The sequence below is a fragment of the Mytilus galloprovincialis genome, chromosome 13, assembly GCF_965363235.1.
Source record: "Mytilus galloprovincialis chromosome 13, xbMytGall1.hap1.1, whole genome shotgun sequence".
Lineage (NCBI taxonomy): Eukaryota > Metazoa > Mollusca > Bivalvia > Mytilida > Mytilidae > Mytilus > Mytilus galloprovincialis.
The window spans coordinates 70456559-70600737 of record NC_134850.1 but is presented as its reverse complement, the minus strand read 5'-3'; the positions used below and the strand labels follow the sequence as shown (position 1 = coordinate 70600737).

The following is a 144179-nucleotide window of genomic DNA, read 5'->3' as shown; positions in this document are numbered from 1 at the left end:
ATGGGTACATCAGTCATCATCGTGTAACAATTCTAAAAGGAACAATTTAACAGAACACAAACACATCTATCTACAAACACATTCATTGTTGTGTGTGTCTGACGTCAGAAAATTTTATACGTCACATGGATTTGTCGTTCAATGTGCATACAAACAATTTTAAAATTTACATAGGCAATGTTAGCATATAGGGTTAAAAAATCAAAGTATGTAAGAATAAATTTCAGAAATAGACCGAGATTGAAAATAGTCCAAAATTAATATACAGAATTTATAAGAATCCACCAATAGTTTATTCCACTACGCGTTGAATGATTTTGACGTTTATGGTTCAACATATTTTGTAATTCATAATAAGAATATATTATCATGACATAAAATAGAACAATATCATACTGACGGGATCTTTTAAAGTACAGAGTTACGTTATAAGAACCAAAGAAATACAAAAAGTCGCATATACAAAACACACCACCAAAAACTGAAAGACAATACAAACACATTGGCGAGATGTATAAGTACCGAGCGGACGGATATACCATTCAACAGTAAAAGTAATATTAATAATATAACAAAGACAATTGAAACAATTATAAAACACGTTGTTAAGATAATAAACAACATCAGTACGCAGAATCTATACATCCAGACCATCGTGTATTATTTGTGAAGTTGATACGGAATATTTATCAACAAGGTCTTGGTACCTTCCGATAAACTTTTTCAGAAAAAGGACGAGACGTTCTACTCAGACACTGATGACGTTTTACAAAGTCTGAGTAGGAGCTGCAAACTCTTGAATATCGAATAAGTTCGATAAATTGGAGATATAAGTCTAAAAATGAGGCGGAGAAAACCGTGTCTGTTGTTTCTTTAATCTCTAGTTCTGGGGGATATATTAATGGAACCCAATCAGAAAAGTTCGGATTGTTTATGGAAAGAACATCATCAATATATCTGAAAGTGAAATTAAATAATCTGGCTTCTTTGGTCCTCTTGTTTTTGACAAGTGTCTGGAGGAACTCCGATTCATAAAAAAAATAAGAAGAGGTCAGCAAGAAGAGGCGCACAGTTTGTTCCCATAGCGTACTATATTGTTCATAAATTATCCGCTTTAAACTTTTGTATCAGATTCAATAACTTTTATATTCGATTCCATCTGTGTTACTGTTGATGATTATGAACTTACAAGCTATATGTAACCAATATATGGTCTTTTGTTCTAAATAGTTCATGAAGAGACAAAAATGTTGTTGGTATTTATTTTAGGGGGAGGGGTGCAGACGTAGACATGTGGATCACATAAACGATATTTACCAGACGGAAGTTGAAAACTACCAGCCCTAGGTAGCATGCATTCTATTCTTTTGTAATCTGGATCTTTGCAATGGATCATATATTCCGGATTTGGCATTCCAGAAAATATACACAATGTTATTTTCATATATTTCATTGCTGAAGAAAAAAGATATGAACTAAATTATTTTTACCTATGAAAAAGTATATTTTAATGTCAGTTGCAGAAAGATATATAAAGCTGAAATGTCAGTTAACTGCTAGTAGTCTGTTGTTATTTATGTTTTATTGTCATTTTGTTTATTTTCTATGGTTACATCTTCTGACATCAGACTCGGACTTCTCTTGAACTGAATTTTAATGTGCGTATTGTTATTTGTTTACTTTTCTACATTGGCTAGAGGTATAGGGGGAGGGTTGAGATCTCATAAACATGTTTATCCCCGGCGCAAATTTGCGCGTGTCCAAAGTCAGGAGCCTCTGACCTTTGTTAGTCTTGTATTATTTTTTATTTTAGTTTCTTGTGTACAATTTTGAGTTTAGTATGAAGTCCATAATCACTGAAGTAGTAAAGATATTTGTTTGGGGGCAAGCTGAAGGACGTATTTTTGTATTTCTCTATAATTTTGGTAACAAAAACGAAGATGAATTTGGAAAGAACCGGTAATTAATTTTACGCATTTGTGATTTCAGCACACAAACCAATAATACTTTTAAAAAAAATTCAAAAGTAGTATATAAACTAATAGATGCGATAGATGTGAATAAACCTAAACTAATTACATATTCATCTTTGAAATGTTCCTTTCATCAGTAATTTACACCACTACTAATTTATCATCATATAAATTATTTCTTTTGACAAAACAAAACATAACTGCTTAAATGTTTGCAGAGTATACAAAACATGACTATTTCAGTATTGTGTAATTATATATATTTATATTACTAAAATAAAAAGTAACATTGCTATCGATAACATCTAATTAAACATTTGTACTACATACCTTGGTTTTAGCTGAAGGCAGGTACCAATGTTCGTCTCAAAATGTACAATATCTTTTTTTCTAGATTTCTTTGACAGTTGTCTTTCGTAGAATACTAACTTCAATGCTATCATATTAAAGATAGTCGTACGGTCAATGGCATAATAACATGCATGTTTTTTAATAATTATTTTATGACGAAAGGGAGGCAAAAAATAACAAAGGGACAATCAAACTCATAAATAAGAGTACCAAGTCCCTTAAGTAGGAGAAACCTATAAATAAATCTGATAAAAAAAAGAAAAAAGTGCCCATGTGCGTATTATCGTATTATCGTGAAGAATCCGTGATGGTTAAATTTAAATAATATTTTTTGGTTTAGGAAAGTCGTAGATATTGGGGTGTTCCACTATATATAATATGAAAGTATTAAATTCAATTTTTATTTATTTCATAAAAAAAAAATTCAAAATATTAAAACTAGGAAAATTACTGAGCATCCCACTATACTTGTATCTGAAGAATATGTCTTCATTTTATCTTAGTAATCTTTTACAAAAATCTTCTCCTCTGAAACTACTGGGCCAAATTAATCCAAACTTAGCCACAATTATCTTTGGGATATCTAGTTTAAAAAATGTGTGGCGTGACCCGGCCAACCAACCAAGATGGCCGCCATGGCTAAAAATAGAACATAGGGGTAAAATGCAGTTTTTGGCTTATAACTCAAAAACCAAAGAATGAAGAGCAAATCTGACAGCGGTACAAGTGTTTATCAGGTCAAGATCTATCTGTCCTGAAATTTCCAGATGAATCGGACAACCTGTTGTTGGGTTGCTGCCCCTGAATTGGTAATTTTAAGGAAATTTTGCTGTTTTTGGTTATTATCTTGAATATTATTATAGATAGAGGTAAACTGTAAACAGCAATAATGTTCAGCAAAGTAAGATTTACAATTAAGTTAGCATGACCAAAATGGTCAGTTGACCCCTGAAGGAGTTATTGCCCTTTATAGTCAATTTTTAACCATTTTTTCGTAAATCTTAGTAATCTTTTACAAAAATCTTCTCTGAAACTACTGGGCCAAATTAAACTAAACTTGGCCACAATCATCATTGGGGTAACTTGTTTAAAAAATGTGTGGCGTGACCTGACCAATCAACCAAAATGGCTGCCACGGCTAATAATAGAACATAGGGGTAAAATGCAGTTTTTGGCTTATAACTCAAAAACCGAAGCATTAAGAGAAAATCTGACAGGGTTTAATTGTTTATCAGGTCAAGATCTATCTGCCCCGATGTTTTCACATGGATCGGTCAACCCGTTGTTAGGTTATTGTCCTGAATTGGTAATTTGACGGAAATTTTTCAGTTTTTTGTTATTATCTTGAATATTATTATAGATAGAGATAAACTGTATACAGCAATAACGTTCAGCAAAATAAGATCTAAAAATAAGTTTTACATGACCAAAATAGTCAATTGACCCCTTAAGGAGTTATTGCCCTTTATAGTTAATTTTTAACATTTTTCATAAATTTTTGTAAATTTTTAGAAAAAAATTTTCCATTGTAATTACTGGGCCAAGTTCATTATAGATAGAGATAATTGTAGCAACAAGAATGTTCAGTAAAGTAAGATCTACAAACACATCACTATCACCAAAACACAATTATGTCATGAATTTATCCGTGTCCATTGTTTAATATGCACAAGACCAAGGTGAGCGACACAGGCTCTTTAGAGCCTCTAGTTTTTTTAAGTTTCATATAATAAACCAGGTGCTCCGCAGGGCGCAGCTTTATACGACCACAGAGGTCGAACCCTGAACAGTTGGGGCAAGTATGGACAAAACATTCAAGCGTGATACAGCTCTGAATTTGGATTGTGATCAAATTTTTGACATTACATGGTTTTTTTTTACACAAAACAAATGTCAAGATTTTACAAATCAATTAAAGATTTCTTCTTCAAACTTATTTAAATCTAAAATTAAATAGTTGACACAGCATAGGTTTCTGACACAGAATGAATGTGGTCTAATGAACTTAAAAATTTTTTTTTTGCCTTTGAGCAATTCACTATGCTGTTGAATATCAATCCTCTAAAAAAAAATGTTTGAAGAAATTTTCTTTTTATTTATGAAATCTGAAATGAGAAAAATTTAACCCCCCCCCCCCCCCCCATTTTTTTTTTCACATCCCCGTTTCCCTTTTTCCAAAACTGATATCAATTAAAATTTCTAATGGAGTTTGCAACAATAACTACTCTTTTAGATACATCATAAAATATTAAAATGTAAAATAAAGTGCTTGTTATCACTGAATGGTAAAGATTGGTTGGTAGTAAAAGTGAATATACATTGTTTATTGTATAAAACAATAAAAAAAACTTCATCAGCAACATTTAATATTGGCAAATTTCCAATGAAATTATTTCCATAAAGTTATTGGCAAATAAAAATAGAAAATGACATCATAGTCATGTCTGGCAAATGTCCAACATTCATTATCTAAAAACATTTTAGATAAGGTAAGGAAAAAAAGCTTCATCAGCAACATTTTATGTTGGCAAATTTCCAATGAAGTTATTTACATAAAGTTATTGGCAAATAAAAATAGAAAATGACATCATAGTCATCTAAGTACATTTTTAAATTCAGCATATCAAAGAACCCCAAAGATTCAATTTTTTGTTAAAATCAAACTAAGTTTAATTTTGGACCCTTTGGACCTTAATGTAGACCAATTTGAAAACGGGACCAAAAATTAAGAATATACATACATAGTTAGATTCGGCATATCAAAGAACCCCAATTATTCAATTTTTGATGAAATCACACAAAGTTCAATTTTGGACCCTTTGGGCCCCTTATTCCTAAACTGTTGGGACCAAAACTCCCAAAATCAATCCCAATCGTCCTTTTGTGGTCATAAACCTTGTGTCAAAATTTCATAGATTTCTATTCACTTAAACTAAAGTTATAGTGCGAAAACCAAGAAAATGCTTATTTGGGCCCTTTTTGGCCCCTAATTCCTAAAATATTGGGACAAAAACTCCCAAAATCAATCCCAACCTTCCTTTTGTGGTCATAAACCTTGTGTTTACATTTCATTGATTTTTATTCACTTTTACTAAAGTTAGAGTGCGAAAACTAAAAGTATTCGGACGACGACGACGACGACGACGACAACGTGATAGCAATATATGACCAAAAAATTTAACTTTTTGCGGTCGTATAAAAACTATGTAGCCCAACAGTATGTCAATTTCATTTTTCAGATGAGCTCACATGTTATATTTTGTGTTCTTCGTCCTGTTGTTTGTCTCTTTGTCGGGTTTTCTGTTGTTACCTTTTTCAGTTTATTTTCGACTGATAGATTTGACTATCTCTTCGGTATTCCCTCCCCCCCCCCCTGGGATGTTTCTTTATTGTTGGCACTCTTTCTGTGTACTACATATTTCTGGTTACAACGTTACATTTTCAGCATTTTGATAGTATGTCTATTTCAAATCTCTTAACATTATGATTTTCAAACATGGAATATTGTGATCGCTTTTGGTATTATTTCTGTACCAAAATTTTAAGTACAACTGAAGTACTTTAAAATACAGGTAAGTAAAGAAATAGTACTTAATATCAAAAGTAAATTTTCAGTACTACAGATTTTAAGTACAAAAATAGTACCTATGCAAAATTGATTGTGTACACTGTTTAAATCTATCAAACATCTTTAGCCTGTAAATCTTTTTAAAAGAAAGTTTAAAGCAAAATGCTAACTACATGTACGGTCATGAAAATAAACTCATCATTTCGTCTAAAAATGACTCATTAGTGACGCTCGAATCAGAAATTGTTAATAGGCCAAATAAAGTACGAAGTTGAAGAGCAATGAGGATCAAAAATTCCTAAAAGTTTTGCCAAATACAGCTAAGGTAATCTATTAATGAGATAGAAAAGACTTATTATTTCAAAAATGACCGTTGAGATAATGATGGAATCGTTTGACCGAAGTCACACCAACTATACGTCTAATGGTTGTTAAAGGGAATCATTAATACTTAATATACTACATTTGTGTAACCAAAAACCTTACCCCTTCCTAAAGTTTCATTATACCTGAATATGAATGTTTGAATGCTCGTTATTTTGCATGGCGGTATATGAATGCATTAAAGGAAACACTTGTCATGTCAACGCATCCGGTCTAACCATGGAGGGAGGTCATGCGATTCCTTCTTTTTGTTTAGTTCTTACCTTAATGTGTATCGTTTTCATTTATTGATGAGTCGAACATTGCCTCTTATATCAGACAAATTTTACATTTAATCCAATTTCGTTTTTGAAACTATGATTATTAACGTGATAATATGTTCAACTTCAAAATCAAAACAAGTATCAAATTAGAAAACCAGTCATACAATTATCAAGGAATTGATACCTTGACCCATCCTATGCTAAAAAAAATGCAAACACATTTGAACTATAATGGTCCATTTAATAAAGTAAGTAAAGACATTTTCCCTCAGCTGGGTATTTCATTTTCATTTTATTAGAAAAATGATCAATAAATGCTGACTAAAATATAAAAATAACATAATGGAAGTTACAGTGAATAACAGCAGGTCAACAAATTATTTCACTTTTGAAAAATAGAAACCTATAAACTTCTATAGAAAAAGTCTAACTTGGTACGTTATAACATATTAAGATAAGAAGATGTCAACTGTTTATATACTTTGAATAAATGGACATTAAATGTGTCCTATAAACTCTGAGATCATTTCAGATCACGAATCAAGTGCACCAAATACTCGTGTCCTCAAGGTTTCACCAAAGAGGCCTTTGTTAAACAGCATTTTTTCCAGTTCTGGATTAAATCGACATGGAATTGCTATCGAGGAATAACACGGAGAAATGTTCGATTTGCCAGTACCCATGATGTTAATTATATATCCTTGATATCCAAGCACTGGAAAGAGAGAATATGCAGTTAATATAACGCTCTTAAAGTAGAAATTAAAAAATCTAGAAGTTAAAATTGATTCTATAAGTCAGAAGAGCATTAGTTAAGGATCAACATAAGCTAGGAGTATTTATAGATTATGGAAATCTGTTTCGAGATCAATTATACATTTTTTTTTATTTTGGAAACGAATGAGTCGGGCTTTTACCTTATTTTTGCGTTGATATTATTTGGGTCTCAAATCGGAAGAAAAGAAATCTGGAATCTGCATACATTTGGTTAAATGACCTTTTATGGGCTATAGGAGTCAAAATATTATGATATTTTATCCAGTATCGTAGACAAAGCAAAGGGCAGCCAGAACATTTGACAAGAATTCTAAAACAAAAACTCACCTAGGTACATCAATTAAATACCAGGCTAAAAATCATGTACTCCTAACGATTTGTCTTCATAAGATTCACCAATAACACTCAAATCCAAAACAATTGCGACACAAAATAAAATACAAATATCATGAGTTTGATTAATACTTTGTGTAAATATCAACGTTAATAAAGGTTATACTAAATTCAGTAATCGTTACCTAGGATAGACACATCTTACACAGCGTTTGGAATATTTTAACATATTAATAGTAAATCAACAGAAAATAAACATCCCACTGATATTTTGTGCTTTCTTCATGGATGATAACACACTCTATAGCCAAACGTTCACATACAGTGGTTGTAATCACCCAGAGTATATTGGGAAAAAAACAGGTTTAATCCATCATTTTCTACATAGGTAAAATACATGTACCAAATCAGGAATATGAAAGTTGTTATCCATTCGTATGATTTGTTTGAGCTTTTGATTTTCCCATTTGATTAGGAACTTTCCGTTTTGAATTTTCCTCGGAGTTTAGTATTTTTGTGATTTTACTTTTGAAGACACTACATGTACAATGGCAGTTCATGTATTTTCATACATAGATTTCTCCGTAAAAAAACGGCAAAAGATTCAAAAGGGACATTCAAACTCATAAGTCGAAAATAAACTGACAACGCTATGGTTAAAATGAACACTTACCAGAAGGAAGCTGTAAGCTCCCCGGCTTTGGTAATGCTGCTTTGATTGTTTCGAAATCTGGATCATTGCTTTCAATCTTATATTCAGGATTTCGTCTTCCAGAAAAGACGCATAATGTTACATTCATAATTCTAAAAAAAAAGCATCACATGGTCTGAATCAATCGTTCGAGGTTCTGGTTTGCTAGACAGTTTAATATTTGCGTTCTCGATGATTTTTACGAAAAATAAGTCTTGAAGCAAAAATGCACATGTTTTCGTTTGAATTCGATTTTTTTATTTCTCGAACCTTACACATTATTTTTAATCGTGTTTATCTTCATGAAAAATTTAAAATATATAAGTGGCATCTAGATTTAAGTAATAAATTTTATACCGTACAGTTGATGTGGGTCCCTTCAGATGATTTCGATTCTTAGCGATTTGAATTTAGAATGAAAACTACGATATTGTATTGGTTCATTTATCGACATGTTTATGAAAGTCACATTAAATAAAGACAACAGTAGTATACCACTGTTCAAAAGTCATAAATAGATTTAGAGAAAACAAATCCGGACTACATAAAAAATACTTTACTAATTATAAAATGTTGCATGTCTAAATATTGGTTTTTTTTTAAATAGAACATTTGTATAATCATGTTTAATAGGTAAAGTTCAATAAGTGTAGATGTATACTTATATTAAAAACGCTATCCGGTGTCCCACTTTTCTTGGATCTCGAGCTCTTTTTAACAATTAAAAAAATCAAAGAGTAGAATGATCTGATAGATACGATTGCCATTGTTTTCATTGACACATGTATACATGTAACTGGATAATATTATTTTCAAAACTAATTCAACTGCACATGTAAAATGTACGTAATCTGAAGTTACAAAATAGTCAATACCGGATACAAATGTATGAATAATGTACTCATTGTGTTTTATTTTTGTACTATCAATTCCAAGTTTACTTTCCACAGCAGTCACAGCAGAGACTCATAGTGAGAGAAGGTATTTCACTTCGTATCTTATCACCCTTTTTCCTACGATAATTCTAGGAGGAACCCCATTCCTGACTCTTTTAAAAATATTTAATTTCCTTTGGGACAGTGGTCATGACTGTCATACAAGTGAGAGGTTTAGCTAGCTATAAAACCAGGTTCAATCCACCATTTTGTACATTAGAAAATGCCTGTACCAAGTCAGGAATATGACAGTTGTTATCCATTCGTTTGATGTGTTTGGACTTTTGATTTTGCCTTTTGATTTTGGACTTTCCATTTTGAATTTTCCTCGGAGTTCTGTATTTTTGTGTTTTTACTTTTTCCGTACACATTACTCGGTTAAAATTGCGATCGTATTTAATATAACACGACGTTTACCGACAGAACGAGTTAATTTTTCTCGACATGTTTTGTTTTCAGAATTTACGGAGGTCACTTCCGGAAGGGAGACAACTCCAAATGATAATATGGAAGTCTCCATTTCGCCGTAAGGGATGTTGCGATGTGGACTACATTTATTTTAATTCAAATGATGCATATGATTTAAAATTATGAAACTACAATAACCCTCAGTAGCAGACAAACTTAGAAACGATCCCATGAGTTTTAAATCAATCAATTGAGTAGGGAATCCAGAGCAACCATCCAATCTAATACCCCTTGAAGTCAAGAAAACTATACGCATGTGCATAGTTACCTAAACAAACAATAGAGCAAGTAGTTATCAAAGGTTCCAGGATTATAATTTAGTAGGCCAGACGCGCGTTTCGTCTACATAAGACTCATCAGTGACGCTCGAAGACAAACATGTTAAAAGGGCCAAACGAAGTACGAAGTTGAAGAGCATTGGAGACCGAAAATTCATAAAAGTTTTGTCAAATACAGCTGAGGTAATCTATTCTTGAGGTAGAAAAGCCTTACTATTTCAAAAATTCAAAGATTTGCTAACAGTTAATTTATAATTATGAACATATCAATGATAACTCAAGTCAACACAGAAGTGCTGACAACTGGGCTGGTACGAACTCCAAAATGAGTTAATTCCAGTCTGGGACTTCCTGATGTACTGTTAATGTGGTTCAAACTTATAAATAAACTACTATTGTATTAGAACGACATGATATAGAAGACACATGAAAACTATGATGCTGTGGTATTTTAGAGATTAATACACTTAATTAAGTAATCAATCTTGCGTGAAATAAAAATGGCTGATGTACAAATTTAATATCAGAGGAGTGTTATGATAAAATTCAATAAATGGGAAAGTATATATTATCAAGACGCACGACTTATTATATCTATTTGAACTTATTTATAAAGTTTAAATATTATATAATGCCTGTACAATCCGTTTTGTAAAATATTATTTACTAAATACTTATGAAAATATATTAACAGCTTTACCAAAAAGCACAAATTTACGAATCGGGCAGTAGTGTTATATTAAGTCAGATGTTTTGCTGATCATGACGAGGGTTGCGTGTAGATTGATGTTTTAACCTTTGAAATGCTCCCTTCGTTAACTGATTGCACCACTATTTGTCATATATTATTTACTATTTTAGCATTCCAAAAACTTAGTATTGTACATCTAGTTAGAGATACACAACTCTTGTATAGTATGAAATAATAAACGAAACTCCACAAAATTCACATTAATAAAAGTCACACTTTATCAATCTAAGAATTTAAAGTGAAATCAATATTGACAAAAATCTAATAATACATTACCTCGATTTCACCTCATGGAAAGTAAACAATGATCGTCTCAAAGTGTATAACTTTATTTATAGATTTTCTTTATTATGCATGGCTGCAGAAACTTTCATATGTACTATTCTAGCTCACTTTGAAACTACTATATGCCGACTTAAACTCTCTGAGCTTAAACTAATCTATTTGTTGATAATCTGTTGTAGATGAATGATGATCAATTAAACGACAGCAACATAAATTACTGCCTAAAAGGAGCAGGTGCATATAATATTGTATTAAAAGGCAACGTAAAGCTATAATACATGTGTAGAAAGGCTCATGGATGAATTATGTCATGTTTAAGTGGACAATAGATTACTACTGTTCAATAAGAAAACTTACAAACAAAAAGGAGCAGTAAAAATGTAATTTATTGATGACAATTGAAAACAGCTATTAAACCACAAAGTATAGTACAACAAATAAAGATAAAGGCAACAGTGTTTTAACAAAGATTTGTTTTTATGTAATATATATACTATATGTCTCTATGTAAGTGTCTTTTTGACTCCTGATCGAATCCCGATCTTGGATCTTGGCCCGATCTTGGATTTTGATCACCATATACCATATTCCTTATTTCTTCATCCAATTCACCCTTGTTAAACAGCAAGTTTTCAAGATCTGGATTATAACCACGCGGAACTTCAATCATAGACAAGCGTTCCTTTATTTTCTTTTTACCAGGTGGCATGATAAAAATCATATAACCTCGATATCCAAGAGCTGAAACAAGATATAGACTAGTAGATTATATACATAGTTATCTCCCCTTACACAATATATCGATGCGACTAGTAGATTATATACATAGTTATCTCCCCTTACACAAGATATCGATACGACTTGTAGATTATAAACATAGTTAACTCCCCTTACACAAGATATCGATGTCACTAGTAGATTATATACATAGTTATCTCCCCTTACACACGATATCGATGCGACTAGTAGATTATATACATAATTATCTCCCCTTACACAAGATATCGATGCGACTAGTAGATTATATACATACAATATAATATGTAAACTGAAAGTTACCATAAAAAAAATTAACGTTTACTAAATTAATTCATCGATTGATTTAGATACCAAGTAAGCTGTACATGCCGGTTGTAAAACGCGTGCATTGAGATAAAATCATTGTAAACTTATTTGTTTATGATAAATTAAAATATATTAATTTATGTATTGCTTTAGATTTACGAAAAGTATTGTCTTCCGTCATGTCGATATCATACAACGTCATGTGTTTCGCTGTCGGGCATGACGTCTTTTCGCTAAATCTTTTGGATGTGTACTGATTGATACTTAAGACTGGTTTACCTCACCGCAAGTACTCATATGGATCGGAACTTCTTTTGGTTTTTTTTTCCATTTTTGTTTTTGTTTGGTTCACTCGAATTTGAAACAAGCCATTTTAATTGTTTTAAAGACTGTTCTTATGTAACTCTGTTGCATCACTATCCTAGGTTAAAAGATTGGTTTAGCTCTCATTGTCATGTTGAGCTCCATGTATACTTGTGTATGTATCAGTCATATGTATGTTATTCAGCAGTTACCGTTGGTTACAGTTAGTCTTATTTGTTTTTCGATTATTGTTTTGTTACAAATCAGGTCATTTTCTTTTTCGTTTTATTGAATTCGATGACCTTTATGAGCCATTCAAGTCTCTTATTAAAAGTGGGTAATATTGGGCAAAATAGTTTACCCTATATATTTAGAAAACCACTCAAGAAATCTGAACATCCGAAAAAAAAATCCTAAACATAAAATTTACATATTAAAGTTGAAAGTTTTTTATGCAATGTTTTGTGGATTAATTTGTCTTTTCGGAGTCTATAAATTTGAGCCATTGTGTAGTTAGTTTATTTCGAATTTTGCAAATGTCCAATTGGTCACATGTCATCATGTTTTACTTACATAAATGTCATGTTAACAAAAAATTACCAGAATGTAGATGGACACTACCTTCCTCTGGTAACATGGATTTGATTCTATTGTAATCAGGATCTTTACTTTCAATATTATATTCGGGATCTGGCATTCCGGAAAACACACACAACCATACTTTCATATATTCCATTTCTAAGAAAAGATAGAAATGATCTGAATTATTCGTTTGTGTATTCGAGAGTTATTATTTGTAATTTGCTATAATTGTGCAAAATAAAATGTATGCGATGAAAAAAGTTTCATTCGTAATTCTACTGACGAAGCCAATTGTATAATGATCGAGTTTTCTCTGAAATACTTGAAGCTAAATAATTAACAAAAAAGGAAGATATATCCAAAACTGTGTATGATAATATTATCAATTCTCTCATCTAATACTCTATATAATGCAAAACAGACATTTTCAGATATACGATTTCCAATTGTCAACTTCCCATTTCTCCTATTATATTGCGTTTACAAATATGCATTAATACGTTACGCTTGTACATATAAAAAAGAAGATGAGGTATGATTGCCAATGAGACAACTGTCCACAAGAGACCAAAATGAGACAGAAATTAACAACTATAGGTCACCGTACGGCTTTCAACAATGAGCATAGCCCATACCGCATAGTCAGCTATAAAAGGTCCCGATAATACAATGTAAAACAATTCAAACGAGAAAACTAACGGCCCTATTGATATAAAATAAAATGAACGAAAAACAAATATGTAACACATAAACAAACGACAACCACTGAATTACTGGCTCCTGACTTGGGTCAGGCACAAACTTAAATAATGTGGCGCGGTTAAACATGTTAGCGGTATCCTTACCCTCCCCCTAACCTGGGACAGTGGTATAACAGTTCAACATAAGAATGAACTATAAAAATCAGTTGAAAAAGGCTTAACTCATCAGATGGACAAAAAAACAAGTGGACGTGGCCGGGTACTTGTACATCCCGACAAAAAAGACACTAGGAACAGATCTGAGAGTACTCGCAGTTATCTGACTGGTAGTTCAAAGCCACTAACAACTAATAATACAAATCATGCATCTAAGACTAAACTATCAATCCGTACACATCCAACATCCAATGGATTTAGTGTAAAGACGTCAATGTTCAAATGTTCCCATTACATTAACTTCATTCAAGAGCTCGTATTACACCAAAAAAAAACTTAATTATTAGGAAAAACCATGTTCTGCTCATACGAACAAAAAGATTGTCTTATAAATGCGTAAAATAAAACAAAAACTAATGTGGGATGATGAATTGCGCGGATCATTATTAGGAGAAATTACTAAATTTTTACGGTCACCATTACAAATATGATGATTGATATGGTGTGTCTGTCTACAGTAACTAGCGCAATGTTTTTGATCTTTATATACCAGAATAGTCTTCTTATTTAGAAGTTCACCAATTGTGATGTTTCATAGAGTTAAGATTCGCATTGCTTATGATCCATTAAATTGTAGCAGAAAACGATTACTCTAGCCTGTCGAGGCTTCTAAATGTGTTTTTCTTGCAGTTTTTTTTTTTTTTTCAATTACTCTAGCGCTTTACTTGTTAAAACAAATATATACAAGTTCGTACAAAAAGGAACATAACTTCAAACTTCATTTACTTGGATAAAAATGACTTTAAATAATTATAGAAGAATAAGTAAAAATCTCAATACTTGTTATCTTAACATGTTAACTAAATATTTCTAAAATGCCTGAATACTACTACTGTATTGTATTTAAAACAAATTTAAAAATAAGTTGCTAAAATACATCTGCTTATATAAAAAATAAAGTGATATGAGTTTTTCGTTATAAAGCTTAAAATTGATTCATATAACCTATATGTGAATACTGTCAAGGCCTGCATAGGTTTTCCATCTGTATATATTCAAAACACTCCATGAATTTATAAAATATCAAATGGAGTATAATGTTAACATATTCTAATAAAAGGGTTTTTTTCTCCGTTTCCGTCTTCTTCTTTGAGTTATGATTGGTTGATTGATTGATGGATTTTTGTTGGTTTTTTGTTTTTCAATATAGTTCGTAAAATTATTCTTTCATCTTTGAAATGTTCCTTCTATGTTTTATGTTTATGTGTATAAAACGATATAAAATAACACATGCTATATTTATAATTTTAAACGATGTAATTTGAGGTCAGTCAGACGCCTGCTTTAGAATACATATCATCTTGATAATTATAATCTGTACCCTGATAAAAATAATTTCATTAATATCTACATTAATGATGAAAGTGAACTAAATACTTACTTCTATTTCTGCCTCTGGTAAGTAAACAAAGGTCATCTCAAAGTGTAAATGTGCGTAATTTCGGTTTGTATTACAGTTGTCTTTCGTAGAATGTCAATAAAAACATAATCGTACTGCCTTGAATATATTCAGACAGCATGGTCAATGATGGTTAACTAATGAGTTTTACATATATGTCAGAAGAGGATTATTTTGCTAAACCTTGTACACCTCTATGGAACGCACACATGTTTCATGTTTTATTTTTCTACATTGAATCGATACAATTGCTGGGAATTGTCAGTATTGCTTTTGCATACATATCTGTTCAATGTTTTAAAGGATATTAGAAGATTTAGTTAATTTACTTGAAATGTTAACGATTTTGAGTTTCATTACTATACACACAATCATTACCAGATGCCAACAAGTTATGAAATCAATGCTATTACGAATAAATCTATGATCTTGATAAGAGCACTGTCTGGGGGGTCTCAGAAGAGGTAATTAGGAAATTAGGAAATCGCATGCTTATTCTCCCATATATTAGGTTGCAATTTTTCTAGTTATAAATTGCTAATAAGCTACAAGTTCAACCTGTTTACAGTTTAAAGATTTGGATTCCGTACTGGATGTGAAAAAGTTTTACCTTCTCCTAATTTTATAATTATACACTGTAGAGATAATGATTTGACAGTTTTAGAATTGACAAGGAAGGGTTTTATTGAAAATGTCAAATGTTGTATCCTACGTTAACGTCAAAAATTTGTAATAGAAAAAGGGGGAAAAGCTGTTTGTCATGAGAATATTAGGGTAAGTGAAATGTCTTTATACAGTAGAGATGGAACTCATTTATCACAAACTGGAAATAAGGTTTTCTTAAATATATACAAGGGGGTTTGAGTCTTTTCTACGCTCAACAAAATCAACTTTTCCAATGCTTTGATAATGAAATTTTGTGGAGGTGAGAACACAATACTGGGCAATTGGATAAAGAAAATATGCAGTACTTTATGAGAAAACACAAAAGGCGCAATACATGTCTATGATGATTCATTAAAAAAAAACACGCTTTTTTTTACCTTTAATGGTCACATTCCAATATATACCACGATAAAAAAATATATTTAAAACTTAATCTTTGGTGTGTCCAATAGAATAATAAAATAAAAATACCCTCTTCCCTTGAAACTGTTCATTTGTTTATGAAAACATTGCATTGTGTTGATTTTTCATCAAACTTGATCGTTAAAGACAATGCGTGACCAGACTTAATAATAAGAAAACAATATTTTGTTTAAGAAATAATTCCTTCATGTCATGCTCTATGCTCATTTTAACATGGGTAGGCATTTTATTTGTCGATATTTTACACTGAACGTTAGCGAGGTGTTAAATGTGGTCAAATATAATGCCTATCCATGTTAAAATGAGCATAGAGCATGACATGCAGGAATTATTTCGATTCTAATAGGACAAATTCAGTAATTTTATAGGTCGAATCGTACGAAAATACCGTAAAAATGATTGACTGTTCCCGTTTCCTCCCCGAGGAGTCTGTATGTATTACATTTCATATTTGATAAGTTTAAAAACTACGAGCAGGGTAAATACAAGTTGTTTTATAAAAATATATAATAAAAATTCATGTCAGCTGCTTAAATGTATATATTTTTAAGGATAACGATGGAAATTAAGTTAATATGAATAGTAAGTTCGTGCGCATGTGTCAAACATATTTTGTGCTCATTAGAACACGGCTTTGTTTACAAAGCGTAATAAGGACGTCATATTAGAATTACCAATTGATATACTTGCAACGCAGCGTGAAACTATTTTAGTAAGAATGAACATTCAAGCGTTAAATCCCCCCCTAAATTCAAAGCTTTACCTCGAAAATTAAAACAATAGAAGGACCTGTACGAGTGTAAATTGTTGAAAAAAAGGTATACACGTAAATGCATCCGCCTTGGAAATATATGCACTATGACACTATTGCTATTTCGTGGCTTCGCCGATACAAATTAAAAAGGTACAAAAATAACGTTATTTTTAATCAATTGTTTGTTTAGTGTTTTCACAATAGCTTTATGTTTTTGTACCAAACTTGATGGTGAAATTTTCATTCAACGTATACTTCAACTGAATATGCCCAGCTCGAACTGTTATTTAACCGATTAAGGGAGTTCGCTACTCAGTTTCAAAATAACAAGCTTTTCATAACACTAGTATATACTGATAGGGGATTAAAATTAAAACTATTCAATGTGCTTGTTTTTTTTAGATATAACTCATTAAGTCATTAACATTTTGGCGGGAAAATGTTCTCTATTGATTATTACCTTATACACATTATAAATAATAACAAATATTTTATTAAAGTCTCACTTCTAAAAACAACAATTTAGTATAAAACACAATATAATAAAAAGAGTCATGCGAATACATGTATATTTCATATATAACATATATCAACATACCTAGCATAACACATCATATATTCAGTCATTACGAGTATAAAATACACGTTTTCTTTACAAGTACTTCATGGACGATTCTGGCTGTGAAATAGTAAATTGTATCGTCATGAAACATAAATTAAAGTTGTTCCTCATTACACAAATTATTAAAAAAAACTTTCTACATTAACTATACTGTTCGCAAATCTGCATAGTCTGCACATTCTAACAATACATGCTCGCATCCACAATTACATCTTAAAATGATTATGATTGTCCTCTAGTTCTTAGAGTTTATTTAGGTACTTGATCCTCTTTACTAAACACTATTGTTCGCAAGCCTTCATCGAATTTGCCTTTATCAAACAGTAATTGTTCCAGTTGTATATTAAATCCACGCGGAATTTCTATCCTAGAATATCATGAACAGCACGCTAAAAGGGAAGGCCGTTTCATCTCAACAACATATCCAATATAGCCTAGCACTGAAAAGATAGAAAACATAAACTAAAGAGTAAATAAACCCGTATAGTTATATGTTTTCCAAACTTAGGTGATCTTTAATCATCATTGAACATAACAAAATGAAGTTAAAACACGTTAACCCATTTTTAATATACAAATAAATGTAAAATAAGCACCAAGGAGATGCCCACGATATGAAAAGCGTATTATGATGTTCATAAATTACTCGTTTAAAGCTTTTGTATCAGATTCAATATTTTTGTTTTCGATTCATTCTGTATTACTGTTGATGATTTAACTTGTGTGATATATGAAACCAATATAACCAATATATGGTCTTTTGTAAAAAGGATTTTATAGAAAGTTCATAAAAAGGCAAAATGTGTGTGTGTGTGGGGGGGGGGGTAGACGTAGACATGTGGATCATATAAACAATATTTACCAGACGGAAGTTGAAAACTACCTGCCGTAAGTAGCAGGCCTTCAATTCTTTTGTAATCTGGATCTTTGCTATGGATCATATATTCCGGATCTGGCATTCCAGAAAATACACACAATGTTATTTTCATATATTTCATTGCTGAAGAAAAACGATATGATCTGAATTATTTTTGCATATAAAAAAGTATATTTTAATGTGAGTTGCAAAATTGCAAAATTATTAAATATTTATGATTGTAACATATATGTAGAACAATTTAAAATCAACAGCAATATGATTCCACATAAAGTCGGAAAATGTTATTTTCGTTATTTAATTTTATATTCTACGAATAATATATCAGCTTAAGTATTCGATTTTTGAATTGTAGTTCATAAATTCAAGAGCAATGACTCTTTCTTTGAAACATAATGTTGGCAGTTGTTTTCTGACAATGGTCTTGAAGTAAAATTGCATTTTTTATCATTTTTTTTCAAATTCTAATGTTAACACATTTAAATAATCTGTCTTGCACTATATACTATTTTACAATATGCTAACCCTACAACATTAGCCTAAATGTCCATGTGTTTTAGTTATCCTTTGTCCACGGAGAATATTTAATAAAATATCTATAAATGAAACATTACATATTTTAATGATATAACTATAAGTAATCATCAAGTAATTCCCTAGATTGGATTTTTGTATTTTTTAATGATTCTTTTAGCGAAAAAATATCTGAATTTAGAAAGAATCGGTAATTAATTTTACGCATTCCAGCACAAAAACCAATAATACATATAAAGAAATAACGAATTTAAAAGTAGACTATAAATTCGTAGATACGATAGATGTGAATGAACCTAAACTAATTACATATTCATCTTTGAAATGTTCCTTTTATCAATGTTATACACCACTACTAATTTATCATCATATTTACTATTTCTTTTGACAAAAAAAACACAACTGCTAAAATGTTTTTATATATTCTTATACTAAGTAATTTCATATATATAAATGTAATAAAAATAACCTTAATATCGATAACATCTAAAAATACATGTGTACATGTACTACATACCTCAGTACAGTTCAATATGCTGAAGGCATGTTACCAATATAAGTCTCAAAATGTAAAAATATCTATTTTTCTAGATTTCTTCGACAGTTATCTTTCGTAGAATATAAACTTCAACTTGACTCGGACTTCTCTTATACTGAGTTTTACTGTGCGTATTGTTGTGCGTTTGTTTTTTTTCTACATTAGCTACAAGTAGAGGAGGTGGGTTGAGATCTCAAAAACATGTTAAACCCCGCCGCTTTTTGCGCCTGTCCCAAGTCAGGAGCATCTGGCCTTTGTTAGTTTTGTATGATTTTTAATTTTAGTTTCTTGTGTATAATTCGGAATAGGTATGACGTCCATTATGACTCAACTAGTATACATATTTGTTTAGGGGGCACCTGAAGGACGCCTCCAGGTGTAGGAGTTTCTCGCTGCATTGGGGACCCATTGATGGCCTTCGGCTATTGTCTGCTCTATGGTCGTGTTGTTGTCTCTTTGACACATTCCCCATTTTCATTCTCAATTTTATTCAATGCAATCATATTGAAGATAGTCTCACGAACAATGGCATAACGACATGCAGAATTCGTGACATGTTGATTTGGGATAATGCATTCATTTGACGTTTAGTAGGAGATATTTTTATGTATATTTTATTAATAATGTTAATTTGACAAAAAAGAGAAGCAGAATATTACAAAGCACAAATGAAAAACGAAGTGCGCAAATGCGCAAATGCGTAGTATCTTGAATAATATTATAATAAAATATCAATTGGGTAAATGAAAGATCATCTTGGTATCTGTGGAATATTTCTTCAATTTGTCAGATACGACTATACAGATTGACCGACATCAGGAACACTCCAACCTACGAATTTGAATACAACGAAGTATGCGACAAAACTCGTGAAAAGGTATCTTTCCAATTAAAGGGACCTTACACATACATTTTTTTCTAGGTTCACTTCCACCATTTTTTATTTTCTTTTAGAAAAAGAATGAAGGCCAACAGTTTTTCAATTCCATTTTTCAGATAAGCTTTGAGAGATATTTTCGGCTTCCCAAAGATGATAATGGTTGACTATCCCTTCTGTATTGTTTACCCCATGGTGTGTGTCTTTATTGTTGGCACTCTTTCTGTGCTTACATTTTACATTTTAGCGCTCTTAAAGTGTCTAATGTTGGTAATGATCTACATACCCTTTAACGCCTTAGCTAGACCCCGATGTTTTTTGGTGGATTTCGTGTCGCTCAGTGTTTGATTTTCTATGTTATCGTTTTATATACATACTGTTGTTAGTCATTTGATCGTTTAATGTGCTTTTTGCCATTTCATTGTCGATGTTTTCAGTATTTTTGATTATCCAACAAATGAACTTACATGTTCTTTTTAGTAAATGTCGTCTCTCTTTTATACGTTGTTGTTTTTTTCCACAAGCATGTTATAAGAGCGAATGAGCAGTCTGATGATGCATTTGAAAATAATATTCGTACAATATATAAATCCATCAATCATCTTTGGCCTCTGAATTTCTTAAAAATCAGACTAAAGCAAAATGATAAATACATGAAAATGACGACCGTAAAGATAATGTTGGAAACGTTTAACCGGAGTCACATCAACTATACCAACGGTTGTTAAAAGAAATCATCAATACGTATGTACTTCATTTGTATAAGCAAAAACCTAACCCCCTCCCGTTAACTTCATCGAAATGGAAAAGAAGTAGCTCGATTAAAAGGTATCGTAAAGTTTCATTATACCTGCATATGAATGTTAGGATGCGTGTTAATTTGCATGTTGGAATATGAGGTAGCACTCCACAGATAGGTGTGTAGTTTCGCATTTTGGCCATTGTGGATTTTTCAAATATGAGAGTTAGTGTGAAACAAAATTAATTTTTAGATAGCTGTCGCACGACCTTTGTGATTTAATCTTACAGAAAAAGATAAGGCGAAAGACACCCACTTTTTATTTGATCAATATAAAGATTAATGGTAACAGTTTCTAAAAAGGTAACACTCAAAGGCAAATTCTAGTTTGATCACACTTTTTGGGGATATGTGACTTTTTTTACACCCCCCCCTCCCCTATCCCATTTTTGCAATATTGTATGGTACATAAATGCAGAATGTTGCAATGGATAAACATAGAAGGAATAATATTTCACCCTTTTAACTTTTGAAAATCAAATCTATGGAAGATACTGATTAGATACATATGCACATGTACAACACAAACAGTGAGATAAATGTAATAGAAATCCAAGAATAAGAGTTGATATAACATTTTGTGGTTCATTTTCAATTTTATTTTCTAACTGTTGAGTGCTGCGTAAATGCATTACAAGAAACGCATTCCATGTGAACGCACCCAGTCTTACCATGCGATTCCATTCTTTTTGTTAAGTTCTTACCTTAATGTGTATCGTCTTCATTTATTAATGAGACGACCATTGCCTCTTATATCAGACAAATTTTTAATTTAATCCAATTTCGTTTTTGAAACAATGATTAAATTTATAAAATACTCAATTTCAAAGTCAAAATAGGTTTCAAATTAGAAACCTTTCATACAAGTATTTGAAAAATTCATTCCCTGGCCCCTCCTATGCTTAAAAAAATGCACAATCATTAGAGTTATACTTGTCTATTCAAAAAAGTTAGTGAAGACAGTTTCCTGTACGGAAGAAAAATAATAAAAAAATAGTTATTTCACTTTTATTTCCTGTATTACGAAGAACTAGAGGCTCTCAAGAGCCTGTGTCGCTCACCTTAGTCTATATGCATATTAAACAATGGACACAGATAAATTCATAACAAAATTGTGTTTTGATGATGGTGGTGTGTTTATAGATCTTACTTTACCGAACATTCTTTTTGCTATAATTATTTCTATCTATAATGAACTTGGCCCAGTAGTTACAGTGGAAAATATTTTCTAAAAATCTACAAAAATTTATGAAAAATGTAAAAAAATTACTATAAAGGGCAATAACTCCTAAAGGGGTCAACTGACCATATCGGTCGTGTTGACTTATTTGTAAATCTTACTTTGTTGAACATTATTGCTGTTCACTGTTTATCTTTATCTATAATATTATTCAAGATTATAACCAAAAACAGCAAAATTTTCTTAAATTACCAATTCAGAGGCAGCAACCCAACAACTGGTTGTTCGATTCATCTCAAATTTTCAGGGCAGATAGATCTTGACCTGATAAACAATTGAACCCCATTTCAGATTTTCTCTAAATGCTTTAAATTTTTAGTTATAAGCCAAAAACTGCAATTTACCCCTATTAACTATTTTTAACCATGGCGGCCGTCTTGGTTGGTTGACCGGGTCATCGGACACAATTTTTAAACTAAATACCCCAATGATGATTGTGACCACGTTTGGATTAATTTGGCCCAGTAGTTTAAGAAAAGATTTTTGTAAAAGATTACTAAGCTTTACGAAAAATGGTTAAAAATTGACTATAAAGGGCAACAACTCCTACAGGGGTCAACTGACAATTGCAGTCGTGTTGACTTATTTGAAAATCTTACTTTGCTGAACATAATGGCTGTTCACTGTTTATCTCTATCTATAATATTATTCAAGAAAATAACCAAAAACAGCAAAATTTCCTTAAAATTACCAATTCAGGGGCAGCAACTCTACAACGGGTTGTTCGATTCATCTGAAATTTTCAAGGCAGATAGATCTTGACCTGATAAACAATTTAACTCCATGTCAGATTTGCTCTTAATGCTTTGGTTTTTGAGTTATAAGCCAAAAACTGCATTTTACCCCTATTATCTATTTTTAGCCATGGCGGCCATCTTGGTTGGTTGACCGGGTCACTGGACACAATTTTCAAAGTAGATACCCCAATGATGATTGTGGCCAAGTTTGGTTTAATTTGGCCCAGTAGTTTCAGAGGAGAAGATTTTTGTAAAAGTTAACGGCGGACGACGACGACGGACGCCAAGTGATGAGAAAAGCTCACTTGGCCCTTTGGGCCAGGTGAGCTAAAAATAAACAATACATTCTGACTAAAAATATAAAAATAATATAACAGAAGTAACAGTGATTAATAGCAGGTCAACAAATCATTTCAATTTAAAAAAAAATTAGAAAACTATATACTTCTATTGAAAAAAACTCACTTGTTACGTTATAACATTTTAAGATAAGACAATAGCATACACTATTGCTCTCACGTCCACTACATATGAACTTCGATGGATAAGTGTCTATTTTCTTTCTTTCTTTTTTTCTTCTTTTTTTTGTTTCTTTTTTGTTTCTTTATCTCTTCTCTTTTTCTTTTTTTTTTCTTTGTTGGCAGAATCATGATATCCTCTTTTAAATCGATTTACAACTTCCTTTTAGTCTGGGCGAGAAGGCATATTTCAATATTTTCGAAACCTACATTGATATATCATGTATATTACTGCATTTTGGTTTTGTGCTGTCTCATCGCTGGATGGATGTCACATCAACCAACAACTAGGTATATATAGGTAAATATGTACCAATCACCGTATACTTGAATGTAGAAAAAAAAACATTGAAAAATTGTCAAAACATATCAAAAGATAATGGTTAAGCAAAATGTCAACTGTTTATATACTTTGAATAAATGGACATTGAATGTGTCCTATTAACTTTGTGATCATTTCAGATCACGATTCAAGTGCACCAAATACCCATGTTCTCAAGGTGTCATCAAACGGGCCTTTGTTAAACAGCATTTTTTCCAGTTCTGGATTAAATCGACATGGAATTGCTATCGACGAATAACACGGCGAAATGTTCGATTTGCCAGTACCCATGATGTTAATTAGATATCCTTGATATCCAAGAACTGGAAAGAAAAAGAAAATACAGTTAATATTACACGGATGAGACAACTCATAAAGAAAAAAATAAAAATAAATCTAGAAGTTAAAATTGATACTATAAGTCAGAAGAGCATTAGTTAAGGAACAAAATAAGCTTAGAGTATTTATAGGTTATGGATCTCTGTTTCAAGATATGTGTTTCGTTTTAATTTTGGAAATTAACGAGTCGGACTTTTACCTCATTTTTGCATTGGTAGTTTTTTGGTTCCAAAATGGAAGAAATAAAATCTAGAATCTACATTCATTTGGTTAAATGACACTTTATGTACTATTGAAGTCATAATATTAAAAAAAATTACGTAGTATCGTAGGCAAAGCAAAAAGGAGCCCGAACATTTTACAAAAAATCCAAACCGTCACCTAAGTATATTCCTAAAATACCAGGCTAATCAGAATGTATGCCAAACTCACGATTCGTCTTCATAAGATTCACCAATGGCACTCAAATCAAATAGAAGTAATATGACGTTGATGAGCATTACATTGTGTAATTATTTAACATTAAGAAAGGTTATACTAAATTCAGCAATCGTAACATATGATAGACACATCTTGCACAGCGTTTAATAGTTATCAAAAGTACCAGGATTATAATTTTATACGCCAGACGCGCGTTTCGTCTACATAAGACTCATCAGTGACGCTCAGATCAAAATAGTTAAAAAGCCAAATAAATACAAAGTTGAAGAGCATTGAGGATCAAAAATTCAAAAAAAGTTAAAATATTTTAACATACTACCAGTAAATCAAAAGAAAATGAACATACTAATGATAATTCATGTCAGCACAAATATGCTAACTTCTTGGTAAATAATAGCCGAACGTATTATTCAGAGTATATTGAGAAAAAAAAGACAGGTTTGATCCCCCATTTTCTACATACGCAGTATGCCTGTACCAAGTCAGGAATGTGAAAGTTGTTCTACAACATTCATTGTATGTGTTTGGGCTTTTGATTTTTCCATTTGATTAGGAACTTAAATTTAGTTTGGAATTTTCCACGGAGTTCAGTATTTTTGTGATTTTTACTTTTTAACATACTACAATATCAATTCGTATATTTTCCTACATATATTTCTCCATAAAAGAGGGGCGAAAGATACAAAAGATACATTCAAACCCATTAGTCGAAAACAAACTGACAACGCTATGGTTTAAAAAAAAGACACTTACCTGACGGAAGTTGTAAGCTCCCCGGCTTTGGTAATGCTGCTTTAATTGTTTCGAAATCTGGATCATTGCTTTCAATCTTATATTCAGGATTTCGCATTCCAGAAAACACGCATAATGTTACATTCATATTTCTAAAACAATTAAATGATATGGTTTGAATTTATCCGTCGACGTTTTGGTCTGCTAGATAGTTTCATATTTGCGTTTTCAAAGATTTTCACGTTAAATAAGTGTTGAAGCAAAAATGCACATGCTTTCGTTTTAATTCGTTTTTCTTCCTTAAGACTTACACATTATTTTTAATCGTGACTATTTAAACGACAAATTTGAAATATATAAGTGGCTTCAAGATTTAGGAAATACGCTTCAAACCGTTCAGTTGATGTGGGTCCGTTTAGTTGATTTCGGAACCTAATAAAACTGCTATACAGCGTTCCACTTATTTTGGATCTCTAGCTTCTTTGATAATTTCTTTATAAAAAATATACAACTCCAGTAACCAACATGAGTTAATGTATTGTTAATTTGGTTCCGTGTTTAAAACTACTATTGCTTTAGAACGACCTGATATAGACGACACATGAAAACTATGATGCTGTAATATTTTAGAGATTGAAACATGTAATCAAATAGTCACTCTTGCGTGGTATGAAAATAGATGATTTACAATTTAAATAATTTGGAAAGTGTACGCCTTATTCTTTCCATTTGATCTTGTTTATAAAAGTTTAAATAATGCCTGTACAATTCATTTTGTAAATGATTATTTATTAAATGCCTGTGGAAATATAAACTAAGCTGAATATATTAACAGCTTTACCAAAAAGCACAAACGTACGAATCGGGCAGTAATTTTAACTGATCATGATGAGGAGTATCATGTATATTGATGTTTTTAACCTTTGAAATGTTCCCTTCGTTAACTGATTGCACCACTATTTGTCATATATTATTAACTATTTGTGTATTCTAAATTTTAGTATTGAGATAATTTAACTGTCGAGAGTGGATAAATATCGTATTACACGAGATTTGGTGGTGGAATTTGTTTCTTTAATGATTTTCTAACATTATGCAGGCAAACTTATTCCTTCTTTTCGAATGATCTGCAAAAAGATGTGCTTTTCTATGTGACGTCGTCAGGTATGGTCCCCTTTTTTCAAGCCGTCACAATAGGAAATTCAGCGGAAAGCAAGAAAATTCGACGTCATAATCGGATTTTAACCAATGAAGTACTGAGATCAAACGAACCACATGTTGATTAATTTTTTTTTATACAATAGGTGCAGAAAGGGATAAATTGACGAAGAATTAGAGAAACTGAAATATCTAGGATACAAAAAAATGTTCACGTTTACTAAATCAATTCATCGATTGATTTGGTTACAAAGTAAGCTGTACATCCTGGTTTTAAAACACGTACAGTGAGATAGAACCAATGCATTCACATCTGTATATGATAAATTAAAATATATTTATTTATGTATTGCTTAAGTAACATTTACGAAAAACATGGTCCTAAACAATGTCGATATCATATTATGTCATGCGTTTCACAGACTGGCATGACGTCTTTCCGTTAAATCTTTTGGATGTGTACTGATTAATACCTATAGCTAAGACTGGTTTCTATCACTGCAAGTAGTCATGGATCGGAAGTTCTTTTGTTTTATTTTCCATTTCTGTGTTTGTTTGGTTCACTCGAATTTGAATCAAGCCATTTTTAACTGTTTTAAAGACTGGTCTTATGTAACTCTGTCGCGCCAACATCCAATGGATTTAGTGTAAAGACGTCAATGTTCAAATGTTCCCATTACATTAACTTCATTCAAGAGCTCTTATTACACAAAAAAAAAACTTAATTATTGGGAAGAACCATGTTCCGCTCATACGAACAAAAAGATTGTCTTATAAATGCGTAAAATAAAACAAAAACTAATGTGGGATGATGAATTGCTCGGATCATTATTAGGAGAAAATACTAGTACTGAAAGAGAAATTACAAAATGTTTACGGTCACCATTACAAATATGATGATTGATATGGTGTGTCTGTCTACACTAACTAGCGCAATGTTTTCGATCTTTATATACCAGAATAGTCTTCTTATTTAGAAGTCCACCAATTGTGATGTTTTATAGAGTTAAGATTCGCATTGCTTATGGTCCATTAAATTGTAGCAGAAAACGATTACTCTAGCCTGTCGAGGCTACTTAATTTGTTTCGCTTGCAGTTTTCGTTTTTTTTTTCAATTACTCTAAGCACTTTACTTGTTGAAACAAATATACACAAGTTCGTACAAAAAGGAACATAACTTCAAACTTCATTTACTTGGATAAAAATGACTTTAAATAATTTTAGAAGAATAAGTAAAAATCTCAATACTTGTTATCTTAACTGAATATTTCTAAAATTCCTGAATGCTACTACTGTTTTGCATTTAAAAATAAGTTGCTAAAATACATCGGCTTATATAAAAAAAAGTATTTAAAAAAAAAGGTTGATATGAGTTCTTCGTTATAAAGCTTAACATTGATTCATATAACCCATAGGTAAATATTGTCAAGGCAACGCAAGGCCTGAATAGGTTTTCCATCTGCATATATTCAAACACTCCATGAATTTATAAAATATCAAATGGAGTATAATGTTAACAGATTCTAATAAAAGGGTTTTTTCTCCGTTTCCGTCTTCTTCTTTGAGTTATGATTGGTTGATTAATTGATGGGTTTTTTGTTGGTTTTTTACTGTTCAATATAGTTCGTAAAATTATTCTTTCATCTTTGACATGCTCCTTCTACATGTTCTATGTTTTATGTTTATGTGTATAAAACGATATAAAATAACACATGATATATTTATGATTTCAAACGATGTAATTTGAGGTCAGTCAGACGCCTGCTTTATAATACATAGCATCTTGATAATCATAATCTGTACCCTGATAAAAAATAATTTCATTGATATCTACATTAATGATGAAATGGAACTAAATACTTACTTCTATTTCTGCCTCTGGTAAGTAAACAAAGGTCATCTCAAAGTGTAAATGTGCGTAATTTCAGTTTGTATTACAGTTGTCTTTCGTAGAATGTCAATAAAAACATAATCGTATTGCCTTGAATATATTCAGACAGCATGGTCAATAATGGTTAACTAATGAGTTTTACATATATGTCAGAAGAGGATTAATTTGCTAAACCTTGTACACCTCTATGGAACGCACACATGTTTCATGTTTTATTTTTCTACATTGAATCGATACAATTGCTGGGATTTGTCAGTATTGCTTTTGCATACATATCTGTTCAATGTTTTAAAGGATATTAGAAGATTTAGTTAATTTACTTGAAATGTTAACGATTTTGAGTTTCATTACTATACACACAATCATTACCAGATGCCAACAAGTTATGAAATCAATGCTATTACGAATAAATCTATGATCTTGATAAGAGCACTGTCTGGGGGTCTCAGAAGAGGTAATTAGGAAATTAGGAAATCGCATGCTTATTCTCGCTATATTAGGTTGCAATTTTTCTAGTTGTAAATTCATGGACGATTCTGGCTGTGAAATAGTAAATTGTATCGTCATAAAACATAAATTAAATTTGTTCCTCATTACATAAATTATTAAAAAAACTTTCTACATTAACTATACTGTTCGCAAATCTGCATAGTCTGCACATTCTAACAATTCATGATCGCATCCACAATTACATCTTAAAATGATACTGATTGTCCTCTAGTTCTTAGAGTTTATTTAGGTACTAAACACTATTGTTCGCAAGCCTTCATAGAATTTGCCTTTATCAAACAGTAATTGTTCCAGTTGTATATTTAATCCATGCGGAATTTCTATCCTAGAATAGTATGAACAGCACGCTAAAAGGGAAGGCCGTTTAATCTCAACAACATATCCAATATAGCCTAGCACTGGAAAGATAGAAAACATAAACTAAAGAGTAAATAAACCCGTATAGTTATATGTTTTCCAAACTTAGGTGATCTTTAATCATCATTGAACATAACAAAATGAAGTTAAAACACGTTAACCCATTTTTAATATACAAATCAATGTAAAATAAGCACCAAGGAGATGCCCACGATATGAAAAGCGTATTCTGATGTTCATAAATTACTCGTTTAAAGCTTTCGTATATGATTCAATATTTTTGTTTTCGATTCATTCTGTATTACTGTTGATGATTTAACTTGTGTGATATATGAAACCAATATAACCAATATATGGTCTTTTGTAAAAAGGATTTTATAAAAAGTTCATAAAAAAGCAAAATGTGTGTGTGTGGGGGTGGGGGGGGAGGGGGCGGTAGCACTACAAACCATTAAAAGTCTGAAATGGCCTATATCTGTACTCGACTGTACTGATTTTTACTCGACCAGTCTGAATTCGTCTGAGTTTTACTTGATAGTACTCGACTGTAGTCTGAACCATACTTAACAGTCTGAATGTGTACTTAACCATTTTATACGAGTCTGAACCGTACTCGACCTAGTCTGAACCGTACTCGACCTAGTCTGAACCGTACTCGACCTATCTGAACCATACTCGATCTAGTCTGAACCATACTCGACCAAGTCTTAACCAACCTAGACCTATTCTTTGTATCTATCAACTGAATGTTATCAATTTAGGAATTCTTTTAATAAAAATGAAATTTGAACAGCAACTTGAAATTAAAAATGTATTCAATACAGTATTGAAATTAAAATTTCACAATAATCAATCATAATATAACTTCAACTCAATATTAATCAACACTTACATAATGATGTATATGTATATGTATATTTTCAATATAATTCAAAATTTTATAAATATTTCGGAAGTATTTTATGGTAACTGGACTATTTTCACCATTAACTTAAGCCTAGTATAGATATATGGTGTCAGTTGAGTTCAGGTAATAATGCAGTGAATGTTTTTATTAAGATATATATAAAATAGTATATAAAACAACTTAATAAATTTTAGAAAAATGGGAGCTTAATTGTTTTGTTTTATTAAACCAAGAATTTAATATAATCATGATAACAGAATTTCCATAGCAATCCTTGAAAACCTTTTTAAAAAAGGAAATGTATTCCAAAGTAAACAGTAAAAAATATTTCAATTAGTATTTTTTTTGTCAAATTAACATGGCATACATAAAGCACTTTAATATGTTCTAATTACCTCAGTACATGTGTGTTTTACAGGTAAAAAGAAAACCCTATTTTCTTAAATTCGTGTATTACTTATTTAGTACATACATGTATATTCGAAAGGCCTTGTGATTTAATTTAAACAGGATGTTGCAATTTTGATTCAATGTTACTTACAATTTAATACCTCTGGCCAGGTGTGATCTTATTTTGAGTTTGCCCCCAAGCAGAGGTTATACTTAATATTTCACCACTAATCAGAAAAACACTTTTATTTATTTATTTAATTTTATCCCTCTTTTATATAAGCTATATATAATATATTTTTTTTATCCTAAATATAATCAGAGATATATTTCTTTTATAAGGTTAATTGTTTTATAAATTTTGTTGGCTGTTGTATATATATAAGTTAAAAAGAAATTTATTTTAACAGTTTTTTGGTCTAGTATGGTTCAGACTGGTCGAGTATTGTTCAGACCTTTGGTTAAGTATGGTTTAGACTGGAAAAATAGGTCAAGTACATGTCGAGAATGGGTTAAGACTGTTTCAGACTGGTCGAGTAATAGTTCAGACTATTTTCAACGGCAAAGATAAGGGTCAAGTACGATTCAGTACAGTCAAGTATGGTTCAGACTGGGGTCGAGTAATGTCAAGTAAAAGTCAGACCAATTCAGACTGGTCGAGTAAAAATCAGTACAGTCGAGTACAGAAATAGGCCATTTCAGACTTTAATGGTTTGTAGTGTAGACGTAGACATGTGGATCATATAAACAATGTTTACCAGACGGAAGTTGAAAACTACCTGCTGTCACTACAAAAGTCAAAAAGTCTGAAAAGACCAGTTTTGGTCTGAATTTACATGAACTTTTACTCGACATTCTTAATTTGTCGGAATAATTTTTAAAAATTCTTGACATAGTATTCATTTGTCTAAACATATACTATGCTTGCATATTTGTACATATATCTACCATTTCTGATGTATTTGTTATTTCTTTTATACATTTTAGAATACTACAATGAGTGTAAGTATATGTGTGTTGAATTGTTCTTACATGTGCTTCTATGTGCTTTTAGTTTATGAGCTGGCATTTGTTAAAAATCATGCAAATGAGCAATGGATTCAATCCTAAAACTATAAACCTACATGTAACTCTCATTTAAATAATCTAAAATATAGAACATCTCGCTCAAATTACTTTTAAATAATAATTAAATATTCATGAATCAATGAAACAAAAACAAAAATTTGAAGAAAAAAAAATGAAAAGGGAATCAGTTGTACTTATCAACTACAGCCATTTTGTTTTATTTGCTTTAGGCTTGACATGCTTACTTTTGTAACGGTTTAAACATGTTTGCAATTGCTTGTGTTCATTTATATGAAAGTGCATGCTACGTTATGCTAAATTGGGCTTTTATTGTGCTGCTTTGTTCAATTAATTGGTTATTTATTTTGTTATTGTAGTACATTTTGTACAAGAAATTTGCATCCTCCTTATAAATGACCAACATACATGACATATAAAAGGAAAACATTTTAAAGTGTCAAAATATGTGTCCATTGTATGGTTATGAGACAAATGTCTTTCTTTGGACAATAGTGAAAAATTTAAAAAAAATATAATACCCTAGGAATTACTAGAATAATTATATAACATTCAAAATAAGACTTTGATAATAGCCATAGAATTACTATACTGACTAAAACCTTGACTGAAACATACATGTTTGCAATCTTACAATTAAGGGGAGATAATATTTTGGATTATCTCTCTTTGATTGTTGAAATTTAGTTTGAGTGGGTATACATTTGTTAGTTTTTTTCTCCATTAACCCCTTTCTTTGGAAACAGGTAATCCCAAATTTGTTTTTATTTATAAACAAAAATCAGAAAACATATCATAATATGACAATCATGATTGTTGTTACTCTTGCTTTTTTTATTTATTTCAATTCTTATGATGTTTGCACAATGTTTTATAAAGATTTATTTATGCATGAAAGTAGATTTATATACCAACTTGTTTATTCATATATAATATTACAGCTTTGTGTTTTCATTGACATTTGTATGAGTCAAGGTGTAATTAAAGGAATGAAAATCATAAATGGAATGTTTATGCTTTACCTAAGCTATTTAAATGGCTAAGGATTCATTAAAAATTTTCTCATACAACTGTCAAGGTTTAAATTCTAGAGAGAAACGGAGAGATGTGTTCGAATACTTGAAATCAAAGCTCTGTCATATTTACTGTCTGCAAGACACACACTTTACTGAAAAAGATGAATCATTTATTAGAAACCAATGGGGAGGAGAATGCATTTTTAATTCTTTTGCTTCAAATCAAAGAGGAGTTGCCATTTTATTTGCAAATAATCTTGAATATAAAATAAATAAGATAAAGAAAGATGATAATGGAAATTTTCTTGGTGTAGATATTACAATTGAAGGTAAAAATATAACACTTGTTAATTTATATGGACCAAATAATGACTCACCATCTTTTTATAATAAAGTTAATGAAATAATAGAAAACTTTCTAAAGAAGTAGAAATTCAAAACAGCTATAGATTTGACCATTCACCAATAGTTCTACATTTAAAAAAAAATAATTTGTCTAATAAGCTTCTTGAATTTTCTTGACAAGTGTCTTGACAGTATGAACATTGTCTTAACATTTCTCGACACTTCCTGTTTCATCTGATATGAGTCTGGATTAGTCTCGACAAATTCTTGACTGTCTTAAATTTGTCTCGATCTGTCTTGACATATTCTTGACATTCTCAATGGTGTATGAATATGTCTTGACACATTCTTGACAGTCTTAAATATGTCTTGACACTATCTCAACAGTATAAATTTCGCCTGAAATGTGTACAGACTTATTCTGCATTGTTTATGACATTCTATTGCTGTTATATACTCCTTTTTATTATGGCTAAACTAAATTTTGAAGAATCAAGGATAAATTTGGTATAGTAAGATACCTTTTTTGTGCACCAAAGTTTGAATACCCTGAAAAATCATCATGTAGTTTCATTTTGATTTATTTTATTAAACATTTAATTAATTGTTTTCACTTTGAATATAAGTCGAAGTAACTGACAAACAGCATTTAGATTTTTGCCACTCACAAAACTGCCAGTCAAATTTGCTTTACTAAAATAGATTAAAACAGTTTAAACATGCGACCATGTGTCTCTTGTGGAACCCACGATTCATCTTTTGGGTTTGAGTGGCTAAAACATAGGGGGGGGGGGCTTTTGTGTAGGTCGAAGAATTTGTTCTCATCTTGATTCAAAAACCTTATTCATTTTTTTGAACAACCCAAAAACGTTTTTTATTCAAATTTGAGTGTTGAATTTTATAATTTTTTCCAAAAAAATATTTTGATAACTCCTTCCTGAAAAGAAAAAAGTGATCAGATCTATATTGTGCATATCTGTTTGAGATCCATTTCATAAGACCAATGATATCTGTAGAAATCATTGATGGGACCCATTATGAATACATTTGTTTTTTTTATTATTCCTGGAGTAGATAATAAATTTCTTTTAATCTTTTGAATGGTCAACTGACAAGTTGTATGGCTGCTTACAGGTAAATCAGTAATTTCTATTTGACAGTTGCGTGTATTTCGGGTGTGGAATACCTTAACTTTATGGTAAACATCCTGTCCATATCTAATACTTAATATATAATATTCCAACAGATGACATTACACAAATTTTTCTTCTGTTAAATGAATGCTTTGTATATCATCATAATTTGACATTTATATCAACTACTTTTTTGTACAATAATTATTTACCATATTAACATTGAATATTATGAATGTAGAATGAAATATGTATACAGTATGGTTGGTTTTAATTAATAAGATTTTGGAATCAAAATTTGAAATTTTTTAAAAACCCACATTTCAATTGTTTTATATCAACACACTCACATTTAAATTATTTTGTACATTAGATTTCATAGCCATATTTGCATTTGTAAAAATATTCAGATACCCAAATTTTCAATTATTTTACATGCCTAACTTTCATAATTTTTGTAAGTAGTGTAACTTAAAACAACAGTATATTATGTAAAGGGAAATATATCATGAATATTGGTCATGATTTGTTAAACTTAGAACTGTCAAGTAAATTTAAGACACAATTCAAAATGTTCAGAATATGTCAAGCCATACTGAGAAAAAATAAGAATGTCGAGAATTTGTCGAGAAATTTCAAGACAGTATTTAAATGTCACGAATTTGTCAAGAAATTTTAAGACCATATTCAGAATGTCAATAATATGTCGAGTAAATTTCATACAAATTTGATATTAATGAGAATTTGTCAAGAAAAATTAAGACACAAGTCATACTTTTGGAGAATGTCGAGTAAAAGTTCATGCAAATCAAGACAAAAACTGGTCTTTTCAGACTTTTTGACTTTTGTAGTGCGTAGGTAGCAGGCCTTCAATTCTTTTGTAATCTGGATCTTTGCTATGGATCATATATTCCGGATCTGGCATTCCAGAAAATACACACAATGTTATTTTCATATATTTCATTACTGAAGAAAAACGATATGATCTGAATTATTTTTGCATATAAAAAAGTATATTTTAATGTGAGTTGCAAAATTATTAAATATTTATGATTGTAACATATATGAAGAACAATTTAAAATCAACAGCAATATGATTCCACATAAAGTCGGAAAATGTTATTTTCGTTATTTAATTTTATATTCTACGAATAATATATCAGCTTAAGTATTAGATTTTTGAATTGTAGTTCATAAATTCAAGAGCAATGACTCTTTCTTTGAAACATAATGTTGGCAGTTGTTTCCTGACAATGGTCTGGAAGTAAAATTGCATTTTGTATCATTTTTTTCAAATTCTAATGTTAACACATTTAAATAATCTGTCTTGCACTATATACTATTTTACATTATGCTAACCTTACAACATTAGCCTAAATGTCCATGTGTTTAAGTTATCCTTTGTCCACGGAGAATATTTAATAGAATATATATAAATGAAACATTACATATTTTAATGATATAACTATAAGTAATCATCAAGTAATTCCCTAGATTGGATTTTTGTATTTTTTAATGATTCTTTTAGCGAAAAAATATATGAATTTAGAAAGAATCGGTAATTAATTTTACGCATTCCAGCACAAAAACCAATAATACATATAAAGAAATAACGAATTTAAAAGTAGTATATAAATTCGTAGATACGATAGATGTGAATGAACCTAAACTAATTACATATTCATCTTTGAAATGTTCCTTTTATCAATGTTATACACCACTACTAATTTCATCATATTTACTATTTCTTTTGACAAAAAAAAAACACAACTGCTAAAATGTTTGAAGAATATACAAAAACTTGACTATATCTTCATTTATATATTCTTATACTAAGTAATTTCATATATATAAATGTAATAAAAATAACATTAATATCAATAACATCTAAAAATACATGTGTACATGTACTACATACCTCAGTACAGTTCAATATGCTGAAGGCAGGTTACCAATATAAGTCTCAAAATGTAAAATATCTATTTTTCTAGATTTCTTCGACAGTTATCTTTCGTAGAATATAAACTTCAACTTGACTCGGACTTCTCTTAAACTGAGTTTTACTGTGCGTATTGTTGTGCGTTTGTTTTTTTCTACATTAGCTACAAGTAGAGGAGGAGGGTTGAGATCTCAAAAACATGTTAAACCCCGCCGCTTGTTGCGCCTGTCTCAAGTCAGGAGCATCTGGCCTTTGTTAGTTTTGTATGATTTTTAATTTTAGTTTCTTGTGTATCATTCGGAATAAGTATGACGTCCATTATGACTGAACTAGTATACATATGTGTTTAGGGGGCAGCTGAAGGACGCCTCCAGGTGTAGGAGTTTCTCGCTGCATTGGGGACCCATTGATGGCCTTCGGCTATTGTCTGCTCTATGGTCGTGTTGTTGTCTCTTTTACACATTCCCCATTTTCATTCTCAATTTTATTCAATGCAATCATATTGAAGATAGTCTCACGAACAATGGCATAACGACATGCAGAATTCGTGAAATGTTGATTGGGTATAATGCATTCATTTGACGTTTAGTAGGAGATATTTTTATATATATTTTATTAATAATGTTAATTTGACAAAAAAGAGAAGCAGAATATTATAAAGCACAAATGAAAAACGAATTGCGCAAATGCGCAAATGCGTAGTATCTTGAATAATATTATAATAAAATATCAATTGGGATCATCCAACTATATTGGTATCTGTGGAATATTTCTTCAATTTGTCAGATACGGCTATACAGTTTGACCGACATCAGGAACACTCCAACCTACGAATTTGAATACAACGAAGTATGCGACAAAACTCGTGAAAAGGTATCTTTCCAATTAAAGGGACCTTACACATACATTTTTTTCTAGGTTCACTTCCACCATTTTTTTATTTTCTTTTAGAAAAAGAATGAAGACCAACAGTTTTTCAATTCCATTTTTCAGATAAGCTTTGAGAGATATTTTCGGCTTCCCAAAGATGATAATGGTTGACTATCCCTTCTGTATTGTTTACCCCATGGTGTGTGTCTTTGTTGTTTGCACTCTTTCTGTGCTTACATTTTACATTTCAGCGCTCTTAAAGTGTCTAATATTGGTAATGATCTACATACCCTTTAACGCCTTAGCTAGACCCCGATGTTTTTTGGTGGATTTCGTGTCGCTCAGTGTTTGATTTTCTATGTTATCGTTTTATATACATACTGTTGTTAGTCATTTGATCGTTTAATGTGCTTTTTGCCATTTCATTGTCGATGTTTTCAGTATTTTTGATTATCCAACAAATGAACTTACATGTTCTTTTTAGTAAATGTCGTCTCTCTTTTATACGGTTTTTTTTTCCACAAGCATGTTATAAGAGCGAATGAGCAGTCTGATGATGCATTTGAAAATAATATTCGTACAATATATAAATCCATCAATCATCTTTGGCCTCTGAATTTCTTAAAAATCAGATTAAACCAAAATGATAAATACATGAAAATGACGACCGTTAAGATAATGTTGGAAACGTTTAACCGGAGTCACATCAACTATACCAACGGTTGTTAAAAGAAATCATCAATACGTATATACTTCATTTGTATAAGCAAAAACCTAACCCCCTCCCGTTAACTTTATCGAAATGGAAAAGAAGTAGCTCGATTAAAAGGTATCGTAAAGTTTCATTATACCTGCATATGAATGTTAGGATGCGTGTTAATTTGCATGTTGGGATATGAGGTAGCACTCCACAGATAGGTGTGTAGTTTCGCATTTTGGCCATTGTGGATTTTTCAAATATGAGAGTTAGTGTGAAACAAAATTAATTTTAGATAGCTGTCGCACGACCTTTGTGATTTAATCTTACAGAAAAAGATAAGGCGAAAGACACCCATTTTTATTTGATCAATATAAAGATTAATGGTAACAGTTTCTAAAAAGGTAACACTCAAAGGCAAATTCTAGTTTGATCACACTTTTTGGGGATATGTGACATTTTTTCACCCCCCCCCCCCTATCCCATTTTTGAAATATTGTATGGTACATAAATGCAGAATGTTGCAATGGATAAACATAGAAGGAATAATATTTCACCCTTGTAACTTTTGAAAATCAAATCTATGGAAGATACTGATTAGATACATATGCACATGTACAACACAAACAGTGAGATAAATGTAATAGAAATCCAAGAATAAGAGTTGATATAACATTTTGTGGTTCATTTTCAATTTTATTTTCTAACTGTTGAGTGCTGCGTAAATGCATTACAAGAAACGCATTCCATGTGAACGCACCCAGTCTTACCATGCGATTCCATTCTTTTTGTTAAGTTCTTACCTTAATGTGTATCGTCTTCATTTATTAATGAGACGACCATTGCCTCTTATATCAGACAAATTTTTAATTTAATCCAATTTCGTTTTTGAAACAATGATTAAATTTATAAAATACTCAATTTTAAAGTCAAAATAGGTATCAAATTAGAAACCTTTCATACAAGTATTTGAAAAATTCATTCCCTGGTCCCTCCTATGCTTAAAAAAATGCACAATCATTAGAGTTATACTTGTCTATTCAAAAAAGTTAGTGAAGACAGTTTCCTGTACGGAAGAAAAATAATAAAAAAATAGTTATTTCACTTTTATTTCCTGTATTACGAAGAACTAGAGGCTCTCAAGAGCCTGTGTCGCTCACCTTGGTCTATGTGCATATTAAACAATGGACACAGATAAATTCATAACAAAATTGTGTTTTGATGATGGTGATGTGTTTATAGATCTTACTTTACCGAACATTCTTTTTGCTATAATTATCTCTATCTATTATGAACTTGGCCCAGTAGTTACAGTGGAAAATATTTTCTAAAAATCTACAAAAATTTATGAAAAATGTAAAAAAAATTACTATAAAGGGCAATAACTCCTAAAGGGGTCAACTGACCATATCGGTCGTGTTGAATTATTTGTAAATCTTACTTTGCTGAACATTATTGCTGTTCACTGTTTATCTTTATCTATAATATTATTCAAGATTATAACCAAAAACAGCAAAATTTTCTTAAAATTACCAATTCAGAGGCAGCAACCCAACAACTGGTTGTTCGATTCATCTCAAATTTTCAGGGCAGATAGATCTTGACCTGATAAACAATTGAATCCAATTTCAGATTTTCTCTAAACGCTTTAAATTTTTAGTTATAAGTCAAAAACTGCAATTTACCCCTATTAATTATTTTTAGCCATGGCGGCCATCTTGGTTGGTTGACCGGGTCATCGGACACAATTTTCAACTAAATACCCCAATGATGATTGTGACCACGTTTGGTTTAATTTGGCCCAGTAGTTTAAGAGGAGAAGATTTTTGTAAAAGATTACTAAGATTTACAAAAAATGGTTAAAAATTGACTATAAAGGGCAACAACTCCTACAGGGGTCAACTGACAATTTCAGTCGTGTTGACTTATTTGAAAATCTTACTTTGCTGAACATAATGGCTGTTCACTGTTTATCTCTATCTATAATATTATTCAAGAAAATAACCAAAAACAGCAAAATTTCCTTAAAATTACCAATTCAGGGGCAGCAACTCTACAACGGGTTGTTCGATTCATCTGAAATTTTCAAGGCAGATAGATCTTGACCTGATAAACAATTTAACTCCGTGTCAGATTTGCTCTTAATGCTTTGGTTTTTGAGTTATAAGCCAAAAACTGCATTTTACCCCTATTATCTATTTTTAGCCATGGCGGCCATCTTGGTTGGTTGACCGGATCAGTGGACACAATTTTTAAACTAGATACCCCAATGATGATTATGGCCAAGTTTGGTTTAATTTGGCTCAGTAGTTTCAGAGGAGAAGATTTTTGTAAATGTTAACGACGGACGACGGACGATGGACGACGGACGACGGACGCCAAGTGATGAGAAAAGCTCACTTGGCCCTGTGGGCCAGGTGAGCTAAAAAATAACAATACATTCTGACTTAAAATATAAAAATAATATAACAGAAGTAACAGTGATTAAAAGCAGGTCAACAAATCATTTCAATTTAAAAAAAAAATAGAAAACTATATACTTCTATTGAAAAACACTCACTTGTTACGTTATAACATTTTAAGATAAGACAATAGCATACACTATTGCTCACACGTACACTACATATGAACTTCGATGGATGAGTGTCTTTTTTTTTATTTCTTTCTTTTTTTCTTTTTTTTTGTTTTTTTTTTTTTTTTGTTTCTTTTTCTCTTCTCTTTTTCTTTTTTCTCTTTGTTGGCAGAATCATGATATCCTCTTTTAAATCGATTTACAACTTCCTTTTAGTCTAGGCGAGAAGGCATATTTCAATATTTTCGAAACCTACATTGATATATTACTGCATTTTGGTTTTGTGCTGTCTCATCGATGGATGGATGTCACATCAACCAACAACTCCTTATTGTATATATAGGTAAATATGTACCCATCACTGTATACTTGAATGTAGAAAAAAAACATTGAAAAATTGTCAAAACATATCGAAAGATTATGGTTAAGCAAAATGTCAACTGTTTATATACTTTGAATAAATGGACATTGAATGTGTCCTATTAACTTTGTGATCATTGCAGATTACGATTCAAGTGCACCAAATACCCATTTCCTCAAGGTGTCATCAAACGGGCCTTTGTTAAACAGCATTTTTTCCAGTTCTGGATTAAATCGACATGGAATTGCCATCGAAGAATAACACGGCGAAATGTTCGATTTGCCAGTACCCATGATGTTAATTAGATATCCTTGATATCCAAGAACTGGAAAGAAAAAGAAAATACAGTTAATATTACACGGATGAGACAACTCATAAAGAAATAAATCTAGAAGTTAAAATTGATACTATAAGGCAGAAGAGCATTAGTTAAGGAACAAAATAAGCTTTGAGTATTTATAGGTTATGGATCTCTGTTTCAAGATATGTGTTTCGTTTTAATTTTGGAAATTAACGAGTCGGACTTTTACCTCATTTTTGCATTGGTAGTTTTGGGGTTTCAAATTGGAAGAAATAAAATCTAGAATCTACATTCATTTGGTTAAATGACACTTTATGTACTATTGAAGTCATAATATTAAAAAAAATTACGTAGTATCGTAGGCAAAGCAAAAAGAAGCCCGAACATTTTACAAAAAATCCAAACCGTCACCTAAGTATATTCCTAAAATACCAGGCTATTCATAATGTACGCCAAACTCACGATTCGTCTTCATAAGATTCACCAATGGCACTCAAATCAAATAGAAGTAATATGACGTTGATGAGCATTACATTGTGTAATTATTTAACATTAAGAAAGGTAATACTAAATTCAGCAATCGTAACATATGATAGACACATCTTGCACAGCGTTTAATAGTTATCAAAATAACAGGATTATAATTTTATACGCCAGACGCGCGTTTCGTCTACATAAGACTCATCAGTGACGCTCAGATCAAAATAGTTAAAAAGCCAAATAAATACAAAGTTGAAGAGCATTGAGGATCAAAAATTCAAAAAAAGTTAAAATATTTTAACATACTACCAGTAAATCAACAGAAAATGAACATACTACTGATAATTCATGTCAACACAAATATGATAACTTCTTGGTAAATAATAGCCGAACATTCACATACATTGGTTGAAATTATTCAGCGTATATTGTGAAAAAAACACAGGTTTGATCCCCAATTTTCTACATACGCAGAATGCCTGTACCAAGTCAGGAATGTGAAAGTTGTTCTACATCTATTGTATGTGGTTGGGCTTTTGATTTTTCCATTTGATTAGGAACTTAAATTTAGTTTGAAATTTTCCACGGAGTTCAGTTTTTTTGTGATTTTTACTTTATAACATACTACAATGTCAATTCGTATATTTTCCTACATATATTTCTCCATAAAAGAGGGGCGAAAGATACAAAAGGTACATTCAAACCCATTAGTCGAAAACAAACTGACAACGCTATGGTTTAAAAAAAAGACACTTACCTGACGGAAGTTGTAAACTCCCCGGCTTTGGTAATGCTGCTTTAATTGTTTCGAAATCTGGATCATTGCTTTCAATCTTATATTCAGGATTTCGCATTCCAGAAAACACGCATAATGTTACATTCATATTTCTAAAACAATTAAATGATATGGTTTGAATTTATTCGTCGACGTTTTGGTCTGCTAGATAGTTTCATATTTGCGTTTTCAAAGATTTTTACGTTAAATAAGTGTTGAAGCAAAAATGCACATGCTTTCGTTTTAATTCGATTTTCTTCCTTGAGCCTTACACATTATTTTTTTTTTTTTTTTTAAATTATACATACTTTATTGAAAACTTTCACATTTGTTAGTTTGATACAGAAAGTACCGGTACCTTATCCCGGCCTCGTTAAACATTAGATTGTATATTTAGAAAAATTGTTAGTAATTGTTAGTACTCAAAATTACATAATATATATACAGTATATTGTTGTGTATCAATTATTTCAATATTGATCAATAAAGTGAGAATTTTATTTAAGAGAGAATGTGAGAAGAGAAGAGAAAATAATAAAATAATAATAACACAAATACAAAACAAAAAACAAAAAATAAAAACTAGAGAAAAAAAAATAAAAATAAAAAATAGAAAGTCCTTGAAATTTGGAATATGGCAGCAGTATTTTTTTTGGCAACATTAAATAGATTTGGCAAAGTTGGTTTTCCATTGTAAATAATTCATACAAACACAAAATAGATATTAGAGAATGTATATGCATTTTAGGCACAAAACAAGAACAAAAGACAATAAACAACATATAACAGTATATTAAATAAAAACATATATGATGGTGTGAAAAGGCTAAAATAAAATGCACAATAACATTACATAGGGTAATGCTAATTAAGTTGCTTAAGTGTAAATTATTCTAATAATGGAAGCCAGGGGTCCCAGTAGAGGTTGGCAATGTGAAGGGGCTTTGTTTTAAAAAATATATTCTTTTCTAGTATTAGATTTTCTTTTAGATAGTTTTTCAGCCCTGCAAAATTTACTTGATTTTCACACAGTTTTGTTCTATAGATAAAGAATTTTGATAAAAGTATTATTAAGTTTTTTATTTTATTATTTTCTGTTTTTCCTAAATTTCCAAATAAAATTATATCCATGTTAAATGGAATAATTATTTGTGTTTGGTTATAAATCCAGTCCATGAGTCTTATCCACAGATCTGCTATTTTATGGCATGTCCAAAATATGTGTTCAATATCTTCAGTAACTTCACTGCAGAAAGTACATTTATCGCTTTGTTTTATTTTTATCTTAAATAAAAATTTATTTGTGCCCAATATTCTGTGTATTATTCTATATTGGAACCAGTGGAGTTTTGAGCTTTTTGTGGAGTAAAAAGACATATTATGCACAGTTTTCCAATCAAAATTTTTGTTGAGTGTTAAGGACCATTTTTCTTCACATCTAAGTTTAGTACTGCTTTTTTCAAATAAAACATTATACATATCTTTCAAGCCTTTTATTGATAAAAAAATATTCTTATATTATTTGGCATAATTGGTCCTAGTGTTTTATAACAATTGTTAATAGATATATAGTTTTTTAAAGCCTTTTTATATGATTTTATTGATGAAATGACCCCATTATAAGTAAGAAAGTTTGACTTAATTTTATAAATGTTTTGGAATTGTTGAAAAGTCATTAGTTTTCCCTCATCGTTTAATAAATCATTTATCAAAAAGATCCCTTTATCTATCAAGTCTTTATAGAAAATGGATGTTGTTCCTATTTTTATGTTTTCATTATTCAAGAGCGAATCTGATAAAAACTCCTCTTCATTTTTTGGTATGAATTTATTTTGTAAATCTGTCCAAGCTTTAAAAACTTCTTCCCAAAAAGGGTTTTTACATCTTTTTGTTGGGCCTAAATAAACAAGGTTTTCAATACTAATTTTTTCAGTACTTTCTAATAGCTTATTTAGTTTTGGGTTGTTTTTCAACAACCGTCTTATCCAAGTTAGTTTCAATCCTTTTATACATTATTTTTAATCGTGACTATTTAAACGACAAATTTGAAATATATAAGTGGCTTCAAGCTTTAGGAAATAAGCTTCAAACCGTTCAGTTGATGTGGGTCCGTTTAGTTGATTTCGGAACCTAATAAAACTGCTATACAGCGTTCCACTTATTTTGGATCTCGAGCTTCTTTGATAATTTCTTTACAAAAAATATACAACAAACTCCAGTAACCAACATGAGTTAATGTATTGTTAATTTGGTTCCGTGTTTAAAACTACTATTGCTTTAGAACGACCTGATATAGACGACACATGAAAACTATGATGCTGTAATATTTTAGAGATTGAAACATTGAATCAAATAGTCACTCTTGCGTGGTATGAAAATAGATGATTTACAATTGATATAATTTGGAAAGTGTACTCCTTATTCTTTCCATTTGATCTTGTTTATAAAAGTTTAAATAATGCCTGTACAATTCATTTTGTAAATGATTATTTATTAAATGCCTGTGGAAATATAAACTAAGCTGAATATATTAACAGCTTTACCAAAAAGCACAAACGTACGAATCGGGCAGTAATTTTAACTGATCATGATGAGGAGTATCATGTATATTGATGTTTTTAACCTTTGAAATGTTCCCTTCGTTAACTGATTGCAACACTATTTGTCATATATTATTAACTATTTTAGTATTCTAAATTTTAGTATTGTACATCTAGTTAGAGATACCCAAACTCGTGCATAGTATGAAATAATAAACAAAAGTCCACAAAATCCACATAAATAAAATTCACTCTTTATCAATTCAAGAATTGAAAGGGAAATCAGTAGCGGCAAAATCTAATAATATCTTACCTCGGTTTCACCTCATGGAAAGTAAACAATGCTCGTCTCAAAGTGTATAATTGTATTTGTAGATTTTCTTTATTATGCTTAGTTGCGGAACTATCATAATGTACTATTCTAGCTTACTTTTAAACTAAAATATATATAAAAAAAGAAAATGTGATATGATTGCAATGAGACTACTGTCCACCAGATACCAAAATGACACAGACATTAATAACAACTATAGGTCACCGTACGGCCTTCAACTATGAGCAAAGCCCATACCGCGTAGTCAGCTACCAAAGGTCCCGATAAAACAATATAAAACAATTCAAACGAGAAAACTAACGGCCTCATTTATATCAAAAATGAAGGAAAAACAAATATGTAACACATAAACAAACAACCACTGAATAATTGGCTCCTGACTTGGGACAGGCACATACATAAAAATATGGCGGGGTTAATCATGTTAGCGGGATCCCAATCCTCCCCTAAACTGGGACAGTGGTATAACAGTACAACATAAGAACGAACTATAAAAATCAGTTGAAAAAGGCTTAACTCATCAGATGGACAAAAAAAAAACGTGGCCGAGTACTTGTACATCCCGACACAAAAAGACACCATAAACAGATCTGAGATATAGAGTTATCTTATATGCCGACTTAAAGTAATCTATTTTGTTGATAATCTGTTGTATAAGACTGATTATCAATTAAACGACAGCAACATAAATCACTGTCCAATAGGAGCAAGTGCATTGTATTAAAAGTCAAAGTAAAGCTATAACACATGTGTAGAAAGGCTCATGGATAAAGTATGTCATGCTAAGTTGACAATAGATACCGTACTGCGCGTTCAACATGTTCAATTTGAAAACTTAAAATCAAAAATGAGCAGTAAAATCAAATTTATTGATGAAAACTGAAAACAGTTTTTTAAGCACAAAGCAGTACAAAACATAAAGGTAAAGGAAAAAAGGTTTAATAAAGATTTGTTTTTATAAATCATATATGCTATATGTCTCTATGTAAGTGTCTCTTTGATTGCTGATCGAATTCCGATCTTGCATCTTGATCACCATACACTAATTTCCTTAAGTCTTCATCAAATTCACCTTGTTAAACAGCAAGTTTTCAAGATCTGGATTATATCCACGCGGAATTTCAATCATAGAAGAGCGTTCCTTTATTTTCGTTTTACCACTTGGGCATGATAAAAATCATGTAACCTTGATATCCAAGTGCTGAAAAAGATATCGTGCGACTAGTAGATTATATTCATAAACTATAACATGTAAATATAGATTCTACCACTGAATCTAGTGTAATACGATATTTATCCACCCGAGACAGTTAAATTTTCAAATTTAAAGTCCGAGCCGCCTCGGCGAGGACTTTAAAATTGATAATTTAACTGTCGAGAGTGGATAAATATCGTATTACACTAGATTTGGTGGTGGAATTTGTTTCTCTAATGATTTTCTAACATTATGCAGGCAAACTTATTCCTTCTTTTCAAAAGATCTGCAAAAAGATGTGTTCTTTCGATGTGACGTCGTCAGGTATGGTCGCCTTTTTTCAAGCCGTCACAATAGGAAATTCAGCGGAAAGCAAGAAAATTCGACGTCATAATCGGATTTTTACCAATGAAGTACTGAGATCAAACGAACCACACGTTGATTAATGTTTTTTATACAAAAGGTGCAGAAAGGGATAAATTGACAAAGAATTAGAGAAACTGAAATATCTAGGATTTCGTTACCATACAAAAAATGTTCACGTTTACTAAATCAATTCATCGATTGATTTGGTTACAAAGTAAGCTGTACATACTGGTTTTAAAACACGTACAGTGAGATAGAACCAATGTATTCACATCTGTATATGATAAATTAAAATATATTTATTTATGTATTGCTTAAGTAACATTTACGAAAAACATGGTCCTAAACAATGTCGATATTATATTATGTCATGCGTTTCACAGACGGGCATGACGTCTTTCCGCTAAATATTTTGTATGTGTACTGATTAATACCTAAGACTGGTTTCTATCACTGCAAGTAGTCATGGATCGGAAGTTCTTTTGTTTTATTTTCCATTTCTGTTCTTGTTTGGTTCACTCGAATTTGAATCAAGCCATTTTTAACTATTTTAAAGACTGGTCTTATGTAACTCTGTCTCTCCACTCTCCTTGGTTAAAGGATTGGTTTAGCTCTCAATGTCATGTTGAACCCCATGTATACTTGTGTTAATATCAACCAGATGTTTGTTATTCAACAGTTACCTTTGTTATAGTTAGTCTTATTTGTTTTTTGATGATTGGTTTGTTATAAGTCAGTTCATTTTCTTTTTCGTTTTATGGGCCATTGAAGTCTACTATTAAACGTGAGGGATATTGAGCAAAATAGTTAATAAAATTGAGAATGGAAATGGGGAATGTGTCAAAGAGACAACAACCCGACCAAATAAAAAACAACAGCAGAGGGTCACCAACAGGTCTTCAATGTAGCGAGAAATTCCCGCACCCGGAGGCGTCCCTCAGCTGGCCCCTAAACAAATATATACTAGTCCAGTGATAATGAACGCCATACTAATTTCCAAATTGTACACAAGAAACTAAAATTAAAATAATACAAGACTAACAAAGGCCAGAGGCTCCTGACTTGGGACAGGCGCAAAAATGCGGCGGGGTAAAACATGTTTATGAGATCTCAACCCTCCCCCTATACCTCTAACCAATGTAGAAAAGTAAACGCATAACAATACGCACATTAAAATTCAGTTCAAGAGAAGTCCGAGTCTGATGTCAGAAGATATAACCAAAGAAAATAAACAAAATGACAATAATACATAAATAACAACAGACTACTAGCAGTTAACTGACATGCCAGCTCCAGACTTCAATTAAACTGACCGAACATCAGGCACAATCCTTTCCGTTAGGGGTTTAGTATCATACAATCATAACATATATGAGAAGAACATAACCCGTGTCATGCCAATAACTGTTTTTAGAATAAATGTGTTTAGTTCCGATGCAAAGACCTTATCAGTGACTCAATATTAACGCTAAAATATGCAATCTTTAATGAATTGATAACAGTATCGTAATTATATCCCTTCTTAATAAGTCTATTCAAAGGTTTTGTAAGTTTCTGAGGTGAATACTGACACCTTTGTGCTTTATAAAGAATATTTCCATAAAAAAAATGGATGTGAAATACCTGAACGTATTAGAAGTCTGCATGTTGAGCTATATTTACGAATGATGTCTTTATACCGATGATAAAATTTAGTAAATATTTTGACTAGTTTGTGATATCGAAAACCCTGGTATAATAATTTTTCAGTAATACATAAATTTCTCTCGTTAAAATTTAAAACATTGTTACATACACGAGCGAATCGTACAAGTTGAGATATATAAACTCCGTAAGATGGTGACAAGGGAACGTCACCATCTAAAAACCGATAATTAACGATAGGAAACGAAAAATCATCCCTTTTATCATAAATTGTAGTATTCAGCTTTCCATTAGTGATATAGATATCAAGATCGAGAAAAGGGCAGTGGTCATTGTTAGTATTAGCTTTATTTAAAGTAAGTTCAACAGGATAAATTTCATTAATATACATACTGAAGTCGTCATTATTGAGAGCCAAAATATCATCCAAATATCTAAAAGTATTATTAAATTTGTTTATCAGATGTTGTTCGAGTTAACCCTATATACAAAGAATAACAGTCATGAAATCTAAACTTCCGAAAAAAAACTAAACATGAAATTAACATGCTCAAATTCAAAGTTTTTTACGCAATGTTTTGTGGAATAATTTGTCTTTTCTTAGTCTTTAATTTTGAGCCATTGTGTAGTTAGTTTCGAATGTCCAATTGGTCACTTGTGCCTCATTTTTTACTCATATAAATGTCATGATAACAAAAATTTACCAGAATGTAGATGGACACTACCTTCCTCTGGTAACATGGACTTGATTCTATTGTAATCGGGATCTTTGCTGTCAATATTATATTCGGGATTTGTCATTCCAGAAAACACATGCAACAATACTTTCATGTATTCCATTTCTAAGAAAAGGTAGAAATTATCAGAATTATTCGTTTGTATATATCAGAGTTTTTTATTTGTAAGCAATAAAAATAAAGTGTATGCCATGAAAAATGTTTCATTCGTAAATCTACGGACATAACCAATTGTATAATTGATCGAGTTTTCTCGGAAATGCTTGAGGCCAAATGTTAAAAAAAAAAGATCCAAAACTGTGTATGATAATATTATAAATTCTCTCATCTATATTCTATACCATGAAATAACAGACATTAACAGATAAACGAGATGATTTCATCTTTCCAATTGTCAACTGCCCATTTCGCATAACATATTACATTTACACATATTCCTTGATATGTTACGCTCGTACATTTTTCCATTATCGAGGGATGCTCTGATTACAAAAAAAAATAACTTAATCAATAGGACGAATCCTGTTCTACCTCGCTTTTCTCATACGAACATAAAGATTGTCTAAATAATGCGTGAAAAAAAACCTAAACAATGTGGGATGATAAATTGCACGGATTATTATTAGGAGGAATTACTGAAAGCGACACTGCAGAATATTTACAGTCACCATTACAAATATGATGATCGATACGGTATGTATGTCTAAACTCACTAGCACAATGTGTTTGTGATCTTTATATATCAGAAGAGTCTTCTTATTTACAATTCTTACAACCTGTCGAGGTTACTTATTTTGCTTCTCTTGCAGTTTGCTTTTGTTTTTCACTTTAGTTGGTATTATTAAAAAATAAAATCACAAAAGTACTGAACTTAGAGCAAAATCAATTCGGAAAGTCCGTAATCACATGGCAAAATCAAATAACAAAACACATCAAAAACGAATAGACAAGAACTTTCATATTCCTGACTGGGTACAGGCATTTTCAAATGTAGAAAATGGTGGATTAAACCTGGTTTTATAGCGCTAACCCTCTCACTGTGACGACAGTCTCATCAACTTCAGTTATATTTAAAATGATGCGTTAACTAAACAGACACAATAACTAAAATAGTCAAAATATGGGTACAGCAGTCATCATCGTGTAACAATTTTAAAAGGAACAATTAAAGATATGTGTAAGATATGAAATTACTGTTGCTATTATTTACAGAAGGGAACAGGTTGATATGGGTTCTTCGTTATAAAGCTATAAATTTAATCATATAACCCATAAATAATTACTGTCAAGGCCTGAATAGGTTTTCCATCTGTTTAAATTCGCAATACTTCATGAATTTACAAAATATAAAATAGAGTATACTGTTTACCTCTTCTAATGAATGTTTTTCTCTGTCCCTGTCTTCTTCTTTGAGTTGTGATTGGTTAAATGATTGGATTGTCAAAGATTGATATTGCGGAGTTTAAGTGCAGTCTGTGTAAAATAGAGACGAGTACATTTGATGACGTAATCTTCCACGCAATAAATACACTTGCGAACAGAGAAATATGCATCTTGAAACGCAATGGTGACAGAAAAGCTTATAAAAGATTAACTTTCCCCAGTTGTACCCTCAACTGCTTCAATTTCCATATTCTGAAAAAGACAGTTTTGGTAGAACAAATGTTCTTGACTCGATTGTTGCTTGCATGATTTTAACTGTATAAGGTGAAACAGTATGTGACATAAATTATCCACAGTCATTAAAACATGAAATGTAAGGTGTGGGCGAACTTTTTTGTTTGCATTGGTACTTGAAGTAGAGCACCCTTGATACAAAAAAATTTATCCGTAATGAACAGCTCGATACCAGAGGAGGATTTAGGGTGACAGGGGGATGCCCCCTTTTTGGGAAAACATTTGGTTACTTTTATATTGAATCACTGGAGCGGGCCCCCTCTTAGGTAGTCATTGGACCCCTACTTATGAAAATTTCTAGATCCGCGAGTGGATATTACCACAGAGGTCAAACAATGCACATTTGGGTAATTGTACACAACATACATGCTACAATTCATGTTTGATGATCTTAGACCCTTTGGACCTCTATGTGGGCTATTTCGGTAACTTGGTAAAAATTCCCAAACTGGATACAAGGTTAGATTCAGCATGTCAAAGAACCCCAAATATCCATAAGGTCTTTTGTCTATAAAAATGCATGCATGGGATACATTTGTTATTGAAGGCCTGAATGTAACAATAGGATGAAGATAAAAAAAAAGATTCTGGGGTCTCATTGGGGGGGGGGGCTGGTCCCTGATCCCGTTTACTGCTTTATCAGATTCCCGTATCCCGCTTTAACTATGCAGTTCTCATTTTTTAAATTTTCCGTGTCCCGCTATACTTTATTTCCCGTTTTCACGACACAATCATTTGACTATCACGTGTCACGCTTACAAAAAAATCGGTAATTCCGCGTCACGCTTATACCCCAACGCGACCCACTATTCTACTCTTTTCTGACTCATATTAAGCCCATTATAAATATATTAAAAAATGTGTTTTTTATCCCTTTTTATCCCGTCTCGTTTCGGGTTGAGCCACAGATAGATAAGATGTCATATGTGACAATGAGACAACTCTCAAAACGAGTCACAATTTATAAAAGTATACCTTTATACGTCAAAATACGGTCTTCAACATGGAGTCTTGGCTCACACCGAACAGCAAGTTATAAAGGCCCCAGTGTAAAACCTTTTAAAAGGAAAAACCAACGATTCAATCTTTATCAAGATGTACGTAATTAGTGGTGAAGTGTCATGGAAATGGATTAAAAAAACAAGGATATGGAAATGGATAAAAAAAAAAATAAAGATCTCTATACGATTCATAAGAAATTTTAAAAATGGAATACATTTGAAATAAATATTATTTCTATTGAATTTTTTTAGTATGTTTTAAAATCAAACTTTCCTCCGTAAGTTAAATTTTATCAAATCCGTCTCTTACTTTATCTATTGTTTGAGCAAGTCGGCTAAATTAAGGCTTTACAGCTAATTTCCTAATGCATGTAAAGCAAAACTTTGGTTGACTTGATTGCTTAGTTTGTATAATTGTTTATACAAACTTTGTAAAGAATATTGACATCTTTAAACAATATGTATCGGCTTAGTTTAACCTGTATTTATATAATTATTATATTTGAATTAAATTGGGTGTTATCATAATGATTGTACAAAAAAAACCCAAAGCAAGCACGCTAACTAAAGTCTTGCATTACATGATTAAAAAAATACGCTGTAATAGATAAAAAAATAAATATATCATACAGTGAAAATGCGCCGCATATACAATCCTAATGAATCGCACTACAGTGAAAATGAAAGAATAGTATCATTATTCGACAGTAAACATGACTCGCATAAAGAAAGCATCATAGTGGAATTCAGTTCAATATGAGGAAACTGAATGACAAAACCTATTCTACGTTATACAACTTTAATAATTGAAATGAATATTTTTTCTGCAACAACATCTTACCTGTTAGTTATAAAACACCTGCACGATCTGTTCGTGAAATGTCCTAAATATTCACCTATTTGGGTATATATTTCACAGCTATTTGGATTTAGGCGCGAAAAAACCCTGTTCGCATCTCTTACTTTGTTTTATTAGTATTATGTGTTTCTTAACAGATACTTTTTAACTATTTTTTTTCATTTTCTTCAAAAATAAAAAAAAAGTCGTCTGTTTATTTATCATTCTACATCAAAAATTTCTGGCATATACAGTGAAAATGATATTTTAGAATCCGCACTTTACATACACTGTTAAATGATATAAAATAAAACATGATATATATCATAATTTCAAACGATGCGATTCTAAGTCAGTCAGACTTGCCTGTTTTAGAATACATATCATCTTGTTAATCATTTTCTCTACCCTGATAGAAATAGTTTCATTGATGTGTACATAAATGATGAAAGTGTACTAAATACTTACTTCGGTTTTTGCTTCTGGCAAGTAAACAAATATCATCTCAAACTGTAAATGTGTGTAAATTCAGTTTGTATAACGGTTGTCTTTCGTAGAATATCAATAAAAACATATTATTACTGTCTTGAATAAATTCAGACAACATGGTCAATAATGAGTAGTACATGTATTTCTGATGAGGATTAGTATGCTAAACATCGCATACTTCTCCGGATTGCACACATGTTTCAAGTTTTATTTTACTCAATTAGATCGATACAGCTGCTGGGGTATTAAGTAAAGTGTCTCTATACAGAACAGATGGAACTCATTTATCACAAACTGGAAATAAGGTTTTCTTGAATATATACCAAGGGGGTTTGCGTATTTTCTACGCACAATAAAATCAACTTTTCCAATCCTTCAATAATGAAGCATTTGTGGAGGTGAAAAGCTAAGTCAGTTTTAGTACAATTGGGCTCATGATGAGGTCCGGGGGAGACAGGTAGTGATTGGGGGTTTATTTCACTTGGTTTTTGCTCTTGGTCTAACAAGTCTACAATTTGCAGGTTTTGATATTAAAGGATGACCGGGACTTCAACATAGTTTAGAAAATACGTCATCAACTCTAGACTGTTGTTCTTCATCTCATGGTTATTTGTTCAGTATTTTGTTAGTGTCTCCTTTGATGAGCATTGCAATTTTATAAACTGATAGATCTTTCAAGTCATTTCATAAAAGCTATCCGAGAGAATGAGATCGCACCAGATTCTTCATAAAATTCGGCTTTTTTTCAAAAGAAATTTCGGGATTCATTTTCCAAATCTTTAATAATAAATTTATAAATTTTATTTAAACATGTTTAACATAATATTTGATTTGTTTCAAAAAAGGTGTTACTTAAATTGAGGTATATTGTGCCAAGAACGCTTACCTTACTTCTGTTATAGGGCCGTTACTACATGAAGACAAATGCCTCAAGTTGGAAATTTCAATACCAAAAAGCTTGTATGCATTGGACGTAGCCCCTGTTTTTTTCGGAATCTATCTTTACTTATTCATTTTTGATTTTCAGTGCTATTTGTCTTATTGTTTGTCGTGTTGTATTTATTACCGAGTTTGTCTTTTGATCATTGATTGTTCTTCTGTATTGTCTTAGTGTTGCATTTCTTAGGTAATTTAGTAATGTTGGTTTAAACTGAATCATGCGTTTTATTTTATATAAGGACTTATAAAATTATGTTACACCTTAACTATTTTAAATTTAATGCTAGTTATAGGAGCTGCATTAAGTTGTTATTGAAATAGCTATATCACTGATAATCATCCTCTCTTAGATTTAATTTTTTTTTAAAAACACATTATTTAAAGGTATAAAATATAAAAAAAATCTGCAAGCCGAAACACAATAAACAGCAGTCACATACTTAACTATATGAATTACATGTTTGTATTGTCCTACATATTGGTGTTTTGATGTTGTCCGTCTTACACTGAATCTATACTGTTTGCTTTATGGAAAAAAAATGATTAAAACAGAACTTGCGTTTTCAGATTACTAAAGGGTCTAGGAAACTCTCAGATAGCACGATTTGACCATTTGTTCAACAAAAATAAATAACCGATCCAAAACAATCCTCCACTCCCCACAAACACGCTACCACCACCGAACATTAAATGGTCTTCTCCTTAACACTGTATCGGTGTCATATGCATCTCTGGAATCAACTGCTAGATTTTATAACAATACCGTCAGTTAAATGTCGTTAATAGTCCAAACTTATACCCGAGGGTCCTCAGACTCTGCTTCACAAAAGGGGACGAATGATACCCGAGGGACAGTCAAAACTCATAAATCGATAAACTGACAACGCCATGGCTAAAAACCAAAAACCGACAAACAATAGTTCACATGACACAACATATAAAACTAAAAAATAAGCAACACAAACCTCACCAAAAACTGGGGGTGATCTTAGATGCTACTAAAGTGTAAGCAAATCCTGCTCTACATGTGACACTCGTCGTGTTCTTCTCATGTTAAACAACAGTAACAAGTAATTTTGAAATACTTAAACAGGTTATATAAAAAGTAAAATCACAAAAATACTGAACTTAGAGGAAGATCAATTGGGAAAGTCCATAATCACATGGCAAAATCAAATAACAAAACGCATCAAAAACGAATGGACAAAAACTGTCATATTCCTGACTTGGTACAGGCATTTTCAAATGTAGAAAATGGTGGATTAAACCTGGTTCTATAGCGCTAACCCTCTCCCTTTAATGACAGTCTCATCAATTTCCGATATTTTTACATTGATGCGTTAAATAAACAGACACAATAAATATAATAGTTAAAATATGGGTACATCAGTCATCATCGCTTAACAATTTTAAAAGGAACAATTAAACAGAACACAAAAACATCTACTATCTACGAACACATTTATTGAGTGTCTGACGTCAGAAAATTTTATACGTCACATAAATTTGTCGTTCAATGTGCGTACAAACAATTTTAAAATTTTCATGGGAATGTTAGCATACAGGGTTAAAAAATCAAAAGTATGTAAGAATAAATTTATGAAATAGACCGAGATTTAAACTAGTCCAAAAGTTATATATAGAATTTATAAGAATCCAAAAATAGTTAATACCACTACGCGATTGAATGATTTTGACGTTTGTGGTTCAACGTATATTGTAATTCATAATAGAAATATATCATAATGACATATAATAGAACAATATCATACTGACGAGATCTTTTAAAGTACAGAGTCACGTTATAAGAACAAAAGAAATACAAAAAGTCGCAAATACAAAACAAACCACAAAAACATTAAAGCCAATACAGGGCAGTACACTCTATATAAAAGTACATTGGGTAATGTCTTAAACCCAAATACATCATTAACTACAATTATGCATAAGATTTGTTATCTTATCTCGTCATACAACTTAAAATCAGCACTAAATCGCATTATTGTGGCGTTGTCATCGTGAATAAGAAGACCTGATTTGTGAATATGAATTTTCGAACACACTCATTGTCACCACAATATCCATCATCATATCAGTTTAGTAAATTATGATTTCGTCATTATGACTTCCGAATTGGATGTGGAAACCCTAATCCGACAAAACATATGGACTTTTCTCATTGTTGACGGCCGTTAGATGACCTTTTGTTGTTAACTTCTGTGTCATTTTTTTTATTGTGTGGAGAGTTGTCTTATGGGCATTCATACCACATCTTCTTTTTTATATAGTATGAAATGAAACCTCTAGTAAATATACAGACGCTGTTGAATTTTGCTTAATGAAAATGGGAGACCTTCATTTCAATTTGAAATTGCGTATAAAATTTTCAAAATTACTTAAAACTGTATCTTTTAAACTTGTGTTTGTTGTTTTCATAACATCAAACACAAGTGTAATTTTTTTGTTAAATCTATTCTCTTTATTTATGTACCTTCACACAAATCATTAGTATTATTAGATAACTTACATATACAACACCATACATAAATCTGTTGACAACAATCAATTCCTGTTTTACAACAGGCCACAATGATTGTCTAGAGTTCTTTTCCCTAGAAGGGTGTGATATAAGTCAGTTTATGATGAACGATATAAATAGTATCCAAAAATATTTTCTTCCTGATTTATTTTCGGAAGTAAATTAGCGGTTTGTTTTGAAACAGAATCACTTTTAGAGTGTTTATGAAACCATGGTTATTTCTTTTATAAACTTTCAGGTATCCAGCAGTTTTCAACTGTTCGTAATTCAGTTTTTATTTTTTTTCAAATATTTCTAATTTACAAAAAGATCTAAGATCACCTTCAATTTGTTGAACCGTTTTGAGGAGCGATTTTATTTTGCTTTCACTCTTCATTTGCTTGAACAGGACATGGCATTTACCAGAGCAGTTTGAAAGTATTTGATCCACTTTCTTAAGGTATTCTTTTATGCATTCTAGATTTTCAATTTTCTTTGCCTCTTTTTCAAAACGTCTTTCTACTTCCGTCCTCGTGTTTGTTAAAGATATAACCTTATCCTGAAATGCTTCATGTTCCCTTTCGAGGTTTTGAACATTTGTGTTGGCTTCCTTTGCCGTTTGTTCTAAATTCACACACTGGTCTTGTACGTGTGATATACTTGTGTTTATGCCCGAAACTTTGTCCTTTATGAAGTCAACAATTGGAAGTCTTACCCCAATAACACCTTTTTTCTTTTTATCTAAATGACGCTGGTGTTGCATTTTAGCCTCTTCAAGTTTGGTGTTTGTTGCTTTGAGTATATTGCATGCATGATTCAACGACCTTTCAGATTTACTCAACGACTTCCTTTCATCTTCTAACTGTTTTTTTATCAAACTTAATTCTGACGACAACTTCGTCTCTTTGGAACGAACTTGATCTAAAGATAGTTCAAGTGGCTCCTCAAGAGCAGCGAACATTTGAATAGCATACTCAAAAGAGTTATTAGCTGCGTTAACTAATTGTAATGTTGGTGCTATAGTTTCGTTTTCCTCTTGTGAAGTAAGTTTATCCCAGTTTTTTTCCTTCTGGATTAATATGTGCGATATAATATCAATATTATCAGCACCATTTTCATAATGAGTTTGTATTAATTCTTGAATCTGCTTTTCAAAACTATCAGCATCATTGCCTTCTGGATAACTACAAAACACAATAGATATATTGAAAACGGAATCACATAGTAATTGATGTCAAGTCATGTATATTTGTCGGAAAATTACACCAAACAGTAAAAAAATTTGATTTTCGGCTAAAAAATAATTGTCCGTCCATCAGCGGAATTAGAACTCACACATTTGTAACACTACAGCACCAATCGCTTAGCCTCATGTCCAGCGCTATATATCATACAAACAAAGCAGATATTAATCGTTTTTATATATAATAAACGATTAAAATCTGCATTGAAATACAGAAGACATGACATAAATTAAAAACTTAAACGATGCTCCAAATAGATATGAGACAATATCTGAAAAAGTCAATACGAAAACCAACAAAAATGTCTTTAGAATCGGTATTTTAGAACACACATTAAGCGATCTTGGAACTATTGTCTGTCATCCAAACACGTGTTGAATGTTTTATCAATGGCAATATTAAAAACGGAAGAAAAAAATCCAGTTCTTTCCTGTTACCAAAGTGAATCAATTTAAAAAAAATGCTAATGGTAAAAAGGAATATGTTTAAGATACTATATGTGGTTTACTAGTATATCCTGCAATAGTTAATCAAATGTCAATTATTCATTTTAGTATTTGCAATACAAAAGATTAAAAAAATATACTAAAATATAGTCCGATGTGTCGGTTACATGAAAGAACCTTGAGTAAAAGAACAAGTAACAGGACAGACTTGGTAATAGGAAGGAATCATTTTTTTCAAAACAAATTCTTTATGTCATAGTTTAGGAAAAATACATCATTTTAGATTGGTCATAATGGGAAGGTAATAACAAACAATGTCATTTAACTTTTTAAACTGCATTTGCAAGATGAAAATAAATTCTTTTCTGTTACCATCTACTTTACTAGAATGGCACAATGATATCTGCTGTTATCAAAAGTAAAACCCCGGTCTGTCTTTTAAATATAGTGTATATTTTGCTGAGATAAATTCAATGAAATGATCATAACTTATATTAAATAAAATGGTTGATATATAGTAGATTATATTAACTTTGTAATTCGCCAGTGAAATTGTCTTTAACATCATTCAAGTTACTGATTATGATTGTGCTGTTTTAGGTAACATAATAGAACATAACAGAAAGGAATTACGCAGAACTTTTTGTTCTTTTATTCGAATTATGTAGCAGTTTACTTCCATCTCATAGCAGTTTAATAAGATACTATACCAACACATTTACTGTTATAGTGCTGACAATGAAATATTATCATTATCATTATCACTGAACTAGTATATATATATTGGTTTAGGGGCATTCTGAAGGTGCCTCCTTTTGAGGGAATTTCTCGCTGCATTGACGTTGGTGACCTTCTGATGTTGTCTTTTCTAGGTCGGGTTGTTGTCTCTTTGGCACATTCCCCATTTCCATTCTCAATTTAATCAGAAAGGCTTCAACAGGAGAGAACAGCAAAATATGTTTTCTCTAAATTCTGATCTTTGGGGAGTTCAAATTTTACAAACTGGCTGCCATTCACCTACATATGGAGTCATACATTCAGGAAATTATGCTCTTCTCATTGCATAACCAGAAATAAAATCTTAGACTTTCAAACGTTTACATAGATGAAACCCCCAGTGGTAACAGGAGGGAAATTACCCCTTGGGATAAAATTTAAAAGACCCGTACAGAGGCAAAATGTTATCACATGCTTTAGTTATAACAAAATCAAACCAGTTAGAAACAGGTTTTGTTTATATAATCTATCATATTTGTTTAAATCGGAAGCCTGTTTACTTAATTAAGATATTCTTTGAATGAATTGGTTTTCAGAAAACAACACAGGACAATATGATTTAAGGGGGGGGGGGGGGGTGGGGTTAACATTTAGATTATGATTACATCGTTAATAGTGTTGGTGCACGATATACTGTAGTTAATACTGAAGTTTCAAATTTTCCAAAAACATGCTTGAAAAAAAAGTAATTGCTGGTGAAAGATGGAACATGGAAATTATACTTTTTCAGACATTGGTTCATATAGCCTTTTGAACATATTGATAGATTCGATAGTTGACTTATCTGACCTGTCCTGTTTTATAAATATAAAAGGCAATTTTTGATCATCATAATCACAATTTAAATTTTAGAGTTTTAAATTCATATATTTCTTGCAACCGACTTAGTGTCACTGATGAGTCTTATGTAGACGAAACGCGTGTCTGGCGTATAAAATTATAATCCTGGTACTTTTGATAACTAATTAGTGCGTCATCCCGTCTGCCATTATCTTCCAGTGTATTTCGTTATTTGTGTGATGTTTAATGAGGTGAATTACACAGATTAAGTAATACACAGACATTAAGCCTCTTGGTGTGCAATCCTTTTTTCCTTTAGTTTTAAAGCAAATGTGTTCTTGCCATGGCACCTAGACATCTTTGTGACCTCAGATCGATCACACCAAAGCTTTTGAACAGATGAAACTGATTTATCGTCGGTCGTTCGGAAGATCCTCAGTATACATTTTAATCGTATGCATTAAATTTAACAGCTGCAAATTAACAGTGGGTTTGTTAACTTTTCAAAATATGTTCTTGTAGGTGTTATATTTGTGTGTACGTTTGATTTATCATAATTATGTTTACCTTTGAATACTCGGGGATTTTTTCGCTTTTGTCGGTCTGAAACAAAAATATAAAAAAGTAGTTTTTTTTTTTAATAAATTAAAAAGAGTTTACGTTATACATGTAAACACAATCATTTATATACAAATTATCAATTTGATATTATTCCTAACTTTGTACTTAGTTTATATCTAGTTTATCCTATACTATAATGATCTTACTATATTGAACATATTTTGTATTATATGGTTCAATGAATCCAAACTCTATGTGGGCTCTTTGATATTTACTCACCACTGGCTATTTGACAAACTACTTTACTTAATAGTTGTTTTATCTTCTTCTATCTAATTTAACAGTTCAATTTTTGACTATATATACTGTATATTTTAACTTTATTGTCAATGCAGAATAGGTAACACCAGAAATAACACTTAGAGCCGTAGCCAGCATTATAAGGTATTTACATTTAAGGGTTTTTCAAATTAGTCTATGGTTAAATGTTTTTGTCTTAAATACTTTATTTAGTTTCGTTTACTTTGATAATTGTATTTCAAATTTTTTAGCACATACTTACAACTTCTCGTCCAATCAAATTGCTTAAATTTGCCTTCTAACTTTCATAGTACATACCTTTTCCGTGTACTAAGTAACTACGCATGAATGACCACAAGGGTAATATTTCATTGTATCGCAATCAAGATATTGAAATAAAAACGGCTGCTGGCTATTTTGAAAAAAAGTGTTGTGTTCCAAATTAAACTAAATAGTTCGTAAATAGTTTCTAATTAATTTTTTAACATCCCACTATTTAATCTTTGGATCTAAAAATGTGTGTGAAAATTAAAAGTTTCCTTCATTTAAATTAAGAGTAACAAATATAGTTCTTTATAACTAGATTAAAGTACTATGCCATTTAGAACTGTAATCATTTATCTTCCATGTAATTACTTTGTACCCAAAAATAGAGTGAACCATGAAACCTTGTGAAGGGAAATTAAAACAAAAGATGTTTTCTCTAAATTCTGATCTTTGGGGAGTTCAAATTTTTACAAACTGGCTGCCATTCACCTACATATGGAGTCATACATTCAGGAAATGATGCTCTTCTCATTGCATAGCCAGAAATAGAATCTTAGACTTTCAAACGTTTACATAGATGAAACCCCCAGTGGTAACAGGAGGGAAATTACCCCTTGGGATAAAATTTAAAAGACCCGTACAGAGGCAAAATGTTATCACATGCTTTAGTTATAACAAAATCAAACCAGTTAGAAACAGGTTTTGTTTATATAATCTATCATATTTGTTTAAATCGGAAGCCTGTTTACTTAATTAAGATATTCTTTGAATGAATTTCTTTTCAGAAAACAACACAGGACAATATGATTTAAGGGGGGGGGGGTTAAAATTTAGATTATGATTACATTGTTAATAGTGTTGGTGCACGATATACTGTAGTTAATACTGAAATTTCAAATTTTCCAAAAACATGCTTGAAAAAAAAGTAATTGCTGGTGAAAGATGGAACATGGAAATTATACTTTTTCAGATATTGGTTCATATAGCCTTTTGAACATATTGAATAAATTCGATAGTTGACTTATCTGACCTGTCCTGTTTTATAAATATAAAAGGCAAATTTTGATCATCATAATCACAATTTAAATTTTAGAGTTTCAAATTCATATATTTCTTGCAACCGACTTAGTGTCACTGATGAGTCTTATGTAGACGAAACGCGTGTCTGGCGTATAAAATTATAATCCTGGTACTTTTGATAACTAATTAGTGCGTCATCCCGTCTGCCATTATCTTCCAGTGTATTTCGTTATTTGTGTGATGTTTACTGAGGTGAATTACACAGATTAAGTAATACACAGACATTAAGCCTCTTGATGTGCAATCCTTTTTTCCTTTAGTTTTAAACCAAATGTGTTCTTGCCATGGCACCTAGACATCTTTGTGACCTCAGATCGATCACACCAAAGCTTTTGAACAGATAAAACTGATATATCGTCGGTCGTTCGGAAGATCCTCAGTATACATTTTAATCGTATGCATTAAATTTAACAGCTGCAAATTAACAGTGGGTTTGTTAACTTTTCAAAATATGTTCTTGTAGGTGTTATATTTGTGTGTACGTTTGACTTATCATAATTATGTTAACCTTTGAATACTCGGGGATTTTTTCGCTTTTGTCGGTCTGAAACAAAAAATATAAAAAAGTAGTTTTTTTTTTAAATAAATTAAAAAGAGTTTACGTTATACATGTAAACACAATCATTTATATACAAATTATCAATTTGATATTATTCCTAACTTTGTACTTAGTTTATATCTAGTTTATCCTATAGTATAATGATTTTACTATATTGAACATATTTTGTATTATATGGTTCAATGAATCCAAACTCTATGTGGGCTCTTTGATATTTACTCACCACTGGCTATTTGACAAACTACTTAACTTAATAGTTGTTTTATCTTCTTCTATTTAGTTTAACAGTTCAATTTTTGACTATATATACTGTATATTTTAATTTTATTGTCAATGCAGAATAGGTAACACCAGAAATAACACTTAGAGCCGTAGCCAGCATTATAAGGTATTTACATTTAAGGGTTTTTCAAATTAGTCTATGGTTAAATGTTTTTGTCTTAAATACTTTATTTAGTTTCGTTTACTTTGATAATTGTATTTCAAATTTTTTAGCACATACTTACAACTTCTCGTCCAATCAAATTGCTTAAATTTGCCTTCTAACTTTCATAGTACATACCTTTTCCGTGTACTAAGTAACTACGCATGAATGACCACAAGGGTAATATTTCATTGTATCGCAATCAAGATATTGAAATAAAAACGGCTGCTGGCTATTTTGAAAAAAAGTGTTGTGTTCCAAATTAAACTTAATAGTTCGTAAATAGTTTCTAATTATTTTTTAACATCCCACTATTTAATCTTTGGATCTAAAAATGTGTGTGAAAATTATAGGTTTCCTTCATTTAAATTAAGAGTAACAAATATAGTTCTTTATAACTAGATTAAAGTACTATGCCATCTAGAACTGTAATCATTTATCTTCCATGTAATTACTGTGTACCCAAAAATAGAGTGAACCATGAAACCTTGTGAAGGGAAATTAAAACAAAAGATGTTTTCTCTAAATTCTGATCTTTGGGGAGTTCAAATTTTTACAAACTGGCTGCCATTCACCTACATATGGAGTCATACATTCAGGAAATGATGCTCTTCTCATTGCATAGCCAGAAATAGAATCTTAGACTTTCAAACGTTTACATAGATGAAACCCCCAGTGGTAACAGGAGGGAAATTACCCCTTGGGATAAAATTTAAAAGACCCGTACAGAGGCAAAATGTTATCACATGCTTTACAATACTTTAGTTATAACAAAATCAAACCAGTTAGAAACAGGTTTTGTTTATATAATCTATCATATTTGTTTAAATCGGAAGCCTGTTTACTTAATTAAGATATTCTTTGAATGAATTGGTTTTCAGAAAACAACAGGACAATATGATTTAAGGGGGGGGGTTAACATTTAGATTATGATTACATTGTTAATAGTGGTGGTGCACGATATACTGTAGTTAATACTGAAATTTAAAATTTTCCAAAAACATGCTTGAAAAAAAAGTAATTGCTGGTGAAAGATGGAACATGGAAATTATACTTTTTCAGATATTGGTTCATATAGCCTTTTGAACATATTGAAGAAAATTCGATAGTTGACTTATCAGACCTGTCCTGTTTTATAAATATAAAAGGCAAATTTTGATCATCATAATCACAATTTAAATTTTAGAGTTTCAAATTCATATATTTCTTGCAACCGACTTAGTGTCACTGATGAGTCTTATGTAGACGAAACGCGTGTCTGGCGTATAAAATTATAATCCTGGTACTTTTGATAACTAATTAGTGCGTCATCCCGTCTGCCATTATCTTCCAGTGTATTTCGTTATTTGTGTGATGTTTAATGAGGTGAATTACACAGATTAAGTAATACACAGACATTAAGCCTCTTGGTGTGCAATCCTTTTTTCCTTTAGTTTTAAAGCACATGTGTTCTTGCCATGGCACCTAGAAATCTTTGTGACCTCAGATCGATCACACCAAAGCTTTTGAACAGATAAAACTGATTTATCGTCGGTCGTTCGGAAGATCCTCAGTATACATTTTAATCGTATGCATTAAATTTAACAGCTGCAAATTAACAGTGGGTTTGTAAACTTTTCAAAATATGTTCTTGTAGGTGTTATATTTGTGTGTACGTTTGACTTATCATAATTATGTTTACCTTTGAATACTCGGGGATTTTTTCGCTTTTGTCGGTCTGAAACAAAAATATAAAAAAGTAGTTTTTTTTTTAAATAAATTAAAAAGAGTTTACGTTATACATGTAAACAGAATCATTTATATACAAATTATCAATTTGATATTATTCCTAACTTTGTACTTAGTTTATATCTAGTTTATCCTATACTATAATGATCTTACTATATTGAACATATTTTGTATTATATGGTTCAATGAATCCCAAAACTCTATGTGCGCTCTTTGATATTTACTCACCACTGGCTATTTGACAAACTACTTAACTTAATAGTTGTTTTATCTTCTTCTATCTAATTTAATAGTTCACTTTTTGACTATATATACTGTATATTTTAACTATATTGTCAATGCAGAATAGGTAACACCAGAAATAACACTTAGAGCCGTAGCCAGCATTATAAGGTATTTACATTTAAGGGTTTTCCAAATAAGTCTATAGTTAAATGTTTTTGTCTTAAATACTATATTTAGTTTCATTTACTTAACTAATTGTATATCATTTTTTTAGCACATACTTACAACTTCTCGTCCAATCAAATTGCTTAAATTTGCCTTCTAAATTTCATAGTACATACCTTTTCCGTGTACTAAGTAACTACGCATGAATGACCACAAGGGTAATAAGTCATTGTATCGTAATCAAGATATTGAAATAAAAACGGCTGCTGGCTATTTTGAAAAAAAAGTGTTGTGTTCCAAATTAAACTAAATAGTTCGTAAATAGTTTTCAAATTAATGTTTTAACATCCCATTATTTAATCTTTGGATCTAAAAATGTGTGTGAAAATTAAAGGTTTCCTTCATTTAAATAAAGAGTAACAAATATAGTTCTTTATAACTAGATTAAAGTACTATGCCATCTAGAACTGTAATCATTTATCTTCCATGTAATTACTGTGTACCCAAAAATAGAGTGAACCATGAAACCTTGTGAAGGGAAATTAAAACAATTTGATCCATTGATGCTCTTTCATCATGAATTGATTGATTACCCCGATTTTGTTTTTTGTCCATGGATTTATGAGTTTTGAACAGCGGTATACTACTGTTGCCTTTATTACTCAAGTTGGGCAAGTCCCTCGCTCTAATTTTCATAGTATATATCTTTCTATACACTAACCGACACATTTTTTCTGATTAACCTGATTAACCTGTAATTAACTTTCAATGTTGTATAGTATTTCATATAGTAGTATGATCAACTTACTTTAGTGAACAGTTTTCATTAGCACTGATTAACAAATCGTTCACATTCAGAGTTGTCATTTAATCGTATTTTGCATTATTACTTATTTGCAATTGTGTAATTAAACATAATATACATTATTTGCTACAAAATGATATATTCATATGCATTTATATATAAAGTTGTATTTATTTGTTATTATCTTCTAAGTTATATTTAATAAAATATATGAAAATTCTGCATTAAAATCGTCTGAGCCTTTTCCACCTGGTCACACATTAATGCATACATATGTGACATGAATTGATGGAAAGCGAATAAGCATATACTACTACTACATATAAAAAAAAGTTTCATAATTCTTATAAGATTTGCATATTAGGGAAAATATTGATATGATGGATCGATAGGACTTCCGGTATTTGATCTTGGAGTTGGTTATTTTTCATTAGACGACGTTGACAGAACTTCTTTTCGTAACCAATGTAAACAAAATTGCGGCGATGGTAACATCGACGATGACAAAATTAATTTCCACTGCACGTTAATCGTTTAGTAAAATGAAAAAAAAAGAAAACTTTCCTTTGACTGATAATAAGATTTTTTGCTGTTAATCTTTTCTTTATCAGATAGAAAATTTCATTGAGTACATAGTTTTGCGTTAATAAACAAATATATTCATGAATGAGGATTAAACGTCTTTTTAAAGGAATGCATTGGTGTATAAACTAGACTAAGTTACTCACAAACATATCATTAAAGTCCCTTGCTTGTGAGTGAATTGGTCGAGTTTATACACCCATTATTCCTTTAAAAAGGCGTTTAATCCTATAATAATTGAATCATAAGCAGAAGATAATAATTAATAATTGTAGTAAAGAATTGTGAATTATGGATTATGAATTTTGATTTTTATAAGCTGTATTAACTTTTCTACTACATTGCAGAACTGTTTGATCCGAAATATAAAGACAACAGTAGTATACCATATCTGTTTAATTACACCGAATGTTAACTTTCAAAAACGCATTGATGATCGTGAAGTTACAAGCGTCCAGTCGAATAGAGTATTTTTTGGCAAATACCACGGCAGAGAGGGAAAAAAAGGCATATCCTTTTTCCAAATACCCCGGCGGCGTTAAAAAATGAACGATATGTATTTGATAACAGTAAGTTTGTGAAAAATACACTGGCTATCAACCAATCAAAACCCAGGATTCTTACATAAGGTGTAATTAGAAATTAAAGACATCAGTTTTGTAAAATTAGAGTTTTTACGATACTATTCCATCCCACTTATAATTGCAAACTATGATATTTAAATACCTCTCACTCTCGTCTTTTGAATGAGTAAGTTTTCTTTTTCTAGTACCTGAAAAAGATTGATAACATTGAGAACAGAAATGGGAATTGTGTCAATGGGACAACAACACGGCCATAGAACAGACAACAGCAGAAGGTCACCAATAGTCTTCAATGCAGCAAAACATTCCCGGTACTTATTGATCATGAGCGACTTATATAAACAAGAAAATGAGAAAGTATCTATGCAAAAATCCAGGGGTGCATTACAAACTTTCTAATGATGTGTCTAGTCAGATTACCAAAACAACTAATTTTTTTTTTATATCCTCTGTTAAATAGTTGAACCATACAGATTTAATCAAACTTTAAATGAAAATTTCTACTGTAAATACTATATTGTTATGTCACAAGATACGTATAGTGGTCGTTTTCCTCATTACCATATTACTTTATCGTCACGTAAAAAGTTCTATGTATGTTTATAGATTTCTAAACACAGAAAAACTTTTGTTTATATCAAGATAAATTCATAATCTGAAACTTTATGAAAACTTTTGAAAATAAGCGTTGATTGCTTGACTGGACAAAGCTGTTTAGAGAATGAACTCTTAGATAAGTCTGTCCTTAATAAATTATTACTTTTCAGTTAGAAACATTTGCCAAAGGATAAACCACTTACAATTGCCAACATCTTGGTATCTGTCACGTGGAGGAAACAAAACTGTCACTTCAATCTCAGCCTTCTTGTACTGTAATCCGATTGTTCTGATAATTGTTTTCAAAAAATCTTGCAGATAATGTTTTAATTCATCAAAACTGGGTGAAACTGTATCTTCCTTCAAGCATGTTGTTATAATTATGCTTCCTGTTTCGGCGTCTTCTATATTGAAATATCCTTTCATCTCATTGATTGTTGAAATGGCATCGTGTAATTTCTTAACAGCAGCATTGTAATCCATGTTGTTAGCTTTTACTGTTAACTTAAACTTAAACGTGTTCCCTGAAAAGAGTTAGAGTATGCACAAGTAGAATTACCCATAATAAAAATTTCGTGCTGTTAAAAGCCTGGAATACCGAGTCTTTATTTGATAAAAAGGAATAAGAAAACTTAATATTTTACATACATGTTTTAAGTTATATTGCAACTTTTATGTGATGAAAAAACATCTTAGTTATCAAATCTAGTAACAAAAGAACATATTCCATGCAAGATTCAAAATGGTAAGTCAATAATAAAATGGCAAAATCAAAAGCTTAAAACAAACGAATGGGTAACAACTGTCATAAAACTGAAAAACCCCAAACTTGATTGACAGTTACATACAATAAAATTATATTGACATCAATGCAAAAACAAAACAGACAGCGTAGGTAAAAATGTATAAAAAGGCAATAAAACATTAAATGTCGAACAAAACGCAACTCAATGTCAAACATGCCACCTGATCATGGCTGGACGCATGTGCAACTCCATGATGATCAATTCTAACTGAACGAAAAGTTGTGCTACTATTTAATGTGTCCAAATTTAAAGACGTTATAAACGGTAAAAACAGTTGAATTTTCTTTCCCATCCGACATTCTTGACTATTCTCTGCAGAACGTATCACGTATACCAGGCTTATACGCCAATGGCCAACATAGCTCATTTGGTAAGATCAGGCATATTAACTATGTAAAATGGCAGTTGCAGAATCAATATTACAAATTGCGATGAAAAGCATATAACGAAATTATTTTTCATCATGTAAGCCATACAATCAGAAATTGCACACTAATTCGTGAGTTAGCAAATTTACCTTCGATGTCATTTCCACAAGCATCCTGTGTCCCTCCTACCATGTTTATCACGCTTTTACCATATGTAAAGTTTAATGATATTTCTTCTGAAAAGCAAATTGAAACCAAATTGAAACGTCGGATAGCCGGGTCGCGGGTCAATTAGATATTTCATTTTTTTTCATTTACGAGGCGATTGGGTATAAGCTTTTAAGAACTTATATCTGTAGATTTCATTTTTAAGCGCACATAAAAATGTGGTTTCTTATTTTAGGTCCTTTTGAAACTGAAAAAAATGTTTGCTTCTTTCTATTTCTGTAATCCATTGGTTTAGTTTTTCATTTATGCGGTCTTCTTTTTATTTATTTAAAACTTACATACCTATTCGTTTCTTATAATTCTGTGATTTTTATCATTAGCCAGTGAGGATAACCGAGATTTAAAATACGAAATCACTGTTTTTAGATTTTGTTATGAAGATTTGGAATGTCCCTTAAGAAGAAAAGATTTGACAACAATACGTATGTTTTGCCTTTTTCTCTATTTTGGCACACCATGGAAGTATTATATTGACAGGAACTACTAAGACCCGACTTCAAACGTTTCATCTGCGATGCCGCGCCCAATTTAACGACATGTTAATTAGCTTGAAACATGGCACGTTATTTACATACCAGCGTGTGGTGCCCTACAATATTGTCATTCTCGGTTGATTTCGGGATTACGGAAATAAACGAAGAAATCGAAAGTTGTGATAAATTCTTAGGAAACAGCAATCGGCAAACCTCGGCAGATTCCGTTACCTAACTGTGCCGATTGAGTGATTGATGGATTAATGCGAGTCATCATTAATTCTATAGAAAAACACATTGACGATGGAAATTTGTACCAAATGTATTGAATAAATACCCCATTTTTATTGATTTTTTTTTTCGGTAGAAATTGCACTATATGTAATAAATATCGCAAGTTGTGATTATATAATAACTACTGTTTACTCAATTGAGTGGCACACATTTCCTGCATATTTAAGACTATTGTAAATGATCGTTTTGATAAAATCAAAAGATCAAAGAGATTTTTAATAAATGTAGGAATTATTAAGCTTTGCTCTAAATCCAGGGTAAGATCATTGGTTGGTATATACGAATTGTTCAGCTGAACCCCGATGTGTTGAAATATGTTTTAGTACTGCGACTCAAGGATTTGTATAGTGACATTATACAAATACTTGTGCGATTGTTCAATAACATTTACCAGTATCATTTGGACGGTTTCGTTTGGTCGGATAGTGATAAAATATTTTAGGGGACCGAAATGTATTATATAAATAGCTATAAAACGAAGTTAGATCTCTGTTTTCTTCTGCTGTATTGTGTTGATTGGTACTTGCTCGATTAATGTTTGTATTGTAAACTGGAAATTTCTACTTTCCAGGATTATCCAGTAACTTAACCATATATATTACCCTAAACTTCACAGTTCTAATATTTATCAAGTATATGTAATTTTAACCGGCGGTAACCGTAACACACCTCAATCGCGATTTAAACTTCACCCACAAACTAATAAAATAATGTCACTCACTATTTCAAATCGTTGTAGAATAATTAATTCTGAGCCGATTTTCATTTTTTATGCATCAATCGATTTGTGTAAATAAGTTGTTCATGAATAAAGGTCTATTGACGCGATTGAAATAAGTAAAGGTGTTTTCCGACAGGTAATATTGTTAAGCTGTCTCGATTAAAACCACGTGATTGATAAGAAGTATCTCTGGTCAATTTATGACCGCGGCATCGCAGATAGTCACAAAAAAAATTAACGACAGCGTACTAATTAGCCAGTTTCCATATCGTTTCTACAGGGCTACCCGGGTTATAAATAAATGCTAATTAATCGTTTTAGTTCCTGTCAATATAATACTTCCATGGGCACACCAAGTAGATTCATTGATTGCGAATAGAAAAACATATGCTTTTGTCTTACGTTACACAGTTATATATGATAGTATAAGTATATGTTACCTAATTTAGAAATAAGTGTATTCATGCATTGAGTCGTGTTTTGATTACACATTTCACTAATACCCTGCAGCAAAGCCGTATTCTGTACAGAAGATTGTTCTGTAACTATCTGGAAAGGAAGTTTGCAATTAATTAGAAATGTTTTTTAAGTCAACTAAAATATTCAACAATCGTATATATATTATATACTTGGGATGTATGTGTATAAACTGTTTCTTATTATTGTATAGTTATGTATAGTTCGCATGCTTCTTTGTACAATGATATTCAAACAATAAATGTTATGGAGCAAATGAAATGTAAAATATTTGTTAGTACGACCTTAAATCTTGTTTGCAAAAATTTCAATCGTGTGGGCTAAACTTCTAAACTTTAAATCGTTTAATCTGCGGAATGACAATTAAAGGATTAATTTATGTAGTACTTATCAGAAGGATACAAATAGAAATACAACTTACAAATACACTGAGTGGACCTAGCCGGGTACTTGTATACTCTTAAAACTAAAAACACTCAATACTGATCTGAGAGTACTTGCAGATACTGACAGCTAGTATAAAGCCACTATCAACTAATAAAAAAAAATCCTTCTAAGAGTTAATTATCAATCAGTACGCATCCATCATTGAGTAGCAGACGCTATGAACAGTCAGAGAAAAATGTGACATTGTTCAATGCCAATATACATTAACGACAGATTGTAGATCCATGAATGTGTATATGTATGTAACAATAATTATATTTGGTTGCTTTTAATTTACTGATAACAATATAAATTATAATACCAATCAGTATAAAACAATATTCAAAAATAATATATATAAGCCTTTGTGTCTACCCTGACTTGCTTAAAAGGGGGACGAAAGAAACAAGAGTGACAGTCAAACTCATAAATCCAAAATAAACTGACAACATCATGGCTAAAAATGAAAAAGACAAACAGACAAACAATAGTAGAAATGAAAAAAACATAGAAAACAAAAGAATAGGCAACACGATCCCCACCAAAAACAAGGGGTGATCTCAGGTGCTTCGAAAGGGTAAACAGATTCTGCTCCATATGTGACAACCGTCGTTTTGCTCATGTTATAACAAATCCAGTAATTAGTCTAATTCGGTTGGCCACATTCATGAAAGGGAAGTAGTTGTAGTTACCACGTAAGGAACATATCCGATATCATCTTTAAAACGGTTATATCATAACCGTCAACCAACTTGTAATGGCGTCCGTAACATTTACGAAGGGATGACTTCAACTTCACAATTGGAACTCTTGGTTTTATAGCTTTCTTGTGAGCAGCAACCCGATGTTCGATGAGATAGATGCCGTCTACATAGTCACCCAATTTTGAATTATTTAGTATCCTCTATATAGCGGAAAGTAGAGTTAAAGGATGTTGCTAACTTCTTTCTTCTCAAAAAGTTCCTGACAGTGTATGAAGTCAGCCTCATAATAATAAAGAAACAAGCCGACAAGAAGAGGGACACCATTGGTTCCCATTGGAAACCGACAGTCTATGCGCATCCTTTTGAAAGCTTTGTCATAACATAAAACGAGTTGTGCTTTCTAGATTTAAAGTTGAGGATACAACTTCAAAATACATGTTCTACGAAAGAAGGTCCACATCTTTTTTTTTGTTTACAAACATGCGTTAATATAATTTTCATTAAAATTAACAGTTCACCGGAACATGATTAGTTGTCTGTTCCTATTTAACTAAGACAGCACTTAAAGGTTGCATTTCTGTAAATATTGAAAATGCAATTTCCCATAGAAACCCCTTTTAAGGCTAAAAAAAAGTACCACTTTTACTATGATGTTTTAAACAAAATCTTATCCTCGAATTGAAAGTTCATATCCACTACAATTGTTTTTCATCAAAGGTCAAAATATAGGGCTGTGCGGCATATTTTCAACGTTTATATGCCCTTAACTTCTTAGAGTTGAAAGCTTACACTTATTTTCTTAACTTCCCTTACCGCGAATGAAGAGTTACCATATATTTAGATATAAACAATATGCACATGTTTATTTACTGGTACATTCCAAAGTTATGTCTCTGTGAGATGGAATACAGAAACAAAATTGAAAATGGAAATGGGGAATGTGCCAAAGAGACAACAACCCGACCATAGAAAAAAAACCAGCAGAAGTACACCAACAGGTCTTCAATGTAGCGAAAAATGCCCACACCCGGAGGCGTCCTTCAGCTGGCATAACTGAGAGCATAACTGGGAAACAGTATGTACACAAAATTAGTTTTCTATGAATATTCCAGATCTCCCTAAATGAGGCGTGGTTTGCGAAACAGCTGTATTTACAAATCGCGACCTAAAAGGGCTATACACTTACAAAATAAATGAAAATACAGCTGTTACGTTAGTAAGTGCTTATTGTCAAGCTGCCTCTTTGAAGTAATGTACTGGTTGATAGGATCATTATTTTGATATAAGATTTATTTATCATATATCAATAATCAAAAAGATGATTTGATAAAATATATAACTGGTAATATATAAATTATCTTTTCTTTTTTTTTTCAAATTTTGTTTAATTTTCAAATTTCACTTCATTTGCTGAACTCTATACTATTTAAATGTTAAGTCAATCAACTGATCCGCAATGGTGCAAACTATCATCTAGCAATATTACTATAAATTTCAACTTCAACTTTGAGGCATTCAGAACCCTCAAGACCTTCATTCGGTTTTTTTAGGACTCAGTCTATTTACTTGCATTTGTATCTAGATGTTGATTTTAAAGGGGCACTAGCTGTCAAATTCGTGGTCACCGATTTGACTCAAATTTTCATATTTGATTTATAATAATGAAATATATTTATCCAAACTACCAAAAGTCTAAAATAAACAGTTTACAGAGCATGGGGCAGGTAATGTGTAGGTTCGTTTCGTGTGTATTTTAGTCCAGACGTCATCTAATTAACTATCGATTTGACTATATAAGCGATGTAAACATGAGTAAACATATGAATAGATTAAACCAACACGTGCAATTGGATTTTTTAAGGTCTGTTTGAGTTTATTTTATAGATTAAAAATAGATGTTTCTCATTGTTTTTAACCGTATAAGAATGATTTAATATGAATCGAATCAGTAATCAAATGGTTTACCGTAGTTCATCATATACTGTGGATTCATTATTATTCGTTGGATACCAATTTTCGTGGATTTCGTGGATACAGGTGAACCACGAATTTAATGTTAAACGAATAACAGATTTTCAATAGGATTATATGCAGACTTCTTTAAAACCACGAAATGAAAGATCCACGAACTTGTAACACTTCTATAATCCACGAAAATTGGTACCCACGAAAATAAATGAATCCACAGTATGTTATGATGGTATGATACTAAACCCCTAACGGGAAGGATTGTGCCTGATGTTCATATGATGAAATCATAATCTTTTAGTCAGTTTAATTGAAGTCTGGAGCTGGCATGTCAGTTAACTGCTAGTAGTCTGTTGTTATTTTTGTATTATTGTCATTTTGTTTATTTTCTTTGGTTACATCTTCTGACATCAGACTCGGACTTCTCTTGAACTGAATTTTAAATGTGCGTATTGTTATGCGTTTACTTTTCTACATTGGTTAGAGGTATAGGGGGAGGGTTGAGATCTCACAAACATGTTAAACCCCGCCGCATTTTTGCGCCTGTCCCAAGTCAGGAGCCTCTGGCCTTTGTTAGTCTTGTATTATTTTAATTTTAGTTTCTTGTGTACAATTTGGAAATTAGTATGGCGTTCATTATCACTGAACTAGTATATATTTGTTTAGGGGCCAGCTGAAGGACGCCTCTGGGTGCGGGAATTTCTCGCTACATTGAAGACCTGTTGGTGACCCTCTGCTGTTGTTTTTTATTTGGTCGGGTTGTTGTCTCTTTGACACATTCCCCATTTCCATTCTCAATTTTATTTCACTTTCATTGTTGACATTCTTTTTCTTTAAATAACCAGTACACGTACAATGCATGCGTTGTCTATCTCTAGCAAGCGGTTAAATTGAAGTTCACGTGAATACGGATATAATGCGGTCGACTAATTCACTTGCAAGTGAATGAGTAATTATCAATGTTTCTTCGCTTAATTTGACAAAATGGGATCATTTTGGCTGCTAAAAGCGAATTATTATTTCACTATTTCACTTTCATTATTGATTGATAAAAAAAAATCTTACTTTAGTTTTTTGTATATCTCGTAGCTGGTGCCCCTTTAATAGGATTATGGTACGTCGTGAAACATTTGCTAAATGTTTTGCCGATTTAAAAAAAAAAACAGTCATTGATTTTGTTATTGCAAACAAGTATCTTGTAAAATAAATCAACGTTCCTAAACGATCAAGAATGATGTCGATAATAATAATTGTATTATCTCCGAATTAACATAAAAGCATCGCATGTTCTTTTGAAAAAGAATTGTAAAGTAAAAAGAATTTAAACCGATCAAAATAACGGTCAAACTGGCAACGTGACAAAATCACTAAAGAGTAGGTAATGTGTCGCATCCACGTATACATTTGGCTATTTGAAATAGTCAACACTAATGAAGCATTTATAAAAAGGTATCATGTTATTAACGTTTTCTCTAGTATCTCTCTACCTCTCTCTTTTCAAAAGCAGTTGGTAAACCTATACCCTTCTCAGTGTGGTTTATAGATCGATTTCATTCGAGATTAAGGGATGTCTGGCTTATAAGCATAGTAAATGAACATGACAAATTTCACATGTTTTGTTCTCTTAATCGATTCATGACTTTTGAACACAGTTGTATTATACTGTTGCCTTGATTTGCAATTACGCTTTACCTTACCGTATTTACATTGTGAGTACTGTACTACACGAGCAGTCTTCAAAGAAATATTACAAACCAATCTGTGTGTATGTACTAATATATAAAAAATGTGTTCTCAAATACCATTCCAACAGCTTATTGCGAAGGTTCGGGTTGAGGACTCGAAGTGACTAGTTCTATATTTGAAGAAGTTCGTGTGTACCAAAACAATGGTAGGCTTATTGTCATTAATGTCATTTGTGGAAGTTCATTTCTCCGAGGGTATCACCAGCCCAGTAGTCAGCACTGTTGTGCTGACATGAATTATCATTGATATAGTTATATTTATAAATAAACTGTTTACAAAATGTAGAATTTCTGTAATTCTAAGGCATAGATTACCTTAGCTGTATTTTGCAAAACTGTTAGGAATTTTGGTCCGTACTGCCCTTTATCTTCGTAATTTTTTTGGCCCTTTTAACCTTTTGGATTCGAGCGTCATTGATGAGTTTTTTGTAGAAGAAACGCGCGTCTGGCGTATATACAAAATTTAGTCCTGGTACCTTTGATGAGTTTATTTACTAGTACTTGCCATGTTAATTTGTATCTTTACTGTTTTGACTCGTATCGTCTGTGTATTGAAGTGTGAGTTGTTTGCTATATTATTGCTATATCAGCCGACCTAAATAAACCTATTGACATACCTGTTCGATGTCTTCCCTAAGCTGATCTTTCAATGTTTTCATCTTTTCTGTATTTGGATCTTCAGTTTTCAATTCATTTATTTTTGTCTTTAGCAAATTTATTGCCCAGCTACTGGACTGTGTATTTATTGCAATACCACAAACTGCTGTTTCAAGTCTTCCCCATAAAGTATTAAAATTTATATCATCAAAATCTTTTGTGCCTGAAGGATGACAAAGCTTGTTTCTTACAGCTTTGATTTCTGTTATCCAATTACTAATTTGCGCCGACGGGTTACCAAACGTTAACAATAAGGGAAATACGGTGCTTATGTCAATATCATCTAAAGAACATTCTTTTACATCAATTATATTGCAACAGCATGTCTGTACGACTTTACCACCTTTATCTCTTTTAATATGTCCACGAGTGATAGTTCCACTTATATCGTACAATTTTGCGAACTGTTCTTTAGAAAATCTACCATATTTGCCGTTTCCGGGACCACTTGTATAACATTTGCAGCACTCAATTCCTGATGACCATATGTGATAAATATCGTGCTGGTTGACTTGGAGAAAAGTTTTAAATGTTGATTGTTTTCCTAACAAATTGCGTTTTGCATAATCTCTAACAACTTCAGTGGATAAATCGATTGAAAATAACTGCAATCGCAAATAATTGCGTTCTTCATTTGTATTCATGTTCCAACAGTATATCTGAAACCAAATAAGTCATTGAATGAGCAAACATATACCTATACTAGTAAACTAAATGCTTTTCACCTTTTATATAAGATTATATAATTGTATAGTTTAAATCTGGTTATATTGTAGACATACCATATGTCAGAAAATTGTTCTTGAGTGGTTACCGGTTATTGCTTTCTAATATTTTGGATTGATTTTGTCATTTGAATAGTAAAACAGTTTGTCAAGTCGGCTTTATACGGGTTTGATGTTTTTGATATTAAGCGCATTGCGATATATTTGTTACGTTTGAGGACGTGTTTTTCAAGACTGTCGGCATTCCAATTATAACCAACTGTGCCCTCTCTTGCCGACCTGTTTTATTATCATTACGAGGCTGACGTTATACAGAAACTACTTAAGATGAATAAACTAGTGTTGTCAACGGTTAACCGTTCGAACGACCGAATACCGAATACCAAAAACGCTAACCGGTTAACCGGACTTTTTTTTCAATTTTAATAGATTTGATATAAATTTGTATCAAAATTATTAAATAGTTGTGTTTTCTTTAAAAATTGTCCTCGTGGTAATTAATTTGATGGATCAATTGTCCAGTATATTGCTTGGTATAATTGTTAATCCAAAAATATAAAATTAATTAGAACTCGTTTCTCAGCTCGGGGCAAGATCTTAAGAAATCATAATTAGTTTCATGTTTTTTTAACAGTGATTTTTAATCAGTCATACGATTAAATTTTACGATTAACTTCATTCTTTCATTTTTGATCTTATATTGTGTAGACCTACATCTGAATGTGCAATCTGAGTCTCCCTCGTACAAGTATTCGCCATACTTTAAACTAAATGCTAACACAAAAACTGTAAAAAGCAAACCAAGGTGAATATAATCAATGTATACTTGATGGTACGAATATCAGGATTAATCAATTTTAATTGAAACACCTCACATTATTTTCGGAGACAAGACAAAATGGAAGAATCATCGGTTTCATAAATTATTAAATCTACGAGATTAAGACTGTTTGTTTTGGGTTTTTTTTCAATTTGAAGTTAGAACATACGCCACAGTTGATACCGTGTATTTGATTATAAAAAGTCAAACTTCGACAGGAATCTTCATAAACAAGCCTTATAAACCCAAAGGCCAACTTGAATTCATCGTATTATAAAAACGTAAATGTATGACTTGGATGGAATATAGTCACATTGTGACACTCATACCACATCTTCTTATATAGATGTGTAGGGTACTATTGATAAGGCCTTAAAACATTAACTTAAACTACCGGTTAACCGGTTAATCGGTCGAACGATTATACGAGTAACCGGTTAGGCAAAAGTGTACGATTTGACAACACTAAAATAAACCCATCAGAGATACCAGGATTAAAATTTTATATTTACGCCAGACGCGCATTTCGTCTACAAAAGACTCATCTGTCAGTGACGCTCGAATCAAAACTGTTTAAAGGGCTAAACAAAGTACGAGGTTGAAGAGCATTGAAGAACAAAACAAAAAACCTAAACGTTTTGCCAAATACAGCTAAGATAATCTTTTCCTTGTTCTTTGAGTTCCGCTACAGAAATGATGTTTTCTGACTGAATAATTTAAAATTTGGTGACAATGTTTCGTCCCCTAGAGTATCGCCAGACCAGTCGCCAGCACTTCGTTGTTGACATGAATATCAATTGTATGGTCATTTTTATAAATTTCCTGTTTACAAAACTGAACTGTTAAAAAAAACTAAGGACTTTCCTATCCCAGACAAAGATTACCCTACCCATATTTGTCACAACGTTTTTTTGAATTTTGGGTCCTCAATGCTCTTCAACTTTGTACTTGTTTGGTTTTAGAACTATTTTGAACTGAGCCTCATTCATGAGTCTTATGTTGACGAAACGCGCGTCCGGCGTATCAAATTATTATCCTGATACCTTTAAGCTTTGATAATTATTGAACGCCTCTATCCTATCGAAATAGTGATAAAAGATAACAACAGATACATTTACGTTTGCCTCATATCTTGACTTACATCTATGATGGTCGGTTAAAAAAGACTTTAAGACAAAAGAGATGATTTTAGCTTCCAAATTTTGAACTTTCCATTTTTATGTAATAACATTCCAGTAGCGCTTGCATACGCCATATATATCTCCGAATTGATACGATATTCCCGCGATTGTATTTCTTATCATTATTTTCTTGATCGAGTTTCTTGCTCACAATGATGCTATTAAACAAAGAGTTCCAAATGGGTAAGTTCAAATCATTCTTTCGTAAATTTTACAGACGCCTTCATAAGTCGGTTGACCGTTATGGGATGACTGTTTCATAGATGATATCGGATATGATTGTTACGTCGTAACTACAATCACCCTTACTTTCATGAATGTGACCAACCGAATAAAACTATTTACTGGGAGTATAATGAAAGAGGGACGAAAGATACCAAAGGGACAGTCAAACTCATAAATCTAAAACAAACTGACAACGCCATGGCTAAAAATGAAAAAGACAAACAAACAACAGCACACACGACACAACATAGAAAACTAAAGAATAAACAACACGAACCCCATCAAAAAACTAGGGGTGATCTCAGGTGCTCCGGAAGGGTAAGCAGATCCTGCTCCACAAGCGGCACCCGTCGTGTTGCTTATGTGATAACAAATCCGGTAAATGGTCTAATTCGGTAGGTCACATTCATGAAAGGGAAGGGGATTGTAGTTACGATGTAAGGAACATATCCGATATCATTTGTGAAACGATTATTCCATAACGGTCAACCAACTCGTGATGGCGTCCGTAAAATTTACGAAGGGATGATTTCAACTTCACCATTTGGAACTCTTGGTTTAATAGCTTCCTTGTGAGCAGCAACCCTCTATCAAGAAAATCATGATAGGAAATGCAAGCACGGGAATATCGTATCAACTGGGAGATATATACCCCGTATGCAGGTGCTGCTGGAATGTTGCTACTTAGAAATGGAAAGATCACAATTGGAAAGCTGAAATCATCTCTTTTGTCGTAAAGTTTGTTTTCAACCGACCCTCATTGACAATTTCTAGTTGTAAGTCAAGATATTTTTTTGACATGTTCAACACGACGCGTGCCACTTATGGAGCAGGATCTGCTTACCCTTCCGGAGCACTTGAGATCATCCCCATGTTTGGTGAGATTCGTGTTGCTCAGTCTTTTGTTGTGTATGTTGTTCCTTCTTTTCTATTTTATGTCTGTTTGTCTTTTTATTTTAAGCCAGGGTGTTGTCATTTTATTTTTGATTTATGAGTTTGACTGTCCGTCTGGTTTCCTTTTCCCTCTTCTTTAGTTGCATATATTCACGTTTGTTGTTGAATATTTCTATAAGAAATTGGCATTATGCATATGCATGTATTGAAAGTAAAATTGCTTTTGGTATCACTTCATTTGGCATCGTCTGGTTTTTTTTATAAGTTTCTATAAATTTAATTTCTCAAAACCTACAATGCAGGGCAAAACATTCTCTCAATATCATATAAACACAATAAATAAAATAAATAAAATAAACAAGCTTTTGGCACAACTATTTTGAATTTTGGGTCCTAAATGCTCCTCTGTTTGGCTTTCAAATTATTTTTATCTGAACGTCAATGATAAGTCTTATGTAAACGAAATGCGCGTCTGGTGCAACAAATTATAAACCTGGTACTTTTGATAACAAATTTAAAACAACTAATTCCATGCCGAATTTCAAGTTTTTATTAGTGCATGACATCCAGTTTTCTTATTAAGAAACAATTATCTGTAAACATACTTCAAAACAATTTTTGTTGACAAATATACATCTTCATTTGATTCATATAAAAGACTTCATGACTAATTATGATATATGAGTATCAATTTTTAATTTATGTATTAGCCTCCTACGAAAATGTTAACCTATCACAAAGATTTACAGTACCCTTATTTAAATTTCATAGAGGATCAAAAGACATATGTTAAACCGAATATTCACACGATTTTTAAACTTTCTATCAAGATAAATATTTCAAAACATGTTTTGGTTATTCATTAGCATTGATCTCAGACCAGAAATATAGCAGACGCAACAAAAATGCCTTTCTCTTGTACTCTTTAATCGTAGTATTGTATTTTAAAACTGAAATTTCAAGTTGAAAAGTAAATGATTGAGCAATTTGATATTCATCATATAAATTAAACAGTATTGTATTTATTTATATTAACAATCTACTTATCAGTTTACGATTTCACGAAAAGTAAGGAATTCATGGGATATAGGTTCAAATTTTCTCACATTGATCTTATAAGTTATGTTTTATATATTCAAACATTGGTTTTTTATGTTGTCACCAAGGATATTATTAAACTAGCATATTGCACGTATGCACTAAGACATATAAAAATACAATTGACCTTATGAACTCTTTAACATTTTGTTATTACAGATATTTACTTGGAATCATCTAACCATGAAATTGTAATAGTTCAAAACCTGACTAGGCCATATATCTTATTCTTTACCTAACAACCCTCTCTGTTAGTGATTATTTTTGTTAAAAGCGGTATTATTGGTTCCTTGTATCATTTCACCGATTTGTTTTAGTCATTGAGCGAATGGTGCTACAATACAAGTATGGTCATGTAGGTGTGTACTAAGTATGTTGTTATAGTATTTAACATCATTGTTTTCCAATATAAATCGATTTTATGAGGTTGTAAAATAAAACTGTCATCCTGCACAAAACAAAATCAAATAGAAAAAATATTTGCATACCTCTGTTTCCTCTTACGATATATATCTTTCTGAAGACGCCATTTTAGCTATGTATGTGGAAGTATTTAATAGAATACAGGTGGACTTTTTAAAGCTTGTTGGAGCGTTTATTAAAGTCCTATATTATAACATCTGGTAGCAAATAATATTCCTAGTCGGACGGTACAGGTAAATAGATTTAAACCTCCTAACAAAACAAGACAAATACTTTATTAAAGTCTCACAATTTTTTACATGTAAGGGCTGTAATCTCCACTAATAGCGAGTTGTATTCCACAACCTGCCTCGAGGATATAATGGAGTTTCGATTTTATGGAAGAAATGACAAAATAGTATAGAAAAAACAATAGATGATGACTATGGTATAGAAATAAATCTAAAACTTCAGCAAACCTTCCAGCAAAGTGAAGTAAGCACTATCTATCAGAATACCAATTATAAGAGTTCAGCACTAAAAACACACAACGAAATCCGTGAATTTATCATAGGAGATACAAATGATGATTTGGATGTACAATCGAGCATACCATGCAATTGTTTACTCGGAAGAAACCTCAAATGAATGGTGCTTAAAGGATGACAACAAAGCAAAACTGTGTGTCAACTCGCTAAAAGAAGACAATTCCGAAATCTGTTGCTTTTTGATTAACCTATCGAATGGAGAAGTCCATTGAAAACATGCTACGGACCGAAATACTTCAAAATACATTAGCATCAAAGTCAAATGACAACAATGAAGAAGGTAACCATAAGCAACAAACAGCAGAATAGCAAATACGGTAAAATAAGATTGACAAACTCGTTTCCCAATCCACTATAAATAAATATGTTTAAACTAAAGAATGGTATTTCGCACACATCAATGTTATCCAAATGAATGAAAAATATTGAAGAGAAGAAAAAACAAAACCATGCTTTAGTCTATTAGCTACTGGATCTTACCTCGTCATCAAATGCAATATTTAACACCAGAAATCCGATAAACACTAAAACCTGCACGGCAAAAATCACTATTACAATATATTGACTTCCAATATTAGCTCAAATTATGACACAAACCTATGTTGTAAAGAGAAACGATTTGAATATCACATATCATGCCAAATTATAATTACTACCGGTATATCATATAAAAGTATAGAAAAATCATTGAAAACCCAAAAATGAAAATAGTACAACGCTTAAAAGAGTAAAACAAATGACCCAAGACGTACAATACTAACTGTAATTATTAAAAGTACCAAGTTTATAATTTGACACACCAGACGCATGTTTCGTCTACATAAGACTCATCAGTGACGCTCAGATCAAAAAAGTATTGCTACTTTTACTGGAAAACAAAAGTGAAGGAATCAAGGTCACATGAAGCCAAATATCAAAAATAAATTGATGGGAAAGAAAAGTTAATAGGAAACTATATATGTGATCATGGAATTAAAAGTCAATTGGGAGGGGGGGATATGTTGAGAGTGATAGTATCATCAATGGATTTCAAGATTGAAATGAGACAAGTCTTTAAATTTAGCTACAGCCTTGTTCATTGAAGCATAACTAAGTAGTAGAAAAGAACTAAACTACAGAAACTTAACATCAACCAATGAACAATGATATCGGTCAAGGTTAAACGGTCTCTGTCAGACAGACATGGACACATCAATGTCATCCCATAGACCAAATGGTGTTAGCCTATAACTTTTAGTATCCGAGATAAAATACAGAAATTTTAAATGAACCATAAACATAGTGGCAAGGACGAATAATACCTGTCTGGCAGACATGCACACCTTACAATCCTTCCATATACCAAATGTTTTCGACAGCTGCTGAAGCATGAAAGTGAGTGGAGAATAATGTGTCATCACACTTGGATTAGTTTCACTCTGTCGTAAATTCTGCAACTTTTGTGACACATCAGACGAAATCACATAACAAACTTTGTTAATATCAAGCAATTTTAGGACTATTGAAGTAAAGTAATAAACAGCAGACATATGCGAAATACAGGACATAGGCCAGGGCATTGGCAAAAAAAGTCAAATGATACCAAAGGGCCATTTTAACTCATGAGCTGTACACAAGATATAAATAGCCAGCTCTTCTATCGTCTGATATATAAAGCTTTATACAAAATAATATTCAAAAATGTAAGTCTCGCATCTCAGTGGAAGAAATCAGACGAGACAAAAACATTATACAACCAGTATACCATTAATAGGAGTAATTTGATCATAGTTACACAATTACGTCCGAGTTGCAGCTACTAATCAAATGTTATGGACCCAAGGAGAATATTATACTGTATGTAACGCAGGCAATTTCAAGTAGCAAATGCAAATATCAGAGAATTTTAAGTTTGGCAAAATCTAAAAAAAAATTGATGTACACACCACATGCAGATCTAAATAATTACTTTAAACCGAATTTTCAAATTTGCAAATAATCAAAATCAAAGTCCAAGTTGGTAGATATGTCATAATAAATATAATTCAAGATCTATTTTAAGTTTTTAATTTGAAGCTTAAGTCTTTCAAAATATAAGGACCATTCTACCAATCCAGAGCACCTAAGATAACCCTTAGAGGACCTGTATCTAAGATTGTTGATTGATTAAACTTCTTGTTAATTCCTTAGTTTTTTATATTGTATTTCATCTGCTGTTTTTTGTTGTTTTTTTTTCTTCAATTTTTGCTATGATTTTGCTGGTCTCCCTTCATCTTCTGAGTTTCTATTGATGCTCATGTTTCTTTCATAGCGCTTATTATCAACATTTCAGATATGTTCTAGATCACATTTCGGAGATTGGTTGATACATTGAATAGTGTTTAACATCCCATTCAGCAATAGACAGGTCCTCTAGGGGTGATATGTGCTCTGGATGGGTAGAAAGGTCCTCTAAGGGCGATCTCATGGTGTTAAGTTGTTATTGGTGGAGAAAGTAAGAATGCTCCAAAAGAATCAGTGACATTTGGTCGGATAAACTGTTATCACAAAGATATGTATTGCTTATTTGTTATTTTGATAATGCAAATATTGAACTAAATAATGACTGAGAGACCAGGGACAAATATTCTCCATAAAAACGAGATGTGCTATTTGCTTATGCTTATACGACTGAATACCAATTAACATTGGCCTACAACTTATGGTTCCCTTGAACTGACCTTATCAAAAACTAAATTATGTCAACTAAGCAAATACACCCAACACTGGAAACAGCATGCGTTTTGATTCCATTAAGCGAGACAAAAACTGACGATCTTAGTCAATTAAGATCAGAGTCAGAGTGCACCTGCCACTTGTGGGATTCAAACAAGCAATCGTAGAGTTGACAGGCTAGTCTTACAGTCTTTTGACTCCTTATACCACTTGGCCCCTGAAGCTCTACATTTTGAGGACGAAATCTTGTTTATGCATGGCATCCATTACGCACAACCCTATCTGGAGTGAAATTAAACTCAATACACAGCTTATATGACAATTAAGAGAAAACATTTCTACTTTATTGAGCTTCCTATGTTGTTTAATATAACAAGGAACCTTGATTCAATAGCACATAGATAAACATTGTCACTGTCATTACATAGCACTTGAAAATGCACCATACTTTATACACAAAATATGCCATCAGTATTTATAATTGTGTATGGTACAGCACATGACGTCTTTCACAAACACAATCTTTAGTCTATATCAATTCTCCTAGCAGGAAACTTCTTCTATCTGCAGAATGCTATTTAAAGATATGATGCAACTCTACAACAGCTGATGAAGGTACCATCATCTCAGGTGTCTAACTGCTCCTTCAACAACTTTAGAAGAAAACTACCAACATCTTCATCCTGAAAAAAATAGTGATCCTTCATTTAGAAAACAAAATGTTCAAGTCAAACTTTAAAAGTTAAGAATGGCAATTAGAAACAGAAAATTCTAACTTAAGAAATTATTGCATGTATTTAGTATTATTTAGGAAATGCCTGTACCAAGTCAGGAATATGACCCACTTCAGGTTTAAGTTTTTGGTCAAGGTATTTTTGGATGAAGTTTAAGTCCAATCAACTTGAAACTTAGTAGAAATGTTCCCTATAATATGATCTTTCTAATGTTAACGCCAAATTGGAGTTTTTACCCCAATTCATGGTCCACTGAATATAGAAAAAGATAGTGCGAGTGGGGCACCATTTACTATGGACACATTCTTGTTTTTCATATGAAATGTAAGTGATTAAATCAATGGAAAACCTATTGTTTATTATATATATATATTATGTTCAAATTCAAGCTGTAGATTTCTAAAATCAATGAAAAAAATTAAACCTTAGATATACCATACACTAACCTGATGTGACCATGATACTAAGACTGATTTAGACTCTTCATCTCCAGAGACCTGGACCAATACAGAGTTAGATATACTAATAGACCCATCAGAGGAAACCATACATATACTTATAATTACCTGATGTGACCATGATACTAGGACTGATTTAGACTCTTCATCTCCCGAGACCTGGACCAATACAGAGTCAGATATACTAATAGACCCATCAGAGGAAACCTTACATATACTTATAATTACCTGATGTGACCATGATACTAAGACTGATTTAGACTCTTCATCTCCAGAGACCTGGACCAATACAGAATCAGATATACTAATAGACCCGTCAGAGGAAACCTTACATATACTTATAATTACCTGATGTGACCATGATACTAAGACTGATTTAGACTCTTCATCTCCTGAGACCTGGACCAATACAGAATCAGATATACTAATAGACCCATCAGAGGAATAACTAACAGGAAATTCTTTCAGATTTCTGAAACATTCAAGCAAATACTGAAATGATTTATAAAAAGATGTGTAAAATAATCATGTTGAAGATTTTTTCAAGGTTGAGATGTATTAATATTCATTTGCACAAGGACGTATATATTGTTAGTTATACGTCCTTGAGTTGCATAAGGTTGATTTCTGTCCAATGCATCTCAAAAAGAGCTAGAACAAAAAATTAATGCAAAACAAAAAATATTAATAAAATTTAAGAAATTTTACTTTAATATAGATGCTATAGATTTAGTTTTGGAAAATTGTTAGCTTTTTTGAGTAACATTTTTTTGTATTAAACATTGTTAAAATGAAGAAAACAAAAGATAGTAAAACTCCTGTAAATTGATAATTAAGACAGTTATATTTCTTACGTTTTAACAAGTTGGTATATTCTATCTGCTGTTTGAGTTGTCTGTCCTTCCTCCTCTAACATGACTGTCGATGTAAACCTGAGATTGTGTTCCTCTAAACCCAAATCCTTCAAGGCTAATCCTGGATCAACCAATTGAAGTTTCTGAAAGGAAAAAGTCAAATTTGTAAACCATTTTTTTATAATTTAATATGATTTTTTTTATAAAACATCTCATTAGATAAATTCAGTCAATTTTTTTTCCTACTAAAAATTCTTATTCTTCAAAAAATAATTATAGTTAAGTCTGCTTTTTAAAAGTCATGTCTATTTAAAAACCTGTCAAGTCACCTTAGTCCTGTCCCACTGTTGTAATATCTACACATGTTGAACCTCAATACATAAGTTCAGTTTTATCTGGTCCCGAAAGTGACTTTTATACAGGTTTGATTGTATCTCAATATTATGGAAATACGTCCATCTTGATTTTCCCGTAATTTTGATGTACTTTTAAGTAAATATATAACAGATCTTTTGTAAATACATATTAGCAATACACATATACAAATGTAAACAGAAGCAGAAGATGTCCTAAATATTGACATTAACTAATACATACTGTTCCCTTCATTACTAAGGCACCATGGAATGTCTTTGGTCTCTTTGGATCTGGTGGTAAAGACCCTAAAGGATCACAATATATATACATTAAAATGACAGAATATCAAAAGAAAAGAGTATTTCTTAACATTCTTTCGTGGAAAAGATATTCACTTTTGAAAATATTTATGTTTGATATTTTGTATGTTGGTGCTTAAACCACTTTAATCACCAATGGTTATAACATGGTAATCAGAATTTATTTGCTTAGGAAACAAGAGTATGATCATGAGTCAAACACAGTTGTTCCTGAGCAGGGTTTGAACTCACAACATGAGAGTTTACAGGCTCATGATCAAGATTGTATACCACCATCATGACCATGCAAAAACATTTATTTGATTATTTCCTATATCTGTTCAGACTTCTTTCTTAAATAATGACAACAGAATCAAGTTGTAATAGAAGTGCATTCCCACCTCTAAAACAATCAATTCTCTAAAATCCTTGCCAAATTATTTATAAAGAATTATTCACACTAAGTTATAAATATATCTAGCATTTTATCTTCAATGGAAACTTGTATTTAGAAAATCTGAACATTTGTTCAAATTTATTTCTAATATATTGGCATAATTGTGAATGTTAAATCAAAGCGCGAAAGCGCTGTAAAGGCAGTTAATTACAGGTTGTGTGTATTTCTAGTCCAGTTATATCATTATCTTCCATAGAACAGAGGTGGTTTGTAGTATTTAAGATTTAGAGTTCTCTTGTACCTAGTTCACCTATATCTATAGTCTACTGTTTACAGTATATTTTCTGTACCTCGCCATGAAATGCATTTTTAAGACATAAGAACTTTTCCTTTTTAATGTAAATAACTATTTTTAATTATTGATTATATACATATATTCAATTACTCCTATCCTATGAAAAATAATTCACAGAGATTGACTAGTCTCCGTTCTGTGTGTATTGCTAGAACATCAAGTAACATAACGGTTAATGTACATAGTAACATGTCAACTCTTTTGAAGACAGAACTTTTTTAAAATTCTCCCTCCAAGCAAAATTATTTTTCAGTATAAACATGATAAAGTTATCTACCTGTATTAATGACCTGGAGACTCTCAAGAGCCTGTGTCGCTCACCTTGGACGGTCTATATGCATATTAAAGAACAAACACATATAAAATGACAAAATTGTGTTTTTGATGATGGGGATGTGTTTGTAGATCTTTCTTTACTGAACATTCTTGGTGCTACAATTATCTCTATCTATAATAAACATGGCCCAGTATTTACAGTTGAAAATATTTTTTAAAAATTAACAAAAAATACAAAAATTTATGAAAATTGTTAAAAATTGACTATAAAGGGCAATAACTCTTTAAGGGGTCAACTTAAAATTTTGGTCATATTGACTTATTTGTAGATCTTACTTTGCAGAACATTATTGCTGTTTACAGTTTATCTCTATCTATAATAATATTTAAGATAATAACCAAACTCTGCAAAATTTCCTTCAAATTACTAATTTGGGGGCAGCAATCCATCAACGGGTTGTCAGATTTGTCTGAAAATTCCTGGGCAGATAGATCTTCACTGAAGAGACAATTTCACCTATGTCAGATTTGCTCTAAATGCTTTGGTTTCAGAGTTATAAGCCAAAATCTACATTTTACCTGTATGTTCTATTTTTGGCCATAGTGGCCATCTCGGTTGGTTGACCGGGTCTAACCACACATTTTTAAAATTAGATACCGCAATGATGATTTTGGCTAAGTTTTGTTAAATTTGGCACAGTAGTTTCAGAGAAGATTTTTTGTAAAAGTTTATGGACGACGAAACCAAGTGATGAGTCAGGTCAGGTGAGCTAAAAAGGAGTTTTTAATCAAGGTAACAATGACATCTGGTGGCCATAAAAGCTGTCTCATTAGCATTTTAACCACTTCCCATATTTGCTTTTAAGACAATAGAAGAAAATTATTCAATGCAAAAACAAAACTTACTTGTAAATATGAAATTCTCTTTACAGTATGAGTTTTTCTCATTGTTGGAGATTGTACAGTAGTACAGTCCTGTAACTGCTTATACCCATTTCTTATCCCCTTTAGTTTGATAAACTCACAGAATATCATATATTTACATTGTGCCACATCTCCTTATTTTTATATGCATTACAATAACATGAACAATTGTAATTCAAATCTATATATCAAAGAAAAATGAATTTCACTACTTTCATTCATGCATCCTTTGGAAAAATATAAGTTCTAAAATGACACAATATATGTTTATTTATATAAAAATAATATTTAGTTTTCGACTCTTAACAGGTATAAACAAGAATGTGTCCCCAGTACACGAATGCCCCACTCGCACTATCATTTTCCATGTTCAGTGGACCGTGACATTGGGGTAAAAACTCTAATTTGGCATTAAAATTCAAAAGATCATATCATAGGGAACATGTGTACCAAGTTTGAAGTCGATTGGACTTCAACTTCATCAAAAACTACCTTGACCAAAAACTTTAACCTGAAGAGGGACAGACGGACGGACGAACGGACGAACAGACGAAAGGACGCACAGACCAGAAAACATAATGCCCCCCTACTATCGTAGGTGGGGCATAAAAATGCACAGCTGTGTCATGATTTGTGAAATCTGTGCTGAAAACATAGGCATTTATGGTGTTTGAGTAATTCCATCTGTGAAGCTCAACATTAGCTCGTCTGTTGGTGGTGGACAGTTATAAATCTTTCCTGCAGGATGAATGTACATCTGTTCAGGAAAACCAATTTCACAAATCAAAACTTTCCTCTAGATTTCTCCTACAATATTCATCCAGTTTAGTTCTTTTGGTTTAACGGGACACCGTCCTGATTTTTAATTTTGTAAACCATTCAGTCTCTTGCTTACAAATGGTGCATGAAAATAGGATGGGAATGCATGGCAGTAGACAAGTCTCTATAAAGTGGGTATGTGCCCTGAAAAAAGTTTTATAACATTAGCTATTTTTCAAGAAAGCCCGAGGCATAGCTCATGAATTCTTGTCATTACAAACTTAATTTACATAATTACTGCTAAAATAATTATCAGTTTAATATATCTCTTGTAGAAAAACCATACAATTGTAGTATTAACCAAAAAATGTCAAACAGATGATATTGAATCGTAATCCCAAAAGTTATGACGTCTTGAATTCACCCCCCTTTTTATTCTAAAACGATAATTGCGGTTGCAAACAGACTTTGGTTTACTTGCATGGCGATTATATAAATAACAGTATATATTTCTTAAAGAAAATAAAGTTTTACCATGAATAGTTTCCTGAACGTAGTCGTTTTCAGTAAAATGTGCCTTGCAAACAACAGCTGATTGATATGGGTTCTACGATTGCATCGCACATGACAATCTACGTTTGAGCCATGGCGTTGATCCAACTTTTCCTTCTTATTAAGTCATTTAGAAATGCAAGTCCTCCTCTTAAATGACACTCAGGTACACACCAACAAGGACTAGGCATCGTTAATTGTGTGATTGTTTTGCAGTGCAAAAACGGAAGTTAAGGACGGAACTGACTGGTCTCACTAATAAGAGACAAAAAGAATTTTAGAGACAAACAGCGACAAGAAGTTTAATTTAGTGACGAAGCGACAATAACTAACAAGGGACAAGCGAATCGTAATTCTCTCACGAGGCTATTCTCATTTGATGTGATAGGGTGAAGCTACACCTATCAAATATGTCCCTATGAAAAAGAAGAATTTCACTGTTAGAAAGGAAATGATATTGCATGGTTTTGATTCAATAAATGTCATAAATTCTTTAAAAGGAAATTGAATTTTTTTTGTTTTGATGGCCAATTTTTAGCGTGTGCATAAAATATATTTTTTTTTATATCTTATAAAAACTAATCCCTTTCTTCTTAATAAAAACATATTTTTATCTATCAATGTACAGTAATATAAAAAATGTTTTATAACCGCCCCTATAATAAAAAATAATGCATGTTTTTTTAATATCTATGGGGAATAAGTTGTTGCAATGACATTTTTTTTATTTATGTATAGTCGCTATAGAGTCTTCTTGACGCTTCTTCTCGCTAAATTAATTATATTGTCGCTTCTTATCGCTATTTTAATTTTATTGTCGCTTCTTATCACTTTTTGACGCTTCTTGTCTTTAATTAGTGGAACCCTATTCAGGAACGATAATTTCATATTTTACATAACTGAGACCGAAATAACTATAACGTCATACGGCTTCACGTACAGAAATACTTTAAATTGTATATTATGCAATATAATTCACGGTCAGTCGACTTTTAATTATAATATCATGTTATATCAACGAGTGAAATGATTTTAAAATATCTTTAGATCGCAAATAGTACTCGAAATTGAACGGACCTCTTTCCACACGGAATTCGAATAATGATAGTTTGTAATCAGATTGACTGCTTATAATGCAAAAGACACATTAATAAACAGATTTTTAAAACGAACAATACACACTGATCGTTTCTTTATTTCCCAATGTAAATGAAAGGAACAAAAACCAATACATACCACAAAAAGTAGAGGAGAAATTTAAACATTTCCGGATCTATTTCTTGCAAAATGACCCCCAGCAAAGATTTGCGTAAGGAAAGATGAACCTCATGACTTGAAAGTCAGACCTTAAAGCACTGCCTTTAAAAAATGAGACTTTTCAAACTGTTAAAATTTATTAATTACCTAATTTTGAAGCCTCTCTTTTGAGTAAAGGTAAAGAAACATCTACTGGTATATTATGCTTGGTGTGAATGACTGCTGTTTCTCCATTGGCTGGTTTAAAACAATCAATACCTACAATAACAAAGTTATTACATGATTGTATGAGTTCATATTCAGGTTGTTAAATCATATATTATACAGACTCATGTTGTTAAACATTATCAAAGGGTGACAATATAATTGATTGATTGATTGATTTTTGGTGTGTAATGCCACTTTCAGCACTATTGGCTATTCAGTAAACCACTTTTTATTGGCAGATCAAGCAGTAGTGCCTGGAGAGAACCACCAACGTTTGGTAAGAAAACTGGAAAACCAAGTCAATTATCATTAACGTGGAACACATACTTCTACCATGTGCAAATTACTCACTACACCTGTGTAAAATGTTCATACAATAAATTTGAACAATCTACACCAGAAACAGCCTGTACCAGACGAGGACTATGCATGACAGTTGTCATCCATTCATTTGATGTGTTTGAGCTTTTGATTTTGCCATTCAATTATAAGGGACGTTCAGTTTTGAATTTTCCTTAAGAGTTTGGTCAGTTTGGTGTTTTTGTTATTTTATTTTATGATGTAAACAGACTGTTTGATAAAGTAGAAAGTTCACACAATAAATGTACACACCAAATGTAGACAGACCATAATGAGTTCTTACCAAACTGGTGCTGGATCTTGCTTTTTAAGAATTCCATTTTCTCCCCCTCTCCATGAACCAGCATGACATTTTTTGGTTCACACCATGATATCAGCTGCATTATACCTTTAGCATCTGCATGTGCGCTAAAGGACATGTACTGGACACTCAACTTTACTTCTAACTAAAAACAAAAACAAATTAACAACCTGTATCCATACATTTTCATATTCTAAGGTATTTGGAATTTATAGCACATTAAAATGTAAAAGTCAATAGTTGACAAAACGGTTTATGTCCCCATAGACCCAGCTATTTATTTTTCTCTCTTGAATTGCTTTAATTTATAGCTTACTGTACATTATGGGTTATATTTATTGACGGAGGTTATACAGTTCCCTAATATGTGGTTACATCTACATCATGTGGTCTCTGGTGTATACATGAAGTTGTCTCCTTGATAAAAATTATAACAGAAAAGGTGATGACAATGCTAAGGAAAATGTTCAAGAGTTTTTTATACACTACTCCTTGGTCAGGTTGGAAAGTATAACAAGTATTGTAGAGTACTTACAGTTTGTTTATTTTCCATTTCCAATCTCTTAGCACCATTTAAAATCTTATGGCCCACAGTTCCTGCTACACAATATCCTGGCATTATAATCTAAATCAAATTCAAATTAAAAATTATTATGATCAATTGATTAAATGATAGCAATTTAACACCACTTCCACCAGTAATGAATGTTTTTAAGCAGAACCAATCAAGTTACCAGTACTATATATCACTGATATCTCCCAATCTCCACTTTTCAACTTACTCGAATGAGATCTTGTTTTAAATAAGTGACAACAATATGGAATTTAGAATTTATTTTATAAGAATCTGTACCTCCATAGAAACTCTAAACAGAAATCTGGTCACTAAAGAGGAGTAGTGGTTACAAAGTGCAGAGTTGGGCAGGTTGAAGTAAAATTCCCTTCAAACCCACCTCAACCTCCTGTAAAACGCTGGTGCTGATATTGATATTATAATAAATTAATGAACTTTTTCTGTCTACAGATCTTACCATATTGTTAGGGTTTGGAGCCCATTTTTTAAATACTTGTAGAGAAAGGCCAGCATGCAACATTCCAGGAGTGGCAAATACTACCATTGGTCCTGGGTTCTCTATGTAGGCCCTGTCAAATGGCTGAAAAAAAGAGAAAGCCTAGTAAGAAAGATCATCATTAAGTTACACAATCCAAACTGAACTTATCACCAAAACATGAGACAAAAATGAAGAAGTAAAGTATGAAAACTCTGTAACAGATAATTAAAATCATGTAAAACAAATTGTGGGGATAATTTGAAGTGTGTTGTTGTTTTTCTGTCTCACTCATGTGCTCCCCTTGTCTCAGTGATGTGTTCCTTATGTCTGAGTAACATGTTCACCAGGTCTCAATGTGTTCCCCACATCACCTTCTACTACCAGCATACATGCCCTCCTTATCAGTCTTGAATGTGAAAACCAATGACTTATGTTTCTTATGTAAGGTATTCTGATACTGGTAACATGATGACATCATCAGCTAAAGTTCATAATTTGTTTCTAAAAGAGCATTATCAACAATTTTAAACATCTTATTGTCTCCTAACTCCAATCTTCCATTTATTTAGAATTAGAAATAGATATAATCTTCAATGCTTTGTAATAATTGTAATTTACCTTAATGTGTTTAAATTCAAACATATTTCTGTGTACAAATGTCTTCTTGATCTTCTGGCTTGTCCATGTAATGAACAGCTTGTAATAATGATTTGCCTAGAAAATACAAAATTTACAAAATTTCTTTCATTCAAAAAAAGTTTTCATTTCGCTTATTCCCAATTTGCCTTAATTAGTAGATTAATACCTCACTCAAAATTTTACAACATTGTTTTACAGTGATTCTGTTTCAAAAATGTATTCTTTCAAATGTAAGGTTGTTTGATTTTTGTTTGTTTTCTTGCTTTTTTCTAATCAAAGTTTAATGAAGATTGGCATTTATAAAACATTCAAACCAACAGATGTTTGCACCTGTCCTAAGTCCTAAGCTTTTCTTGTTTATCATTCTTTATATAGATTAGACTGTTGGTTTTTCTGTTTGAATGATTTACACTTGTCATTTTTTTCTTCATAGACTGCTGTTTGGTATTAGCCAAGTCTCCATGTTGAAAGTGTACTTTGACCTATAATGGTTTACTTTTACAGATTCAATAGTTTATTAAAGTCTCACCACATACACACAAGTATAAACACAATATAATATCAAGTACACAATATAAAAATTTAGAATGCATGTGCCATTCTTAAAAGAACTATGAGAGACTGTTATATACAATTATAAAACAACAGAATTAAAACATAGTTTTGTTATTTACACAAAACATAAAAGTGCAATATCACCATGCACATTCAAGGATAAAACTTGATACATGTACATAAAAAAATAACAATGCCTTGGATGGAAAGTTGTCTTATTGGCACTCATACCACATCTTCTCAAGTTCATGAAATTGAAAACTTATTCCTATAGAGTAAACGTCCTTTGTATTCAACAGCCAAATCAAAAGTGAGAAGCTGGCAGCCTGCAATTGTAATCTGAGAACCTAATCCCTGATATCAGACAGACCAAATTAGGCATGACCTTTGACCTTATAATGGAATCGACTGCCCCATCTCATGGAAGAAACCATCCCGTCTGAATAAACAACACTTATACTCTGCATAAGTTACAACTTATACTTTCGTCCTGGAGGAAAATGACAGCTTATGTAATATTGACAGACGGATGCCTAGTGATGACTTAAGACCTACATGACATGTAAGCACATAAGGAACGACGAATGCCAAGTGACGCCCCTAACACATTCTATGTGATCCTGGATACTACTGTGCCTCATGATTACCTCCAGACCTTCAACTTAGTTTGAAGATTCTATAAGATAGTTCATCTCAAGTTTCTCAAGACATAATGTACAAAACAAATACTTTTGTAATACAAGTCACTGAGGACACTTTTAGTATTGAGGATTTTTTTATATTTTTATTTACTTATTATATAATATGTGTATCATGTTTATGTGTTATTGACAATACTTATCTTATTGATAAGGATACAGAAAATGATGATCTTGTAACATATGGATTTAACAAATGCAAAGGTCTTAAGATATGTTCCCACAATGTTAATAGATTGGAATGCAAGTTTGATGAGATTAGATACAATCTAATGTCCACTCCAAATCCCCCAGATATAATTGGTTACTGTGAAACTTTTTTGGGTAAAAATACTTCTGATAGAGAAATAGATATACCTGGATATATTTTACAAAGGAAAGATAGATTGACCGATGGTGGGGGTGGCTGGGCTGTCTATTTAACAGAAACCACCTCCTTTTCTAGAAAAAATGATTTTGAAATAAGTAATATTGAAACTATGTGGTTTGAAGTAAAACCCAGCTATAAGAAATCTTTTTTATTGTGCTTTGTTTATAGGCCACCCAAGTCACTAATTGGTTGGATAGATAAGTTTGAGGATGAGATTAAGATTGCAATGAAATATCATTCAGACGTAATTCTTATGGGAGATTTTAACATAAATTGTTTACAACCCAATAAAATACCACAAAGATGGTTAACTGCTCTAGAAACTTATAACTTTCAACAGGTAATTAAGGAACCAACTAGAGTAACAAATGAATCAAAAACTTTGATTGACCATATATATGTCACCAGTTTAAGCATGGTTAAAGAGGCTCATGTTTCTAAATATTCTATTAGTGATCACTATCCAATATGTATGACAAGACAAGAGAAATTGTGTGATAAAAAACATTCTCATTCAACAATCACTTATAGAAATTTTAAGACTTTTAATGAGCAAAATTATTTAAAAGATTTAAAAAGTGCACCTTTTCAACATATTGAATTTGAAAATGACCCATCTGTTTGTATTGAAATGTGGTACAACATTTTTAATAACATTTTAAATAAACATGCCCCAATTGTGAAAAAGAGGGTAAAAAAAGACAGACAGCCTGAATGGTACAATAAAGAAATCTCATATGCAAGAAAAATGAGAGATAAATATCACTCACTGGGAATGTGGACTGAATATAGATTCTGGAGAAACAGAACAAAATATATCATTGATACATCTAAACAGAAATATTATAATGATATGATAAAAGACTCAAAAGATTCTAAAACACTATGGAAATGTATTCACAGCCTAAATCCATCTAATCCATCAAAACCACATGAACTTATTACAACTGGAGACCATAAAACAACCGATCATAAAGAAATTGCTAATACGTTCAATAATTATTTCACCTCATGTGTTGAAAAATTAAGGCATAGTAGGGCACCAAGCAACTCAAATTTTAATACTCTGACAAACTATGTACAAAATGAAATTCTTGAAAAAAAGGCATAATAAATTCATCATTCCTCCAGTAAAAGTTTCAGAACTATTTGCTGAAATAACTAAACTAGATGTTAAGACATCTTCTGGTTCTGACAATATAGGTCCAAAGATTTTAAAACTTAGTGCTCCTTTCATAGCATCTTCCTTCACATACATTTTTAATCGAATGATTGATACTGGCCATGGTATTTATCCATCTGTTTTAAAAAATGCCAAAGTAGCTCCAATTTTCAAATCTGGTGAAAAAAATGTAGCTAGCAATTACAGACCAATATCTGTTTTGCCAACATTATCAAAATTAATTGAGAGACATGTATCTAAACATCTGTATAAATATTTGACAAAGTTTGATATTTTACACCCTTCCCAGTCTGGTTTTAGACCCAACCATTCATGTCAAACTGCCCTCATTAATATTATTGATAAATGGCTACATGAAATGAATAATGGAAATATCAATTTGGCAGTCCTCTTGGATTTTAAGAAAGCTTTTGATGTTGTTGATCATGAAATTCTATGTAAAAAATTTATGGCTTCCATAAAGATACTGTTGATTTTTTTAAATCATATTTGAGTGAAAGAACACAGCAAGTCCATATAAATAATCAGTTTTCTGATAAAAAGTTTATATATTTTGGTGTTCCACAGGGCTCAATACTTGGTCCCATTTTGTTTGTTTTGTTCATAAATGATCTTCCATTACACATCAAAAACTGCCATACAGACCTGTATGCTGATGACACAACTATGCATACATCAGGAAAGACTATTGGTGATATGCAATTAAAAGTACAAGATGATCTCCAATGTGTTGAAAAATGGTGTCATGAAAATAGCATGTTCATAAATTCGGATAAGACAAAATGTATGGTTATAGGTACAAGACAAAGGCTGCGTTTAAATCAAGCAGAACCAGTTCTAACTATTGAGAATAATATTCTTCAAAAATCATCAATTGAAAAACTTTTAGGTGTTAGAATTGACTCTAATCTGTCCTGGACAGGCCATATTAATTACTTATGTTCATCAATTTTATCTAGACTTTTTTTACTCTCTAAAATCAAGAAATTTCTAAATATTGATCTAAGAAAATTATTTTATAATGGTTATATTCTCCCACTGATAGATTATTGTTGTATTATTTGGAGTGGTTGTGCTAAAAATGAGCTAGTCAAAATAATAAAATTGCAGAAAAGGGCTGCAAGACTTATTTTATATGCTGATCCACTTTCATCTTCAGCTCCACTGTTTAAACAGCTTGGATGGATGACAGTAGAGAACAGAATCTCATACCACAAATCAGTTTTGATGCATAAATGCCTTAAGAATGAAGCCCCTGTATATCTCACTGAAAAATTTAAAGAAATGCCAGAAATAAACCAATATTGTTTGAGAAATGCCTCTTGCAAAAATTTACAAGTTCCAAAAGCCAAAACAGAGCTTTATAAGAAATCTTTTATATATTCGGGATCTATTTTATGGAATAACTTACCAATATCCCTGAAAAAATCAACCTCAAGTACAAGTTCATTCAAAAAAGATTTAAAAAATTACTTGATGGAACATTAAGAAGCTGTGCGTTTTTTATATGCATAATAATTTTCACACACTTACTCAAACTTATGATATTGTTGATGTCAATACTATACATGTCATATATGAATTTGTAATTTTTTCCTGTTTTGAAAATTGTATATTTCATAACAATTTTTTATTTCATTATTCATGTACATGTATGTGTGTCTGTTTGATATTTTGTAATTGTTTGTTATATTTCATTGTATTTCATGAGGGCCTCAGGGAAGATTAGCTTTATAGCTAACTGTGTAACCCTCTTTAAATAAAGAATTATTATTATTATTATTATTATCTTCTTACATCTAATTAATGGTATATATAACTCAATCTGCATATCAAGCTTGAAAATATCAATAAACAAAACCATGATGACAGAAACAACATTTGTGCATAAACCAAATTGAGATTTATTTTTATTTGTACTAAAAACAATATGTTTCATGATGCCTATTTTATTTTTTGTAACATAGTTTTAGGGGTGAGTACTGTAAAGTTGAAAAACGAAATTAGGTCTATAAATTGCTGCTGATACCTAACCTTTGACCAAATGACCTCCATGACCTCTAAATCAAAAGGAATCATTTAATCCAAAAGCACTTTATCCAGTTAAAATTGGCAGATATCTCAATTAGTGGAATAATATAAAGTATAAGAAAAACATACAATGTTTAGGAGATCCTTGGGCATTCACAAACATCTTTATCCCTGCCAAATTAATATGTGTCTGTCCCAAGTCAGGAGCTTGTAATTCAGTGGTTGTAGTTGCTTCATGTCTCTGATATCTGTTTATTGTTTTTTTGTACTGTTATCAGTTTGGCCATAGTTTTTTTTTATTTTTAATTTGTTTCATATTTTTTATATCAACAAGGTCTTTCATAGATGACCATATGTTGTGAGTTTTTCTCACTGTTGAAGCCTATGGTGACCTATTATTACTGATATCCCCTTATTTCAATAATGAAAACAGTTCAGGAAAAGCACTTATAAAACTCTCTATATTAAACGTATGTTTAGTGATTTTCTAGTACATGTAACTGTAAAAATATTGAATGTTAGAATTCAATGAAAATTTTAAAAATATCTACTTATGTGAAAAAAAGAACATATCATATGTTGTCTACATATTTTATGTTTTTTTTTCACATTTTGTGAGTCTGCTTTTGTAACCTGGTAACAGACAATGTAAAATTGAGAATGGAAATGGGGAATGTGTCAAAGAGACAACAAATCGACCAAAGAGCAAAAAGCAGCAAAAGGCCAATAATGGGTCTTCAATACAGCGAGAAAATAATATAATAACATACCTTTTCTGTCAAACCCAATGAGAAATAAATAGGTACTTTTAAGTTCATTCTTTCCCAGTAACTCTCTAGCAATATACATAACTCTTGAGCTCTCCCTAACGCAAATACTGGAATTAAAACCTGGAAATAGAACACATTCAGGATGACAAACTAAACATGCTTTACATAGATAATCTTTTTAGTATACATTTCAATATTTTTGATATTATTTTCCTGATATTTATCACATGATGTTTCATCATAATGTTGGTGGTGCATGATTGTTTATTTATAGAGTTGGACATTAGGCAAGCTTGGCTTTATTGTGGTAGTACCTGGAGGGAAACACTGACCAGTGGCAGAAAACTGTCAATTAAGATAGGGGTCAAACATAAATGCCTTGATCCTGAGCAAGACTTGAATGCCCAACCTTAGACTTATTGGCAAGTGATACAGAAGATGAACTACTTAGACCACTTAGCTATGGAGGCCCCAGAGCAGTTATAACATACTACAAAAATTTCGGAGATATACCATCCACATCGATTGTTATGCTTTGGAGTTTGTTGCATTTTTAATATTATTCAATTCATACAAATAATGTTATTTCATTAGATGAAAGATGAATTATAATTATGATTCTGTCAGTTTTGTCGATTTGTATGAAAATAACCCATTTGTATATATGCTCATATGTTGTATAAATTTTCAAAAAAACTAAATTCAAATCTATATTGAAAACTTTCTTTTCAAATCAGCAGAAATTTTCCCAATTCAATCTATAAATATCTTAAGAATACCTTTCCTCCTTTTTCTACGCAAGAATGTACTTTCTTTAGGAAATCTCTCTCTCGACATCGCTTTGAATCTCGTATTGTTGTAGCATAGGTAGATTCTGTGATCAGTAAATCTGGACGACATTTATCAATCCAGGCAGCACCAAGGTGTCGATCTGGGGTCATATTGTAATCACCCTGAAATCAGAAAAATGTACTATATCAAAGATTAAATTTCAAGGAGAAAATGAAAGTAACATTTTTTTTACACTTAAGGTATCTATAATTCTGTCATTTTTAACCAAATAAAATTGTGTGCTAGCTTGATCAGTATTTTTTTAATTCTCTTGTAAAAACAATGACCAACAAATTAAAACAAGATTACACATACAGACATTAAACACATTTATTCTAAAAACAGTTGTTGGCATGACACGGGTTATGTTCTTCTCATATATGTTATGATGGTATGATACTAAACCCCTAACGGGAAGGATTGTGCCTGATGTTCATATGATGAAATCATAATCTTTCAGCCAGTTTAATTGAAGTCTGGAGCTGGCATGTCAGTTAACTGCTAGTAGTCTGTTGTTATTTATGTATTATTGTCATTTTGTTTATTTTCTTTGGTTACATCTTCTTACATCAGACTCGGACTTCTCTTGAACTGAATTTTAATGTGCGTATTGTTATGCGTTTACTTTTCTACATTGGTTAGAGGTATAGGGGGAGGGTTGAGATCTCACAAACATGTTTAACCCCGCCGCATTTTTGCGCCTGTCCCAAGTCAGGAGCCTCTGGCCTTTGTTAGTCTTGTATTATTTTAATTTTAGTTTCTTGTGTACAATTTGGAAATTAGTTTGGGGTTCATTATCACTGGACTTGTATATATTTGTTTAGGGGCCAGGTGAAGGACGCCTCCGGGTGCGGGAATTTCTCGCTACATTGAAGACCCTCTGCTGTTGTTTTTTATTTGGTCGGGTTGTTGTCTCTTTGACACATTCCCCATTTCCATTCTCAATTTTATGTCTTGTCAGCTTTTTCTTATCATGATTGAATTGATATTTAAAAGTTTTAAAGATAAAGGTTTTACTACAAGGATCAGATAAAGTTAACATTTTCAATGAAATTTTAAATGAGGTAAATGTCATATCAATCTTGCCAGAAAGAATTGTTAGAGTGATGTATTTCTCTTAGAAGAAATTGAAAGGTCCGCTATTGTCTTTATTCAATAGAACAATAGAACTAACAAAAGTTTAAATACCTTGACCAAGAGGAGACGACTCTACAGAAATTATTTGGTTATCAATATACTTTGAGATAAAATATTCCCTGTACTGCCTTGGTTAACCTACACTTTTATTGCTGTTCTTCATTCCAATGTCATAGTGAGAACTTCAAGGTCAACCCCTATACTTACTGTATATACCATGGACTGTTGACCAACTCTCACTTGGAACATTGCTGCCCCTAAAACATGTCCTGTGTAACAAGGTCATAGTGAGAACTTCAAGGTCAACTCTTATACTTACTGTATATACCATGGACTGTTGACCAACTCTCACTTGGAACATTGCTGCCCCTAAAACATGTCCTGCATAATATGCTTTTATTTCTAATTCATCATCAACCTTCAAGAATGAAAAAGATAAGCACAAGAATTAATCCTGGATTTTAAAAGTCTTTTATTTTAGTATTCAATAAATAAGAAGATGTGAACAGGCAATTTTCAGGGCAAGATCAAATTTTTTCAGAACATTTATTTGATTCTCAATCTTTTCCAGTTTTTTTTGGTTATGTTGTTTCTAATATGAGGCAGAGTGAAATTTTTTTGTTATATTTCAGATTTCTCTTCCTTAGTCATATTAGTAAGAAGCATCAAAACAGTTCAAATGGAAATAATACCAATCTTATTCCTATTATTCAATACTTTTTGAGTTATAAAATATACAAAGTTTGGGGACACTGAATGCTCCTTTATAATACTAAGAAAAAACTGAAACGTGTAAATACTGAATAAGTAGAATTTCCTATATTTAGATCTTCTTCTAGATATCAAACATTTTCCTACTGTTAATTCAATAATCCTTTTTTTCAAAAACGAAAGCTTATTCAAAAAGAATTAAGGTGTGTATATTATTAGGTCTTTTCACTTTTCTGTGAAAAGACCTATTAAACTATTGATTTTTGTCTTCCTCTGCCAAACCCTTTTCTCGCAGGATAAAGTTGTATCCCAAGATGTCGCTTAGATGTTTTGACTATTATATCAGTTATTGCGCCTATGAAACACATCTTGTTTAGCTAGACTTTTTTATTGTTAGAGTTATCTCCCCATGCACTGTTTTACTTATTAATGTATCTCCTCCGTAACCAAAAAAGATAACAACAAAATTCTTTTTCATATTTGTTTGTTACATCCTCTGGAACTTTTGGCTCATTTGGAAGCAATGTGGTGTAATTTGATCTACCTTTACCAAATGAATTTGTCATTATATTTGCAACTCATATGATAATCTGTATATACCTAGTCTGATTGGAGTTGGATTATTCTAATTTTTAGAATCAGTATGAAAAACCCATTCATATGAGACTGGAAGTGACATTTTTGAAAGCAGATATCTGCAATTATCTCCCTTATTTCACAAAACAGAAAATAGACCTCATATATTTATTTAATTAGTATGTAGAAACATACCAATGAAAGCCAAAACTAACTTTGAGTAAACCAGAAGTAGCTTATATCAATTATTTAGAAATTTTACATGGTAAGTAAGACCTTAAGAGAACAATTGGTTTTTAATTATCTCTTTTTTTCCACTACATGTATTACCTTAATAACTTCGTGTAGGTTGACAGCTACAGTCTTTTTCATACACTGTTTTATCATTTCTGACGTGAAGAAATTAGTTTCTCCTTTTCTCTCTACAGTTATTTTCCTGTAGTCTTCCTAAAAAAATTTTAAAAAAACATGAAAAAAGTGGTCTTTTTACATTTTAAAATTTTGGTGACAAAATGAAAAATAAGAAGAAGAAGAGGTATGATTTCCAATGAGACAAGTATCAACCAGTGACCAAATAAAATATAAGTTAGCAAATATAGTTCACTGTATGGTCTACAAAGGCCAAATAAAAATTTATGTGTGGTTCCAGTTACATACTTTTAAAAAATAGGGTCGGTAGGTCGGCAAATTTTTTTTTTTTTTTTTTAATTTTTATTTTTGAATGTCAAAATCCGGAAAAAAATCGTGTGTTTACCGAAATTGTTTCAGGTATTATACACGCCCCAACCGGAAGTCCACCATTTTTACATGTGTTTGGTTGTAAAATAAACAGTCATGATACGTTTTTAGTTAATTTTGGTGCATTCTGTTATGAATTGTTGCATTTTAGCCATAACAGATAGATGACAGAAATCTATGAATTTAATTATTTTAATTCACAATCCTTAAATTTGATCGTTTGAAAATTTATTTTTCAGAAATGAAAAAAAAAGTTCTAGGATCGGGGGGTTTTAACTAGGGTCGGTCGGGTTACTGGAACCACACATATATTTTTATTTGGCCAAAGTTCTATAATTTCTTTTCTTCTCAGCCATGAGAATCAATAAACAATATGAAGTATTGCATGGAAAGTTAATCTTGTAAATTTAGCTAATATCATGAATATACCATTTATCGAAAAACAACAGAATGTTTTAGAAATTATTATTATTGTTTTAAATGACGACACTTTGATTTTTTGCAACTTTTCCTAAATTTTCAGAATGCCAAATTTTCAAATAAATTTGTATAAGTGTTTATATAAACATTCAATCTAATTTGTCTAAAATAATTTGCCTAACATCATGAAAATCATACATACCAATAATATAGGACAGATGGCTTTTGTTGGATGTGTCATGTAGATTGGTCCATCAAATCCCACCATTTCAGACATGTATGGCAAAGCACCACAATGGTCCAAGTGAAAATGACTACAAATATAAATAAAAAAATACTTATTTTATAAATGATAAAAACAAAGGGATACATTGATAAATGAATAAATAGAAAGATGAGTAAAAAGCCTATACTAAAGGGATGAGTGAATGGATAGATGCTCTCAAGAAAACATCAATTTTGAGTAAACATTAGTAATCAAAGTGTTTGTAAGCACTGAAAGTAAAGGTTGCTTTAATTTATCTGTTGGAGGTCAAATTGTATTTAAAGCATTGATTGTATTCGATTCAAAGTTCTTCAATTATGGACAAAGGAAGACAACTCCGTTTAAAGATTACATTAACAATGACATCATTGATATTTTTAGAACAAATCTTAGATTCCTGTACCTTGCAAAAGCTATACATTTTCTTGACAAGTATAACACCACTTTTTAACTTGAATATCTGAGCATAGATTTCATTGATTAATTTCTAGAAATAATCATGAACAGGATGTTTAATATGTTATGATCAATGAACTATATTTTGTGTATATCAAAAGTAGTGATAAACCTTAGACAATATATATATATATCAAGTCAATACATTGTAACATAGGGTTTTTATTGCATTAGGCCAAAAAAAAATATGTCTGTTTAAGGTTACATGTTTTAAAAAAATAGGATATAGGAAGGTCAGTATTTTCATTTTATTTTTTTGTCATGATTTTGAGTGTTTGGTTTTGTCTTGTCTTGGTCCGAGTTGATCATGGCCGAGTTTACCCGTAATTTTAATGATAGGATTATTTCCCTTTGTTATGGAAAAAATGGCGGCAAAATGTTTATTTCATCACAAGAGTCTCGAATTTCCTTAAAACAGCTTCAGTTTATTTTTCACTTTACGAGGGAAATAAAATGGCTTAGGGTCGGCACTCAAACTAGGGTCTGTCAGGTAACCGTAAACAGACTCATATTTTTTATTGGCCTTACATGCAATCTTTACCCCCAAAAATTTGTTAATCATGAGTAGATGGGCTGCTCACCCTTATTAATCATCCTGAGCTTACCTCTCAACCATGTCAACCAACTTTAAATATTTGGTTTTTTTTTGTTTTAAATTCTAACTCAAAGCTATACTAACGTAATAATAACACAGTCTAGGTGATCTGTTAACCTCTCATCATCTGTCTTTGTAATGTAGGAAAAATCTGGAAACCGCCTCTGTAATTATAACAGAGATCAGATTACAAATAATTTGAAAGTATTTGGCATAATAATAGCTTGAATCTTTATGCTGATACACCATTTACCATGCTAATTAAAATAAAATCAATATGTTGCCCCTTATAAAGTTTTTATTTTGAAGTTTTATTATTCATATCATTTTCCTTTTAATAATGTCCTGTAGGAAATTTCTTATCTGAACTATGGTCACTATCAGTTTCAATGTTCCCTTGTGTGCATTCATATTTAGATTCTCTTTCTATGAACCATGCTGTCTGCAATATTAATTGAATTAACATGATTAGAAGAATTTTTAATATAAAATGCATTTGCATTGTACTAACATGACTAACAACCACATAACACTTACAATGAATGTGCTGATATATTTTATCAATTCAGGAAAATGATCAAAAGAAAAAGGAATCCATTTAAAATGTGTTTGGCTATTAAATAACAATCTGAAAGGTATAAACCTTTTGCACAAGCACAATATTATTCTAAAGATCTTATTTGCACCACTGGTTGCGGCCATATTTGTCTTGAAATTCAAGTTGAATGATATCTTATACATCATGTACATGTTATATAATATGTATCTGTAGTTTTGTAGCATTTGGCTTAATTGTTCATAGAATTTATCCAAAACTGTCTTGGTGAATCTCTAGTGTAACTTTCTATATTTAAAACTAATAGTGGTGGCTATGTTTGATAGCAGATTGGATCTTCCAATATATAAATGTATAAAGAGGAACATAGATGGTTCTGTTAGATTCTCTTTAAAATCAAGTATAAGAGTAGGATTTATGGGGTAAAGAGTGCAACCACCCTTTGTGGTAAAAATTTGGTTGATAGGAAATCACTGAAGAATGACTTAAGCAGTCAATGGCTTGAGTAAGTGCCCCCCCCCCCCTTTATGGAAATTTCTTTATCTGTCACTGAGAAGCACTTCAATCAGTAAACTTTTATAATAGACTTACATCATCGTTATAACCCATGTGCATACCACAATCCATCATGATGTTTTTACCACCAATTGTCACCAATATACAGCTCCTACCCACATCTGTAGATAGTGAAGATAAAATAGCAATAAAATAATTTGATATTGATGCAAAATTTCAATAGTCTATCATGCATGTCATATGATCATAAGGACTTCTTTTTTAAATCAATATTTTTTTGTAAGGTTACTTAAAGTGTATTCGCCATGTTCACTATTACATTGTTTCCAATGGACACATATATTGAGTATTTTCTAGTAAAAATGGCACCTCTTTCATGTATGGATCTAATTTTGTGACATTAATTCCAAAGAAAAAGCTCCAAATATACCATATATATCAGGAAATTGTATTTTGTGTATAATTTTGTAGTCCTCTTAGTTTTAAAAGTGAGAAAATAAACCATACAAATATTTTACAGACTAGAATAATTCATCTTTTATCAAATAAATAAACTACATGCATGTAATATGGGCTTTGGTCTTTGTTGGAGGCTGTAGGGTGACCTTCAGTTGTTACTTTTTGTGTTATTTGGTCTCATCATGAAGAGTTGTCTCATTGGCAACCATATGCATACCACATCTTCTTTTTAAAAATAACGTCCCTTTTTTAATATTGGTAAAATTATATTTTGTACATACATTTATATACATTTTGTATAATCTCTTGCTAGATATTTAGGCTACCATTGGCTATTTACAGCTTGTTTAGTATTCTTAAACTTACCCTGGCCTGCACCTGCAAGAAAATGAAATAATGAATTTATATTTATGTGAACAAAAAGTAGTTAAAGTTTTAGATATTGTCATATAAATCATGTGCCAAATTAAGTATCAAATCTGGCATTTTAGGGGTTTTAAAAAAGGTATTCATATGGAACGCCGTAGCTGCCTTATGTGTACTTGTTTCTAGATACGCTTATACTTTTCAATATATGCACATAGTTTTTCTATATATGCACATACTTTTTCTCTATATGCACATAGTTTACTTTATATGCACATAGTTTACTTTATATGCACATAGTTTTTCTATATATGCACATAGTTTTTCTATATATGCACATAGTTTTACTATATATGCACATACTTTTTCTCTATACGCACATACTTGTTCTCTATATGCACATAGTTTACTTTATATGCACATAGTTTTTCTCTATATGCACATAGTTTTTCTATATATGCGCATAGTTTACTATGTATACACATCGTTCTCCGTGTGTATACTTTTCCCTTATTTTCTTGATAGTTCTTCAAGGATATACTTGTATTCAATATACTTTACTATTTCCTGATTGAAGGAATCCTGGGTACCGTAATGGTAAATAAAATGGCAGAGCCACTGATGCTGACTGTTTTAAGGAAAGTGGGATTGCAAGAAGTTTACGAAAGTTTTGAACGGGAAGCTATAACTCCTGATATAATAAGTCTGCTTTCAAAACAAAATTTGCAGTTTTTAGGTATTCTAAACGCAACCGACATGATGAGATTGAGGGCAGAATGTGTAAAATATGGAAAATCCAAACCACAGAAAATAGGAGGATACTCTGGAGCACCAAAATTTGATATTGATAAATTAACATTAGACAGTTTGTTAGATTGTGGATTCCAAATATCCGATATTGCAAAACTTTTATTAGTATCAGAGCGCACAATATATCGCCGAATGGCTCAGTTTGGATTGTCAAAACAAGGCTTTTCAGAAATAGACGATGGTGATCTGGAGAGAGTAGTTTCGGAAACCATTAAAGATTTCCCAAATATTTTGGCGAGCAAATGCTACGACAACTGTTAAGAACGAAGGGTTTAAAAATACAACGATGGCGACTAAGGGACTGCATTCATGAAATAGATTCGTCTGGAGTTCGAGCAAGGAAAGCTGGTCGTCTCCATCGGAGAACTTATAACGTAATGGCCCCTAACCATTTGTGGCACATAGACACCAACCATAAACTAATTCGATGGAGGTTTGTAATAATTAGTGGCATTGACGGGTTTAGTAGGATAATTATGTTTCTTTCGTGTAATGACAATAACACTTCTAAAACTGTTTTGGAAAGCTTCCTCACCGGTGTTGATAATTATGGCATACCATTAAAAGTAAGATCCGACAAGGGACGGGAAAATGTTTCTGTAGCAGATTTTATGCTGACGGAACGAGGTGAAAGCGGCATGATCACAGGTCCCAGTACACATAATCAACGGATCGAAAGACTCTGGAGGGACATTTTTGAAGGCGTCTTGTGCTATTTTTATAATCTTTTCTACTACATGGAGGATCATGATATCCTTGACCCCTTAAATGATCTACATTTGGCAGCGCTGCACTATAATTTCAAGGATGAAATTAACAGAAGACTGAATGTGTGGTCTACAGCATGGGGTTGTCACAGAATAAGGACCGTTAAGGCTACTCCCCTGCAGCTTTGGGGCTCAGGGCAAGTTCAGAACCCAGTTGGCATGCAAATGAATGAGACGGAATTACCAGAATTAGGAGTTGGAGAACAGAACAATGAAGCTACCAGAGATGGAGAAAGGCCAATATTTCAACCCTTAAATCTTATAAATGAACAATGTAGGGAGATCCTAAATAATGAATTGAATCGAACAGGCGAGAACTTTGGTATTGATGACTATTTAAATCTTTGGAGATCATTTCGGTAAATAATTAACATTAACAAAATCATTAAAATTACATGTGATTTAAAGTAAAACATTGTTGTTGTTGTTGTTTTAGCATGATTAAAGACATAATATTGTTTTTGGTACTAGGAAGATTTTGTATTGATTCTGCCCCTTTATCAACAGTTAAGATAACTTAGTACCTAAACTTTTCTCTATTATTCACCAACAACCACAAAATATAGGCAATCTAGCATTACATAGCTCGTCTCAAACCAGGTTCTGATTACAGAACATATTGACATGTAGTAGTTATAAAAGTAAAACTAGAGGTATTTTATGCAATGCTCACACAGGGCTGCCCCACGTACCCATCAACATAAATAGTAAATTATTCCGTATAAGGTACCCCCAGTTACAAGAGTTTGTGACCTTGACATACTTTATGTGCCTGTCCCAAGCCAGGATCCAGTGTTCAGTGGCTGTCTTTTCTTATTTGTTGTTTTGTTTTCATGGGGTCATTTTGTCGCTGTGTCTTCCAGGTTGTTTATGTCTAGTTGCTTGCACTTTTTGTAAGGAGCCTGCTTGAACTCACTTGGTAGTGTAGGTGATGCCATTGTTGAAGACCACTACAGTGACCTTTGGCTGTTGTTTTGTGCATGTCCTTGTGCTGTTCTGTGGTGGGATGATATATCATGTGTTTTTTTTTATCCCCTATCAGTTCTTTTATATATAATGATGGACTAGTGTTGCAAAGTGTTCAAAAGCTGTTGTATTTGCAAAGATACGGCATAAAAATGACATGAAATTTCATTCAAAAAGATTGCATTTTATGAACAAGTAGATGTAAATTGTGATGCATAAAGCATTTACACTTTGAGTTTAGCATAATAATACATGTACGGGTTAAGTCTTCTGTGAACTTAATAAATATGGAAATAAGACATATTTGGCACTTGCAATGTTTTATGAGGTCAAAGTCAAGTAGTATACAGTGGATTCCTTTTAATCACATAACCAATTTGTTATAAAACAAGAGGCTCAAGTGGTGAGCCTGTAACCTCACCTGGTATGCTTGGTATAGGACCTCCCATGGATGGTTCATACCAAGTTTCAGTTCATTTGGCTCTACTGCTACAGAGGAGAAGAAGTTTTAAATTTCAACCAATCAAAACATGTAAATCCTCATGGCAGCCATTTTTTTTTTAACGGACCTGGATGATTTATGCAAATTTTGTAAAGGACCTCCCATGGATGCTTCATACCAAGTTTCAGTTCAATTGACCCAGGGGTTTCAGAGGAGAAGATCAGAATGTAAAAGTTTACGGACGGACGGACGACGGACGCCAAGTGATGACAAAAGCTCACATGGCCTTTGGCCAGGTGAGCTAAAAATGTGCAACTAACAGGAATATGCAATTATAATCAAAGCCCCAACGGTGCTAAAACTAATTGCAACTAGAAGTAGGGCTGTCGGAACGACATCAATACCCGCACCCCACATTGTTTTGAAATATTACTATTTTTAATTACTTATTGCACATCTACAGATGATGGACACTCATATGCAACAATGAAGAAGTAGTTCCAGGGACATGAGGCATGCCTGAAATATGACTTAGACACATTTGGGCCTCTTGTTTTGGCCCCTGGACCAAAAAAAAAATCCTAAACCTTATTGCACATCTGCGAACTATATTCAACCATTCTATAATAAAATTGAAACCCCAAAATGCAGAAGGAGTTCCAGGGACATACCTCAAATAAGACTTAGACCCAATTGGGCCTATTGTTTGGACTCCTCGACCAAAATCGAAATTCTGAAACCTTATTGCACATCTGCAGATGATGGGCAATCATATGCAACAAGAATTATCTTACTATGGCTTAAAATGAAGGAGGAGATCCAGGGACACGAAAGTGTAAGGGACGGACGGACAGTCAGACGGACAGACAGACGGATACGAAAACAATATACCCGAACTTTCTTTAGAAAGTGTGGGTATAATAATCAGGAATATGCAAATAACAGATATGTGATTAAATGGAGACTACTGTATGATAATTTTACTACTCAGGCAATACATACAATGTTACATAATTTAATATCCAAATAAAATGAACTGTGAAATCTAAACACAAATAACAACATCTTAACTATATGAAGAGGCTCCTTAGAGAACAATGTATAAGTGTAAAATACTGTAAAGTACTGCAACAGTACCCAAACATTGTTCCCAATTCTTACCAGTACCTTATTTAAAAAGTACTGTTGCAGAGGTTTGTCACAGTATCAAGGTATAAATGATTAAAATAATTAAGATCTGTGACATTGCTGTTGTTCCCATAGCAATAGTTAATCCTTTAACTTTGTCTAAATAACTCAATAAACCATAATACATCTAATACTAACAATTGTCTAAAATACTACTAACAGTAACAATATCTAAAATCTAGAAAAACTATGTGCATATAAAGTAAACTATGTGCATATATAGAAAAACTATGTGCATATAAAGTAAACTATGGGCATATAAAGTAAACTATGTGCATATAGAGTAAAACTATGTGCATATATAGACAAACTATGTGCATATAAAGTAAACTATTTGCATATAGAGAAAAAGTATGTGCATATATAGAAAAACTATGTGCATATACAGTAAAACTATGTGCATATATAGAAAAACTATGTGCATATATAGTAAAACTATGTGCATATATAGAAAAACTATGTGCATATAAAGTAAACTATGTGCATATATAGAAAAAGTATGTGCATATATAGAAAAACTATGTGCATATATTGAAAAGTATAAGCGTATCTAGAAACAAGTACACATAAGGCAGCTACGGCGTTCCATATATTCATATTCAATTACCGTAATCAGATGTGTATAGTACATGTATACAGATGTTTAAACGCTGGGAGAGACTTCTGAGAAGGGGGTGCAAATTGTATATTCATGATATATGCATCAGTCAGGGGACTTTCTTAAATGAGTGATTTTCTAAATCACTGATTCAAGTAACATTATTTCCATAAAGGTTGAAAGTAAGAGTTGTCTTTCTTTAATAATCACCTATTTAAGTAGTACAAAATAATCACTTGAAGAAGTGATTTAATTTTACTGTAGCTTTAAATATAGAATACTAATGATCCAGGGACTAATTATGTTTCTAAACTTATCAGAACCAACATCTGTGTTGTCTAGGATGACCAGGTCATTTCAGGTGATGACACTGTACTGAATCTAGGATAATGACATAAAAATCACTTGTTTAAGTATCATACCTAAATTTCCTTCCCAAAAATCACTTCTTTAAGTATCATTATTTTAATAACCCCCACTAATTTCAACACCCCCGAACAGTGAAATTTTTATCGCGAACAGTAGAATTTTATTACATAATCTGAAAGATGAAACCTTGAACTTTACAGGAAAAATACTCCCACTGCTGGGAAAAATCTGTTTAGAAAGTATCAGTTCATTATGTAAAGCCATTATTATAGCATTTTTTCAACTAAAATAGAATTTGCAGCTAACTGATAGCATCAAAGGCATAAACCTTGATACTTAACAGAAGCAAAAAATTCATTTTTTTTCAATTTTACTAATGAAAAGATATTTTTTAAACCTATGTGTTTAAAATTTTGGTAAAACTACAAAATCACAACTTGTGACAAAACTTCGAATTTGCTACTCAAATAAGTGATTTAAAAATCACTTATTTCAGTAAGTCCCCTGACTGTGCATACATTGATTTTAACAATTCAATGAGTTTTAACTAATAAATTATAAATGAAATAAAAATAGATCATTCTTTGTTTTAGCACTATTTTATCAACATAAATATTACAATTTATTTATTTATTGCGTATAAAAGATTATTCGTAATTTATCCCTATTCCATACCAGGGGGTCTCATTGGTTGGGTATGATCGCAATAACAGTGCATGTAATTTCTCGTGTCCCACCGGACATTATTTCACGTTTTCATGTGTCATGCCTAATAAAATCAGCCTATCCTGCGTCACGCATAGACCCCATAGGTACACAAACAATGTATTGATATTACTCCTGACTGACATGACATAATTATTTTCATAATTTTGTTTAGACTCAGTAGATCACTCAAGTCAAGTAGAAAACTGTGACATTTGAGTAATGCTTCTGTACATATTGTGGAATGATAACATAAATTACCTAGTGGTGTCACTCGAATTTCTGTCATTTTCAAATAAAAATCTTTATGTTATGAATTTGGAAGATAGTTCTGCTTTTGTATCTACTTTCCTGAGCTGAAGCATGATACGTCCGGAATTCTTTAACCGTATTCGTTCTAAAAATAGTCAGAACCGAGTTAAGATCTTGAAAGATTGTACTTTTTCAGAATCATAAAAGATACGTAAATTAGGTAAATGAAAACAATGTAAAATTACAACGTTCTCATGTCTTGAAAATTATATGACGACAATTCAAAACAAGAAATTAACATAATTTTTATTATGCAAGCAAAACATAGAACAAAACTCAAACAAATTACATGCTTTTTTGTATGAATGTCATTTTTATTTAATAAAGGTTAGTTGTTACAGGTTGCTATTTTAAATCTAAATTGGTACATAGTAATACCATTAAATACTCTGACAAGAAACAAACTTGCTAATTCTTGTTTTCTTTATAATCGTGACAACGTTTTAACCTACAAATTTTTACCTTTACTAATCAAGATTGTCTTGCTTTGTTTACGGAGACAACAAAATGGCATCGCATGACAGTTTTGATATCGAGCGACTTTATAAGTTGTTCCATAGCTGTATAAAAGATGACGACACGATTGATATGGACGAATATGTGAATGCATACGAAGAATTATCAAAGTAAATTATTTATATTGTCAAGGCTATATTTTTACAGAAACTTTCCACTTCATTTTCAGTCCAATAAATTATTGACATGTAATCAGATTATATGGAATCAGGGTACGTTCGCCCTGATGCATGTTCGCACTAGTACCTGTTCGTCCTCATACATGCTTGGTCTATTCGACCTGATTTTATTTCTTTTTTTCAATATTTGTCTATTTGCAGAATGTTTAATATGGGGACGAAGTCTATTTGCAGAATGTTTAATATGAGACGAAGTCCCCAATTACGGTAGAAAAATCAATAATAAAAAAAAAATCTACTAATGAACTCAAAATCGTTAACTTTTTATTTAGATCTACCTCTGTTTCTGGTCTTGTTTGCATGAGTATGATGAGACTTTGAATAAAATGTATATTTATCAACACATCAACACACATGACAAATAAAGTCATGAAAGTAAGGAATTCAACACCCAATCATTTTTAATAATTGTTTGATATAAAAAAAATGTTACCTGGATAACAGCGTTTCTTTGTTTACATTGGTTTCTTTGTTTACATTGAATATGACGTCATAACTTAAATAACGTCACAACTAAATCCCTAACAACAGAACCAATACCAGAAAGGTTACGGTATTTCTTTTCTTTTATCAACATGTTTGAATTAAAAAAAAAATAATACAGACTTCGTCCCCATTCACAGGTAATGCCTGCCTCATATTAGGCAAAATAAAATAGTATGTGTGGTTCCAGTTACATCTGAAAAAAAGTTAGGATAGGTAGGTAGGGATTTTTTTTTATTTTATGTTTTTTTTTTACATTGAGTCTATGGGAGCATCATTCTGACTTTAACAGTGCTTAATGAAAAATGACAATAAAAATCTTTTGGGTAGGCTAATTTCTAGACGAAAAAGTAGGGAAGGTAGGGTCACTGGAACCACATGCTCACATATATTTTTATTTGGCCTTATGACTATGAGTCAGGTATAATTTACATTGTACCCCCATGACCTCAGTACCTGTGAAAGGGGACAGAGTCTGTATGTCAAACTTAATGTAAGTTAAAAATCTGTGAAAAAGAAACAGCATTACCGCAACGTTTTCGATTTTGGTTCTGTTGTTAAGGATTTTAGTTGTGATGTTATTTAAGGATTATGTACCCTTCTGTTGATTCAATGCTAAGCATATGGAAATTTTATAGAAAATCCACAGCCTTTATCCTTGTACTCTTATGTTGGGCAATTTGATGACTGATAGATATAGGATAATTGCATGCAGTGCTAACATCGATTTCCTTAAAACAAGTTTATTAATGTAGTTATTGGTTAAAACAAATAAAAATATGGACCAAATCAAGTACACCTTTTAAGGTGTGTTCGACTTTAGTGACTCAGCACGAGCTATTTTGGAATTTACAGGTTGGTTAGAACTTTTTGTAAAAAATAAACACTAGCACATCATAGAAAAGCAAGTGATTAATCTATGTTTCAAATTTTATAACAAAAATCTCTGTATTAAAGGCTGTGGATTTTCTATAAAAATCTTGGTTTATTTGCCATAAAGTACTCTTTTTCTTTTAAAGGCAATGAAACAGTAAATTATAATGCATTCCATGTGTGGTGTAAGTTTTGATACAATTGATGTTTGAAAAATTTGTACAAAAATGGCTACAGAAGGGGTCATAAACCTTAAGGAAAGGCAGCATGTTCAATGTAAACATCTTAACATTTTACTCATAGTCTCATGACAAACAAAACTGGAAAAGGGAATTAGATTTCTGCACAAATGCAGGAAAATAAAAAAGTCTGAAAAAAAATTCATGATTTTGAGTTTATTAGTCATGTTAGGAGAATGAAAATTTTGCGAAAAATAATAAATAATTCATTTTTAAAATTTTTTTTTTTTATTTTTCTAACGTCGAAGGAACTTCATCCCTTTAATTTTTGTATAGAGTATATTTAAGTTTGGGTTATACTATCCATTGAGGGAATCTGACCAACCTGTTTAATGGGAGATCACTCTTATTCTTAAAAATGATTTATAATGTATAGTTTAAATCTATGGCATAATGGGAGGTAACTCTTGTTATAAAATTGAGGAAATGTGGTATGAAGGCAGTAAGACAACTATAGTTCAAATGAAAGAGAAATGAGCAACTATGATTCACCATATGGCCTTTAACAATTACCTAAACGTATTCAGTATAGTCAGCTATTAAAGACCTATAGTCTATAGAAATGTACATGACAAGACAATGACAAGATGAAGATTTTAAAAACAATTCAAATTCTAAAACCAAAAGTTTAATGATCATTAACCATTGTTAATTTTCTTTAAAATCCTTGTAATTATTATTTTGTAGGTTGTTCGGTATTCTTGGTTCTGTGTTCAGCTTTGTGAATTCGGATGTTGTAGAAAAAGTTGGAATTTTACGAGACTATAGAAAATCTCCAGAAGCTGCAGATTACGAAACAATTGAGAAAATGATAAAGTATGAAGTGGCCAATAAGATAACAGATAATAAAAAGAAAGCATCAGGATCACGGACATTACTACGACTTCACCGTGCTCTAGAATTTACATCACGTTTAATGCATGATGTAAAAGCAGCTGACGAACACGGGAAGATGTCTCACATTACAAAGGAGGCTTATGATGCAACATTGTCTAAACATCACCCATGGTTGATACGAAAGGGGGTCCATGTAGCTGTTTATACCCTGCCAACTAGGAAGCATTTTATAGAGAAATTACAGGCCAAGGACCCGGTCCAAGGATTGGAGTACTTAGGAAAGACTGCTGATATTCAGCAGAGGATATTTGATGTGACAGAGGCTATATACACAAGAGAAAATCTACATGGACTACCTTAATGCAGAACATTTTTTTAGTTTCTTTCCATTAATTTTTTTATTGTTTTTTTTCAGAGATTTTTATCCTTTGTGTATGTAATTTTCTCCTAGTATGTACTGTACTGTAAAAATGTTTTTGTTCTTGGAATCAATATTTAAGCTTATTGTGATATAATTTGTATGTTTATTATTTAATACTAACTTCCTACAAATAAACCTTGTCTAAATACTGCACTCTAGCAGGTCTAGGTGCTCAAGTTACAGCATATCTTTAAAGTCAGATTTATAAGTAATAAACAAAACTAAGAACTAATAGCTTAAACAAAACATCAAACACAATAACCATGCTTTTTATTTATAGAATATATTTGACTTTTAAATGTATGTAGACTTAATACAATGTTCTTTGGGACCATCTATTGCATCATAATAATTGTTCTATTTATAGATATGTAAACATTATTTTGTTTTTGTCCTGTCAGAGACTGTAATTCTTCAATGCATCTTCTTCATGTTAATTTCCAGTCAACTTTCTAAAGTTTTAAATATGATAAACATTCGTCATACTTGGTTTATATTAGAAATATTTTAATCAATATTGTTATATAAGAGACATGACAGATTTGTATTCAGATTGAAACTGAAATCCAGATTTTATCTATAAATTTTAAAATAATCAAAACTTGAATTCGGTAGAATATATATCATGTATATGGAGCTTTTTTTTTTAATATTCAAAGTTCTATAAAAAATGTAAAATTATTATTATATATCCTCTATCATGTCTATGTGTCAAAAAAAGAAATTAATAATTGTTATTGTCATATAAACAAATAAAAAAATATGTTTTTCACAACTGAAAAAAAACCTCATATACACTTGTATATTTATAAAATTGTCTTTTTAACAGAAGAGGGAATCAAATGAATTAATTAGTTATGTATGCTATATATTGATAAAAAAGTGTGATATTTTTTTGTGAAATCCTTGTTACATTCCATTTTTGTACAATGGATCTCTGACTCAACATGATCTCTAATGACTGGACTGAGTCTGTGTAAAAGTTATGTCAGACACAAACCATGATACTGATATACACAAGAAATTAAAAATGTAATGACATTGAGAAAAAAGTTATGTGTTTTCTAACTAGACCAAATTTGGTTTCATTTATTTTGTTTAGATACATGTGCACTATTAACAATTCTGTTATGTTGTATTTCAACTTACTTTAATGAATGTATATTGTTTTAAGTACATAATCTTGCTGAAATTGAAATTTAAACATTTAGATGATAAACAAAAAAATGCACCATAAGGCCAAAATAAAATAGTATGTGTGGTTCCAGTTACATCTGAAAAAAGTTAGGATAGGTAGGTCGGGACTTTTATATTGAGTCTATGGAAGCAACATTCTGACTTTAACAATGCTTAATGAAAAATGACAATAAAATCCATAGGGTAGGCTATTTTGAAGACGAAAAGGAAGGTACGGTTTCTGGAACCACACATATATTTTTATTTGGCCTAAACATCAAATAATTATTGAAATAATAACAGTCATGATAGAGGGTACCAGATAAAAAGATAGTCAACATTTAAACTATAATGAGCTAGCAAGAACAAATTTCGGAAAAAAAAAACAGAAACAGGTTATATTTTATGCAAAGTTATTTATCACTAAGGAAGAGGTATGATGAGACCCTTTATTTGAACCCTGCAACTATTAATGCCTGTCTTATGAATTTGAAGATTAATTTTTAAACTGTAGTACACAATAAAAGTGACCATTTCACACCTTCACCTTTGAAATTATGATCAAGAAGTAATCAAGATATGTGATATAATTGTTATTAATATAAACAAGATATTTATTAATTATTTATAGATGTGAAATATTCAGAAGTGTAACCTATGTCATATGTTATTTAATCTAAAGAAGATTGCCTAATGTCTTGATGAAAGTGCAATAATTAGAAGAATTTCATGTTTCAAATAAAAAAATGGATCACAATAAAACATTTTGTTTGATTTTAAAACTGAAAGATAGTTTTTGTCTTTCTATTTATTGTATTTGTAAACCATATTCTATGAATAATGTTAAAGAAGCCTACTTTCTAAATTTATTTTTGTTTGTTACTGTGCCACCATTCTTCCCATTATAAACATGATGAAAATTGGCTGAAAACTTATATTGTCCCTAGTCTTCAATAGGACATATAAAAATAGATCATGAAATAACTATATGTGGTTTGAGTGCCAACGAGACCACTAACCAACAGAGACTTAATTAGGACATGAACTTCAGCATGTCTATCAGTCAAACATTGTAAGCATATTCATGCCTACAATTATCATAAGCATATTCATGCCTACAATTATCATAAGCGTATTCATGCCTACAATTATCATAAGCATATTATAAATTTTCATCAAAGGTTTTATGAAGATTTCAGTAAATTCAAAAGATTTGCAATTTTCTAATCTAATTGGAGTAAGGGCCTTAAAACTTATAGGTTGATTGATTTGGTGTTGCATCAAACACCTCTATTTAACATGTGTAGGCAGTTAGATTTTACTATTTGAGGAGGCTGCAGAGAATCACCAAATTTCAGGAATAAAACTGACCAACAACCAAGGATTTCTGAGGAGGCTGCAGAGAATCACCAAATTTCAGGAATAAAACTGACCAACAACCAAGGATTTCTGAGGAGGCTGCAGAGAATCACCAAATTTCAGGAATAAAACTGACCAACAACCAAGGATTTCTAAGGAAGCTGCAGAGAATCACCAAATTTCAGACATAAAACTGACCAACAACCAAGGATTTCTGAGGAGGCTGCAGAGAATCACCAAATTTCAGACATAAAACTGACCAACAACCAAGGATTTCTGAGGAGGCTGCAGAGAATCACCAAATTTCAGACATAAAACTGACCAACAACCAAGGATTTCTGAGGAGGCTGCAGAGAATCACCAAATTTCAGACATAAAACTGACCAACAACCAAGGATTTCTGAGGAGGCTGCAGAGAATCCCCAAATTTCAGGAATAAAACTGACCAACAACCAAGGATTTCTGTTCAAATTCTAAATGATATGCAAACATCAGCTCTTAAGAGCGTTTAAACATGGATCAATTAAACTTCAGATACAACGTTAACAGTCAATACATACAATATTTCTTTTGATTGAGTTCAGCCTTTTCAATTGATATTTTGTAGTGTGTCTTTCTATGTTGTGATGTTACATTATTGTTTCAGATAAGAGTGAAGGTTGGTACCTATTAAAACGTTTAAACCTGCTGTACTTGTTTGCACCTGTCCTAACTTAGGACACTGATGTTCAGTAGTTGTCATTTGTTTATGTGGTTCATAAGTGTTCAAGGTGAGCGTGGGAATACTCTTATCACTATAAGACAACAGAAATGAATCCGTAAAATGTAACAAAACAATACAATTTTGAATTAATAATTCATAGTTTTGAAAACAATACAAAGTTCCTAAAAGATATTACCTCGAGAATAACACTAAAAACAATTCAAAGACTTTAGCAATGGTACCAAAGAAAATTGTTATATGCTAATGTGCTTTATTCCATTTTTTCTCTTTTATCTCAAGGAGTGAAAAATACTGCAATAGTTTTGCTCTATTCCTGTGTTTCGTTGTCGTTTATTCCTGTGTTTCGTTGTCGTTTTGTTCTTATGTGTGCTACAATATACTCTTATTAAATGTTCTGAAACATATTCCCGTGTTTCCCATGTAGGTTTTGAGCCATTACACATTTTAAAAGGAAATGTCTACCTTGTAAGCGCCTAAACTTCAAAAGTTTATATGCTTCATAAAACTGATAATTCTTTCTTATCATCATCATCGTCATCATCATTAGTAGTTTCATTCTTCTTGTTTTGTGCATGATGCACATTCATACACTTTAATTATGTTGATCTACCCCATCAGCACCATTAGATGGATTTTGTACCACCTCATTGGGTTTCAGTTGGAAAGGATTATTTGTTTTTTTTGCATTGATCATCGATTTTACCTATCTATTAGTGCTGCGTATTCTGAATTTGTAAATGTATAATTTGTTGTAACTTAGTTGTTAGGCCCGTTTGTCCTTATCTGTCAATTTCGGGGAGCGACCGACGGAAACAATATGTTGCCAAGGTAAAACTTAATCCCCTCATTTATATTGTGGATTTTTTTAATTTCGGTCGTCTCGCTCTTTAGTTTTTATACGACCGCAAAATTTGAAAAATTTTTCGTCGTATATTGCTATCACGTTGGCGTCGTCGTCTGCGTCGTCGTCGTCGTCGTCGTCCGAATACTTTTAGTTTTCGCACTCTAACTTTAGTAAAAGTGAATGGAAATCTATGAAATTTTAACACAAGGTTTATGACCACAAAAGGAAGGTTGGTATTGATTTTGGGAGTTTTGATCCCAACATTTTAGGAATTGGGGGCCAAAAAGGGCCCAAATAAGCATTTTCTTGGTTTTCGCACTATAACTTTAGTTTAAGGGATGACATCAAAAGTTCAATGTAGGATAAAAAACTTAATTCACATAGTTTTTTCACTGACCCCCCACCCCCCCTCTGAACTTAATTTGGGAAACATTGATTTACCAATAGGGATATATGTAAAAATCGATTTTAGATATACAAAACTTGCAGAAGTTTAACCCCCCCCCCCACCCCCAAACTATTTGATTTAAGTTTTTTTATCCTACATCGATCTTTTGATGTCGTCCCTAAGTTAATAGAAATCTATGAAATTTTGACACAAGGTTTATGACCACAAAAGAACGGTTGGGATTGATTTTGGGAGTTTTGGTTTCAACAGTTTAGGAATTAGGGGCCAAAAAAGGGCCCAAATAAGCATTATTCTTGGTTTTCGCACAATAACTTTAGTTTAAGTAAATAGAAATCAATGAAATTTAAACACAATGTTAATGACTACAAAAGGAAGGTTGGTATTGATTTTGGGAGTTTAGGTCCCAACAGTTTAGGAATTAGGGGCCAAAAAGGGACCCAAATAAGCATTTTTCTTGGTTTTCGCACCATAACGTTAGTATAAGTAAATAGAAATCTATGAAATTTAAACACAAGGTTTATGACCATAAAAGGAAGGTTGGTATTGATTTTGGGAGTTTTGGTCCCAACATAATAAGGGGCCCAAAGGGTCCAAAATTAAACTTTGTTTGATTTCATCAAAATTGAATAATTGGGGTTCTTTGATATGCCGAATCTAACTGTCATGACTGTGTATGTAGATTCTTAACTTTTGGTCCCGTTTTCAAATTGGTCTACATTAAGGTCCAAAGGGTCCAAAATTAAACTTAGTTTGATTTTGACAAAAAATGAATCAGTTAGGTTCTTTGATATGCTGAATCTAAAAATGTACTTAGATTCTTGATTATTGGCCCAGTTTTCAAGTTGGTCCAAATCGGGGTCCAAAATTAAACTTTGTTTGATTTCATCAAAAATTGAATAAATGGGGTTCTTTGATATACCAAATCTAACTGTGTATGTAGATTCTTCATTTTTGGTCCTGTTTTCAAATTGGTCTACACTAAAGTCCAAAGGGTCCAAAATTAAACTTAGTCTGATTTTAACAAAAATTGAAATCTTGGGGTTCTTTGATATGCTGAATCCAAAAATGTACTTAGATTTTTTATTATGGGCCCAGTTTTCAAGTTGGTCCAAATCAGGATCTAAAATTATTATATTAAGTATTGTGCAATAGCAAGTCTTTTCAATTGCACAGTATTGCGCAATGGCAAGAAATATCTAATTGCACAATATTGTGAAATAGCAAATTTTTTTTTAATTAGAGTTATCTTTCTTTGTCCAGAATAGTAAGCAAGAAATATCTAATTGCAAAATATTGTGCAATAGCAAGATTTTTTTTAATTGGAGTTATCTTTCTTTGTCCAGAATCAACTTAAATCTTTGTTATATACAATATACAATGTATATTCACTTTTTACTACCAACTGATAAATTAAAATAATCTTTACCATTCAGTGATAACAAGCAGTTTTTTTACATCTTAATATTTTATGATGTATTTAAATGAGTAGTTATTGTTGCAAACTCCATTAGAAATTTTAATTGAGATTAGTTTTGGAATAAGGGAAAGGGGGATGTGATTAAAAAAATTGGGTTCAATTTTTCTCATTTGAAATTTCATAAATAAAAAAGAAAATTTCTTCAAACATTTTTTTGAGAGGATTAATATTCAACAGCATAGTGAATTGCTCTAAGAGAAAACAAAAATTTTAAGTTCATTAGAACACATTCATTCTGTGTCAGAAACCTATGCTGTGTCAACTATTTAATCACAATCCAAATTTAGAGCTGAATCCAGCTTGAATGTTGTGTCCATACTTGCCCCAACCGTTCAGGGTTCAACCTCTGCGGTCGTATAAAGCTACGCCCTGCGGAGCATCTGGTTTAATATATTTTGAGTGGCAAGATCTTGTGTGATCTTTGATTTTGACAGACTTTCTTCCGTTGGAAGACTTAAAACTGTTTTTTTTTTTTTTCGCGTATGATCAACCTAGCTTAATGCGTAAACACCTGTCACACGAAAGAACATGGTATTTGACTGTTTGGTGCATTTTTGGCCAACACTATGTTTGTCAATAGTAGCATAAACCCTGTCCAGTCCTAAGTGAGAAACACCATAATTCAAGTCATGATAACATTGCAAAGCATGACGTCTAAACATGTAAGAAGACGCCATTATTAATGCACATTTCGTTTTTGCTGGTTTTTATACGACCGCAAAAATTGAAAATTTTTAGGTCGTATATTTGTATGACGTTTGCGTCGGCGTCGTCGTCGTTGTCGTCCGAAGACATTTGGTTTTTGCACTCTTAACTTTAGTATAAGTTAATAGAAATCTATGAAATTTAAACACAAGATTTATGACCATAAAAGGAAGGTTGGGATTGATTTTTGGAGTTTTGGTCCCAACAGTTTAAGAATTAGGGACAAGAAAGGGCCCAAATTATTTAGAATTCTTCTTGGTTTTCGCACAATTACTTTAGTATAAGAAAATAGAAATCTATGAAATTTTAACATAAGGTTTAATTATGACCACAAAAGGAAGGATGGGATTGATTTTTGGGAGTTTGGTATCAACAGTTTAGGAATTAGGGACCTAAAAAGGTCCCAAATAAGCATTTTTCTTGGTTTATGCACAATAACTTTAGTATAAGTGAAGAAAAATTTATAAAATTTCAACACAAGGTTTATGTTTAGGAATTAGGGACCAAAAGGGTCCAAAATTAAACTTTGTTTGATGTCATCAAAAAATGAATTATTGGGGTTCTTTTATATGCCAAATCTAACCGTGTATGTAGATTCTTAATTTTTGGTCCTGTTTTCAAATTGGTCATTAAGGTCCAAGGGTCCAAAATTAATCTTAGTTTGATTTAATAAAAAATGAATTCTTGGGGTTCTTTGATATGCTGAATCTAAACATGTACTTCGATTTTTGATTATGGGCCCAGTTTTCAAGTTGGTCCAAATCGGGGTCCAAAATTAAACTTTGTTTGATTTCAACAAAAATGAATATATGGTGTTCTTCAATATGCTGAATCTAACAATGTATTTCGATTTTTAATATTTGGGCCCGGTTATCAAATTGGTCCACATTGAGGTCTAAAAAGTAAAATCACAAAAATACTGAACTTATCGGAAAATCAATTCGGAAAGTCCATAATCACATGGCAAAATCAAATAACAAAACGCATCAAAAACGAATTGACAAGAACTGTCATATTCCTGACTATAGGCATTTTCAAATGTAGAAAGGGTCTAAAATTGAACATTATTTGATTTCATCAAAAATTGAATTCTTGGGGTTCTATGATATGCTGAATCTAACCATGTATTTAGATTTTGGATATTGGACCATGATAGGTGAATGTCCAATTTTAATTTTTTAAGTTTTTAAGTTTAAGTTCTTAGACCACATTCATTCTTTGTCAGAAACCTATGTTGTGTCAACTATTTAATTACAATCCAAATTCAGAGCGGTATCAAGCTTAAATGTTGTGTCCATACTTGTCCCAACTTTTCAGGGTTCGACCTCTACGGTCGTATAAAGCCGCGCCCTGCGGAGCTTCTGGTTAACCTCTTTTGAAACCATTTATACAAAAAAAAACGCCACGAAGGTAAAACGTCATTTTGCAAGAAGTTAGACATATTCTGTTAATCTGGGTCAACGTGTTATTAACTTCTAGCAAGACTATCCAATATTACTCACAATTGATGACTTCAGGATCTAGAGGAGCAAGAAGTGCAGTCTCTATAAAATAATTCGAGCTTTACAATCTCCAAGTTCTTGTCTCCTTTATTGTCTACCTCTATATTTGTCACAATAACCTCAATTGAATGTAATAGAAGTTTCTTTGCATTTACATTTTCACTGGAGATGTTTTATTTCCATCAACCACTTCAGTGCATGTGCGTCTGCCGAAGTGCATCTGCCTATGGAACGCCATGACTGTCTTCTGATGTTGATTGTTTAATATGTTCGGTGCTTTGTGCATTATGTTCAGTTGTATGTATATTATGTTCAGTAGATATCATATTATGTTCAGTAGTTATTACATTATGTTCAGTAGTTATTACATTATGTTCAGTAGTTATTACATTATCTTTAGTAGTTTTTACATTATATTCGGTGCTTTAGTTATTATGTTCAGTAGTTTCATTATTATATGCAGTGGTATTTAAATTATGTTCGGTACTTCTGACGTTATATTCAGTACATTTTTCATTATGTTCAGTACTTTCGACATTATGTTCAGTAGATTCAATATTATTTGCAGTACATCATGTAATACCTTCAGCAGTCCCGCTTTCTTTATATTCAGTAGATTATTCATTATGTTCAGTAAAAGCATCTGTATTATATTCGGTTCGTTCAACTTTATGTTCAGTGGTTGTATCATTATGGTGATGTAGTAAAAGTGGTTGTATCATTATGATGATGTAGTAAAAGTCGGGAAGTCAATAACGGAAATTGTCGGAAAAAAAACGAACGCGGATATTTTTGACGGACGTTTTATTCATGAACACCTTTACATGATTAAATGAAAATGAAAGAAATGGAAGCAGTTTTAAATCGGTGTGGTTTACGTTTCCAAGTTGGCATTTTCACCAGGAAAAATAACTCCTGACTTAATTTGTAAGTTGTCGCTACAAGATTTCGCATATTTAGGTAGGAACGACAGGAGAAAAATAATGGAATTAAGAATAGCTTGTGTTCATTTCAGCAGCAATATTTTGACTAAGATAGCTCGAACAAATGCCTAACGGATAACTTTTTTTTCATCCGTTCATGTCCGCTAGACGTCCGTTCTTATCTGTTAGACGTCCGTCTATATCCGTTGCATGTCAGTTTAGCGTACGTTTAATCCGCCGACGTCCGTTCTGTCTGGTGGAAAATTTTGAGCATGTTCAAAACTTTAAACTGACGTCCATTGGATGAAATGTCCGTTGTCCAGAACGTCCGGTAGGCGTCTGTTTTGTACGGTACTCGTCCGTTTCACTTCTGTTTTGTATTCGTAACGTGTCCGTTATACATCCGTTTGAAGTCTGGCAGATAAATTCACCAACGGACTTCTAACGGACGTCTAACGGATAAAACGGATGTTGAACGAATGTGAAACGGACTTCTACCGGACTGATATAACTTGAAAACCAAACAGTATTATTTATTTACTCACATGAAACAAACCGGGATGTGGTATTCAGTACGTAGGAGAAACTGGACGATATTTATCTTAACGCCCTCAAGAACATCTGTATCGTTTTAAAAGACCCAATAAATTCAAAAGTATCATTTACCAACACCTTAAGAAGCACAACCATCCTTTTAAATATTTAGCAGTTCAACCTTTAGAAGTAGTAAATAAGCAGCCTGGTGAATCTCATTCAAAGTTTGTACGATCACGGAAAATAATTGAATTAAATTGGATTAAAAAATTACAAACAGTCTACCCTCTCGGTCTTAATGATAATATCAAGGGAATTGGTAATTTATCTAGAACCGATTCCGTTAACATTTTGGATATAGTTTTTAAAACTGTTCGTAAAAACCGTTCTCACGGCCGTAGAACGAATCGCAATCAAAGAAAATTTCGGACTAATCATACCAATATTTCGGACCTAATTTCTATTTCAAAAAACAACGGGAGACATTATCTGTTAACAAAACTCTGTTCATTACCGGTTAATAAGTTAAATAAAATTTTGGAGGATTGCAACACAATTTCATATAGCAGTCCTAAGTATGAAATTGTTCAAACTATTATGGCATATTGTTATTCTAAACTATTTCCCAAAATTGATCCCCCTGAAGATCATAAAAAACTTTTTTATTAATTTTTGATTTTGTAAATATTGCCGGTATATTTATCGACCATTCTGTTAAAGAACAAATTCCTGGATATTTTGACAATACTGAGCTACCTCTTATTTGTTATATTTACAAGAAATCTACCCGGAAATTTGTGTTTAATTATAGTCAACTGTGTAAAGATGTTAATACCAGTGAAAATACACCTACTTCATGTAATTGTAGTACCTCCGAATATATTTATGGACCCATTTCCCATGTTATAACAGGAGATCTTAACATCGTTCAAGATCGAGAGCTAAAATCATTCCTCAGTAAAGGACCTAAATATCGTCCCCCGTCAATTATTAATGAGTGTCGTAAAATCATCCACGACTCACTCCATACTTACTGAGTGTATGAAATGGATAAAACGGGAAAAAGCTGACAAAAAATCTTTGGACTCTTTTTTTAATTCAGTAATGAAGATAGTTGATATACGTATTCAACATTTTAAGGAACATTTTACTATTTACAATAACCACAAAAAACCTATTTCTCGTATCAAACATAAACTAAAAGAACTAGCCAAGGAATTTGTTTTTGTCCCGGCCGATAAAGCTGATAATAACATTATTATTGTTTGACGTAAATTTTACATTGAGGTTCTGAAAAAAGAAATCACCAATTCACCAACATTCCAACTGACTCCATTTTCAGAAAACGACATCTGTAACAAACATAAACTTTTAGCTACCGCTTTACAAGCAGAGCCAAATACAATGAAAGTCCCAACTATGTACTGGCTTTCGAAGCTACACAAAATACCTTACAAATATAGATTTATTTCGTCTTCAAGCCATTGTTCCACTACTAAATTGTCTATTATTCTTACCAGCACAATTGGTACAATTAAAAATCTGCTAATAAATTGTTCAAATAAGGCCTTCGAAAATAGTGGAATTAATTACTTTTGGAGTGTCAAGAACTCGTTGGAAGTACTTGATAAATTGCATGCTTATATTGGTGATTTTGAATCTGTTCAAAGTTTTGATTTTTCTACCCTGTATACCACATTGCCTCACATTCTCATTAAGAAGAAATTCACACACCTAATGAAATGGGCATTTAAAAATTCAGAATGTGAATATATATGTTCAAACTCTTTTAGGTCATTTTTTAGTAGCAATAAACAAAAAAACTATGTCAATTGGACATGCTTTGATAATATATATGCCCTTGAATTTTTACTAGATAACATTTTTGTTCGCTTTGGGAATTCCGTATATCGTCAGATTATCGGAATTCCAATGGGGACTAACTGTGCACCACTTATTGCGGACCTGTTTTTGTATTGCTATGAGTTACAATTTATGACAAAAATAAGCAAAGACCCATCGAAACAACATCTGATAAACAAATTTAATAATACTTTTAAATATTTGGATGATATTGTGGCTCTCAATAATGACGACTTCAGTATGTATATTAAAGAAATTTATCCTGCTGAACTTACTTTAAATAAAGCTAATACTAACAATGTCCTTTCCTCGATCTTGATATATATATCACTAACGGAAAGCTGAATACTAAAATTTATGATAAAAGACATGCTTTTTCAGAGATAATTATCCATTTTTAGATGGTGAAAAATTATTACACCAGGGTTTTCGATATCACAAACTAGTCAAAACATTTACTAAATTTTATCATCGGTATAAGGACATCATTCGTAAATATAGCTCAACATGCAGACTTCTTATACGTTCAGGTATTTCACATCCAATTTTTTATGGAAATATTCTTTATAAAGCACAAAGGAGTCAGTATTCACCTCAAAAACTAACAAAACCTTTGAATAGACTTATTAAGAAGGGATATAGTTACGATACTGTTGTCAGGTCATTAAAGATTGCATATTTAGCGTTAATATTGATTCATTTATAGGGTCTTTGCATCGGAACTAAACACATTTATTCAAAAACCAGTTGTTGGCATGACACGGGTTATGTTCTTCTCATATATATGTCATGATTGTATGATACTAAACCCCTAACGGGAAGGATTGTGCCTGATGTTCATATGATGAAATCATAATCTTTCAGTCAGTTTAATTGAAGTCTGGAGCTGGCATGTCAGTTAACTGCTAGTAGTCTGTTGTTATCTATGTATTATTGTCATTTTGTTTATTTTCTTTGGTTACATCTTCTGACATCAGACTCGGACTTCTCTTGAACTGAATTTTAAAACAAACATGTTTAACCCCGCCGCATTTTTGCGCCTATCCCAAGTCAGGAGCCTTTGGCCTTTGTTTGTCTTGTATTATTTTAATTTTAGTTTCTTGTGTACAAGTTGGAAATTAGTATGGCGTTCATTATCACTGAACTAGTATATATTTGTTTAGGGGCCAGCTGAAGGACGCCTCCGGGTGCGGGAATTTCTCGCTACATTGAAGACCTGTTGGTGACCTTCTGCTGTTGTTTTTTTCTATGGTCGGGTTGTTGTCTCTTTGGCACATTCCCCATTTCCATTCTCAATTTTATTAGGCTATTTCTTTCTTTGCGGGTGTATACTCCAAGCAAACAACATGCATGTGTATAACGGCACTTTAGATTTTCGTATTAAATAAAGAAAGTTGCCGGTCCGGTGCATGAACAGATTGGTTAGAAAGCAAGGTTTTAATTTTAATTAGATTGGAAAGTTTAATTCGAGGGTTGAAAATAGAGAGCACCAAAAAAAAGGGGGGGGGGTAGTCCACAGGGAATATTTTTAAAACAGTTAAATCGATTTCAAGCAGGGATTCCAGTGCTTCTTTGGGAACGAAAAACTTGTTATTAATCTTAGTAAAAATATTGCTGCTGACATGAACACAAGCTATTCTTAATTCCATTATTTTTCTCCTGTCATTCATACCTAAATATGCGAAATCTTGTAGCGACAACTTACAAATTCAGTCAGGAGTTATTTTTTCCTTGTGAAAAATGCCAACTTGGGAACGTAAACCACACCGATTTAAAACTGCTTCCATTTCTTCCATTTTAATTCATTCACGTAAAGGTGTTCATGAATAAAACGTCCGTCAAAAATATCCGCGTTCGTTTTTTCCGACAATTTCCGTTATTGACTTCCCGACTTTTACTACATCATCATAATGATAAAACCACTGAACATAAAGTTGAACGAACCGAATATAATACCAATGCTTTTACTGAACATAATGAATAATCTACTGAATATAAAGAAAGCGGGAGTACTGAAGGTATTACATAATGTACTGCAAATAATATTGAATCTACTGAACATAATGTCGAAAGTACTGAACATAATGAAAAATGTACTGAATATAACGTCAGAAGTACCGAACATAATTTAAATACCACTGCATATAATAATGAAACTACTGAACATAATAACCAAAGCACCGAATATAATGTAAAAACTACTAAACATAATGTAATAACTACTGAACATAATGTAATAACTACTGAACATAATATACATACTACTGAACATAATGCATAAAGCACCGAACATATTAAAGGGAAATTCCGCGATTTTTTACTTATCATCTAATTATGTTCATCTTAACATAAAAAAAACATTTGCAAAGTTTTAAATTTATATTCCTTCTAATAACGGAGAAAATCAAGTATTTGTAACTTTTTTGGTTGAATTCTCGAGTGGGTCGTGACGTATTAGCCCGATTCATTGAATTCTGGGAAAAAATAAAATCTGTTTAACTCTTATAGCTTATCGACAATATACGTAATTAAAAGCGCACAGCTGACGAATGGTCGAAGTTATTAACCACAATATAAGAATGAACGAAAATGAATATGCATATACCGTTTTGTATTGATTGAATTAAACTCCTATAAAATTATCTCTAGTAAATGTTTTTGAATAAATTTAATTAATTATTGTTGAGATTTTTTTCATAAAATATTTATTGAACTTTTTACTGATATTGAACTGAAAATATTTCAGTTCTATTAACCGTTAGTGTTTTGATAATCATTTCAATGCAACTAATGTGTGAGCAGAGTGTGTATATTATTTTGTAAAGGTCACTGTATATTTCTCGGCTTGAGGTCAATTCGTTTACCTTGTAGCTATTTAGCCGCAGGTGTGAGTTCAAGTGTACACAGGTATAAATGTTGTTATTTGGAAAGGATAAACAGAAAGGATTAGAAAGAGTATGCTGTCACGATGTTAATACACTAAGATTTAATACACGATGAGAATAAAGATACAATAATTAAATTGTGTAAATTAATTGAAAATAAAATTCAGATTCGTAATTCCGAAAGTGTATAAAAATAAAAGGAAACAATTTTTGATTACTTTCTTAGCGGCAATTGGCGTAAAGATTCAAATATGAAGCAAAAAATAGTAGTTTTAATCTTTTATGAAAACTAAATGCAATATTACCCAATTTGATATACCATTGTACATCTGTTTGATATCATTGACTTTACCGGAATTTCTTAACTTGTATTCAAATCTGGCTGTGTTTAAATGCTAATAAAACTATTGCAATTTTAAAGTTTTTAATTGACAAAAAAATACAACATACAACATGCATGATTTTTTTTTAGTTTCTTTTTAACATTTTATTCTTACATAATTAAATTCATTTGACAATCATTTACACGAACTTTTTGTGAAAAGAATATCAATTATCTAAGCTAAGGCATTATTTCTTTTGAGGATTTTTGAGGATTTTTTTTTAAATTCTATGATAATATTTGTGCAATGTTGAACATGATAGCCGTCATTAATCCAAATAAGTAATACAGTAGTTGTAATAAAAGTTATATTTTAGTCATGCATAACTGATATTGACGAATTTATAATAGTTCGTCCATACATCGTTGTTCTTGAAACAATCATTATTAGTATACATGTAAGTTTCCTGACGTATAAGAGCCATTGAGGATGAGCTCCAGAGAAATCAGACTAGTGGCGTTTCGTTCGTTTGTTTGTTGGGAAAGGAGAGGAAATGCAACCGCTTGTACAGATAAACGACAGAATTACCATACAAGCATTTATAGTCAACACAATCAGAAAGAGTTCCCATCGTTAGACGGGGAATATGAAGGCTTCCAAGAATGAACAAGTGACATGTCTAACTCTGAACAGTTAGAAAACAGACTATCGACATCGACCGCTTGTTCTTAATATTTGAAACTGTATGCATATATATACGTATACGTTTATGATATATATAGTGATGAGTTCTTGCGTCTGACAAAAACTAAATTCCTTCATGGTTATATCTTGCCATACGTTTATATTGGTTTGTAAGGTGATTACTCACAATCGTTATTTGAAAATCCTGTTTGTGAGATGTAGATTCATTTCAATACAGAAATTTCGTCTATATATTTCACAAGTGTATAACACGGAGAAGCTCTGAAGGTCCATTACTCCCATTTTGTTTGGGTGTGAACCATCGATGTTTACAGCAATATCACAGAATAAGATGATGATGGTAGAAAGAACTATGGGCGTCATGTGGCAAATATTACATGCAGATCGGACAATGAGTTGTCAATCTGTATGAAAAGATTTCCAATACAACCATATTATTGAGAAGGAATGTTTACATGCTATACTCTCGTACTAGTATTACAGGGTTCTTGTGGCGTTCACCTTAGACACACATCTTTTTAACGATGTTTAAAAAAAAGACAGAACCAATTTAATGTCATATTTCCCTATTTTTTAAATATAACTAAAAGTCTTTTATCTGACAAGAATACCCCTATTTAGCGAACAAGTAATTTATTCTTTTTTCTGTTATTGAATACCAAGAAAGAAAATAAATCCCGAAATTAATTTGAAACTTTGATACTCAAAAGTTTCCCAGCAAAATATTCACATTCCCTGGGGATAATTAGTGTTCGTCCAGTGGCATATATAACAATTGTGATGACGAATTACTTCCTTTGTTCGAGAACAATCTTATTGAAATATAAATATGTGATTTTACTAGGTCCACAGCTTCAATGAACCAAAGCAAAAGTTATACATCGACCTGTATTTAAATCAAATTGGTTCTCTTCTTCTTCTGGTATACAATAGTCTATCGACATTCGATGATTACATACTGTTGGCATACGTGGACTAGTCTATTTACAACACTTTTACCCCTATTTATTCAAAATATATGTTTTTTTCTTATGTTCAATGTATACATGTATATATTTTAAATTGCGCTATAGTTCCGTAACTTTCTATCCAGTCGTATAAACGAATCGTCGGCAAGTGCGTACATTTTTTTAAATCAATATTTCTGGTCTGTTCCAATCTGTCCTTCACTATTGACAATGACTATATATTACATTTCCCCAAATTCACCCTTGGAAAAAATATTTAAATAGATTTTAATTTCATCAAATCTTATTTTTTGGGTATTATTTATATGTTTATGAATTATATTCTTTACACCAGAAATGTTATTTATAAACAAGCGTATGAGTTTAGTAATGACAAGTAAGACAGAGTTGTATATTATTCATCTGATAGTTCAAAATGGAAAGTTATAAGTTATAAGTTATCAGCCGTGTACACTGATCAATACCTGCAGAAGTGAAACGATGCATGAACTTGCAAGCCCGACAGGAAATCGCTTGAATACCTGGACGTGTCACCTCACACCCCTCACAATACCTTTGGAAGTAATACCTTTAGCCATGCTGGTGATCAGATGAGGGAAGATCAAAATATATTTGTTTATTACTTTAAAGAATTATGAATAAATTAGATTTTCGAAAACAATTTTCACGGAACACTTTTTTATTATTTCAACTTTGACTTTTCACCTAATTCCAATATCAACAGTTTAAAAACAACAGACCATGGTAATTTAAAAAAAGTAAGAATATTTTTCGTATCAAGTTAGTTAGTCGGATAAAACAACCGTACGATTGACAAGATATCGACACGCAATTACGACTACATCGGTTACTGTAGTTTTGTTTCTTTGTGGTTTATAGACATATCGTTTTTATTAATCGGGAAAGAAGACAAAATGGCGGATCGCAGAGAATTGATACTCTAAATTTAAAATCGATGGTGATCGCTTATCTAGCGGAATAAAACTTTAATATCTATGAATTTGAGCATTTTTATACAGAATGAACATAATATCAATTTTTGATTTTTTTGCGAAGTTTCCCTTTAAACAATCAACATCAGAAGACAGTCATGGCGTTCCATATCTGCCACTTCATTGTTTTTACCTGGTGTGTGATCGATGTCAGAGTCATAGTCTTGTAATTTAAGTGCCCAACGACCCAATCTACCGACAAAACCTTTTGATGCATCCAATATTTAAGAGCCTTATGATCTGTGAAAGTTCTGAACAGACCAGTCAAATAAGTACGAATATGTTTGACATCCTCTAGAACAGCTAAACATTCTTGTTCTTTTGTGCACCATATACGTTATGTCTGAGACAATATTCTACTTCCATAAACTATGACAAGCTTTCGGGTGTTGACTATTTAATTGACCTAAAACAAAATCAATTGCCGTACTACTAGCATCACAAGTCAGCATAAACGGTTTGTTCACATCTGGATATGCCAAAAAATGTTACATGGCATACCAAAGTAAATGCAATATCTTTTCAAAATCGTTCTCAATAAAACATTTAAAGAAGAAGCAATGTTAGCTAAAGTATCAAAGAACTTCCGATAGTAGCTACACATGCCAAGAAAATATTTAACCTGTTTTTTTTTTATTTTTAGACGCCGAAAATAAACTAACAGCATCCGTTTTAGAAGGCTCCAACTGAACCATGTGTTTAAATAATATGTGACCTAAATATTCGACCATTCTGACTGCAAACTCCCATTTTGTTGGTTTGAATGTAAGATTTGGTCTCAGAGTCAGTTCAAAGCTTGTGCTTGTTGTAGAAGATGAGAATGTCATCGACATAGACCAAACCAAATTTCCAATTTAATCATCTGACGTGTGCACTTGAACTATGATCATTTGAAAACTAACATAAAAGTTTATAAGACTGAAAGGTAAGCGAAGCCATTCGTAAACACTATATTTCATGTAATGAATGCCGATTTTTGTCTCGTTTTCTCGTCATCCCAATTTAATGGAGGCCACCATAAAGATCAAGTGATTAACATTTATTTGCTTGTGCACGTGATTCTCATAATGAATCAAAAACACATTTAAGCCTAGGCAAAGGAAAATACAAAGGAACGGTTATTGAGCATACGATAATCACAACAAAATCTCCCTTGCCCTAATTAGCATTTGATGGCATGAACAATAAGTGTCGTTTCATCTCTTCGACATATCTGCTAATTTCGTTTTCAACATGCGGCAACTGATGGTAGAACAGTCTTTCCACTGGTTTTGCGTCTCTGTATGTCTCAATTATGTGTTTGTATGTTTTTGAAAGTACTAATTCTGAATGACTTGTTGTGAAAGCATCTCCATTTCTATTCAAAAATATAAAACGATTTTGTTTTCGCTCTAGTGTTAAATCAGAATTCTTTAAATCAAAATCAATACGTTGTTTTTAAGTATTGCGTTATGAAATTTTCTATTATTATTATAAATCTATGATATATTGCATTTCTGTAGCAAAACACAAAACGAAATTGGGAAAAAATGTGAAGAATATTATCAACCAAACACTTAAGACGAGAAATTTCTTTTTTTTTTTTCTTAATAAGAAAACTAATTAACTCCTAAAAGTCCGATATTTCAAAAAGAATGATGGTTCAATAAGAAAGGTCTTCAATCTCTAGCATCTAAGAATACAACAATACATAATATTAGCAGGCCAATTAATATTGTAAGCTTATTGGCCGCTTCAAATCAAGATTACAGGACTAAATGGGCTGATTGTCATATTTTACTAATTATAGCACGAAGAACAAATTAATTGGCCAGGTAAAAAAACTTATTCTAGTTTATAAATAACCAGAAAACAAAAGGGGGTTTTACATAATAATCTACATTTCAAAACGATATATATATAATTTATATATATAATAGTTCGCCAAATGTAATTATTATGTTTTTGTTCACTCATAAATAAAATATACGAGGGACACAGAGGAGTAGAGTGTTTATATTAATATGATGATCATCTTATACTATCTTCTACTTTGTCTTAGCTCAAAATTAACCTTTAATATAGCAACAGAAAATTCATTTAAAGTGAATCTGAAAGAAATGGAATATTTGTGTCCCGTTAAATGCCAAGAAAATGACCATGTTAAATGCTGCTGCGCTTGCGAGATTTCACAGTCAGAGTTGTACTCAAATATCACCATTATTCCACTATTCGTTGAACAATTGGATGTGACTGGTCGTATTTCAACTTTATTTGATCCGTACGAAAATAACGTAAGTGAAACGAATTTTGAATTCGTTTATCAAGATGGCTTCCTTCGCAGTTATCCGGTGAATATGTGTATTTACAATATTGTAGCTATCGACTTGGCTAATAATAAATTTGTAGAGGTAGGAGATGTTTCATGTTTAGTGGATCTCGATACTCTGATTCTTAAGTATAATTTGATTACCTATGTTTCAAATAGAACATTCGGGGGACTGAAAAAACTTAGAAAAGTTGATCTATCCTACAACAGACTTAAATTTTTGGACAACAACTTGTTTGCTAGTAACACAGTATTTTTCGCTGATTTTTCTGGCAATTACTTTAAAGAAATTGATGTTTCAAATTTTTTGCATGATGTGACTTGCAATTTCAATTTTGAAAACAATAATGATCACATGACCATAACAAACCATGACAACATACAGTTAGGTTCTGAAGTCACCGAATTCTGTGGACATCTTAATTTCGATAACAACTCCTTGTCAATAAATCCCATTTTACTGGTCAGTGATAAAATAGATCCAAATGAAATAGTGAAGTATACTTCCGGCGGAAGTCTGGCATTGGGCGGGTCCATGTATGTTTGTGACTGTGAGCTGGCGGAACTTATACAACTAGAATATCCAGATTTTAAACGCTTGGCTTCGAAAGAATTACATCAAAGTCGTTGTCAAAGTCCCGAAAAATTAAAAAATAAAGACATTTACGAAGTATGGGAAAACAAAACTCTTCATGACGAGATGATTTGTGATTTAACCATTCCCGAAGGATGCACAAGTTTTCAAATAAGAGATACGATGAGCTATGGATGTTCTATTGATCCATACATTTCTGGATGCAACTTCTTGTGTCCTACAAAATCTGATGGGTGTGAATGTCGCTGCACGTCCCAGCCAAGTAAAAAGAGGCTGATAGTGGACTGTTCTAATCAGAATTGTACCGATCTTCCCCGAGTTATTCCGAAGTCCAAATATAAAGTAACTCTCATTATGTTGAATAATAAAATTAAAACTGTAAATTGCAAGTACTATTATGAAAACATAAGTGTTTTAGATCTTAGGGGAAACTTTGTTAAGTATCTTAGTGACGATATCGGTAAGATGACGTCAGCCACGGAAGTACGACTGGATGACCACGAATTGGTAACTCTTCCTAAAGCAATTCAAAATCTTCAACCAAATGTTTTTCATTTTGGACTGAAAGGAATACCCTGCATATGTGATCACATTTGGATTGGTGAATGGCAAAAATACAGACCTTCAAACACTAAAAACTTTGATAAATTGTATTGTTTGAACAATTACATTACGATTGAGGAGTACATAGAGGAAGCTGAATGCAATATTGAAAGCTTCGAACTCACAACTTGGATATCATTTTCAATCATCATCACAGCAATATTAGGCTTTTTAACATTAGTTTACTATTTTCGTTTTGAAATTTTGATATTAAGACAACGTTTAAAATCCCCAAGGAAACCATTTTCACCCAATGAAATCGATTGTTACATAGCCTATGATGGCGAGAACGAGGATGTTCGAACGTTTGTATTTGATCTCGATTGTTTTCTACGTAAACGGGAGTTCTCAACATATATCACTTGCCGGGATGCAGAATTAGGTGAAACAAGAGAAAACAATATCTTGATACATGTCACGAAATGCAAATACGTAATAATTGTCCAATCTAGCAACATGTATACAAAAAATAATATTCACCATGCTCTTTACCGGCAGGAATATAGATTAGCGTGGAATCGCTTCATGCAGGGATATTTGAATAACATTCTTGTTATTGATTTTGACAATGAAGGACCCGGACTATATTTTCATAAGAAAACTATCGCTTTGTACAGATTGGGAATGGGATTGTCTGTGTCAAACAGGAAAATTTCACTTTATGAAAAAATACTTGAAACGTTTAGTAAACCTGTTCATTCTAAACAAGTGTTGAGAAATGGATGGATGAAAACAAAGCGAAAGTATGAGTGTGAAAACAAAGTGAATTTATGAAAACAAAGTGAAAGTGTTACCGGTGGATTTGTCTACTAGCGTAGTAAATTTTAAATCAGAAAACAAATTTGTATATAAAAATTAGTTAAAGAAGATGATTTAGATAGTACATGTATGATTGCCATGGAACTACTCTTCAAAGGAAACCAAATGGCACAGAAATTAACAACTATAGGTCACCGTACGGCATTCAACAATGAGCAAATGAAACCTATTTGTACATAGCCAATAACCACCAACGGACGTTGTACCTTGTGTTCAATGCTGATTTTTTTCAGTTATTTCTATAAATGTTTGAAGTTTTCATAAACTAATAAGTAGCGCTAATTATTGATGCGTATATTTGATAATCTCATTATTCTGTATATAATGGCTTTCAAATATGTCTTAGTGTTTTACAATTCATAGATATTGATTTTACCTGTTGATAGATGAGTCTTAACCCTAACAATTTGCAAAACACTCATTTGAAAGTTCGGCATTACACTTTCTTAATGATTCGGATATATTTATGTATCCAAAATGTGAAGAATAACATGGTATTGATTAAATGAATAGTTTTAAACTCTTGTCGGTGTTTTATTTTTGTAATTTGATTTTTTTTAAATGGTCTTTAAAAATCATATTTCATTTAAACATTGATGAAGATCTCCTGGTCTTACACTGTATCTAGCTGTATATAGCTTAAAATATGAAATATCTGGGTTGATTATATTTATCTATGGCATTTCTGTCAGTAGTCTGTCTGTTTATTATGTTTTTTATTAGTAATTACGGAAGCATTTGAAAAGCAAACACTCCAATAAACACATCATCAGTTATTGCTGACGCAATTGAATTTCATAATTCTGAATTGGCACAGACACACTGATATCAAATGTGATGTGTTTCGCAATAGATTACTTGTCAATCTAACCTTTTTTAATTTGGTTTTATTATTTAGGTTTTGAATACGGTATTTATTCAAGGAAAAAAAAACAAGTAGAATCAGTGGCGGATCCAGGGGGGGGGGGGGGGGTCCGGAGGTTGGAACCCCCCCTTTTTTTTGGCCGATCAATGCATTTGAATGGGAGCATATAGTTGGAACCCCCTCCCCTTTTACTCTGGGTTGGGAACCCCCCCTTTTTAAAATGGCTGGATCCGCCACTGAGAATGTACTGTGTAAATAGACTGTGTGGTTATTAACCAGAATATGCATCTAGAGTATATATATATGCGTTATAAAATAAAACTCATCTGTTCTTATAGACTTAGTTTCATTTCATTTTTGTTGTTAGGGATGAAGGACAGATGAATACCATGCCACGTCCGGTCTATGTTTTAGATATTTGTTCTGCTTTTCACGATCACTATTTATGCCAAGTCAGGATTCTGAAGGTCAGTTGTAGTCGCTGGTTCATGCCAAGTCAGGAGTCTAATTGAAGTTCAGTTGTAGTCGCTGGCTCATGCCAAGTTGGGAGTCTGAAGATCAGTTGTAGTCGCTGGTTCATGCCTAGTCAGGAGTCTGAAGGTCAGTTGTAGTCGCTGGTTCATGCCAAGTCAGGAGTCTAATTGAAGTTCAGTTGTAGTCGCTGGCTCATGCCAAGTTGGGAGTCTGAAGATCAGTTGTAGTCGCTGGTTCATGCCTAGTCAGGAGTCTGAAGGTCAGTTGTAGTCGCTGGTTTATGCTAAGTCAGGAGTCTGAAGGTCAGTTGTAGTCGCTTGTCCGAAGGTCAGTTGTAGTCACTGGTTCATGCCAAGTCAGGAATCTGAAGGTCAGTTGTAGTCGCTGGTTCATGCCTGTCATATATGATTTTCTCAATTGAATAGACAACTTTCGAGTTCGATGCATTTCCGTCAAAAACTCTGGTTTTAGTGAACATCATTCTTGCGTTTAGGGGCATTGTCACTTCCATTCCAATGTTGAGGAGTGGTTGTTGGAAAATTATAATTCTATATTGCACGATTTATTCGGCAAACTAAATTCTCATAATTGACAATCAGCACTGCTGTCATTAGGGAATTCTTATTAAGTACTTACAAAACAAAAAAATATTTCTAGTTTATCCTGCACAATGACGATCACTAAGACGCTTGATGAACAGTGATAGTGCAGGGATACAGTCGAACCCCTCTACCTGGTAAATGACGTCGCAAAGGCGCGCCTAATTGACGAGTTTTTTTCCGGTGACGGATGAACTCGAAAGTGGTCTATTTATTTCATATTTTTCATGTCGGCGCATTTTCCATTAAGGGGTTACTCGTTATTGAAATTAAGTTGACTTCATTTGAACTGCAGTGAATATATAGTTGCCTGAATGGCATTTATACAGACAACCACTAAATTACAGGCTCCAGAAACATTCCAAATGTACAGTATTGGTGGGGTTTAACACGTAAACGGGCGCTCAACTCTCCCCTAACATGGGACAGAGTTTTATTTTATAAGTACAACATAAGAACAAACTATTAAAATCAGACGAAAAAGATTTAACGTATCCGATGGAAACTAATAGAAATGCATCTTACAAAACACAGACCGAACGTGGCCGGGTACTTTTACATCCCAAAAACAAAACAAAAAAACACTAAGCACAGATCTGGGAGTCCTTGCAGTTACTGAAAGCTAGTTCAGAGGCGATAACGACCTATAAAAACAAATAAGAAATAATGCATACAAGACTTAATATAAGTCCTTTTCAAATGATTTGTATAGCTTGTTCTAATGTTGTTTTGTAACACCACTGTCCAAGGTTAGTGGGATAGTTGAGCAAACATGTTTAACCCGGCCACATTATTTATGCACCAGGTCAGGAGCCTGTAAGACATCTCAATCAAGAAAATAAGGACGGATATGTTACTACGACAATTTGGGACATATTCGTGGTCATCTATAACATAGATATTCACAACAGCCAACCAACTTATATGATAAAAAGAAATTTTTGAAATTTGCCGCTTGAAACCATACTTCTTTATCAGCAGCAACCATCAATCAAGGGAATCGGCGAAGAAAACATACGCTCTGGAATCTGAAATATCATATCAATTGGGGGATATGTACTGATATAATTGTGTTGCTAAAATGTTGCTATATAGAAATGGAACATTCACAATTGGATAGTTGAAAGCTGTAATTAACTCTTGTTGTAAAACTTTGTTTCTTAAGCGAACCTCGTTGTTAATTTCTATAGATAGTTATTAAGATATGAAATTAGACTGGATTGGATCTGTTAATTTTCTGCTAGATACTATTTATGTACGTTCCGGCAATAAAGTATATCAACAGGTTGAAGATATTCATATGGGCACTAATCGCCCCTGTAACAACAGACGTTTTTTTGTTCTGTTATGAATCACAGTTTATACGAACATAAATATGTGATGTTTGATTTTACCCTAGTCAAGTAATATTCGGCTTTCTTTTGTAAAATCTTACTTATAAAAAAAAATCGAGACGGTATGATTACTAATGAGACAACTATCCATCAAAATTCAAATGAAGTGGATGCAATCAATTATAGGCAACAAAGTTAAATTCGATGCTAGATGACAATGACCGTAACACAGGTTTAGATACTAGAAACCCAAGGAATGATGTTGAATTAATGTTCTATTGATAATTACTTTTGGTACAACTTATTTTTTTTTATAGAAATCTAAATATAGATAAGCAGATATGTTTTTCCGACTTACGCAATAGAAGACAATGCATTTTAGATGTTGACATTCCGGAAGACATCGACAAGATTTTTGATGAATTGATTGGTAAATTTTGCATTGGTTAGTGTCCAGATATAAAATCTGCATGTGAGTTTTGGTTCTAAGCAGTGTGTGTGTGATTCTAAACTCTAAAAATAAATCCTACTTTGTAAAGGATCACTCTGATTTAAACAAAAAAATCTCTGAAACTGACATTATCAGGATGCTTGATTCCTTGATTGACAACATATGTGTTACGTTCGGAGGACGTGTTTTTCAACAGACTGTCGGCATTCCAATGGGAACCAATTGTGCCCTCTTCTTGCCGACTTGTTTCTTTATGAATATGAGGCTGACATCATACAAGAACTTCTTAGAAAGAATGATAAGAAGTTAGTAATATCCTTTAACTCTACTTTCCGCTATATATATAGATGATGTTCTTTGACTAAATAATTCAAAATTTGGTGACTATGTTGTTCGCATCTATCCCATCAAACTGGAGATAAAAGATACAACATATACAGTTGAGTCGGCGTCATATCTTGACATCTAGAAATTGATGATGATGGTCGGTTGAAAACAAAACTTTACTGCAAAAGAGATGATTTCAGCTTTCCAATTGTGCACTTTCCATTTCTAAGTAGCAACATTCCAGCAACACCTGCATACGGGGTATATATCTCCCAATTAATACGATATTCCCGTGCTTGCATTTTCTATC

At 31.8% G+C, this 144179-nt stretch overlaps 4 protein-coding genes and 4 long non-coding RNA genes across 19 annotated transcripts; 1 reads left to right on the top strand and 7 right to left on the bottom strand.

Moving 5' to 3' along the window:
• Positions 1-11427: 11427 nt before the first annotated feature.
• Positions 11428-18788, bottom strand: LOC143057645 (uncharacterized). Of its 2 annotated transcripts, none has more exons than XM_076230996.1 (3): positions 18651-18788; positions 13026-13163; positions 11428-11798 (listed from the first exon to the last, which is right to left on the bottom strand). In XM_076230996.1, the coding sequence occupies exons 1-3, from the start codon at positions 18784-18786 to the stop codon at positions 11551-11553; spliced, it is 522 nt and encodes a 173-aa protein (XP_076087111.1). In that variant the 5' UTR covers positions 18787-18788; the 3' UTR covers positions 11428-11550. The 2 variants fall into 2 exon arrangements, with proteins under 2 accessions (XP_076087111.1, XP_076087112.1); XM_076230997.1 differs by lacking the exon at positions 18651-18788 and adding an exon at positions 15306-15451.
• Positions 18789-20536: 1748 nt separating this feature from the next.
• On the bottom strand, positions 20537-26142 carry LOC143057646 (uncharacterized). 2 transcript variants are annotated; one of them, XR_012972772.1, is made up of 3 exons: positions 25764-25921; positions 23856-24553; positions 20537-21233 (listed from the first exon to the last, which is right to left on the bottom strand). It is a non-coding gene; the product is annotated as an uncharacterized LOC143057646 (long non-coding RNA). The 2 variants fall into 2 exon arrangements; XR_012972771.1 differs by lacking the exon at positions 20537-21233 and having other exon boundaries at positions 22410-24553; positions 25764-26142.
• A 9246-nt stretch (positions 26143-35388) lies between these two features.
• On the bottom strand, positions 35389-45519 carry LOC143057644 (uncharacterized). 2 transcript variants are annotated; one of them, XR_012972770.1, is made up of 5 exons: positions 45384-45519; positions 42513-42643; positions 40602-41299; positions 36454-36637; positions 35389-35501 (listed from the first exon to the last, which is right to left on the bottom strand). It is a non-coding gene; the product is annotated as an uncharacterized LOC143057644 (long non-coding RNA). The 2 variants fall into 2 exon arrangements; XR_012972769.1 differs by lacking the exons at positions 35389-35501; positions 36454-36637 and having other exon boundaries at positions 39137-41299.
• Positions 45520-46327: 808 nt separating this feature from the next.
• On the bottom strand, positions 46328-49811 carry LOC143057643 (uncharacterized). Its single transcript, XR_012972768.1, has 2 exons — positions 49314-49811; positions 46328-46605 (listed from the first exon to the last, which is right to left on the bottom strand). It is a non-coding gene; the product is annotated as an uncharacterized LOC143057643 (long non-coding RNA).
• A 6932-nt stretch (positions 49812-56743) lies between these two features.
• Positions 56744-83252, bottom strand: LOC143057870 (uncharacterized). 8 transcript variants are annotated; one of them, XM_076231317.1, is made up of 10 exons: positions 83173-83252; positions 76760-77458; positions 71263-71371; positions 69256-69342; positions 68136-68456; positions 67478-67523; positions 64928-64963; positions 62772-62807; positions 60623-60658; positions 56744-57992 (listed from the first exon to the last, which is right to left on the bottom strand). In XM_076231317.1, the coding sequence occupies exons 2-10, from the start codon at positions 77441-77443 to the stop codon at positions 57104-57106; spliced, it is 2244 nt and encodes a 747-aa protein (XP_076087432.1). In that variant the 5' UTR covers positions 77444-77458; positions 83173-83252; the 3' UTR covers positions 56744-57103. The 8 variants fall into 8 exon arrangements, with proteins under 8 accessions (XP_076087432.1, XP_076087430.1, XP_076087431.1 ...); XM_076231315.1 differs by lacking the exon at positions 83173-83252 and adding an exon at positions 82231-82361; XM_076231316.1 differs by lacking the exon at positions 83173-83252 and adding an exon at positions 80595-80861.
• Positions 83253-85697: 2445 nt separating this feature from the next.
• Positions 85698-114642, bottom strand: LOC143057332 (integrator complex subunit 11-like). Of its 2 annotated transcripts, XM_076230632.1 has the most exons (18): positions 114507-114642; positions 108401-108412; positions 107651-107736; positions 106588-106667; positions 105390-105501; positions 104360-104476; positions 103062-103160; positions 101554-101727; positions 100775-100894; positions 95147-95242; positions 94508-94630; positions 94012-94101; positions 93459-93621; positions 92756-92866; positions 88030-88094; positions 87433-87575; positions 86927-87050; positions 85698-86069 (listed from the first exon to the last, which is right to left on the bottom strand). In XM_076230632.1, exons 1-18 carry the CDS (start codon positions 114532-114534, stop codon positions 86013-86015), a joined length of 1800 nt encoding a protein of 599 aa, XP_076086747.1. In that variant the 5' UTR covers positions 114535-114642; the 3' UTR covers positions 85698-86012. The 2 variants fall into 2 exon arrangements, with proteins under 2 accessions (XP_076086747.1, XP_076086748.1); XM_076230633.1 differs by lacking the exons at positions 108401-108412; positions 114507-114642 and adding an exon at positions 108316-108384.
• Positions 90293-91826, bottom strand: LOC143057333 (uncharacterized). The gene is made up of 2 exons (XR_012972709.1): positions 91334-91826; positions 90293-91003 (listed from the first exon to the last, which is right to left on the bottom strand). It is a non-coding gene; the product is annotated as an uncharacterized LOC143057333 (long non-coding RNA).
• Positions 114643-115027: 385 nt separating the features above from the next.
• On the top strand, positions 115028-118146 carry LOC143057576 (ceramide-1-phosphate transfer protein-like). Its single transcript, XM_076230892.1, has 2 exons — positions 115028-115183; positions 117535-118146. Exons 1-2 carry the CDS (start codon positions 115065-115067, stop codon positions 118043-118045), a joined length of 630 nt encoding a protein of 209 aa, XP_076087007.1. The 5' UTR covers positions 115028-115064; the 3' UTR covers positions 118046-118146.
• Positions 118147-144179: the final 26033 nt, after the last annotated feature.

Bases quoted from the DNA above. Each gene is read 5' to 3' on its own strand.
- LOC143057645 (XM_076230996.1), bottom strand. From the start codon at position 18,786: ATGAAATATATGAAAATAACATTGTGTGTATTTTCTGGAATGCCAGAT. The intron at 13,164-18,650 runs GTAAATATTGTT...ATCTTTTCTTAG, and splicing joins TAGTTTTCAACTTCCGTCTG to AAATGGAATATATGAAAGTA. The intron at 11,799-13,025 runs GTAATTTTTTGT...ATCTTGTTTCAG, and splicing joins TAGTGTCCATCTACATTCTG to CTCTTGGATATCGAGGTTAT.
- LOC143057870 (XM_076231317.1), bottom strand. From the start codon at position 77,443: ATGAATACAAATGAAGAACGCAATTATTTGCGATTGCAGTTATTTTCA. The intron at 71,372-76,759 runs GTATGTCAATAG...CTTCCTTTCCAG, and splicing joins TTAGGGAAGACATCGAACAG to ATAGTTACAGAACAATCTTC. The intron at 64,964-67,477 runs GTATTTAAATAT...TTTTTGTTTCAG, and splicing joins TCAAAAGACGAGAGTGAGAG to ACCGACAAAAGCGAAAAAAT.
- LOC143057332 (XM_076230632.1), bottom strand. From the start codon at position 114,534: ATGACAGAAATTCGAGTGACACCACTAG. The intron at 100,895-101,553 runs GTATTCTTAAGA...TTCTATTTCCAG, and splicing joins GCGTAGAAAAAGGAGGAAAG to GTTTTAATTCCAGTATTTGC. The intron at 86,070-86,926 runs GTAATTATAAGT...TATTTTTTTCAG, and splicing joins TAGTATCATGGTCACATCAG to GATGAAGATGTTGGTAGTTT.
- LOC143057576 (XM_076230892.1), top strand. From the start codon at position 115,065: ATGGCATCGCATGACAGTTTTGATATCGAGCGACTTTATAAGTTGTTC. The intron at 115,184-117,534 runs GTAAATTATTTA...ATTATTTTGTAG, and splicing joins GCATACGAAGAATTATCAAA to GTTGTTCGGTATTCTTGGTT.